General features: G+C 37.7%; 1 protein-coding gene across 1 annotated transcript; it reads right to left on the reverse strand.

Moving 5' to 3' along the window:
- Positions 1 to 1,866: 1,866 nt before the first annotated feature.
- MTF2 (metal response element binding transcription factor 2) lies at positions 1,867 to 84,727 on the reverse strand. Its single transcript, XM_081226577.1, has 15 exons — positions 84,575 to 84,727; positions 29,753 to 29,951; positions 29,550 to 29,631; positions 25,471 to 25,566; positions 25,129 to 25,229; positions 24,588 to 24,736; positions 22,511 to 22,606; positions 21,393 to 21,461; positions 20,427 to 20,550; positions 12,939 to 13,006; positions 11,184 to 11,354; positions 7,311 to 7,416; positions 7,145 to 7,197; positions 6,929 to 7,033; positions 1,867 to 5,440 (listed from the first exon to the last, which is right to left on the reverse strand). Exons 1-15 carry the CDS (start codon positions 84,604 to 84,606, stop codon positions 5,083 to 5,085), a joined length of 1,809 nt encoding a protein of 602 aa, XP_081082703.1. The 5' UTR covers positions 84,607 to 84,727; the 3' UTR covers positions 1,867 to 5,082.
- Positions 84,728 to 144,179: the final 59,452 nt, after the last annotated feature.

Genomic DNA, 144,179 nt, shown 5'->3' on the forward strand with positions numbered 1-144,179 from the left:
ATGGGTTTCTAATGGCATAATTCTTCATTGGAAAATGTATATCCAGAGGTAAGAAAAGCACAGAAAGTCTAAGATGTATGGTTATGCAAAACTGTAACACCAAAGGGGGAAAAAAAAGCAATGGAACTGTTACAGATATACTCTTGGGTTCTAGAAGAGATTTGGCAATATAGGGGTAACAGGAACCAAAACTGTGCCTCCATCTTAAATGAACCAATAGGCTTTCCCTCCCAAAAGTCTCTCCAAAAAGCTTCATTTCCTTAAACTTCCATGTCTCCTCAAGGAGTTTAACTTCAGGGATATCTAAGCAAGTTTTACGTATTTTCAAAGGGGACCCAAATTCTCACAAAATCTTGTTTTTGTCTCAAATTCTGTACAGGAAAAATTTCCTTACATTCCACTAATTCTGTATAGGAAATTCTAATCCTTCACTAAGTATGTACAATATTATTAATACTGGATGCTCCTATTATAACTTCATTTTGAGTAACTTTCAATGTAATTTATTTACTTATATAAATTGATTCTAAAATTACATGTGCAATTTTTATAAACACATAACAACAGCAATGTAAATATTTAAAAATTCAAAAGTGGTATTTCTCCAACAAAAGTAAAACATTTGAAAAACTTAATTTCTTAAAACAATTGTTTTTGGTGAGCTAACTTTGAACCTCTGCTTAATAGAAAAAAATTACTTTTAACTAGCTCCTAGATATTCATTCAGATATTGTCAACAGTTTTTTCTTTTCAGTACCTAACACAGTTAGTGATGGGTTAAATAACCTTGAAAACTAAATAACAAAATAAAAACTAGCTTTATTTAATTCTCCAAGCTCAGGTCACACACAAAAGCACTTAGGATCAAACATAAATGACATCACAAAGGAGTTAGTAGAAGCCAATACACATGTGCAGACCCACCTCTCACAATGTGAGTTCAAGACTGAACAATCAAAGTCCTCCAGAACATAGCTATACATTTGCCATGGTTTCACAGCACTGATCTTAAAATTATTTTGTGTATGTTCCATTAACTCAATGTCAGTGCTGCTCTTGTGATATTCAAGAAAACTCAACGAAAGTAACTCAGTACTAAGGAATAAGGTTTTTGTCAGGTAGAGTTGAGTGAGCTCTGGAGGGCCACAGACCATTATCTCAGGCTTTTTTGGCCCCCCCTCCCCATGCCATAAACCAATTTGTGCCCATATTCCCCTCACTGGGAAAGCATGTTATAGGGTAGGGGGAAGAAAAAGGATCAAAACCTTTTGGTAAATACAAGGAACAGAAATTAAACTTACGATTTTAAACAGGATATAGTTTTACTTTATGCAGTAAGTACATTTTGTCATCTATGAAGGTTTTATTCATTTGTTTGCTTGCTTAAATCCAGTGGAAAACTTTCCTGAACAAGAAATCACATTCCTTGAAGATACTGCAAAAGTGAGGAGTTATTACTAAGCATCTATGCATCATCTCCAACAAAGAGAAAATGCAAGGGTTAAGAGCAAAAAGGGAACTTCCCTGGTGGTCCACTGGTTAATACTCCACCTCCGCTCCCAATTGGGGAACTAAGATCCCACATGCGAGACCAAATAAAAAAAGCAAAGAGGGATTTTGTTGGGTAGAAGTGAGGCGAGGGGAGAAAAAAATTGAGCTGGTTAATTTGTAGCCTTATTCTAATTTTAAATATAAAGAGAGCATAATATTTTGATCTAGTTATTGCTCCAAGATATTTTGATATTACGACTTAAAAGTTACTTGCTCCCATCTACTTGTTATTTAGTGAGCCAGTTTGCTTTCACAGCAAACTCCCACCTCCAAATTTGTATCAGACAGATATCTAGTTTCTTAACTGCTACTAATTATAAAAGAATCCCGTGATAAAGTTCTCACTTCACATTTAACTGTCAAGTTTTTATTTCCCTGAGGAAAGAACATGACTGATCAACTGCCACAAAAGAAACTGAAGGAGACTTTTGGGAGTATATTCATAGAGGTACTCAAATATAATTAAAAAGGAAAACTTCCCCACGCAAAAAAAAGCATTTTTACTATTTCCCAACGTTGCACAGACATCTTCCTTTGCCATTACATTCTCATTCAAACAACTCTAGAACCAGATTATAAAAGTCTGCTATAACTATACAAGTCAGATCAGGTTCCAACCAAAACTTAATAGTACCTAATAAAAACTCAGTCAAGTAGCCCAAAACATAGAATTAGTTCTACACCAACACTAATAGAAATCTTAACACATACACAATAGAAACCAAACATACCTTGCAAAATAAAGCATGGAAAAATATCCTCAACTCACATATCAGTGAACATTCACTTCTGTTAAACATTTAGTAACAAAATATAACCAGCAAGATCTGTCTTCATCACTCCCACGTTAGAATCTATAGAATAACTATATATAGAATCTATAGAATAACTCTGATAGCTCATATCCTGATCTAGTTTGATCACCTAAAGGCCTAAGAATCCATATTCATCCATGACTATCAGTGTATTTATAAAATATATTTGTTTTGAATAAAAATGGAATTACAATGAAGAAGGTATATTATTTCTACATCTTTTCTTTCTGTAGCCTGGGGCAAAGCTTTTCAGGGAAAAAAGAAAAAAACAGGAAATCCTTTTACATGAACCCTGATACCTTGTATATACGTAAGAAAAGAAATCAAAGTTGAAAAGTCTGAATTTTTTTTGAAGTTTGGGGACAGGGCAGATACAGGAAGATATATTGTCTTTCAAGTATAAAGTGTACAAGCTGCTAAACATAGTTTACTTCTTTACAGGATCATTTAAGGTGAACATTCAATAATTATTAATATTTATTTGGGGGACAAGAGGAAAATGAAAGCGAAGTTTTATAAAGATTAATTCAAGTGAACATATTTACAATGGAACTAGAACTCCTTGTCTCCCTGGCTAAATAAAAGCCGTCATCTACTGCACCAGTGTGTATTTTCAGGCAAATACAGAAGCAAAACTCATTAGCTCTTTTAAAAATACACACATTTAATGTTGGTCTGTTTTAATCTAAGTAAAGCAATTCCAAAAATACAAACTGAACATCAGAGCCATGTGAACCACCATGATAAAATAAAACAGACATTCACAATAATTACGTCTAAAGACAGTTCAGCTTAATAAATCATCTTCCAAGTATGCTAAAGAAAGAATTACTAAAAATACTGCTGGTGTTCAGTTAGAATTAAAGGACTTTGGGAAAAATGAAATAATATGATACACGTGGAGTGAATAAGGTTACACGGGATTTACATTTTCCATTACCCCTAGATATAAACAAACATTCAAAATCAACACAAACTCTGTGTGTTATTCAAAATATTGCAGCTGCAGGAAAGGCAACTTTAAATTAATAGCTAGGGGAAAATCAAGTTTTGGTGGAGGTCAACAGAAGTGACAGTTCTTAATTTGCACTTTTGTAAAGCTCATTTATACCTGGCCAACCAGGAACCAAAGGCAGGACTACGAAGTTCTCTGCTTCTTTTGGCTATAATGTGACAAGAAAAAGTCATCTTTTGAAGATGTTTAAAGAAATAAAGCAACTTTCTTATAAACAGTCAAATAATCAATCAATGGAATAAATAAGCACTAACCCACATTTTTAACCGCTCTGTAATCACTACATTTTACATATTTTTCATTTCGGTGGCAAATTCTCCAATTTTTAGGCTAAAATCCACCAATCACTTTTAAGAGTAAAATCAATAGCCACCAAAATAAGAGTATTCTTCTGTTTACTCTTTGGCTAAAAAAGAAAACAAACAAACAAAACAAAAAGAAACAGAAGACAGCTCTAACACTGGTGCTAAAAGCAACTGTTTTTCTTTTTTTTTTTTTAACACATGTAAAATAAAGTTATCAATTTAAATCTTGGTACGCTGTATAAAAACAAGAGGTAATGTTGTAATAAAACAGCAGTTGCCTCTGCAGGCAACATACTGTTTGTTAACCCTGTGCAATAAAATACTTTGTTCCTACTACACTTATTCAACATGACTAACAGTTACTACAGACATTTCAGGAATCTTCACGGGACTCCTATAGACTTACTGTTAAAACTGAGAGACATTTACAACATAATGTGCCATGAAAACTTGAAAACGTTACTTCTAGTAGGAGATAATATTCATACTATTTGAATTTGTTTTAGGTACTGAACAGCTGAGTTACAAGGACTGAAAGTGAAAAGCATTCGAAAAAGCCCATGAACACTGTTGTTCACACCCTTCTTCAGAACACACTAAACTTGTCTGACACATTTCTCTTCATACATAGCAAGCAACAGCACCCAATAAAAGCCTGAGAAGAAATGCTGCTGTGTAAATACTGCAACTATTCCTGAAAAAAGAATTATGGGATATATACTCCAAAGCTGCCCATTCCCATAATTTGTATTGCATAGGTCACATAATCAATCACACACATATATATACACATGTGTGTATATATATGCACATGCAAAGAATATATTAAGACGACAATGAAGTCTAGTCACAGAGCAATTTACAGGCTCAATATATTTTTTACACTTTGAAAGAAAATTTCAATATTTTACAGTCTTTTAGTAGGCATTATATACACTGCACTTTATGAATTCTAAAAGGTATTGAAATAAATTTTTTCCAACATTTTGGTAACAAAACAGACAATGTTTCTCCAAATACTTGTGCTATCTATCTACATGATAAGTTTGCTCTGATAACCACTAACCACAAAAACTGACTCAATGGAATAATTAGAAAAATTATCTAACACCATGCATCGGTTTGAATCATTTTTAATATCCTATCCTAGAAACATTCTACAAATCTTAAGATTTAAAAAATTAAGTCTCTGATTTTTAAAAGATATCTTTTTATGACAATATCCATAACATTGACAAGTACATGTTAAGGCTAGTATTATCTCCTTATGTGATTTTTTTTTAACCTTTTTTTTTTTTTTTTTTTAAGAAAGATAGTAAAAGCCAGACTCCTTTAGGGCTTTGAACTGTACCTACAGAAAATGAGAGTGCAGTGAACATAATGTTCAGTCCTACAGTCAGGATGCAGTTGCTCCTTCCCATTCCACAAGATACTGCACCTTTCCATCAAGTGTCACCCGACGAGCCAATACTCGGTATTTTTCACCACATGCTATTCTACCTGCAGCACCAAAATAACTGGTAATGGAGTTTTTTAGATGATTTAGTTGTAACTCCTGATCTGCTAAGTTATTCAAAATCTCTGTGTTGAGTTCATCAAATTGGTAATCTTCTTTGCCTTCATCATCCTTTACAATTTCTGAGTTCTGAGTCTGGAGTGCTCTTCTTGGAAGACGACCCCTTCTCCTCCGTAAATGTGGTATTGCAGCAGGCCAAGATCTTCCTGTACGAGTTCTTTTTCTGGAGTCAGATAATCTATAGAACAAAAAAGGCCACAATTGTCTACCCTTGCTGACATAAAAATCAGCCAAATCAAAACAACAAATGCTATATAAAATGGATTATCACTCGCCTTCATTAAATTCAATCACCTTCTTGAGGCTGACCTTTGAAGAGCTTTTCTTCCTTAACTATGTACTATTAAGCTTAAAAGAATCAGAGGAAATTTTTGATTTATGAGGCCAACGAGGCAAATTCTTACCAAGAGGATCTGTAAGTCAGGTCTTGTCAATGTTTTTATCATTAAAAAGAAGACAGTTCATTCATTCATTCATTCAATGCAAGAAACATTTAATAAGCACCTACTACATACAAGACACCTTTCCATGTGCTTAAACAGATGGCAGAACTAGTATAAAGATTCTCGTTACTAATTCTAGGCCTACTGTTAAGTAAGAAATAGCCTAAACTAGATGTCAGGGTACCTTTGGTCTAGCTCAATATGATATCGGCCAAATTTAAATCTCTTGTCCTCTGTGCTCTCTTAAGGGAAGAGATTAAGTGAAGGGGCTGAACTAGACAATCTTTGAGTTCAGAAATATAATGATTTTATAAAACAAAGTCAAAATATAGCACAACAGCTAAATTCAAAGATTTTATAATCATACTGCCAAAGTTAAAATCCCAGCTCTGTATACTTGCTAATAAACATGCCATCTTGGGCTTGTTACAAAAAACTTCTAAGTCTCAGTTGTCTTATCTACAAAATGGGAACAACTCAAAAGATTGTTTTAAGAATTAAATAAGATGATGTACAAAAAGAAACAAGGCATACGTAAGCTTAACACAATGCTTGGCAAGAGGCAAAAAAAAAAAGCTCACATTATTATTATTCACAATTCATTTAAAAATGAATTACATTTTAAGCCTTTAAATACTTAGAATTTTATATGATTTACAAGAGCAGTTTTTGAATTGTGAACAAAAATTAAACAAGAGGAAGTATAAAACCTAGAAGCTCACAGCTCTGGCCCCAAGTAAACTAAACTTTTCTTACCTGATACATCAAACTTCAGGAAAAAGTTGCCCTTCTGAAGAGTTAGGTTAAATAAAATATTAGAGGGGAAGTCTACTATTGATAAAAATCCTGAGTTTAAAATTGTTTTATTAATAAAAGGATCTGTGTTCCTGATTCCAACTTATTAAAAAAAATATCCACACTTGTATATTAGAAGCATAAAAAGGTCTCACAGAAAACAGCACACCTATAAACACCAGGATACCTCTTCTCTGTGTACATAGCAAAATTCCTGACAAATGTGAAAATTTTAATGTCTGTGCTCTGAAAAGCAAAAATATTCAGATGAATATTAACAACCTAAGGAATCAACATATAGATTGCATCTCAAAAGCTGAAAGACAAACTTGTATCACTTTCAATTGCTAAAAATTTATTTAATCACCACTTTACAAAGAAAAAGTTTAGAGGAAAATTAGTCAAGAATAAGAACATAAAATATCTACCCATAATGCCTGGAAATACTAGACGAGGTAGTTTCTTTTGCACTGGAAGCACCCGTGAAATCCACATCTGAGGTATTGGATGAATGTGCAGTTCCCTCAGTTCTCCTGAGACAAAAGAATTTAAATGGTATAACGACTATATTACATAACAGTAGAAATACTAATTTCCCCCCAAAAGAAAATTCCTAAGGTAGGAGAAAATAACTTTCTATTTACCCTATAGAACAAGGTAAATCCAAAGTAGGATTCTCTGTAATTGATTCCTTATCCTGGAAAATAAAAAAACACACTCAAAGCATGGTTTCTAAAGTAAAGATATTAGTTTCTCAGTAATTTCAAGCAGACTTCCTCTCTGAGAACATATGCCAATATATCCTCTTACCAAAGGTGTCTCAGCAGTCTTCTGAATCATTTTTCTTGTATATGGGCCAGGTGGACGACCTACAGACTTTTTCTTTCCTTTTTTTTCTATGCCATTGCTTACTTCCCTGAAACATAAAACCATTTATGTATTTAACCTCTGCACAAAGAAAACAAAAAGACAATGGACAATATACACTATCATAGCTCTACTTATGTAATAATTAGATTATACTTATATTTTTACATTAATGGTAATATAAAAACAACAAAGTTAAATCTACAAGTTTAGTCAAGTTCATAGATAATACATTCTAATTTAAATATTTCTTAAGAGATATTTACATACAAAAGGTTTAAGAAAAAAGTTCTCTAATATGATTCTGAAAAATACATACCACCTAAAATTTTTTAAAAAAAACATAAAATGAAACAAAAAATACTACTATATTAGATGGAAGATTCAAAAACTCCTTAAAGTTCAATTATTTCATTTAGGTTGTTACTATGTAGGTACCTGGGGGATGTTTCAAGAATTTACTATACTAAAAGTGATTACGAATTTAGTAGTTAACCTCATGGAGCCAGGAAGTATCTATGTTAAAATACAGCAGGTATAAACAAGGACATCCTGTGGGTTCCTAAATGATGCTAATCAGAAAGAGAATGAAGCCCGGGGTGGGTGAATGTAAAGGAAGAAGGAATCCTTCATACTGGGCAGGGGAGTCATTCAAGAACAAAATTAGAAAGATCAAGAAAACCATTTTTGAGATACAAAGGCAAATATCAAGCAATAGGAAGGGGAAAAAAGCAATAGGTCAAGAACATCTCTAATTAATAGAAGGGAAGAATGGCAAATATCAATACACAGAACATCCATTTCATTTATTCAACAAACATCTCCATATAAAGGGGATACTAACAATAGGAATACAAAGACATTCCCTGTGCTAAGGGGTTCACAATATAGTTTGAAGGTGACAAACGTGTATACAAGCAGAATAAAATGGTTTAAGTGCTATAAGAACATTATCCAGGAACATTCAATTTAAAAACAAGGTAAAGGAACAATATTATATAATAGGCTAGAAAGAGGTGACTGGAGAAAACTAGGAAAGACTATCCCTCCACACACCAAACTAAGGCTGAGGAAAATAAAGGTGGAAATACAAGGAAGGAGAACGTAGAGAAGCATAACTAGAACTATAATCAAAAGTTTCAAGGATAAGATGGATGGGGTATACATTTTTTTGTTTTTGTTTTTTGGAAAAATGATCAACATTAACATTTATAAAGGACCCCTGGACTAAAGACAATACACTTTAGTCCAATTCATACATAGGTCCCAGAAGAAACTGAGAATACCTTTAGAGAAAGTTGAACCATTACCTGGTGGCATCAAACGAAAACCTTATAGCTACCACAGACAAAGAAAGTGTCCTATCAAAATCATGATAGGAATGAGAAAGATTGTGGAAATCTTTTTCTAATTCATAGTATAAGCAACTGTTAGCAAAAGATTAATGATAAAATTTGAAAGTGATAGGAGTAAGTATTCTTTCTTTCAGAAAAAACAAACCCTTAAAGTAGTATCTACTTTATTACCAACTCAAATGGATATAAAGCACTGTCAACCCTCTGTAATTACATTTTCTTATTCTCCAAGATGATTATCTCATACCTTGTATTTGCTCCTTAAATTTCCCTCTCAGCTATCTTTCCCTCATCATTTCATTGAGAAAACAGAAGTTACCAAGCAATAACTTTAGTCATCTTCCAAATGCTAAATCTAAAACAGAACCAGCATTTGTACCCACCTTTTCCTTTTTCACCCCATTTCAACAGAAGGGTGTAAGTTCTCCTATCAAAGGCTATGCCCACATTTAGGCTCTAAATCCTGTCCCTTTTGGCTTCTCTAAGACTTTACAATATCTTCAGTTTCCTCCCCCTCTCCTATACCACTCTCTTCTCCACTGACACACAAAAACAAGTTACAATTATCTTCTATCTATTAAAAAAAAAATCAATTGATTCAGCTTCCATTCCCTTTACAGTAGAGTAAAACTACTTCTGAAAGCTGATGATACATACCCTTTTCCACTTTCTTCCTTCTCTTTCAGAATTTTTAAAGATTCTTTCCTTTTCCCCCTTTTCCTTTATTATCATCATCATCATTTTGAATCCGCCCATGTCCCTTATTGTAGAAAAAGCCCAGTTTTGACACGTAAATTGGGCAGTGCTGGATTCGATCACACTGACCCACTCCCATCTGACTTCTACTTTTACCACTCAAGCAGAATTGTTTTTGTCAAGGTCCCTAATAACAGAATGTTATCTAATCCAATGAACATTCTTCTCTCATCTTAACCTGCCTCTCCACAACAACATTCAGTACTGTTTAATACACCCATAGCTTTCTTGAAATACTCTCCTTCACTTGGTTTTCATGACATCAAACTTTCCTGGTTTCCTCCTATTTCACTGATTGTTTTCCGTTAGTCTCCTTCATTTATTTCACTTCTTCCAAAACTCTAAATGATATCAGGACATTATTCTGGGCCACATTCTCTTCTCTTCCCCTCTCTCTCTAGGTAATTTCATCCATTCTCATGGCTTTATAAATCAGCTTCAAAATTTATTATCATGTGTCCTGACCTCTCCTGAGCTCCTGATTTACATACCCAACTGCCTATATCTAACATCATCACCACTTAGATATTCCTCGTAAGAATCTCAAACTCAATGAGTATGAAACAGAAGAATGTTTTATTCACCTTGCCAAAATCTGTTCTTCCAGATCTTGATAAGTTACCACCATCCACTAGTTGCTCAAGCCAGATATCTGGGCATTGTGTAACTTCATTTCTCCCTTCCTTTCAGAAATTTAATTCATTAGCAAAGCCAGCAAATTCTGCCTCCAGTGGAGATCTTGAATCTATTTTCTGTTTGACTGCTACTACCTACACCTACATAAGCAACCATTATTTATCTCTCACCTAGAAAAGTGAACGAGTCAATTTTTTCTTGTTTCTATTCTTACCTCTACTGATATGTTTTCCAAACAGCACCCAAAGAAGTATTTTTAAAGGATAATTCAATCTGCATACATCTTTAAATAGCTTCCCATTATTCTCAGAAAACAACCCCAACTCCTTATGAGACCTACAAAACTCTATATGACCAAGGCCTACCCAACGTTTCTAGCACCTGATGCTATTCTCTAGCCCTCATTCACACCTCAGTAGCCTTCTGTGAGTTCCTAGAACATGCCTCACAGCTTCACACTTACTTTTGCTACCTGAAATATTCTTCCCTTTGTTCTTCACATTGTTAGGTCACTCTCATTCTTTAAGTTTCAGCTTAAATACTATCTTAAATAGGCCTCCCTTAAGCCTCCTTCTTAAAGTAGCCCCCTACATCTCTATCCATCCCAGTACAGTCTAAATCTGTTTGCTATTTCCTAAATGGTATTAGCATGATCTGTAATTATTTTACTTGTTTATCACCTTCCTTCCCCACTATAATGTAAACCCCATCAGGGCAGAAAGAAAGTCTCATTTGTTATTGTATCTCCAGCACTTAGTAAAGTGCTTGATAAATGGAATGAATGAACAAACGAATGAGAAATGAACAAACAAATGAACAGGCCAGTACTTAAGCTGTTTGCTAACAAAATCAATAGGGCCTATTCATGGAAAGCCTTAGAACTAAACGTAAATAAATAAACATCTAGCATTAACTCTTTGTACCTTGTCCAAGCAAGAAATTATAAACAGGAAAACAAATCAGGGTCACTGCCACTTGTACTTTCAAATATACTAATGAGACTAAGTAACACACACTTTTAGTTACAAATAAGCTAATGAGAAAAACTAAGCCACAGATCAACTTTTACCTTGAATCAGATATAGGTTTGGATGCCTTTCTGCCTTTAATTTTAAATTCATGGGAAGTTCCTTCAGGTTCTTTCTCTGCTTTGAAAGCCACATTTGGTGGCACAGGAGGAACACGAATTCGCAACCCAAACAAATGCTTCTTCTTCTTTATTTCTTTCCCAGACATAAACCTAAATTTTTAAAAAAAATTAACTAAAAATTTAAAAACTGAACACATATACATGGCAGACCCTAAGTTATAACTTTCAGATATAAAGCCTTTACACATGAAAGTCCACCCAATACTAGAAAAACTGACTTTTTGCCCCTTGCTTTCTTAGATTCTTATCTGCCCCAGAGCCAGTCCATAGTAGGATATGATGGGGGAGTAGGGAGAGAGGAATAGTATCAGAAGGGAGAAGAACACATGTCTTTTCTTTTTAAAATGTGGCATCTAACTTTTTAAAGTTAGAACGAAGAATAGAGAGTGGTGTCTTTTTAGTTCCAATATGTTTTTCCATATTTTTAGTGTCATTTGTCAAAAACATCTCAAACAAGGTTTAAGAAAAGAATAATTCTATTTCAAAGTGGATCTGTGAGGAGAGACCCTGGCCAGAAAGTAATTGGTGAAAGCATTGGAAAAGAAAATAGGAGACCAATCCTAGAGGCCCAGAAAATAAAAGGAGTGTCTAGTATGTCAGATCTGGAATTGGAAATAACCTGGAGCAGAGAAGTGACATTTCAGTGTGGGCTTGAGTTTCTGAAAAATATGCTCCTTAATCCTTTCCCAAAGCCCTTAGGGTCCTTATTCTAAAACAGCCTCTTAGCTCTACTAGAGCATGCCTGGCCATAAAAACCACTACCAAGTGCTTACATTGTTCTTCCACTTTTATATAGGTTTGAGAAAGGGGAGCTCCCATTTCTACCATAACAGGAACAAATGTATTTCAAGCACATTAAGTTGGATTACAGAATTCACTGTTCCATAAAGTATTTTTATGGCACTGTAACTGCTCGTGGCTTTTTGAGCTGGCCTAAAGATCTAGCCACTTGTAATTGTAACATTTTTTAATGAGGAGATGTTGCTAAGTTCAAAAAAAGCAACTTGCTACAAACAAAAATGTTATAATTCAATAGTTGGTTGGAACCAGCATATACATTTAACAAATTATTTCTATTGCATTTTGAAAATATTTTTAAGAGACATAGATATGCTGGTTTAAAAAAAAAAGAAGGGAAAGATCTATACAAGAATGTATCAGACAATGTAACTTAATTATCAAAGACTTAGATCAAAAACTAATACTATTTATCAAAATACTACTAATTATCAAAAACTAATACTACTATCCTCTAAATGATGGCAATAACTAAACTTAAAAACACAGAAGACCTCAATCATTTTAAAACCCACATTCTCTATACTATATCCCCCTATTTTTTGCGTATTCCTACCAGCTAACAAGATTTTATTTTACTTTCAGTAGATTAAATTATAAAAACAAGTCATTATTGAGTATGCTTTTTCAACTGAACTGACCAAATTCCCCTGAGACACTGATAATGCCTCCCATCCACCATTCCCAGAGGACTGATCTTCCCTTCTCCAGCCTTTGAGAATCACTGCTTTACTCTGACTGAAAGAGAAGAGGACATTAAAAGGTTTAAAATGGTATGTACTAACTCTATAATCAATCCCACAATTCTTAATGCCATTATTCCTTATACTTACTAAGTATCTCCCTCATAGGGATACATAAAATAAATCAACTTACATGGTCTTGTAATCATTTAATGCCTCCAGAACATGCTCATATCTTTCAGATTTTGGTGTGTCTGCCAGCTGTGAAGTATCAAGAAACAATTTAATGCACTATAATTTCATCAACTAGTAATACACAGGTGCTAGATAGAGGCAATGCGATACAGAAGAAAAGTGTACTGACTAGTAGTCAGATCTAAATTCTAATTCCAGGTCCTCACTGACCAGCTATGTGACCTAAGGCCATTTAACCTTTCAAGGCTTGTCTTCTCACCTATAAAAAAGGGAGTACAAATCCTTCACTAGTTTCTTTACTAATACTTGTATAGCTCAAATGATATGCCTGCAAGAACTATAAACTGTAAAATACAATAAAAATGGGATTTTATTATTAGCTATCATTAAATTTATTTTAATTCTATAACCTGGGAAAGTAATAATACATTAGAATTACTTTAATATCAACCATAAAAGCTTCTAATAAATATTAGCAGGAAAGAATATAAAAAGTAAGGAGAAACATGCCATTTTATTTCCCAATACTTCTAACACAAACCAATAATCTCTATAATTTTAAAAAATAATGTAAATTTGGGGATTTTATTTTCATAACAATTATAGACTTTGGTTAGCCCTAAACCCCAAAATGGCTCAGTAATTTTTTTATCATCACATACCATTTTAAAATCTAAACATTCAATTCTAGAAAATATTCTATTTTGTTCCAGAAAGTTTCTCTCAGAGTCATTTCTGCCTTTTCTTCAAAGTTTAAAGACTAGGGCCCAACAGAAAAACAATTAAGTTATAAAAGACCATCCTCAAAGCTACAAAAACTACAACAAACAAACAAAAAACTTCCAAATATCACCACTGACTTTCAAAACTACTACTAGTAATTTTCTTTACCAGTTGAAACTCCCAAAGCTCAGAACTTCTTCAAGTAAAAAGAACAAACAAATCTGTCAAATAGAATATTAGAAATAGAAGAGACTCATAAAGTCATCTACTTTTATTTTACAGATTAGTCAACAGATGTAAAGGTTAAATTGCTTAAATTCACACTGCTGGTTAGCTAGAGAGCTAGAACATGAACCCAAGTGACAATTAAGTACATTCATTCAACATTCACTGAGAGCCCATTCTCAGTGTATTGGGTACTTTAAAAAAAAAAAAAAGAGGAAAAGGCAAAGGAAAGGAAAGGAAGGAAGGAAGCTGGTTTGGTGCTCATTCCTCTTAACCCTACCACACCTTCCTATTGTAATTTGTGAAGTGTCCAGTGATAGAAAATTTCTATTAAAGGAGAAATAATGGACTCAGGTTTTACAGTCGGAAAGAGACGCAAGATGTCCATCTAATTCAAGTTTTCATTAATACTTCAATCCCTTTTATAGTATTGAGTCATGCAACCTTGGTTTAAACAGTACCACTAATGAAACCTAATGAAGGAGCCCATTCCATGGGTGAACAAAACCTTCCTTCCTGGATTCCCTTTTTCATAAGACAGTTTTTCAAATATTTGAAAATAGCTATCATGGCTAAGTATAAGATTAGATTAAAAATTTTAAGCAGCCCCATCACATGATTATTTCATATTAAGCTTGGCTAAATAATTCCATCCTCTTCCTGGTCCCCCACTGCCACCTCAACTCTAAAATCTTATTAGACAAACTGCTATCAAGCCAAGTATCCCCCATCATACGCTGCTTCTTCCATACTGTTGTTTGCATATTTAAGCCTAAAAGCAAAATTTAACAACTGTTGTTAATTTGATTTTGTTTTCAGCTCAGTGTTTGAGATGGTCTTTTCTCTTGATTCTGTCATCCTTCTTGAATTGAAGACAGAGAAAAAAACAGAACCCTGTGGCTCTCCATTAGAATCTCCCTCAAGAATATTTCCAAGCCATTGACTGCTTTTGTTATTACTCAATTAGTTACAAATCCTTTTTATTTTAACTAGTTCACATTTCGATATCTTATGTGAAACTAAGTTATACTATGTCTACACCATGTGCATTAGCATTTGACGTAACAATGTTGCTAATCGTATCAAAAAAGAAACCAGGGTATTTAACATGGTTTATTCTAATAAATTAATGGCATTTTTTTCTTATTGCCTTTTTTTTTTTGCGGTACACGGGCCTCTCACTGTTGTGGCCTCTCCCGTTGCGGAGCACAGGCTCCAGACGCGCAGGCTCAGTGGCCATGGCTCACGGGCCTAGCTGCTCCGCGGCATGTGGGATCTTCCCGGACCGGGGCACGAACCCGTGTCCCCTGCATCGGCAGGCAGACTCTCAACCACTGCGCCACCAGGGAAGCCCCCTTATTGCTTTTTAAATCTTCACAAGCCATATGTATGAAAAATCTGCTCTATAATTTTGCTGACACTCAACAACAGTTTCTAATTTCTCAAATCTACTCCTTTTTACTTCTTGAAAATCACAATGAACTCTCTTTTTTCTTTTGGTACTTATTCTCTGTGGGTTCCCAGAAATTTTATCTGTAAGTTGCTTCCACACTCCAGGACTGCTCTGCATAGGACTGTTTATTTCAACTCACATAATGCGGTCAAGGGTTCCCTTTCTGTATTTTGAAAACGAAGAGTGCAAATATTATAATGTAAATCAAATAAGCTGTATTAGAAGAGCATCATGTTCTAGATCTTCCATCTGACCATGAGGTTTATAATATGTATCTTCAACAGAATAATCATTTTTGTTCCTCCCTCTACAGACACTAATCTCACACTATGTTTTCACTTTCAGGGTTGTATATTTCTGTACAGATATACACGCTATTATGTATAGTTAAAATTCTTCCCTTCAATAAAATACATGCCTCAATTACCAATATTTAATTCCACACCACTGAGGCTTAAGTATGCCAAACAGCTTCAGTAATTTGTTTATCAACATATACACTGCATGCTAATATACAACGCAAGGCCCCAAGTACTGCTTTTAACTAGATTTCTTATAATTTTCACTTAAAAGTATTACACCACCTCTACTATACTACATTTTCTCTAGCCAAAACATTGTTTCTGCCATAGTATTTCACTTGAATTTAATCTATGCTTTTCTCCCTACATCCTTCAAGTGAGGCCGCACTCAACACACTACTCTCCTATCAACCTTTAGGTGTTTAAAATTTAAGACCACAGTTAATAGAAAAGTGGGTTGTCCTTACAGAACTGAAATTTCAAATCACATTAGGAAGCAAAGACAAATGATAACAGGCAGATTCTAAAAAGTATTAACATCTCATTGTAACTCCCAAAAGCAATCTGATACAACCTCATTCTAAACACCTTATTGTATATAAAAACCTTAAGCAACTTTTATTTGGGGTGTCAAATGTTATATTACATATTTTTACTATCTCAAAGAAAATAATTCAAAACACAGCAGTTTCTCAAATAGCTATACTCAGTCTATATGATAATCATTAAGGCACCAAGTCTCAAAGATATTTAACAAGATCACATAAGGAAATGATATAAAATAATCACTGTATTCTATTATGTTCTAACAATCCTAAAAATAATCAAGAAAGAACAAAATATATGATACATAAATGTTAAATTTGCCTTTCAGTATGTAAGGATATAAAGTTGACCCCTGAACAACAGGGGTTTGAACTGCATTAGTCCACTTATGTATGGATTTTTTTTCACTAAATACATACTACAGTACTATACCGAGGTTGGTTGAATCTGCAGGTGCAGAACTGCAGACAGGGCAGGGCGTAGAGGGTCAGTGCCCCTAACCCCGTGTTCTTCAAGAGTCAACCATACTCTCTAAAATGTACTCTCTAAAATATACTAAAATTCTAGAGCAAACGTCTTTGTCATATAATCTATAGTATGTATAGTAAGAACTGATGTTCAAAATGACTTGAGTGTTCTAAGGTACTCAATTAACCAATACAAGCATACATCCTTTCATTTACCCTCACTTTATTGTGCATCACAGATACTGTGTTTTTTACAAATTGAAGGTTTGTGGCAACCCTGCCTCAAGCAAGTCTATCAGCTCCATTTCTGAAACAGCATTATTTTTAAATTAAGGTATGTACATTGCTTTTTAAAGACATAATGCTATTTTTTTTAAGTATTTTATTTTATTTTATTTTTTTTGTTAATTTATTTATTTTGGGTTGTGTTGGGTCTTCGTTTCTGTGCGAGGGCTTTCTCTAGTTGCGGCGAGCGGGGGCCACTCCTCATCGCGGTGCGCGGGCCTCTCACTGTCACGGCCTATCTTGTTGCGGAGCACAGGCTCCAGACGCGCAGGCTCAGTAGTTGTGGCTCACGGGCCCAGCCGCTCTGTGGCATATGGGATCTTCCCAGACCAGGGCTCGAACCCATGTCCCCTGCATTGGCAGGCGGACTCCCAACCACTGCACCACCAGGGAAGCCCCATAATGCTATTGTGCACAACAATGTAGTACAACTTTTATAAGCACTGGGAAACCAAAAAATTCGTGATTCTCTTCACTGTGATATTCGTTTTATCGCAGCAGCCTGGAACTGAAACCACAATATCTCTGAGGTATGCCTGTAATATACTTAGCATACAGCAATTCTCATGTTTTGAAAGTACAGTTGGCCCTGGGTTCCAACTGCAGAAAATCAATCAGATACTAAGGGTCAACTGTACTACATCATTTTATATAAGGGATTGAGCATCCTCAGATTTTGGTATCTGAAGGGGGTCCTGGAACCAATTCCCTATGGAAATCAAGGGATAACTGTAATTAATGTCATTTTATAAAAAGATTTTGAATATAAACAAAAAGAAAATTTTATTAACCTAATTTTGAGTTAGTGACAAAATTCAATTTGCAATTCAATTTCAGGTAAACAAAGATTTACTACTTTAATAATTTGGAATAATACATTATTTGTATTATCTTTGTTTCTATTACCACAAACATTTAGAAGTAAACTAAATGAAAACACTGAATAAATATTACTGACAAATTTTATGGTCTCTTTATCATTAAAATCTCACTCTAAAAACCAATTACAATATTAACATGAAAATATTAATAGAGGATTAAAACCTGAGCTTCCATCTGTAAATAACTAGTCTGAGGATGGGATGACTAACCTAAGACGTCTGAAATATTTTCTTTTTTTTAATGCAGAGAAAGAGCAAAGAGAAGTGACTAGAAAGTCATTGTTCTGATAATAAATTTTATGGCTCCCAAAAATGAAAACACTCCTCAGAAAAGTAAAACTTTTCTGTTGTAAAGTTATATTAGATTGTAATCATATTTTTCTTAATTTTTAAACAAAAGAGATATATTTTTCTATTTTGGCAAAGAATAAGAAATTGAAATTTCTTACGTGCTAAGACATTATCTCATAGGTTACAGAAAATAAAACATGTACCTATTGCTGAAATAAACTTTTTCTGACATGCATCAGAAGTTCAGTTGGAACTGAGATACCTGAAATTCATAAACTGAAGTCATTTCTTTAAAAACATCTAATTATGATTTTTATTATTTTCTATTTTCAGCCTCTTCAATAGAATCTAAATTACATTTTTATTTTAATAAAAAATGATAGTATTTGAAATAAATAAAACAACTTGAGTTTGTTTGATTTTTTTGATGTGGACCACTTTTTTAAAGTCTTTATTAAATGTTAGAACATTGCTTCTGTTTTTTTATGTTTTGGTTTTTTGGCCGCAAGGCATGTGGGATCTTAGCTCCCCCACCAGGGATCGAACCCACATTCCCTGCATTGGAAAGCGAAGTCTTAACCACTGGACCACCAGGAAAGTCCCAAAACTTGAGTTTTTATATGCATGCCCACTATCTACGTGAAGTAACCAATGCAGAATTTAATCATGTAAAACATAAAGTGTACTAAAAGGAATATAGATGTATCTGCATGTGAAGTGCTGAAAGAACCATAGCTAGAAAGAAAGCATTTCAAATTAATGTATTAGAACATTAAATATTAAGATGACTATAAAGAACACTATACTTAACAATGCCTTACACACTTTTCTCTCCCATTACTAATCAGTTTATTAAAATTTATCAAATTTACAAGTCACTCACTTTCTCTCAAAAGTCATCTGAAAAAAGCTTTTAACAGAAAACTTAATGAGAGTATTATATTCCAATTTCTAACACTCAAAACATCTTAGCTCAATTGATTTTAATATCTTTGATTTTAAAATCTAAGTATTCCACAGGTATTTATTTTATGCAACTGATCTACCACTAACTTTTAAATAAATGTGTATTATGCACTCCTTGATGCCCCATAAAACCCCCAGAACAACAAAAACTTGATATCTTACTTGATGTGAACCTTATAAACTGCCTCACGTCTAAAAGCTACAAATGCAGAAACTCTTCCTAAATTTCAAATCAGTTTAGTTTTTACCTCAAAAAGTAATGCATGACTAATTCCACATATTATAAAACAAAAAATTTAATGTCTGTATTTTAATATTTAATATCTGTATTTTAATAATTCTAAATAAATGCTAAAAACAAGGTAAATATTAAAGTTACTCTAGTTATTTTCTTCTTTGTGCTATTCTGTAGTTTCAAAATCTTCAATGAGTATGCATTAATTTTTATATTGCTTTTTCAAAAAAAGACTCTTTGTAAACCAGCGTGAGTGGTTACACTTTGCAAACAAAAAGCAAATGAGATGTCAGAATGAGGGGGATAATCTCCAACTCAGGTAGCTTCGCTCTCTAACTTAGCTAACACTATTACCGGGTCTCACTATTCCTGGAAGTTAAAGATATATAAGGGAGGACCAACAAGAGAGGAAAGAAGAGTGTTGGTTATATCTCTAAGTTTGTTTTATTTATTTATTTATTTTTTGGCTGCATTGGGTCTTGGTTGTTGTGCATGAGCTTTTCTCTAGTTGTGGCTAGCTGGGGCTACTCTTTGTTGCAGTGCGTGGGCTTCTCATTGTGGTAGCTTCTCTTGTTGCAGAGCATGAGCTCTAGGTGCATGGGCTTCAGCAGTCGCGGCACGCGGGCTCAGTAGTTGTGACTCATGGGCTCTAGAGTGCAGGCTCCGTAGTTGCTCCACGGCATGTGGGATCTTCCCAGACGAGGGATTGAACCCATGTTCCCTGCATTGGCAGGCGGATTCTTAACCACTGCGCCACCAGGGAAGTCCCCATCTCTAAGTTTAGAGTAAACTTAGAAGAAAAGGAGGAGGAATCATAAGTAAGATACCCAATAATAAGGATTTCTCCCTCCCTTCTATCTTTAACTACAGTGATTTTCACTTCAGAAAATGGAAGAATCAAGTAATTTACTTCCTCCTACATTTTCCCTCAAGTCAAGAGGCAACAAACATGAGAATGAAGAATGAGGGCTATAGCCTCACCAAAGATATTTCTCCCTAACTAAACATAAAATGCTACTTTAGATGTATGGCTTATACACGTGTGATAGTTGCTTTTAACAAAACAAAAAAGACGTTAGGTAGCTAATGAAGTTAGCTCTAAGACCACCTACCTCTCCAGGGTGCAATCTATCCCAGTTTTCATTAATGTATGTCATAAGCTCAAGTTCAGAATCAAAGTATTTCTTCTTGTGAATAACACTTAGGTTGTAAAGGCATAGGTGTGCTATATCTACCCTGGAATCCAAAAATAATCAAAATATATGAAAACAATGTTTTTGGTTATTGTTTAAAAATCACACAATATTTTTATAAAACTAGCAATTAAAAAATCCAAAGTCAAGTATTTAGGTGAACAGAGGGTTAATATCACAAGTCATATTCACAATAAGTCATTACATATGAAAATAAATGAAAAACATTAACTAAACATTTAATTTATCCTGAATAGTAAAAATTAAAAGATATTTGATTTCTTGAAATACATTCAAAGAGGACCTGATGCTAAGAAAAAATAACTTAAGATCTAGAATTTCATGTTTTCACTACTACATAAGCTACAAAATGGATCACACTTTAACAGACTTTATCTGATTCATGAATTAAATCTCATCTTTTCCTAAAATATGTAAAATATTTGACAAAAATTTCTAAGCACTTACTATAAACATTTTCAGTAAATCTCCAAAATTCATCATACTTCCCATGCCCGAGGATTACTTAACTGAGGCAGAAATTGGCATATTTGTTATAAGACGTTTCTCTGTTCTACTGATGCTATTCTGAAGGCCCAAAAGAACTAGAAACATGAATAAGAATTTTGAAGGTCTAAAAGATATTTGAAAGTTACTTTTTATGCCATTAGAAACTGAATGGCCTTATTACTTCAGCAATAAAACTAGATAATCTTTGGGGAAGATGACATCAGGCTTGAGGATAAATACAGGAAAAGAAATAAAGCCAGGCATAAAGAAGAACAAATTTTTATGTAAGCTAAGTAAAGGTATATAGAAAGTTTCATCCTGTAGATTTAAAAATATGGCTCTTTTTTGTTCCTTAACAGAAATGTCCATACTTACCATTGTAATGGTAGACGTTTGAGGTATTCTGGTCCAGAACTGCAGACAGAGCAAATAAATGTATAAAACCTAAGGAAAAAAGAAAAGTTATATACGGAGTCATCAAGAGTACATATAAATTATTTAACAATTAAAATTAATATTCAGCAAGTGCAAATCCTACGATTGACATAAGGACTGATACACAAAGCAAAATATAATTTGAATCATGACACTGTGCTTTAAAGAGTTTCTTTTCAAGTAATGACAAATAATAAAATAGTTTGTATATGGGGGAAAGGGGCAATTTTTTTTTAACCATTAGAGACCTTCAGAGTTCACATACAGATTGATATACAGGCATAGTTTACTAACGGCTTGTGTGTAAGGGGAATTGTGATGGCTACTCCCATACACATTGTCACTTTTCAATGCGCAAAACAACATGGTAGAAAAAGCCCAGGAGACAAGCTGACCTTCCTAAGGTCAGAAAGACAATAAATCACATAAGCTAAGATTTAAACCCAGAGGTTTTTTTGTTTTTGTTTGTTTGTTTTGCAGTACACGGGCCTCTCACCGCTGCGGCCTCTTCCGTCGCAGAGCACCAGCTCCGGAGGCGCAGGCCCAGCCGCTCCGCGGCACGCGGGATCCTCCCGGACCGGGGCACGAACCCGCGCCCCCTGCATCGGCAGGCAGACTCCCAACCACTGTGCCACCAGGGAAGCCCAAACCCAGAGTTTTTGATGTTACACTTAGTGCTCTAATTTTTCTTCTAGAGCTCTCTCTGCTATTTCATGCTCTCTTAATCCAAAAAGACATTAGGTCTGTCTTTGAGGTTCTCTGGATCCCCTTGAGGTTCTTTAAAAGAAGGTACCAATGAGAATAGTTTAGAGTACTGTGGGGCAATAGGTGCAAATATATTCACTGGTCAAATACTTAAAAGCTTTCTGCAATATCCAAAAGCACAAAAATTATGTTTTTTTTAATTATATATAATTTAAGTATATTAAAGAATATATTCCCCCTAAGGTGAACCTTTTACAAATCACCATTAAAACTACTTTTAGAAATGTGAAAGTGAAAAAACAAATACAATTTTAAAAAGCTAAAAAAAGATCAGTCAAATGCCCTTCTCTCACCTGTCTCCAAATAGCATTGGCTTTTGAAGGCATTGCACACAAGCTTCATGAAACCACTGTTTACATTTGCAGCACTGTAGCATCTTTAAATACCAGCTATAAGAAAAAATTTAAGATTAAAATTACTACCTTTCATGAGGTAAAGTTTAAAAAAAATGACAAAAGTGACATACAGAATATAGTTCTGATCACAGTATCATATTTCTGGTATATTTAGTGTTAAACTTTTTCTTCCCAAAAAGGATATTAATATTGACCGTTTCATTCCTCCTCTCTTTTATTGATGAGAATTTATAAGCTCTTGAAAGCTACATCTACTATTTCTAGTCAATAAGTGCCTGGGTCCTAAATTAGTAAAGGATCTTTGTCAAGCCTGGGATTTTTTCACATCAACAGTCTCAGAGGTCACTGATATGTAGAGCTATTTGACTCATATACCAAATAACCATAGGCAACTTTATGCCTTCACTGTGTTTCTATTATTCTTGTTCCTTATAATGAAAAGAAAAGGAGTATAGCAATTTAATAAATTTGGTTAACATAACCACAAATCTAATCTAAGACTCCCCCAGGTATAAAGGCTTTGTGACAGATTTTGTTCTCTTTCAGATGGCTGAAGATGCTAAAACTGAATCTTCAGCTAAAGATATCCTCTCTTTTTAGTTAGTACATGGTTTTAACATCCTTACTTGCCACCCAAATAACGCCTTTTCTTCAAATAATTCTCTTGCTCAGTAAGTTAGCCCCACGTTAATTTTAAGCCATACAGAGGCAAAGGCAAGATGCTACTAGTAAGGTCATTCATTCATCAAAAGACTAATGAATACTATGTTTGTTCTAGGTACTCTGTTAGGTGTTAAAGTGTTAGCAATATCAAACATAGTTCATGTAGTCATGGTACTTAAAGAACAATGAACAATCTGCTTCATAAAACTTAAAGAACAATGAACAATCTGCTTCATAAAATAATGTCTATAAACTAAGATGCTAGGTATAAATGAGTAAAGGAGAAAGATCAATCTCTAGGTTCACTGTAGCTCTTATAAATAATTTAAAGAAACCAGAGAGAATGCTTCTTAAATCTGCAGGCAACCAAAAACTGAGAAATGTTATAAAAATGTTAAACCACAAATAAAAATTCCATAAGATCAGAGACAAGGTAGAATGAAGAACTAAAATTTCATTCATTTACATATTCATTTATTCATGTTTTCATCAATGAACATCTTATATGTCCCAGCATCCTTCTAGAGAGCAGCCCTGTCTTAAGAGAAACATGGAGTCTGATAAGATTTAAGAAACCAAAAATTATAATTTAATAGTTAAATGTAAAGTTATCCACTAACATTTTTTAAAATGTCGTACAAATACATGATGCACAATTTGGTTTAATATCAGCTTGTATGAAAAAAAGAACTAAAAGCTTTAGTTTTAGTTGACCATCTACAAACCCATAATGAGCCAAAAGAATATGATGGGACGACTAAAGAGGGGTAATACAATCTTTCCTTGCAACAACAGAAGCATAATATCTAGAACTCTAATAGCTTCGTTATCTTCTGTCAGACTAGTCCTGGATAAACACTGCATTTTGTAATCACGGCACCATTATTTCAAGAGTAAACTTTCAAAAACTGAAGAGCAACAAAGACAGAGTTTGGAAAACACGTCATAAAGAATGTTTGATAGGAATGGAGATTTTAGCCCAGAAAAGAGAACACTTGGTATGTGAGTCATGGGAGTGGGAAATACGATTAATGGATTTAAGTATTTTAAGAGCTACCTCCTAAGATAAGATGCATGTGTTTAGTTACAAAGAGCAGAACTAGAACCAGTGATCAGAAGTTAAAGGTAAATTTCTAAACATTCTTAGTTAGAACTCTGACTCACTTATTTAGCAAACATTTAATGATAAAGATGAATAAAACTACAGCCTCTAATCCCCCCAATTTTCTTTATTGATACTTTCATGCATTTACAATTCACTATCACTCTCATACCACAATCAATAACAAAAATAAAGTGGACAATATAAGCAATTAAAAATTAAAGGCATTAAATAACCATATTTACTTACTCTCCAGGGCCTCCACAATAGCAGTAACATTGCTGGACATTGGTTTTATGACCTGCATCCCATTCAAGGTCTGCCACACTATAGGGTAATGTTTGCTTCATGACTTGCAATGCTTTGGCATTTGGTCCTTTCTTAAGTGCACCACCCCTCTATATTAGAGGGAAAAAGTTATTTAAAAGAGTGAAGGATAAAATTTTAAATACAATTCTATAATTTTAAAATGCTTCTGAAACTTATGAAGAAATTTCCATTCTAAATTTCTTACCATATCACAAACTGTTTGACCAATAATAATCTTTATTTATTTTGTTGTCTTTTCTTTCAAATTACTGCCCCAATTCCAAGACTACCATCAGAAAATAAGTGCAAGAATAGTTGCAAGTCACTTAAGCATCATTAGTCAAACAATAAGCAGTACCTCTTTCTACCCAAGATTGATTGCTCATTTCATTCAAATAAACTTTCAACGTACACAATCATTACGTTGATAGTGTCTTACAAATTCCATTTAGGGCATTAGCCCAAAACACTTAAAAGATACCTTTGTTGTTGTTGCAAAAACACACTGTCGACAGAGCCATTTTTCATCTGAATCAATCACACTGGAATCAATATGAGGTGTGTGACACAACTGATGATATCCTTAATATCAAAAAAAGCATAAAGCAAATTCTATTTTATTAATAAATACTGCAACACAATTTAAAGAAGGCATTTTAGTACTCTCTTTTCCTACATTAATATATTTACAGCTGATGACTAAACTTATGGTAACAGCTTCAAATTACCAATGTAAAGAATTTTTAATCATTAATCTTCAACAGGGGCATTAAGTATGTAATAAAACTTTTCCACAAGATTAAAAAAAAAAATCAATGTTTACCTTGGCCACACTTATCACATATAACCATTTCATTGGGAGCTTCTGAATACTCTTCTTGACATATTGTACAGACCATTTCCCCACTTCCAGTGGCTCCTGAAATATTTAAAATATACATAAAGAATTGTTCCATATAACAAAACCACTTTTTTTACTCAGTGAGTAGCCCATATTGGCAATGTCTGTTTCCTAGATCATAATGGTATTTTCTCAAGGCAAAGTACTATACACAAAATGCTCTCTCTCTGCTCCTTATCTGTGTTCTTCCTACCTTTAACTTAAGATGCCTCACTGTCTACATTCATAATTTAATCTGTATAATTTAAACTGCATAATTTAAACTGCTCTCAGGCAGGATCCCTCACCATTTACTTCCAATATTCCCACCCTCTTGGGAGGCAAGAGAAGGGGATGTTTTGTGAACACTAGAACTACTCTCCAGAACACACACCTACCCATGTACATTACTCACTCACCCTACACTGCCTAACATCATGAGACTAAAGAAAAGGGGCAAGGAAGATCCGCCAATGACTCCCTACTCTCAAGATTCAGAACACTTCTTTTTACTTACTAATTTATAAAAAAGGCTGAACACTAATTATTTGATCTCCAGCTTCTGAAATCTGGAACTATGGTGTCAAACAACGTACCTAAACAATATCTCAGTGAAACAAAACTGAGGGGTTCCAGTTATTAATTACATTTTTTACCTGAATAGGTAAGTTATTTCTTCCTTAAACATTTTTATTCTAAAAACAATTTTATTCTGCAAAATTTAGAATATAATTTTATCACTTTAGCACAATTATTTCCAATAATCTCTTCTCATGAATTTCAATATACATAGTTAAAATACTAATACATACACTTTATTCACATACCAACAATAATAAGAATGTACAATTTTGTGCTATGAGCCAGCACTGTGTTAGGCTCTTGATACGTATTATTTTAACTCCACAATTTATTAGATACATATCCTATTTATAGAGAAGAATTGAAGCTCAGAAAGATAAAGTAACTAATCCAAGTACCCTCAGTCACAGAGTATCAAGGCTAGGATTCAAACCCAGATACACCAGAGTCCATATTCTCTCCACTCTGAGATGCTTCTTTTTTCATTAATACTATGTAATGTTTCTTCCATCAAAAGCATTTCTCACACTGTAGTTTTCAAACATATAACTTCTAAAAGTTGTATAATATTCTATCCAGTGGAAAGAACCAAGTTTACTCTATTATGACTCTATTCTTAGATATGCAGGTTACCAAATTTTTTGCTTGTTCATTTTTTGCATTTTTCCTTTTTTGTTTTGGCTCTTGTCCTCTTTCCTTTCCTCTCCCAGGCTTTGTTCGCTTGGCTGGATGTGGCTTCCCACAGTTTCTCAGTTTATGGCTCCAGTCAGGAGAGCGACCAGACTGAGCCTAGAACCTCTCAGTCCAAATCTGCAACTTCCTGGAAAAGGGCCAATAGCCCCAGATTGTGGTAGGTGCCTGATCTGACTCCCACTATAACCATGTGGACTGGTGTAGGAGAAGGCAGTTCCTCGTAAAAGAGGATGCTGATCCGGCAAACAATATGTGTTCACCCTCAGGAAACAATCCTGAGGAAGCAGAGAATTGCCTTTACTTGTGAAATCCAACATGTCTTTTTTAACATCAAGTTTACAAAAACTTTCTGTGTAGCTTAGTGGCCTTCTATAGTCTCCCTCACTCTAAACCCAAATGACTATAAAGCCATTTCATCTTAGATATACCAAATTTTTTGTTGTTGTTAAAATAAGGCTACAGCAAATATTTTTCATCTAGATTTTTTACTTATGAATTATTTCTTTTGAATAAACTGCTACAAATGAGTCTGCTGTATAGATGAAAGCATATAAAACATCTTTATGTATTTAATGCAACTATTAAATATCCAAAATAGAAATTTACATTGCCACCAGCAGTGTATCATTTTCACAGAAACCATAACAGTATTAGGTATTAAGATTAAAAATCCTTTTAAGGGGCTTCCCTGGTGGCGCAGTGGTTGAGAGTCCGCCTGCCGATGCAGGGGACACGGGTTCGTGCCCCAGTCCGGGAAGATCCCACATGCCGCGGAGCGGCTGGGCCCGTGAGCCATGGCCACTGAGCCTGCGCGTCCGGAGCCTGTGCTCCGCAATGGGAGAGGCCACAACAGTGAGAGGCCTGCGTACCACACGCACACACACAAAAATCCTTTTAAAATTATTTAATGGTTTTAATATGCTATCTCCCTGTTGTAATGTACACTTCTTTGACTACTAATATGACTATACATTGTTCCTATTTATGAAAATTCTTTTAAAGAATCTTATGAGTGAAATTACTATAACTTATTAAGTTATTTTTGATATATAACTACTATAAGCAGGATCCTTACAGGAAGAAAACCACTAAAGCTACACTCCACACTGACATCTGCCATATTGCAATTTTCAGGTTCACTTACTCATTCTGTATCAACTGCAAGTTACATACATGTGTGCTACTTTCTGTGTGTTACAAAGAGTTAAATGGCCAAGGAACTATCCTATCTCATTATAAGGATAGTAAAACGAGCCAGCGAGGAAAAAACAACCACAGACCACTGAACTGATATACTGGATATGCCACACGTAGGACAAGACCCCCTCACTTTCACAACAATTTTCTATCTATGTACAACTGGTTTTCTTCTTCCTTTCTGGAAGGGAGGAAGGATGGGAGGGAGGGAAGAAGACAGAAAAGACAAACCCATATTTAACCCACAGGAACCTCAAAAAGGTAGAAAAGTTGAAATGGACACATAGTTAATACAATGGGAACAGAAGCAGTGTAACATGTTTCAGTTCCACCAGAGAGAACCATATTTACAAACTAAGCAAAAGGGATAATTCTGTATGCAGGGTAATAAGACCTGTTCAATATCACTACTGCTGGAGACCTCCTATTCCTTTCCTCACTGACCCCTCAATTTGAGATTCAAAATGTAACTTTAGACCTTCAAACTGATCAGTCCTAAAAACTGTAAAAAGTTTATTTCACTAGAAAGACATTTTACTAGAGTAACAGCTATTGAGTTCTCCACCTAATCCCTAAGTACCATGTATAAATATGTCAACTTCAACATTCCAATTCCTTTACCAAAACTTTTTTTATTCTTTAAAAAAAAACTAAGAGTGAAATCAAGAAATTGAACACAGCAGTAACCTACCATAAAGTCGCATTTGGGATTCAAATTAAAAACCCAATTGATAAATACTTTACAGAATCTGTCTCCTTTCTACAGGGGGAGATATAAAAACACCTTAGTGCAGGCCCATTAACCCATTAAAAGGATACCAAAAGTGGGGCTTTAGTGTGCAGCTGAAGTGCTCAGATTTTTACTATTCATAATTTTTCATAAATAAAGCACTTTCCATGAAAGAGGTACCTGAAAAAATACCTTTATTTAGCAGATTCAAACAACATACAGCAATTATAGCTTGCAAAAATAAAAAGCATAACAAGAAACATACCTATAACCAAACCAAAGCATACCCGTATTCATTTTTACTTGTACCCAAATACAGCCTCATCTTCCCATCTAAACATAAAAAACCGTAACTAAGCAGTTATTTTAAACTATTCTTATCAATGAATACTTCTATCATTCTAAAGCTATTTAATAGTCCTAATTCCCCAAAACATCTGGCAAACAGTACGTTCTCAATAAATATTAGCTCTCTATATTACTTTGTACTAATACAGGCAAATAACAGCAAAGGTGAAGCCGTGTTACTCATATTAGTAACTAAAATTTTTCTTCCAAGCTCTTAGAAGGGTCCTAACAATAATTTATATATGTGCATCAGTGATGCATCTGTCATCTAATCTATCTCTACCCTAACAGAGCAATTCTTGTTCTTCTTGTGGTCTATAAAATAGATTATAACTCCTTGAAGACTGAAGAATACACTGATTTTTTTAGTTATCTTAATACACTGTACTAAACAGAAAACACTAGAAAATGACAAGCTGAAGAAAATAAAATTTTAGTGTAAATCGTGTCCAAGGGAAATAGTAGCACCTGCCTGTTTGAATGTCCTTCCAGAGAACCCAGGATTTAGAACTGTCTTCAAATATGATGAAGCAGCTCTGTTTCAATATGTTTATCTGAAATACAGAGGAAAACTTATGGTGATTTCTTTTAAAATCAAAACCATGAAGTTAAATTTCAATTCAGTATTATTACAAGTTTACTGCAGAAACAGCAAAAGATATTAAGGTAACTTGCCTTTTTGATAGTTCCAAGATAAAACAAGCCATCTGACCATCTAGCTAGGACATCCTGACCCTCTTCAAATTTACATGCTGGCTTTTTGACTTTATGTCCATCCTGTAAAGACAGCTTGGTCAAGCTTGTTGGGGTCTTTTGGTTTCGACGTAAAGGAGACCGCTTGTGGACCAGTGAATTACCTGCCCCTGTAGAGTCTCTGTTTAGGAAATAAATAACCATATATAAGACTGACTGAAAGGGAGGGGATATCTGTATGTGTATGGCTGATTCACTCTGTTGTGCTGTGGAGGCGAACACAACATTGTAAAGCAACCATACTCCAATAAAAATTAATAAAACAAAACAAAACAGGACTGATTTACTTATAGAGCTTATTTTAAACAATCATATATTTCATGTATTAGTCAAATTTTTTTACTTAGTGAAAACCTTACATTTAGGGAAAATATTAACAAGTACCTCAAATCATAAAAACTCCAGAAACAAAGAAGTTTAAAATAAAATGATAGCAGTTGTCAATTTTCATTCAATGAGGCCAGGATTCAGCAACCACTCCAAGGTAACATATTCAGGGCAGCTCTCATCAAAATGACAGCTGTAAGTTGAAGTGGGTAGGCCATGGTCATGAGCAAAGGATGCCGTGAATCTCATATCTAGGTTTAGATAAACTAAAAGAAGCTGCATGGTATAATTTCATAAGCACTTGATAAAGAATAAAAATGATTAGGCCAACAGATACACACTACTATATGTAAAACAGATAAACAACAAGGACCTACTGTATAGCACAAGAAACAATATTCAATATCTTGTAATAACCTATAATGGGAAAGAAATCAGAAAAAGAATACATATATAGGGACTTCCCTGGCAGTCCACGGTTAAGACTCCACACTCCCAAAGCAGGGGTCACTGGTCAATCCCTGGTCAGGGAACTAAGACCCCGCATGCCATGTGAACAAAAAAAAGAATACAGGGCTTCCCTGGTGGCGCAGTGGTTGAGAGTACGCCTGCCGATGCAGGGGACACGGGTTCGGGCCCCAGTCCGGGAGGATCCCACACACCGCGGAGCGGCTGGGCCCGTGAGCCATGGCCACTAAGCCTGCATGTCCGGAGCCTGTGCTCTGCAACAGGAGAGGCCACAGTGGTGAGAGGCCCGCCTACCGCAAAAAAAAAAAAAAAAGAATACATACACATACACATATATATGTATATGTATAACTGAATTGCTCTGCTGTACACATGAAACACTGCAAATCAACTGTACTTCAACTTAAAATAAGATTATGCCACACGTAGTTAAAACACACTAACCAGTGACTCTGAGTAGTTGGGTATATTCAACCCATTGGAAGGGTAGTCATGACCTACCTACAGGGAATCCCTACTGAATTAAGCCTTGTTTATTGACGGGAATGTGTCACAGTCCCTCAAATATGCAGACTGGAAGTTTAAAAAAAAAAACCAGGAGCCACCAATTTCACAAATCATACTCAAATGAAAAGCCAATTATAAGATCACTTACATTTTTTAAGCATAAGACCCCAAAATTACATACTCCAAAATTACATTGTAACTTATATATCAGTTATTGTATAAACAGCATAGCGTACCACCAACAGCTTTCTTAAAGAAAACAAAGCCGTATTTGTTTGGTTTCACTTTCCCAATTTAGATTTTTTTTTACTAACTAAACATACAACAGTACGTAAAACTAGATAGACGATAATTCAAAAACAGTATAAAAGTTAAGTAAAAACAAAACAAGTAGGGAAAAAAAATGTTTCCAATTGGGAATACCTATTTTCAGTACCTATAAGGATAAACAAATTCTGGGAAATTCTGTCATAAACTACAACATGAACAAACCTTAAAGACATTACGCTAAAGCAAAATCAGCCAGACAAAATGGACAAATACTGTACAATTCCACTTACATTAAGGTTATAAGAGCAGTCAAATTGATAGAGACAGAGAGTAGAATGGGGATTACCAGTGGCTTGGAGGAGGGAGGAGAAACTCTACACACTTCTAAAGTGTGTAGAGTTTCAGTTTGAAAGATACACTACATTTTAAAAATATACAAAGGAATATGGGCTTCCCTGGTGGCGCAGTAATTGAGAATCCACCTTCCAATGCCCAGGACATGGGTTAGAGCCCTGGTCTGGGAAGATCCCAAATGCCACGAAGCAGCTAAGCTCGTGCACCGCAGCTGCTGAGCCTGCGCTCTGGAGCCCGCGAACCACAACTACTAAAGCCCACGTGCCTAGAGCCCATGCTCCGCAACAAGAGAAGCCACCACAATGAGAAGCCCGCACACTGCAACGAAGAGTGGCCCCTGCTCTCCACAACTAGAGAGAGCCCAGGCACAGCGACAAAGACCCAATGCAGCCAAAAATAAATAAATTAAATAAATAAATTTATTTAAAAACTTAAAATTAAAAAAAATAAAAATATCCAAAGGAATAATAACTGATAGCACCCCACATCTGCTAAAAAACATTCATCTATATAACCAAGAAGTTAAATAAACTCCAAGTAGGATAAATACAAAGAGATACACATCCAGACAAACCACAGTAAAAATGCTGAAAGACAGAGAAAATCTTGAAAGCAGCAAGAAAAATAATTCATCACATGTAAGGAAACCCCAGTAAGGTTAACTTGTCATGAGAAACAATGAAGGCCAGAAGGAAGTGAAATGACATATTCAAAGCACTGAAAGAAAAAAAACTGTCAATCAAGAATCTTATAGCCAGCAAAACTGTCTTTCAAAAATGAAGGTGAAATAAAGATACTCCCAGATAAACAAAATCTGAGAGAATTTGTTGCTAGCAGGGCTACCTTACAAGAAATAAAGGAGGTTCTTAAGGTTGAAATTAAGTAAACCAAGGTAGAAATTCAAATACACACACACACACACACACACACACACTAAAAAAACACTAGGAAAAGTAATAAGGTAATTATAAAAGACAGTATAAATGCATATTTCCTCTAAAGGAAACATATAGAAAAATATGTACATAACTGTATTGTTAGGCCTATAACATACAAGAATGTAATATATTTGACAATAAGAGCACAAAGGTGTTGGTGGGAACAAAATTGTATTTAAGTAATGACACCAGATGTCAGCTCCAACTCATAGGAACAAATCTAGAAAACCAAAAATGGTAAGTAAAGTAAATATAAGTGAAACAAGTGTGTCACGAAAGTATCCACCATATACCAAAGCAAGTCACTGTTTCAAGTAAATAATGGTGTTCCATGGAAAAGCTACTAGCTCAGCCAGCAACTCAAACAATGGCATTAATACTTTATATATATATACTTCCTATTCTGTCATACCTAACATTAAAAACCTAAACTCAAGATTAAGATTTAGTGAAAATAATTTCTACCGTTTCATCAAGAATGTTCTTGAACAAAATAGGGTTTTCTGTGTGTGTGTGCACATGTGTGTTTTGTTTGTTTTACTGTGAGTGCTCAAAAATAAAGAATGCTAGCACAGTTTGATGCCTTGTTTCATGCTAAGGCACACAGCAGTCTGAGCAAACACTGTGTTTACGCCATTGTACAAATGTCAACACAGTGGGAAAGCAAACAACATCTTAGTATTATCATGAAAATAGTTTAGACCTTGCAGACTACCTGAAAGGACCCATGGATCACATTTTAAGAGCCATGATCTAAATAAAGGAATATATATTGTCATACATTACCGTCAGAGTCAGCTGTAAGGAAAAGGCACTTCAATACTAAAATTAGAAGGGTTAAAAGACTTAAAAGCCTGACAAGATGAGTCCTAGATAAGTAAAAATGGAGAATGAGTCACTACAATAAATTTTATCAGTAGGAATGCTCAATGCCAGGCTGAGAACTTTCTCCAGACAGTGAAACAATACCTTCAAATCACAGTATGAAAATGACCCTATGAGCAAGCAACTTTCTAGAAAGCTACAAATCCAGTGGTCACAGCAGGACTTTGTTTCCCTTAAGTTAAAAAAACTAACTTAAAGCCTGAGCAACCTAATTATTTATGGGTGAGAAATGACCTCAACAGAACGCCAGGGTGACTACAATGACCTAGAGCCTTCCAATTCTAGAGTGGAAGATTTACAAAACTCAAAACTGCAAACATTCCCAGATAGTTTCATATGCTCTGCTATTGCTTCAACAAATTCCCTCCCTTTTTCACCTTTGATGGCAAGGTCTGTCCCCATCTTACTCTCCATTACATTACTCCCACTACACAAGGACATGTATGTCCTTAGATCTTAAGAAATGAACCATTAAAAATTTTTTTTCCATCTCCTAGTGTTTCCACCTTGCTTCTGCTAATATTTCTGGTGTATCGTGTATCAACGGTACCTAATCTAATAACAGTTGCCCTTGATTCCTTATGCCCCCCTCCCACTACCACCTCCTTATTTTTTCCCTTCCATTCACAGCCAAACTTCTGGGGAAAAGTTACTTGAGTGATTACTATGTGCTCAACCACACATTAAGCTTTCTGCATATTTATTCTTTCACAGATCATTTGTTAAGCCCCCATTATGAGCCATTTACTGTGCCAGCGGAACAGAGATAATACTCAGAACAATGTTATGGAGACATTTTTACAAATAACGATTTCACAGATCCCTTTTTACATATGAAAAACTGTAACTTTAAGAAGACAGATTAAATAACTTGACCAAGGTTATAGAATTACAGACCAGAGCCAGCATTCAATAAATCTTTCTACTGGCACCTTCCCAGTAGCATTCAACTATTCTTAAAAACTTGCAAGGATCGAGGCAGGAAAAGAGGAGAACTAAAATTCCCTTGATTCCTTCTGCCCCTCCAGCCACTTCCTATTATTTCTTCCCTCCCATTCACAGCCAAACCTTTGGGAGAAAATTATACATATTTAACTGTCTCTGCTCTTACAGTCATTCCCATTTAGTCTGAAACCCACTGCAACACACACCACCACTCTCCCACCCAAACATTCCACCAAAACCAGGGAATGTGTGTGTTACTCTTATTCACAGTTGTATCCTCAATGCTCTATATAGGGCAGCGTACATAAAAGTCAGAAAGGTTATATGGAATTTATAAAGTTCAAATTCAATTCAAAAACATCTATATTTAAAGTAACATTTTTTTCTAAAAATGAATCTATGCACAAATAATCTCAGTTTGCTCTGAGTAAACAAGAGAGTCTAATTCACATTCTAAGGCAAATGCACACCAATCTTTTGTCCATATAAACATGGAGAACATAAATCATGTATTATATAAAACTGCTTTAATAAACAGATATTCTGTAAAATTATTACCCTCTTTTAAAATTCCTCTGCCCCTAAATTTGACATTATGGTAATAATAAAGCTATTCCTTGTGTGGATTGTAAAAAAATAAAAGAAAAAAAGAAAATTCCTCTGCCCAAAGAAATTTTAGAGAAAACAAAGTAAGAAAGGGTAAATGACCCAATGACCCATAATACCACAACGCAAACATAACTAGGATAAACAATGTACATCTTCCCCTCTAAGGAACTTCCCCCCATTTTTTAACATATTTCTTGGAGTATAATTGCTTTACAATGGTGTGTTAGTTTCTGCTGTATAACAAAGTGAATCAGCTATACATATACATATATCCTCGTATCTCCACCCTTTTGCATCTCCCTCCCATACCCCCATCCCACCCCTCTAGGTGGTCACAAAGCACTGAGCTGATCTCCCTATGCTATCCCCCCCTTACTGTCACTGATTACTTCCCTCCTCTCTAGAATGTATCCTTTACTAGAAATTAAACTCATTTTTAGAATTTCAGAATTTATTATTTCCTTTCTGATTACAAAGGGAAACATGCAGCTGTTTAAATAAATAATATAGAAATCAAAACTGAAAATTCCCATGCTACTTCCTGAAAAGAAGTAATGATGAAAAGAAAACTGTTCATCTCCTGATTTTTCTTACATATATAATCCATATGTAGATATAATTTACATATGTTTTAAAAGAAGTGGATTATTACATGTACTGCTCTACAAGCTTTCTCACATAACAATGTATCTTAGCTTATGTAATGTCCATCTGTATAATAAGAGTATGTAAGATAATCTTTCCATCAGCTGTTAAGCTACTTTCCAACTATTACCCAACTGAGGGACATTGAGGATTTTCTAGTGTTTTACTATTACAAGCAATAATACAAAGTTCATCCTTTTACATTTTATTTTTAAAGTATTCCAAATACTGTATAAGATAAATTCATAAAGAATAATTATTATATCAAAGAATATGCATTTTCCCTTTTATTGTAGAAAATTATAAATATATACAAAAGTAGACAAGTATAATGAACCATCATTCACCATCCAGTTTCAATTATCATCTCATGACGAGTACTGTTTCATTTAAACATCCCATTTCCTCCAAACCCATATTATGTATATATTTAATGTGATACATATTGTCAAATGAATCTCAAAAATGGTACCAATAACACTCTGACACTGCACTTCCCTGGTGGTGCAGTGGTTAAGAATCCGCCTGCCAATGCAAGGGACACAGATTTGAGCCCTGGTCAGGGAATATCCCACATGCTGTGGAGCAACTAAGCCCGGGCACCACAACTACTGACCCTGAGCTCTAGAGCCCACATGCCACAACTACTGAAACCCACACACCTAGAGCCCGTTTTCCGCAACAAGACAGGCCACCACAACAAGAAGTCTGCGCACCGCAACGAGGGTAGCCCTACTCGCCGCAACTAGAAAAAGCCCGGGCGCAGCAACAAAGACCCAACACAGCCAAAGATAAAATATAGACTAACTAATTAATTAATTAATTTGTAAAAACCAACACTCTGACACTATCAGAGTAGTACTTGATGGCCCACACCCCCACCAAAATGGAGTGAGCATTATCCTTTCGCTATTTGACAACACACACAAGCACAAATTTCCATCTACATTTCTATTATTGAGAAGCTTTTTTTCCTCATAAATTTGTTAACAATTTGTATGTCTTCTGGGAACTTCAGCTGATGTTCTTTGCCTGTTTTTAAAACTGAAATGTTAATCCTTTCCATAATGATTTTCAAGAGCATCTTATGTACTTTGAACTTCATTATTATACAAGTTGGAAATATTTTTCCCAGTTCACATACTGTAAAAGTTCCTTCATAAATAGACTTTTTGATTGGGAGAATAGTGCTTCTGGGTGCTCAGTTGACTCTGGTCTATGGCTACAAAGCTGTATCTCTCATCTTGCATCAAGGCTACGCTGCCTCTCATGTTTAAGTCAAACCTGAGAAATTTACACAGAAAACCAAAACAAATAAAGGAGCTGAATGAACCACCTGCCCTTTCCTTAAGCTCTGTACTCCCTACCTTTGCTGTTGGGTTATGAATGCTCTTCTCAACACCCATTAAACCTCCAGTCCGTACCTTTTCTTTTTACAGGATGTTAAGAGTGTCTAGAATACTCCTGCTTCTCCCAAATGGAGTTGATGCAAGCTAAATTTCACAGTATTGGGCAGATAATCTTTAGCATATAAATTCAATGAAATTCCAACGAAAACCCCAGCAGAATTTTTTGAAGTCAAACACTTCAGAAAATTAATATGAAAAAGTAAAAGTCCTAGAATAACTAAGTCAACTTTTAAAAGGAAGAAAAAAGAGGTGAAGTCTTGCCCTACCAGATACTGTGACACATTCCAGAGAAAACTGTTCTGTACTGGTAAGAAACAATCTATAACACCAGTTGAACAAAACAGGTATTTCCAAAACAGATCTATTTATGGGAAATTGTTAATGATAAAAATGATAGTACAAGTCTGTACAGACAGGATGTACTATTTACTAAACAGTGTTGGAGAAAATGGCTCACTTAAAGGGAGGAACAGTTGTATCCCTAGTTCACAATACACAAAAAGGTGAACTCCAAATGGACCAAAGACATAAAGGTAAAATGTAAAACTTGAAATCTAACTGGAAAATGTAGAATATTGTTTTGATCTTGGAAGTGGAGCATACATTCAAAAACATGGAAAGAGTCTGCAAAAGTGTTGATAAAAACAGAAACAGAACAAAATATATAGCACAATTATCATTTAAGCAAACTGAAAAAATGCATACATAACACCACCAAATATTTTATAAGGACACATACATATACAGGATGCATATTAAATATATTCAAGTGGGTATGTTAAGACAATTGGTAAATGAGAGCAGGGATGTGACTGAGGATTGGAGAAACTGGACAAATCCTGACCACAGACTTGGGATGACGTAGCACACTCATATGATACAGGTAACTGAGCAGCAGGAGTCGAATCATATTTCAACAATACTCACTACTACTACTACTATTTGCTTTTGAAATTTGATGACACACAAAGACTATTTCTATCTATAATGCTATTATTATTAGAGTAGCATTTTTTTTTCATCACTACTACTGATATCCATCTTGAAGGAGACTTCCTGGACAAAAAAGTTTCCTCCCTTGAAATCAAGTGGAGACCAAGGGTTCAAGCCACTCCTTCCTTCTTGTTTTACTACTCATACAGTAAATAAGACCCTGACTCAAGAACTTGAGAACTGGATGTATAATTCAAATAGTGTGGCTTTTTTTCTCCCCCAGGCATTCCCCAACTTATTCCCCCAGCTAACTAGAAAACTTTCTGATTGTTACTTGTGAGACCATAGACAGTTTATTTCACCTGTCTGAGATAATCTGTGGAGACTACTACAAGACTAATATTGAAATACATGAGGGGGCCAGACAGCCCAGGTGCTGAGGGAGCAGAGACTGCCTTGTTCCCGGGTGCTGCATCTCTTGTCCAAGGGGGTCCTAGGGGCGCCAAGCAAGAGTGATCCAGGAGACACTGGGTGCCACCAGCGCATCCTTCCAGCCGTGAGCACCCAGCAGGATAAACCGCCCAGCAAAGAAACATCCAAGACACCAGTCAGATTTTTCCCACAGTTCTCACGGGTCTTGGTGCTCCAGCTGGGTGTCAGGCCTGAGCCTCTGAGGTGGGAGAGCCGAGTTCAGGACACTGAACCACCAGAGATCTCCTGGCCCCACATAATATCAATCGGCGACAGCTCTCCCAGAGATCTCTGTGTCAATGCTAAGACGCAGCTCCACTCAATGATCAACAAGCACCAGTGCTGCACACCCCGTGCCAAACAACTAGCAAGACAGGAACATAACCCCATTCACTATCAGAGAGGCTGCCTAAAATCATACTAAGTTCACAGACACCCCAAAACACACCACCAGAAGCGGTCCTGCCCACCAGAAAGACAACATCCAGCCTCATCCACCAGAACACAGGCACCAGTCCCCTCCACCAGGAAGCCTACACAAGCCACTGAACCAACCTTACCCACTGGGGGCAGACACCAAAAACAATGGGAACAACAAACCTGTAGCCAGAGAAAAGGAGACCCCAAACACACTAAGTTAAGCAAAATAGGAAGACAGAGAAATACGCAGCAGATGAAGGAGCAAGGTAAAAACCCTCCAGACCAAACAAATGAAGAGGAAATAGGCAGTCTACCTGAAAAAGAATTCAGACTAATGATAGTAAAGATGATCCAAAATCTTGCAAATAGAATAGGGAAAATACAAGAAACATTTAACAAGAACATTAAAGAATTAAAGAGCAAACAAACAAAGATGAACAACACAATAAATGAAATTAAAAATTCTCTAGAAGGAATCAACAGCAGAATAACTGAGGCAGAAGAACGGATAAGTGACCTGGAAGATAAAATAGTGAAAATAACTACTGCAGAGCAGAATAAAGAAGAAAGAATGAAAAAAATTGAGGACAGTCTCAGAGACCTCTGGGACAACATTAAATGCACCAACATTCGAATTATAGGGGTCCCAGAAGAAGAAGAGAAAAACAAAGAGACTGAGAAAATATTTGAAGAGATTATAGTTGCAAACTTCCCTAATATGGGAAAGGAATAAATTCAAGGAGAAACACATCAAGACACATATTAATCAAACTATCAAAAATTAAATACAAAGAAAAAAATATTAAAAGCAGAAAGGGAAAAGCAACAAATAACATACAAGATAATCCCCATAAGGTTAACAGCTGATCTTTCAGCAGAAACTCTGCAAGCCAGAAGGGAGTGGCAGGACATATTTAAAGTGATGACACGGAAAAACCTACAATCAAGTTTACTCTACCCAGCAAGGATCTCACTCAGATTCAACGGAGAAATTAAAAACTTTACAGACAAGCAAAAGCTAAGAGAATTCAGCACCACCAAACAATTTTTACAACAAACACTAAAGGAACTTCTCTAGGCAGGAAACACAAGAGAAGGAAAAGACCAACAATAACAAACCCAAAACAATTAAGAAAATGGTCATAGGAACATACATCTAGATAATTACCTTAAATGTAAATGGATTAAATGTGCCAACTAAAAGACACAGACTGGCTGAATGGATACAAAAACAAGCCCTGTATATATGCTGTCTACAAGAGACCCACTTCAGACCTAGGGACACATAGACTGAAAGTGAGGGGATGGAAAAAGATATTCCATGCAAATGGGAATCAAAAGAAAGCTGGAGGGCTTCCCTGGTGGCGCGGTGGTTGAGAGTCCACCTGCCAATGCAGGGGACATAGGTTTGTGCCCCGGTCCGGGAAGATCCCACATCCTGCAGGGCGGCTGGGCTTGTGAGCCATGGCCACTGAGCCTGCGCGTCCAGAGCCTGTGCTCCACAACGGGAGAGGCCACAACAGTGAGAGGCCCGCGTACCACAAAAAAAAAAAAAAAAAAAGAAAAAAAAGCTGGAGTAGCAATTCTCATATCAGACAAAATAGATTTTAAAATAAAGACTATTATAAGAGACAAAGAAAGACACTACATAATGATCAAGGGATCAATCCAAGAAGAAGATGTAACAATTGTAAATATTTATGCACCCAACACAGGAGCACCACAATACATAAGGCAAATGTTAACAGCCATAAAAGGGGAAATCGACAGTAACACAACCATAGTAGGGGACTTTAACACCCCACTTTCACCAATGGACAGATCATCCAAAATGAAAATAAATAAGGAAACACAAGCTTTAAATGATACATTAAACAAGATGGACTTAACTGATATTTTTAGGACATTCCATCCAAAACAACAGAATACACTTTCTTCTCAAGTGCTCATGGAACATTCTCCAGGATAGATCATATCTTGGGTCACAAATCAAGCCTTGGTAAATTTAAGAAAGCTGAAATCATATCAAGTATCTTTTCCAACCACAGTACTATGAGACTAGATATCAATTACAGGAAAAAATCTGTAAAAAATACAAATACATGGAGGCTAAACACTACACTACTTAATAACCAAGAGATCACTGAAGAAATCGAAGAGAAAATCAAAAAATACTTAGAAACAAATGACAATGAAAACACGACTCAAAACCTATGGGATGTAGCAAAAGCAGTTCTAAGAGGGAAGTTCATAGCAATACATTCCTACCTCAAGAAACAAGAAACATCTCAAATAAACAATCTAACCTGACGCCTAAAGCAATTAGAGAAAGAAGAATAAAAAAACCCCAAAGTTAACAGAAAGAAACAAATCATAAAGATCAGATCAGAAGTAAATGAAAAAGAAATGAAGGAAACAATAGCAAAGATCAATAAAACCAGAAACTGGTTCTTTGAGAAGATAAAACTGATAAAGCATTAACCAGGCTATAAAGAAAAAAAGAGAGAAGACTCAAATCAATAAGATTAGAAATGAAAAAGGAGAAGTAACAACTGACACTGCAGAAATACAAAGGATCATGAGAGCTTACTACAAGCAACTACGTGCCAAAAAAATGGACAACCTGAAAGAAGTGGACAAATTCTTAGAAAAGCACAACCTTCTGAGACTGAACCAGAAGAAACAGAAAATATAAACAGACCAATCACAAGCACTGAAATTGAGACTGTGATTAAAAATCTTCCATCAAACAAAAGCCCAGGACCAGATGGCTTCACAGGCGAATTCTATCAAACATTTAGAGAAAAGCTACCACCTATCCTTCTCAAACTCTTCCAAAATATAGCAGAGGGAGGAACACTCCCAAACTCATTCCATGAGGTCACCATCACCCTGATTCCAAAACCAGACAAAGATGTCACAAAGAAAGAAAACTACAGGCCAATATCACTGATGAACACAGATGCAAAAATCCTTAACAAAATACTAGCAAACAGAATCCAGCAGCACATTAAAAGGATCATACACCATGATCAAGTGGGGTTTATTCCAGGAATGCAAGCATTCTCCAGTATATGCAAATCAATCAACGTGGTACACCATATTAACAAATTGAAGGAGAAAAACCATATGATCACCTCAATAGATGCAGAAAAAGCTTTCGACAAAATTCAACACCCATTTATGATAAAAACCCTCCAGAAAGTAGGCATAGATGGAACTTACCTCAGCATAATAAAGGTCATATATGACAAACCCATATCCAACATCATTCTCAATGGTGAAAAACTGAAACCATTTCCACTAAGATCAGGAACAAGTCAAGGTTGCCCACTCTCACCACTATTATTCAACATAGTTTTGGAAGTTTTAGCCACAGCAATCAAAGAAAAAGAAATAAAAATAATCCAAATCGTAAAACAAGAAGTAAAGCTGTCACTGTTTGCAGATGACATGATACTATACACAAAGAATCCTAAAGACACTACCAGAAAACTAGAGCTAATCATTGAATTTGGTAAAGTAGCAGGATACAAAATTAATGTACAGAAATCTCTTGCATTCCTATACACTAATGATGAAAAATCTGAAAGAGAAATTAAGGAAACACTCCCATTTACCATTGCAACAAAAAGAATAAAACACCTAGGAATAAACCTACCTAAGGAGACAAAAGACCTGTATGCAGAAAACTATAAGACACTGATAAAAGAAATTAAAGATGATACAAACAGATGGAGAGATATACCATGTTCTTGGATTGGAAGAATCAACATTGTGAAAATGACTATACTACCCAAAGCAATCTATAGATTCAATGCAATCCCTATCAAACCACCAATGACATTTTTCACAGAACTAGAACAAAAAAATTCACAATTTGTATAGAAACACAAACACCCTGAACAACCAGAGCAATCTTGAGGGAGAAAAATGGAGCTGGAGGAATCAGGATCCCGGACTTCAGACTACACTACAAAGTTACAGTAATCAAGACACTATGGTACTGGCACAAAAGCAGAAATACAGATCAATGGAACAGGATAGAAAATCCAGAGATAAACCCATGCACATATGGTCACCTTATCTTTGATAAAGGAGGCAAGAATATACAATGGAGCAAAGACAGCCTTTTCAATAAGTGGTGCTGGGAAAACTTGACAGCTACATGTAAAAGGATGAAATTAGAACACTCCCTAACACCATACACAAAAATAAAATCAAAATGGATTAAAGACCTAAATGTAAGGCCAGACACTATTAAACTCTTAGAGGAGAACATAGGCAGAACACTCTGACATAAATCACAACAAGATCCTTTGTGACCCACCTCCTAGAGAAATGGAAATAAAAACAAAAATAAACAAATGGGACCTAATGAAACGTAAAAGCTTTTGCACAGCAAAGGAGACCATAAACAAGACGAAAAGACAACCCTCATAAAATGGGAGAAAATATTTGCAAACGAAGCAACCATCAAAGGATTAATCTCCAAAATATACAAGCAGCTCATGCAGCTCAATATCCAAAAAACAAACAACCCAATCCAAAAATGGGCAGAAGGCCTAAAGAGACATTTCTCTAAAGAAAATATACAGATTGCCAACAAACACATGAAAGGATGCCCAACATCACTAATTATTAGAGAAATGCAAATCAAAACTACAATGAGGTATCACTCCACACCAGTCAGAATGGCCATCATCAAAAAATCTACAAACAGTAAATGCTGGAGAGGGTGTGGAGAAAAGGGAACCCTCTTGCACTGTTGGTGCGAATGTAAATGGATACAGCCAATGTGGAGACCAGTATGAAGGTTCCTTAAAAAAACTAAAAATACAACTACCTACCATATGACCCAGCAATCCCACTACTGGGCATATACCCTGAGAAAACCATAATTCAAAAAGAGTCACGTGGGCTTCCCTGGTGGCGCAGTGGTTGGGAGTCCGCCTGCCGATGCAGGGGACACGGGTTCGCGCCCCGATCCCGGAGGATCCCACGTGCCGCGGAGCGGCTGGGCCCGCAAGCCATGGCCGCGGAGCCTGTGTGTCCGGAGCCTGTGCTCCGCAACGGGAGAGGCCACAGCAGTGAGAGGCCCGCGTACAGCAAAAAAAAAAAAAAAAAAAGAGTCACGTGCCACAATGTTCACTGCAGCACTATTTACAACAGCCAGGACATGGAAGCAACCTAAGTGTCCATGGACAGATGAATGGAGAAAGAAGATGTGGCACATATATACAATGAAATATTACTCAGCCATAAAAATAAATGAAATTGAGTTATTTGTAGTGAGGTGGATGGACCTAGAGTCTGTCATACAGAGTGAAGTAATCAGAAAGAGAAAGACGAATACTGTATGCTAACACATATATATGGAATCTAAAAAAAACAACAATGGTTCTGAAGAACCTAGGGGCAGGACAGAAAAAAAGACGTAGACATAGAGAATGGACTTGAGGACATGGGGAGGGGGAACGGGAAGCTGAGACAAAGTGAGAGACTGGCACTGACATATATATGCTACCCACGCCCACTGCATTGCAAGCACGGAGTCTCAACCACTGGACCACCAGGGAAGTCCCAGAATACAGCCTTATTATAAACAACTAACTCATACACTTTCATCTCCTAAGCTGCTAATAACTGAAAATTGGTATCTCAGAACAAATATACTTTTTAATTAACCAGATCATTTAAGCAACCAAAACAGGCCATTCCCCAAAAACCATTTTGAAGAAAAGGCCAAATGAAAGTTAAGGAAAACATAATGGTTTTATTTAAACTGTACAGCTGTGGACGTTCAACAAATATTTACTGAATACCTGCTATGTGCCAAGTACTATGCTAGGTGGTAAGAGAAACAAATATGAAAGAATATGTGACATAAAACCAAGGAACCACAGCCTAAGTGGGGAAACAAAAGGGCACACAAAAACTATGTAACATAATTCCTATAATGAATACACTCAAAAAGAATTTCTAATCTATCCAGAAGCAAGAGAAAAGGTCAGTCAAGGCTTCATCAGCACTCAACTAATTAACCTGAAAGATGAGTAGTAGTTTCCCAGATGAACTTTATAGAGGGCTTTGTAAGCCTAGGGAGCATATGCAACGGCACATCCCAAGAAAACACACACTTTTCTAGGAACAAAACTTCAGAATAGTTACAGCTAAAATTATAACAGAGAGAAAGTGGCAAAAATAACATTGGCCAAATGAAAAAGACCCAAGCTAAATTAAATATCTTGCCTCTCTACTTCACTGCTATATATCCCCTGTACCTAGCACATAAAGGTTCTCAATACTGGCTGAATGAATGAACATACAAATAAATGAATGCTATTAAAGGAGAGAAAAGATGGGAACCATAATAAATCTGTGATAATCTATGAACAAGAAAAGAATAACATGAATTAGGACCATGAAGAAATTGGAGTGAGGAAAAAAAAAGCGCTGTGTAGTAGGGCTTTGAGTAACTTAGTTTATATACTTTAGGCTTTCCAAGGTTCTTATTTTAATAATCATAGCATGACTCATATTAAGAAATAATTTAAAAAGTGGACTGGACAGGTACTAAGAATTATCTTGTTGTGGTATTAAAAGCAAAGGAGAAATTTAGAATAACTCCCAGGTTTTCAACTTGGGGAACTGGGAGGACAGTATGAGGGAAATTAGGAGGAAAACAATAGCAACATTAAATTATCTACATTTCATCAAAGAAGGGATGTCTATTAGACAAAATATTTATAAACACTGACCATATACTGACACAAAACAAGCCTCAATAAATTTCAAGCTATAAAATTGTATGGGGACTTCCCTGGTGGCAACCTGGTTAAGAATCCACCCATCAATACAGGGGACATGGATTTGAGCCCTAGTCCAGGAAGATCCCACATGTTGCGGAGCAACTAAGCCTGTGTGCCACAACTATTGAGCCTGCGCTCTAGAGCCCATGTGCCACAACTACTGAAGCCTGCACGCCTAGAGTCTGTGCTCCGCAACAAGAGAAGCCACCGCAATGAGAAACCCATGCACCACAAGGAAGAGTAGCCCCTGCTCGCCGCAACTAGAGAAAGCCCGCACACAGCAACAAAGACCCAATGCAGCTAAAAATAAAAACAAAAAAATTAAATCTTTAAAAAAAAGAAAAATCACATGGCCTATGTTCTCTGACTGCAACGGTATAAAGCTAAAAAGCAATAAGAAATATAAATTAAGAGTTTAAATATCTAGACGTATACTTCTAAAATAACCCATGGGCCAAAGAAGCAATAATAATGGAAATTACCAAGCATTTTTAATTGAACAATTATAGTAACACCATATATTACAACTTTTAGGATGCAGCTAATGCAGTACTTAGATAAGTCTTAAAATATCTGTCTTAGAAAAGAATAAATTAAGTCTTCTTTTGTGGCTTAACATATAATGTATCTTGAAGAATGTTCCATGTACACTTGAAACACATGATGGAATAGAAGAAGGTATATTCTGTTCCTTTTGGATGGAATGTTCTGTATATATCTGTGAAAGTCCACTTGGATCATGTAAGGCCAATGTTTCCTTTTTGATTTTCTGTCTGGACGATCTATCCACTGATGAAAATGGAGTATTAAAGTCCCTATTATTATGGTACTGCTGTGTATTTCTCCCTTTAGGTTTGTTAACATTTGCTTGAAATATTCAGGTGCTCCTATCTGGGAGCATAAATATTTACAAATATTAAAACCTCCTGTTTTATTGACCCCTTTTTACCATTATGTAATGCCCTTCTGCGTCTCTTTATTACAGTCTTTTCCCACTGTGATGGTATGAAACTAGAAATGAATTACAAGAAAAAAAACTGGAAAATTCACAAATATGTGGAGATTAAACAACATACTACTGAACAACCAATAATAATTCAAAGAAAAATCAAAAGATAACAAAAAATATCTTGAGACAAATGAAAGTGAAAATACAACATACCAAAACTTATGAGATGCAGCAAAAGCAGTTCTAAGAGGGAAGTTCACAGTAATATAGGCCTATGTCAGGAAACCAGAAAAATCTCTAATAAACAACCTAACTTTACAACTCAAGGAACTAGAAAAAGAACAAAGGCCAGAGTTAGCAGAAAGAAGAAAATAACAAAGATCAGAGCAGAAATAAATGAAATATAGACTAAAAAGACAATAAATAACATCAATGAAACTAAGAGCTCATTCTTTGAAAAGATAAGCAAAATGGACAAACCTTTAGCTAGAGTCACCAAGAAAAAGAGAGAACTCAAATCAGTAAAATAAGAAGTGAAAAGATGTTACAACTGATACCACAGAAATACAAAGAATCATAAGACACTACTATGAACAACTGTACATCAACAAGATGGACAACCCAGAAGAAATGAGTGAATTCCTAGAAACACACAATCTACCAAGACTGAATCATGAAGAAACAGAAAATCTGAACAGACCGATTACCAGTAAGAAGATTGAATCAGTAATTTTAAAATAAACTCCTAACAAACAAAAAGTCCAGGACCAGATGGCTTCATTGGTAAATTCTACTGAACATTCAAAGAATTAATACCAATCCACCTCAAACTCTTTCAAAAAATAGAAGACGACAGAACATTTCCAAATTCATTTTATGAGACAAGCATTACCCTGATACCAAAACCAGTCAAAGATGTCACAAGAAAATTACAGACCAATATCGCTGATTAACACAGATGCAAAAAATCCTCAACAGAGTATTAGCAAGCTGAATTCAACAATATATATAAAAGATCACACACAACAATATATTAAAATGATCAGGTGGGATCATCCAGAGATGCAAGGATGGTGTAACATCCACAAATCAATTTGATACACAACATTAACAAAATGAAGAATAAAAACCATATGATCACCTCAATAGATGCAGAAAAAGCATTTGACAAAATTCAAAATCCATTTATGATAAAAACTCTCAACAAAGTGGATGTAGAGGGAATGTACCTCAACATATTAAAGGCCATATATGACAAGCACACAGCTAACATCACAATCAGTGCTGTTGTTCTAAGATAAAGAACAAGACAAGGATGCTCGCTCGCTCTTGCAACTTTTATTCAACACACTATTAGAAGTCCTAGCCTGAGCAATTAGTCAAGAAAAAGAAATAGAAAGAAGGCATACATGGTCAAAACACATGAAAAGATGCTCAACATCACTAATTATTAGAGAAATGCAAATCAAAACTACAATGAGGTATCACCTCACACTGATGAGAAGGGCCATCATCAAAAAATCTACAAACAATAAATGGCAGAGGGGTGTGGAGAAAAGGGAACCCTCCTACATCATTGGTGCGAATGTAAATTAGTACAGCCACTATGGAGAACAGCACAGAGGTTCCTCAAAAAAACTAAAAATAGAGTTACCATATGACCCAGCAATCCCACTCCTGGGCATATACCTGGAGAAAACCATAATCCGAAAAGATACATGCACCCCAATGTTCACTGCAGCACTATTTATTGGGTTGGCCAAAAAGTTCTTTCAGTATTTTCTATAGGATGGCTATAGTACCACTTAGCTGTCTTTAACTTCATTTGAAACAATTTTGTTATACTGTATTGTGACAGCTGCCATATCAGCGTGCATTTAAAAAAAAAACCTATCAAAATTGGTGAATTTTTGTGAAGCCATTTTAATATATTGAAGATGGAAGAAAGAAAGCAACATTTTCAGCATATTATGCTTTATTATTTCAAGAAAGGTAAAAATGCAACTGAAACTCAAAAAAAAGATTTGTGCAGTGTATGGAGAAGGTGCTGTGACTGATCGCATGTGTCAAAAGTAGTTTGCAGAGTTTCATGCTGGAGACTTCTCACTGCACACTCCATGGTCGGGTAGACCAGCTGAAGACGACAGAGATCAAATCGAGAAATTAACTGAGAACAATCAACGTTACACCATGCAGGAGATAGCCGACATACTCAAAATACCCAAATCGAACACTGAAAATCATTTGCACCAGCTTGGTTATGTGAATCACTTTGATGTCTGGGTTCCACATAAGTTCGGTGAAAACAACCTTCTTGACCATATTTCCACATGCAATTCTCTACTTAAACATAATGAAAATGTCCTGTTTTTAAAACAAATTGTGACGGGGGATGAAAACTGGATACTGTACAATAATATGTAATGGAAGAGATCGTGGGGCAAGTGAAATGAACCATCACCAACCACACCAAAGGCCGGTCTTCATCCAGAGAAGGTGATGTTGTATATATGATGGGATTGGAAGGGAGTCCTCCATTATGAGCTCCTTCCAGAAAACCAAATGATTAATTCCAACAAGCACTACTCTCGATTAGACCAACTGAAAGCAGCACTCGACAAAAAGCATCCGGAATTAGTCAACAGAAAACGCATAATCTTCCAACAGGATAATGCAAAACCGTATGTTTCTTTGATGACCAGGCAAAAATAGTTACAGCTTGACTGGGAAGTTCTTATTCATCTGCCATATTCACCAGACACTGCACCTTTGGATTTCCATTTATTTCGGTCTTTACAAAATTCTCTTAATGGAAAAAATTTCAATTCCCTGGAAGACTGTAAAAGGCACCTAGAACAGTTCTTTGCTCAAAAAGATAGAGTTCTGGGAAGACGGAATTATGAAGTTGCCTGAAAAATGGCAGAAGGTAGTGGAACAAAACGTTGAATGCATTGTTCAATAAACTTGGTGAAAATGAAAAATCTTTTATTTTTACTTAAATACTGAAGGAACTTTTTGGCCAACCCAATACAACAGCCAAGACACGGAAGCAACCTAAATGTCCATCAACAGAGGAATGGGGGCTTCCCTGGTGGCGCAGTGGTTAAGAATCTGCCTGCTAATGCAGGGGACACGGGTTCGAGCCCTGGTCTGGGAGGATCCCACATGCCGCGGAGCAACTAAGCCCGTGTGCCACAACTACTGAGCCTGCGCATCTGGAGCCTGTGCTCCGCAACAGGAGAGGCCGCGACAGTGAGACTCCCGCGCATCGCGATGAAGAGTGGCCCCCGCTCGCCACAACTAGAGAAAGCCCTCGCACAGAAACGAAGACCCAACACAGCCATAAATAAATAAATAAATAAATAAATAAATAATAAATTTATTAAAAAAAAAAAACAAAAAAACAGAGGAATGGATAAAGATGATGTGGTACATATATACAACGGATTATTACTCAGCCATAAAAAAGGAACAAAATAGTGCCATTTGCAAAGATGTGGACAGACCTAGAGACTGTCATACAGAGTGAAGCAAGTCAGAAAGAGAAAAACAAATATCGTATACTATTGATTATATGTGGAATCAAGAAAAATGGTACAGATAAACTTATTTGCAAAGCAGAAATAGACACAGATGTAGAGAACTTATGGATACCAAGGAGGGAATGGAGGGGTGGGATAAATTGGGAAACTGGGATTGACATATATACACTACTATGTATAAAACAGATAACTAATGAGAACCTACTGTATAGCACAGGGAACTCTACTCAATGCTCTGTGGTGACCTAAATGGGAAGGAAATCTAAAAAAGAGGGGATATATGTATATGTATAACTGATTAACTTTGCTGTACAGCACAAACACAACATTGTACAGCAACTATACTCTAATAAAAATTAATTTAAAAATAAAATAAAATTGATTGCAAAAAAGAAGTCCAAATTGGAAAAGAAGTAAAACTGTTTCTATTTGAATATGACATGACATTATATATTAAAAACTCTACCAAAAAACTGCTAGAACTAGTAAACAAATTCAGTAAAGTTATTACAGGATATAAAACCAACAAAAAAAACCTGAGTTTCTATATACTAATAACAAATTATCAGGAAGAGAAATTAAGAAAACAATCCCACTTACAATTGATTCAAAGAGAATAAAATACTTAGGAATAAATTTAACTACAGAAGGGAAAGACCTGTACTCGGAAAACTATAAGACAGTGAAGAAAGAAACTGAAGACACAAATAAATGGAAAAATATACCATGCTCATGGATTGGAAGAATGAGTACTGTGAAAATGTCCATACTACCCAAAGCCACCTAGAGAGTCAATGCAATCCCTATCAAATTTCCAATGGCATTTTTCACTGAAATAGAACAAAAAATTTTACAATTTGTATGGAACCACAAGAGTCCAAACAGCCAAAGCAATCTTGAGAAAGACAAACAAAGCTGGAGGGATCACACTTCCTGATTTCAAACTATACTACAATTATCTCATAAAGCTATAGTAAACAAAACAGTATGGTAAAGGCATAAAAACAAACAGATCAATAGACCAAAACAGACAGCCCAGAAATAAACCAATGTATATATGGTCAAACAGTTTACAACAAAGAAGCCAAGAACATACAATGGGGAAAGGACAGTCTCTTCAATAAACAGTTTTGGGAAAACTGGACAGCCACAGGCAAAAGAATGAAACTGGATCACTATCTTACACCATACACAAAAATTAACTTAAAATGGAATAAAGACTTGAATATAAGACCTGAAACCATAAAACTAGAAGAAAACACAGGATGTAAGCTCCTTTACAACAGTCTTGGCAATGATTTTTTGAACTTCACACTAAAAGCAAAGGCAACAGAAGTAAAAATAAACAAGTCAAACTACATCAAACTGAAAAGCTTCTGCAGAGCAAAGGAAACCATCATCAAAATGAAAAGGCAACCTACAGAATGGGAGAAAATATTTTCAAATTATATATTGTGCAATGGGTTAATATGCAACATATATAAGCAACTCATACATCTCAATAGCAAAACGACAAACAATCTGATTATGAAATGGCCAGAAAATCTGTATAGACACTTTTTCCAAAGAAGACATACAGATGACCAACAGGCACATGAAAAGGAACTCAACATCACTAATCAGCAGAGAATGTAAATTAAAACCACAATAAGTTAACACTTGTTTTTTGATAACAGAATGGCTATTATCAAAAGGACAACAAATAAGTGTCAGTGAGGATGTGGAGAAAAGGGAATGCTTGTGCACTGTTGGTGGAAAATGTAAATTGGGGCAGCTACTATGGAGAACGGTATGGAGAGGCCACAAAAAATTAAAAATAGGACTACCACATGATCCAACAATTCCACTTCTGGGCATTCATCTGAAGAAAACAAAAACACTGACTCAAAAATATATATGCACCCCCATGTTCACTGCAGCATTATTTACAATACACAAGACATGGAACCTGAGTTTCCATTTATGTATGAATGGATAAAGAAAACACAGGGTGGGGGACTTCCCTGGCGGTCCAGTAGTTAAGACTCCCCACTCCCAATGCAGGGGGCATGGGTTCGATCCCTGGTCAGGGAACTAAGATCCCACATGCTACACAGTGTGACCAGTCAGAAGGAAGGAAGGGGCTTCCCTGGTGGCGCAGTGGTTGAGAGTCCACCTGCCGATGCGGGGGACACGGGTTCGTGCCCCGGTCCGGGAAGATCCCACATGCCGTGGAGCGGCTGGGTCCATGAGCCATGGCCGCTGAGCCTGTGCGTCCGGAGCCTGCACTCCACAACGGGAGAGGCCACAACAGTGAGAGGCCCATGTACCGCAAAAAAAAAAAAAAAAAAAACAAACAGAAGGAAGGAAGGAAGGGAGGGAGGAAGGAAGAGGACTTCCCTGGTGGCACAGTGGTTGAGAATCCACCTGCCAATGCAGGGGACACGGGTTCAATCCCTGGTCCAGGAAGATCCCACATAACGCGGAGCAACTAAGCCCGTGCGCCACAACTACTTAGCCTGAGCTCTAGAGCCCATGTGCCACAACTACTGAAACCCATGTGCCTAGAGCCCGTGCTCTGCAACAAGAGAAGCCACCACAATGAGAAGCCCACGCACCGCAACAAGAGTAGCTCCCTGCTCGCGGCAACCAGAGAAAGATGGCACCCAGCAACAAAGACCCAACTCAGCCAAATAAATAAATAAACAAATAAATAAAATTTAATTAGAAAGAAAGAAAGGAAGGAAGGAAGAAAGAAAGAAGGAAAAGAAAACGTAGGGTGTGTGTATGTGTAAAATAGAATACTGTTCACCACAGAAAAGAATGAAATCTTGCCATTTGCAACAACATGGATGGACCTGAAGGACATTAGTCTAAATGAAATAAATCAAAGACAAATACCATATGATCTCAATTACATATGGAATCTAAAACAACATCAACAATAACAACAAATTGAGCTCATAGATACAGAAAACAGATTGGTGGCTGCCAGCTGTGGGGAGTAGGAATAGGAAGGGTGAGCCAAATGGGTGAAGAGGGTCAAAAGGTACAAACTTCCAGTTATAAAACAAGTCATAGGCATGCAATGTACAGCATAGTGACTAAAATTAATAATACTGTATTTCATACTTGAAAATTGCTAAAAGAGAAAAGCCTAAAAGTTCTCATTGTAAGAAAAGTTTTATAACCATGTACGATGACAGATGTTAACTAGATTATTGTGGTAATCATTTTGCAATATATACAAATATCAAATCATTATGTTGTATGCCTGAAATATAATATGTCAATCATACATCAAAAAACAAAGAAACAAAATCCCAGTAGTGGATGCAGGGTCACACCAGGGATTGAAATGAGAAAAGTTCTAGTTGTCGTTTTTACTTTGCCAGTTGGAGTAAGTTTTCAACTAATAAAAAGTGGAGCAGATTCCAGAAAACAAAAAAGCAACGATAGAAGACAGAAAGTTAGTAAGTATCCATCTCATGTTGAAGTCGGGGGGAAATAACAACAAAAGCAAGGAAACAAAACGAAAAAAAAAGAACCAAAATTAATGAAAGGAAAAAAACCCCGTAAAACAGAACCAATGGCACCAAAAATCAGTCCTTTGAAAAGACTGATAAAACTGGCAAACATCTGCAGATTAATTAGGAAATCTACGAAGCAGCTGGATATAAAGATACATGAAATCAGAGGCTCAGAACAAAAATCAGGTTTGGAACTAAAGATCTGGAAGTCTTGAAAATACTGATGGCTGTTTGGAGCCCTGGATAGAAATGAGAAGAGAAATAGGATGAGGAGGATTTTACTGTATTAAGATGGCAGAGTAAAGATTTTTCTGTCCCTTCTCTCCCTAAAACAAGGAGAAAAGAAAAAATTAAAACAGAGTCCATCTTCATTGATATGAGAGTACTTGTGAAACTCCAAACCACAATACAGGAAAATGGGAAGCAGATGAAAGAATAATAAACACTGCTAAAATGAGGAAGATTAAACTTAAGTGCCCAGCAGAAAGAACAATGAGAAGCAAACCCATTTGTCCCACAGAACCCCAGAAGCCTGAAGAATTGGTGGCACCAGACGGAAAAGGCAGAGGTCAGGTGGGGCCCAAAGAATGGAATAATATGCAGAAGTCTGTATAAAAGGACAGTTGGATTCCCAAGTCACATCTCCAATCCTGCATTTCGCATCAGAAGATGGAAAGTTTATTCTTTCAAGGAACTGAATCAGGGAAACACAAGACACAAGGGAGGGAAATAGGTGAAGTGTCTACTGAAAATAGGGGTAAGTTTTCTTTATAAACATATCAAGCCAATAAATAAAAAAAGGAATGAATGAGTTTTTAAAATCACCATTTTGCATTACCTAATGAATGAATGGATCCTTGCACTGAGTATCAGTAGCTTCTAATCGTGCACAACGAACATCCAGACATTATATGCTTCTTGACAGGAGAAGACATCACACCTATGAAGTAGTCTTGCCCCCACCCCAAAAAACAAACCTCAATCTGGTAAGCTTCTAGATCTAGCCACCAATTTATAGGAAATGCAGAGAAATAAATGGTCAGCTACCCAACAGGGACATAATCAGCAAGATCCAGGCTGGGAAATCTGCATGTTAAATGACCTGGTTTCTTTATCAAATAACAGGAAGGGGAGGGAGGGAGGGAAGAAAAGAGGGAGAAAGGAAGAAAGCAAGGAAGGAAAGGCTGAGATGCAAGCTGGAACCTGTAAGTGAAAAAGATTTAAAACATTTATTTTTAATTTGGCAAAACTAAACTATAATCTTTAAGAGGCACGTCTGCATAATAAGACTAGAAAGAAAAATAAGTAATCACCACAAAAGTCAGGATGTGATTACCTTTGAGGGAACAGAAGACTTGAAATTTGGGCTTCTGGTTGGCTGGCAACATTCTATTTCTTGGCCCGGGGTTGATTACAAAGACCTTCATGTTATAACAACTTATTAACCTATAAATTTATTTTATGCAGTCTACATATGTGCTTTGTCTTATACCTCTGAAAAGGGGTTTTAAAAAAAAAAACCTATAATATCCTCAGAAATCTGAGAAAATACTGCATCCATGAAGTAAGATACTGTGAAAGGGAGAATAATAACAAGCTCTAAGAAATGAAATTACAGCCAAAATAAAAAACTCAATAGAATAAAAACCAAAACTAACTGAAAATAGCTAAGAAAATCAGAGTATCAATCTAAGAAATCTAACATGTGACTAGTAAAAGTACAATAAACAGTAAAAGAAATAGAAAATTATCAAAGGAAAAGTAGAAAACATTCTAGAACTGAAGGATAAGAGTCACCAGATTGAAAAGGTAAATCGAATGAAAAAGATTCAGGCCAAGAAAATCAAGGACAAAGATACTATGCTTAGAAAGGCAACTTACAAAGGACTGAGAATAGGAATGACATTATCATTACAGCAACATTAGAAGCTAAAAGACAATGAAACTACTCATTTAAAATTCTGAGCGAAAAATAAATTGGGTGAAAATCAACTTTATAACCAGCCAAATTATCGATCAAGTGTGAAGGCAGGGACTTCCCTGGCAGTCCAGTGGTTAAGACTCCGCCCTTCCACTGCAGTGGGCGCGGGTTAGACTCCTGGTTGGGGAACTAAGATCCCACATGCCTCATGACCCCCACCCAAAAAAAAAGAATGAAGGTAAAATAAGAGTATTTTCAGGGCTATAAAGTCTGTAAGACTTGTCCCCAAACACACGTTCTTTGGCCCTGATAGAAGATACCAAAGAGAGGAACTAAACCAAATAAAACACAGAAATAAGATGCAAGGGAGTCAACATAGCGGACAAGCAAAGGGATGACTGTGAAGGCAAGCCCCAAGACAACATCTTTTAGAGAGCTACGAGTCCAGATTAAAGCAGAACTCCAGAAGAGCTCCAGGAGAATATCTCTAAGAAAAATAAATGCAACTGATAAATAACAGATTGACTGTGGAAAAGAACTGCAAGACATCTTACAAACAGTGGAAAGATCTGTGAAGGCTTCAATGTTCAAAGAAAACTAAGCAAATTTTCATGAGACAATTTTTAAACCTAGCTGTATGAGAAAGAAATAGAATCCTAGAGATAAGAGCTAAAAACAGCTAATAAATGCCTGACATTGTTCTAAGATCTTTGCATATATTAACTCACTAAAGCCTCACCATTACTTTGCCGTATCATATTCTATGTGGTTCATATGTGAACTATTTTCATATAATCATACAAAGGTAAACAGGCTTTGAAATTTTTTATATAACCATATTGAAAGAATGGAGGAAGAGGCTATGAGAGAAATTCCTCATCCAACATCACAGGAAGAAAATGCCTAAAATTGGTGAATCAAGACAAAGCAATGGGGACTTCCTGGTGGTGCACTGGTTAAGAATCCGCCTGCCAATGCAGGGGACATGGGTATTGATCCCTGGTCCAGGAAGATCCCACATGCCATGGAGCAACTAAGCCCATGCACCACAACCACTGAGCCTGCGCTCTAGATCCCGTGAGCCACAACTACTGAAGCCCACACGCCCTAGAGCAGTATGTCGCAACTACTGAGCCCACGGGCTGCAACTACTGAAGCCCGCATACCTAGAGCCTGTGCTCTGCAAAGAGAAGCCAATGAAATGAGAAGCCTGTGCACTGCAACAAAGAGTAGCCCCCGCACGCCGCAACTAGAGAAAGCTTGCACACAGCAAGGAAGACCCAACACAGCCAAAACTAATTAATTAATTAATTAAGACACAGCAATGGGACTTCCCTGGTGGTCCAGTAGCTAAGACGCCCTGCTCCCAATGCAGGGGGCCTGAGTTAAATTCCTCGGCAGGGAACCAGATCTCACATGCCTCAACTAAAAGATTCCGCATGCCACAACGAAGATCCCGCATGCCGCAACTAAGACCTGGCGCAGCCAAATAAATAAATAAATATATATATATATTTTAAAAGACACAGCAATGTTTTATTTAGAAATATAAAGAAGAAATAGCTAAAAGTTTAAAACAGTTGCCTAGGGCTTCCCTGGTGGCGCAGTGGTTGACAGTCCGCCTGCTGATGCAGGGGACATGGGTTCGTGCCCCAGTCCAGGGAGATCCCACATGCCATGGAGCGGCTAGGCCCGTGAGCCATGGCCGCTGAGCCTGCGCGTCCAGAGTCTGTGCTCCGCAACGGGAAAGGCCACAACAGTGAGAGGTCCCCGTACTGCAAAAAAAAAAAAAAAATAGTTGCCTCTAAGAAGGGTAGAGGGAACAGATAAAGCAACTGCATCTTTTTGGTTAAAAGTTTTTAAATTTTACAACTATTTGATTTTTATACTCTTAGTAAGTAATACTTTGATGAATATTAGAAATTAACTTTAAAAATATAGAAAATGATAAAAGTGAAGAAAAACTCTTGGTAACATCAACATCCACAGCAGTGTTTCCCAAAGGGTATCCTCTGGAATAACAGTTCTACATGAAAAAAGTAGAACTAAATGTAGTTCTACTTTTTCATGCAGTTGCTACATGAAAAAAACAATACCATGTAAAGTGGGGGGCTTTTTCACAAAGGATTCCTTTGAAGCCTTTAATATGTTATGATACACTTTTACAGTTTTTCCTTAACATTAGACCACAGAACTCCCCACACTCCCTTCCCCTTGAACCAGCTCAAAAAACTACTGTTTTAAGTCAGCAGTTCTCAAATGTAATTAGGTCTATAGATCAGTGTCAATCTATAACAAAGAAAAGCAAGGACAATATATTGAGCTTTAATTGAGTTAAAATTAATCACCTTACCGACCATTCTGTATTTTGAGAGCATATCCTTCTTACATTCTTAGAGCTGAAATACCTCTTCTTTTACGAAATAATAGTGGTATGTGGCAGTTTTTTAAAACATTTTTACTTCCTAAAATAAAAAGCTGGCAACCCCTACGTCAGTACACTACCTTCATCCCACCAAGAAAAGCTAAAGGTTTGTGCAAGTCAAATCTGGGAATCTTCAGAAAACTGTTTTATTCAAATGATGAACAAAAGAATCCTCTAAGGCAAGGAATCACCACAGAAATAGAAAGATAATACAGAGAGAGATAGCATTAAAAAAAAAAAAGACAACTAAGAAAAAGGAAAAAGTAGCGTATCAGATGTACCTAATAGGTTAGGTAAAATAAGTAATAAAAACTGCTTGGGCTTCCCTGGTGGCGCAGTGGTTGAGAGTCCACCTGCCGATGCAGGGGACACGGTTCGTGCCCCAGCCCGGGAGGATCCCACATGCCGCGGAGTGGCTGGGCCAGTGAGCCATGGCCGCTGAGCCATGGACACTGAACCTGCGCGTCCGGAGCCTGTGCTCCGCAACGGGAGAGGCCGTGGCAGAGAGGCCCACGTACCGCAAAAATAAATAAAGAAATAAATAAATAAAAATAAAAACTGTTTATCGAAGTTAACAATTCCAGTTACATATGATCATTGAGCTTAAATGCCAGACAACGTGGGGTTTAGAAGCAAAGACTAACAGGTTAAGTTTAGCTTACTCTTTCTAAAAGCTTAGCTCCTCAAGGAGGTAAAAAGATGTTTTGGGGTGGGAAAAATCTGAGCATTAATACAAGCTACTGGTTGCAAGAATGAAGAGGCTGTTGAAACTAGATTACTTTTTAACCATAAATATTCATATTCTAACAAACCTATTCTCTTACTTTCATACACTGATGATTAAGTCTGAATCTTCTATGTAAAACATATATTAAAAGCAGACTCAAACAATTTTCTAGAAATTTATGACCTAATAACTTCAAACAAATGGAATTTGCATTTCAAATTACAAGTGAAAGAAAATATTTCGCTTTCTAAAACTTTACACAGTGTCTGGCACCAAGCAGGTACTTAATAATTATCTCTTGAATAAATTAATGAAAGCCTATACTTGCCAGTACACATACTAGTTAAAAAAAAAAATCCACCTATCAGGCAAATATCACTATCCTATGAATACACATATACTACACAAAAGGCCAAAAACTCTTAAAATTGCCCTTAATTTCACCTCACTTGAAGACAAACTAAAAGCAGAGGCAAATTCTCCACCTCAACCTCAGGTTCGGCCTGTGCCCTGTAGAGTTAAAAACAGCTTAGCCAGCTAACAGGTCAGGCAATGACAGAAGTGTTTACAATTTCAGTGAGTGTGGCTTTGGCTCTCTTCATGAAATTATAGAAAATATACTTAAAAACCTTAAAATTTAGGATAAAATATCAGTTTTATAGAACACTTCTGTATGCTCAAGCTTTTGCAACAAGTATATAATATTTTGTGATCATAAAAAGATTTTTATAAACTATTAAAAGAGATGGTTAACTTTTTTAAGAATTGTAAATGACACTTACATTAACATATCAAGTGTTTTCAGAATGGCAAAGAAATACCAAACATTTAGAGAGAGTATAAGATTTCAAGAATATACTGTATTTTTTAAAATGACAGTTGGTTAAGTCTTTTCATCACAACATCCATAGTCATCTAAACTATTTGTGCAAATAGAAAACAGAATGTCTCCACAATGACATTTTATTATTAGATAGTAATATTAGTTTGCAGATCTCTGTTGAGTGAGATGATTAGTTATCTTGCATAGAAGTTAGTTATACTGCATACAATAGATAGTAGGTAACTACAGATTTAAAACACCAAAACCAACAATACTAATAATATACATAAAAACCATAGATAACTGTGAGTTAAATATATATTCATGTTCAAGTCCAAAACTGGTAAGGTTGATTGCAATACATAAATGAAACTCCACTAAAAATTCAGCCAAAAATGAACTGAATGGAAAGTTGAGAATTTTCATTGTAATCCTGCAGAATTTGGTCCTCATGCAGAATTTGGTTCTAAGACCAAAGAGAACTGTGGTATCCTTGCTGCAAGCCAACAATGCCCTAGAGTTTAAAAGTTCCAATTCCTAAAAGAAAAATATGAACTGGATCTTGGACAGTACAACAGAACAGACAGATTTTAAAGGGCTTGAAAACATCTTCACCTTATTATACTGTTTAACTTTCTCAGGATCATTCACATCTCATTTTTTCCTAATAACAATGCCACAAGATAGGAAGGGGAGACTACTCTTCCCTTCAACAAACAAGAAACCTGTAACTCAGAAATAAAAATCACTTCCTTGACTAACACAATATTTTAAGTCAACTATACTCCAATAAAAATTTTTAAAAACAATCACTTCCTTGAAGATCAAAAGAAAGTCACATCGTCTCTGAAACAGATGAAGTTATTCTAGATATTTGTCATTTTGGATCCCAAATATGAAATGAAGGCACAAAATATAGGGGGAAGGCCAAGAACATTTTCAGACTTAACAAGTGGTGAAATCAGGTCATTCATTACCACTAACGAGCCTTCTGTCCATAGTATATTTAACCACAAGGCTTCCACAAGCCTAATTTACCAATGATGAAATGTCCTTCTGGAGATGGTTCAACTTGGATGTTAAGTTTCCTGGGTAAGAACAGCTGGCTGTCCCTGATTCTGACACAATAGAAAGTTCAAAGACAACCAACTGTCTCTATTTTACTTTTTCAAACTTCTGCATGTAAGAGCCTCATATAGATAAATACAAAAGGACTTTTATAAATAGTTCCAACACTAACAAAATGGGGACATTAAGATATTTAGAGACTTCCCTGGTGACCCAGTGGTTAAGAATCTGCCTTCCAATGCAGGGTATGGGGAACCACATGCCGCGGGGCAACTAAGCCCGCACACTCTAGAGCCCATGTGCCACAACCAAAGAGCCTGAGCACCGCAACTACTGAGCCCGCGCACTCTAGAGCCCGCGTGCCACAACTAGAAAGAAGCTCACGCACCGCAACAAAAGACCCCGCGTGCTGCAAATAAGACCCAATGCAGCCAAATAAATAAATAAATGAATATTTTTTTAAAAAGATATTTATTAGGCTAGGGAACTATATCCAATCTCCTGGGATAAACCATAATGGAAAAGAATATTTTAAAGAAGAATGTATATATGTGTATAACTGAGTCACTCTGCTATACAGCAGAAATTAGCACAACATTGTAAATCAACTATACTTTAATAAATTTTTAAAAGATATTTATTAGGCTAAAAATGCTATAAATAAAGTGTCACATGTTACTTTTCTCCTCTCATAGGAGTATTACATCCTTGCATCTCAATATCTAGCCATACATTCCACCTTTCAGTTCTTCAAAACCAAGATCTTTCCCACCAAAGACATTCATACATATTGTACCTACTCCCAAAACTGCCCACTGCCCACCCCAACTCCTCCAGTCTTTGAATAGCTGATTCTTCTAAGTAATCATATCAAAATAGTTGCACTCTACAATACTATCAGAGAAGTCTTATTCTTTAAAGCACTTATAACATATTTACATTTCTTTTTTCTCAATTCTTTATTTTGAAAGTTGTCAAATATAGTCAAAACATAATAATCATCAGTATACTCTTCACCTAGATTCACCAATTAATATTTCACATTTCTCTCCCTCTCTCTCCAACACACACACACACACACACATACGCTTTTCTGTGGATCCATTTGAAAGCTGCAGACACCATGACACTTCACCAGCAAATATCAGCATGTACCCCCTTAAAACAATGATCTTTCTCCTATGTAGCCACAAGACCATTATCATTTGCAGCAAATTTAACATTAATATCATCACCTAATGTACAGTCCAAATTCTCCCATTTGACACACACAAAAAAATGTTCTTCAAAGCTTTTTTCAAAATCTAGGATCTTAGTCAAGGTTCACACATTGCATTTGTCATGTCTCTTTTGCCTCCTTTAATCTCAACTTTATCCCTGTCCTTGTTTTGTTGTTTTGTATCTTTAACACTCAACATTTTTTCATTTCAGCTATCTTGGTAGCATGCTACACGTTCTGGATTTGCCTTATCCTTTCCTCATGATTAAAGTTAAACAGTTTTAGCAAAAACACTACATAGGTAATACTGTGTGTTTACTTGCTTCCTGTGTGTATGTGTCTGTGTGTGTCTCCCTCCCCACTCCCTCCTCCAAAATACTGCATACTCCACAAAAGCAGTGAAAATGTCTATGCTGTTCCACAATATATCTCTAGCACGTAAAACTATATCCCACATTATAAGGTCCTCAATAATATTTGTTGAACAAATAAGAAAATAAATTCTCCATAGCATATAGCACTAAATTATAGTACTTTCTTCAAGATGAGCACCCAACAGATATCTGTTGATGTTAGTTCATGATTAAAAGGTAATGTAAAAGATACATGCACCCCCAATGTTCACAGCAGCACTATTTACAATAGACAAGACATGGAAGCAACCTAAATGTCCGATGACAGATGGATAAAGAAGGTATGTGGGGGCTTCCCTGGTGGTGCAGTGGTTAAGAATCCGCCTGCCAATGCTGGGGACACAGGTTTGATCCCTGGCCCGGGAAGATCCCACATGCCACGGAGCAACTAAGCCCGTGTGCTACAACTACTGAGCCTGCACTCTAGAGCCCACGTGCCACAACTACTGAAGCCCGCACGCCTAGAGCCCGTGCTCCACAACAAGAGAAGCCACCACAATGAGAAGCCTGCGCACCGCAACGAAGACGCAACACAGCCAAAAATAAAACAAATAAATTAATTTTTTAAAAAAAGAAGATATGGGTGTGTGTGTGTGTGTGTGTGTGTGTGTGTGTGTGTGTGTGTGATGGAATATTACTCAGCCATAAAAAAGAAATAATGACATTTGCAGCAACATGGATGGACCTAGAGATTATCACGCTAAGTGAAGTAAGCAAGACAGAGAAAAACAAATATTGTATAATATCACTTGTATGTGGAATCTTTAAACAAAAAAATGATATAAATGAAGAAGAAAACAAACTTGTGGTTACCAAGGGGGAAAGGGGGGGGCTAAATTAGGAGTTTGGGATTAACATATACACACTGCTATGTCTATAGATAACTAGCAAGGACCTAAAATAGATAACTAGCAAGGACCTACTGTATAACACATGGAACTATACTCAATATTTTGTAATAACCATAAGGTAAAAGAATCTGAAAAAGAAAAAATATATATATATAACAATCACTTTACTGTATACCTGAAACTAATACAACATTGTAAATCAACTATACTTCAATAAAAATAAAAATTAAATTAAAAAACTCACAAATCCCTGTTTAAAAAAAAAAGGTAATGTCATTAGGATCCAAAACTACGTTATGAGGAGAATATTTTGAAATTCAGTATAAATGTATTTTTAGTACTAGGTAAGTGTTCTTAACCAGAGCTGCATAAACTACTCTTCTGTCTAATAGAGAATTCATGAACTGCTATTAAAAAGTCCTCAATTGTCAATAGAGGGGTTCAAGTTTCCATAAAGAAACTTTAAACTGTGAGGAGGAAATGATGATCTCTCTTCTCATTGAAAACTGGTTTATTTTGTTTCTATATGTTTTAAAACATCTTAATATTATGAAACTATAATTCTTAAAAAAAACACAAAAAACTCACCTAGGAATAGTAAAGCAGTATTTGTGCCAGATAGTCTTCAAAGAGCTGAGTTCTTTTTTGGTGTGTATTAATAACTTAGCATATGTCTAGTTATAGCACCTAAGCTTTTTGAAAATATGTGTTTACCATTTTTCTCCTATGTACACACTTTCAGAAAGAAGAACTTGGTGGAAGGTCTGCTGGGGCACTCAATTCCTTCACTCACAAGGTAGAGTCTAATCAGAGAAAACAGAAGCTACTAATATTAAATACCTCAACTTTCTCCCACCCTTTTCCCCCTAAACCTATCCACAAAAGCAAGTACCTAATAAGCTCCTCTAAGAAAGACAAGCCTCTTCTTTCCAGTATGAGAGCGAGATCTCACATTGAGAATCTCACTTTATCAATTATTGCCTTTCCTTTATTTTAAATCTCCAACTCTCCTTGGTGTAAATCTGCCGTAACCAAAATCAAATTAAAAACAAACAAAAACAACAAAAGTCTTTACAAACTACATCTCCATTTTTCTCATTCTTTTCACCAATAAACTTTAAAAAGCACACTCCACTTAATCCATAGCAAACTGACAGTCCTAATTAACAGTTGCATCAAAGACCTCCAAATAACCCAATACCAGTCAATGTTCTAATTTCAGTTCTCACTGTACCCAAATCTTTACATAATAACTGATGATCATGACATACTGCTTGAAATTCACTTCTATTAGTTTCTAAAATACTCCTCACCCCTAGTGCACAACTCTTCTCCCATCTATCTGACATTTCCTGTTACTGATTCTTCCTCCTTTGCCAACCCTTTAAATGGTGGAGTTGCCTAGGGTTCCCTCCTCTTGTGCTACATGTTCTGCTTGTCCTAAGTAGTCATGTTCTCCTAACGCTTCACCTAATTTTTGTCTGTTGACAATTTCTAAATCTTTCATCTCCAGCCCCATCCTATCTCAAAAGCTTCTGACTCTCATTTGACACTGCCCACTAGACACCTCAACCTGGATTCTTCCAGCACCTTTAACTTAACAAAACTAACATTCTCTTCAAATTCCTCCCCTTTCTCCAGTATTCCCTATCTCAGCTAATACCATTACTATCTGACCATCTCTATCTAGAAATTTGTTATCCTTGATTCCTCCCTAATCCTCTTTCCTAATCCTCCAAATATTCACCAAATCCTGCTGATTCTCCCTTAAAGACCACCTCCCAAATATCGCCTATAACCACAGCCTTATTTCAGATCATTATCAGCTCTCACCTGCACTATTACCATCAACTCCTAACTGAACTTTCTGCCACCAACCCCACCACTTATTTAATGCACTTTCAATTTGCTGTAAGGAAAACCTGTTTTAGCCACTCACTCCTTTGCTTAAAGAGCTCCAATGGGCCCTATGCCAACAGAAGTCATTAACTAAAGGACATATAATTTTCACATTTTAACTCTATGAAATGCAAATCTGTCTTACAACTGCTGGTAACTCCTAATCACTAACTAGCCAAGCAGCAGCAGCAAAGTACTCCTCACTGCCAGTGCATATGCGTACAATAAGAACACCAGAATCAAAACACAGAGAATGCGTATCAGAAGCCACTGGGGAGAAAATATTAGAGAAAATACTGAGGCACCTTTTATCCCTCCAGGAAGCAAATGATTATGGGTGAAGTCAGGGTACACATAGTAAATCAGACATGTTCAGCTGGTCTCCTAGAGTGAGAATCAAGAAAAGACCTGCTCTACTTCACTATAAACCTGCAGTAGAGACCAGCACCAATCTTTATATAATTATTTTAATTCTTACATAGATTAGTTTAAGAAATACTAACACCAATATTCATGATGGCACCAAAATTGACACTGTGAGGGAAAGCTATGCTATAAAACTCAAGTAGTGATTCAGAATACACACACACACACACACACACAAACTATCAGAACTAATAAATCAGTTCAGCAAGGCTGCAGAATACAAGATTAACATACAAAAATCAATAGTGTTTCTATATACTAGCAATGAACAATCAGAAAATGAAATTAAAAAAAAATTCCATTTGCAATAGTACCAAAAAGAACAAAATACTTAGGAATAAATTTAACAAAAAAGTAGAAGGCTTGTACAATGAAAACTACACAATAGAGAGAGGAATTAATAAATAAGACCTACATGAATGGAAAGTCATCCCATGTTCATAGATGTTAACATTGTTAAGATGGCAATATTTCCCAAATTGATGTAAACATTCAATGCAATATCTGTCAATATCCAGGTGCCTTTTTTGCAGAAACTGACAGACAGATCTTAAAATTCACATAAAGGAACACAGAATACCTAAATAACCTTGAAAAAGAATGACAAAACTAGTTTAAGCACACCCCAATTTCAGAACTGAAAGCAAAAGTAATCAAGATGTTATGATACAGGCATAAGTACACATAAGTGGAGGGAATGAAATTAAGAATCCAGAAACAAACCCTTATGTTTATGGTCAATTGATCTTTGAAAATATTGCCGAAACAATTCCATGGGGAAAGAAGAGTTTTGTAACAAATGATTCTAGGGAACTGGTATTCACATGTAAAAAGAATAAAGCTGGACACCTACCTCACATCATACACAAAAATTAACACAAAATAGATCACAGACTAAATGTAAGAGCTAAAACTATATAATTCTTAGAAAAAACGCATAGGAGTAAATCTTTGTGACCTTGTGTTAGGCAATAGTTTCTCAGATATGACATCAAAAAGCACAAGCAAAAAAAGAAAAAGGGATAAATTAAACTTCATCAAAATTATAAACTTCTGAGCTTCAAAGGACACCATCAAGTGAAAAGATAACTCACAGGAGAAAATAATTGCACATCATACATCTGATAAGGGACGTGTATCCAAAATATACAAAGAATGCTTACAACTCTCAGTAAAAAGAGAAATAATCCAATTTTTTTTTAAATAGGCAAAGGACCTGAATAGACAGCTCTTCAAAGAAGGTATACAACAGGCCAATAACTACAGGGTTTAAAACATGCTCAACAATATTAGCCATCAGGGTAATGCAATCAAAACCACAATGAGATACCACTGCACAACCACTAGGATGATTATAATAAAAAAGACAGACAAGTACAAGCAAGGATATGGAGAAACTGCAACCCTTAGTTGCTGGTGAGGCTGTAAAAGGGTGCAGGGTCTTTGGAAAATGGTTTGGCAGTTCCTCAAAACGTTAAACACAGAGGTATCGTCTGACCCAGCAATTCCACTCCTAGCTACGTATCCAGGAGAAATGGAAGCATGTGTCCATACAAACCCTGTACATGTATGTTTATAGTAGCATTACTCATAACAGCTAAAAAGTGGGGAAAAAAAGCCCCAATGTCCATCAACTGATGAATAAACAAAATATATGTCCATATAATGAAATATATTTTAGCCATAAAAAGGAAATACTGATACATGCTACAACATGGATGTACTCTGAAAACATTATGCTAGGTGAAAGAAGCCAAACACAAAAGGCCACAAAATGTATGATTTTACTTATATGAAATGTCCAGGATAGGCAAAATATAAACCCACAAAGTAGATTCGTGGTTTTCAGGGGCTAGGTAGGGGGAGGCAGCGGAAATGCAGAATGAATGATAGTTGGTATGGGGTTTCTTTTGGGGTAATAAATGTTCTAAAACTAGATAATGGTGATGATTCTACACTCTATGAATTTTTTTTAAAAGACACTGAATTGTATACTTTAAAAGGATGAATTATAATGACATATGAAGTATCTCAATAAAAATGTTATTTTTTTAACTGTTTTTTTTTTTTTTTTTTTTTTTTTTTTGTGGTACGCGGGCCTCGCACTGCTGTGGCCTCTCCCATTGCGGAGCACAGGCCCCAGACGTGCAGGCCCAGCGGCCATGGCTCACGGGCCCAGCCGCTCCGCGGCATGTGGGATCCTCCCGGACTAGGGCACGAACCCGTGTCCCCTGCATCGGCAGGCGGACTCTCAACCACTGCGCCACTAGGGAAGCCCCTGTTTTTTTTTAAGTAATTCAAAACAAGCAAGTTTTTAACAGAAAGTCATAGAAATACCTTAACCCAATGTCCTTTTTACTTTCCTTTTTATGTTTATACAAGAATGATAGGGGCTTCCCTGGTGGCACAGTGGTTAAGAATCTGCCTGCCAATGCAGGGGACATGGGTTCAAGCTCCGGTCCGGGAAGATCCCACATGCCGCAGAGCAACTCAGCTCGTGCACCACAACTACTGAGCCTGTGCTCTAGAGCCCACAAGCCACAACCACGGAGCCCACGTGCTACAACTACTGAAGCCCGTGCACCTAAAGCCCGTGCTCTGCAACGAGAAGCCTCCACAATGAGAAGCCCACGCACCACAATGAAGAGTAGACCCCGCTCACCACAACTAGAGAAAGCCCACACACAACAACGAAAAACCAATGCTGCCATAAATAAATAAATAAATAATAAACAAATTAAAAAAAAAGAATGATAGATAATAAAAAGCTGTCTTTCAATGGGCATAAAATAAAAATTCTACATGATAAGCTCTGTGTTCCAGCTTAATTAGTAGGGCCTTTTCTTTCTTAATGATACACCGAATAATAGCACATCCTGCAATTGTTGGCATCTCATAGTTGATGATATACAGCATTTTACAGAGTTGTAATGAGTATCTTGGCAGGAAAAAACATTTTTCGTTTTGTGTAATTATTTTAGTGCGTATATATATTCATTCCTAAACTGATGGTTATTGCTTAGAATAAAGCTAAATGAGTTAAAGTTAATATAAAGAAAACCATTTATTAAATAATAATAGAGATACTCAGATATGGCAAGAAATCATTTTGGCAACAAAATTAAGTTTAAGAATCACATTGGTCAAAAGAATAAAGTTTAAATCCCTACAAAATATAAAATGCTTTCGTAAGTTAACCTCTCATACAGTCCTCATTCCCACTCCCCAATATTCCAATCACAACAATTCATTATTTCTCATTATTCCTGTGAGACGACGTTGTCAACCAACATACCATAAAGGGCTTTATCTGTTACGTTTGGACCTTATAAACATTACAGGCTCACTCAGTGTTCACACGATATTGGTTCCAGGACCCCCACCCCCACCCCTTCTCCCCTGACCCCTCAGACACCAAAATCCAAGGATGCTCTAGTCCTTCATATAAAATGGTATAGTATTTGCATATAACCTATCTTCCCATATACTTTAAATCATCTCTTGGTTACTTATAATACCTAATACAATGTAAATGCTGTGTAAAGAGTTGCCAATGCAAGACAAATTCAATTTTTGCTTTTGGGAAATTTCTGGACTCTTTTTCCTGTATATTTTCCATCTAAGGTTGGTTGAATCCACGAATGCAGAACCCCACAGATATGAGGGCTGACTGTATTTCTCAATCTTTTTTTTCCCACCTTGGCCCAACGTTCCTGAAAATCCCATTAATAACAGCAACTCACTACAGCAGGGGTCCCCAACCCCCCGGGGCCACGGACCGGTACCAGTCTGTGGCCTGTGAGGAACCAGGCCGCACAACAGGAGGTGAGAGGCAGGTGAGCAAGCGAAGCTTCATCTGTATTTACAGCCAGTCCCCATGGCTCACATTACCACCTGAGCTCCGCCCCTAGTCAGATCAGCTATAGGAGTACGAACCCTACTGTGAAATGCACATGCGAGGGATCTAGGTTGCGTGCTCCCTATGAGAATCTAATGCCTGATGATCTGAGGTGGAGCTGAGGTGGTGATGCTAGTGTTGGGGAGCAGCTGCAAATACAGATTTTGTCATTAGCAGAGAGGTTTGACTGCACAGAGACCATAATAAATCAATTGCTTGCAGACATCAAAACCCTATCAGTGAGTGGCAAGTGACAATTAAGCTGCATCTGGTGGCAGGCTTTATAGTGAGTTGATGTACTTCAATTGTACAGCTGCACCTGGTGGCAGGCTTTAAGTCAGAATCCGACACTTATTTTAGTCCGCACATGGCCCGCCCATTGTTTTATTTACCACTTCCGTCCGCGCCTCTTTCCTGCACTGCGCACTTGTCTCAGTCACAGTTTTGGTAAGCCCACAGGCTAACCCTAGCCCAAATGAGTAAAAAACTAACGTTGCTGGAGAGTTTCTTTGAAAAGGGGGAAGACCCGATGATGAGACAGCAAAAGACTCTAAGACTGCCAACAGAAAGAAAGCTGCATTTAAAAGAAAATACCAAGAATGCTACTAAAATTATGGGTTCATTGTAACAGGTGATTCACATTCTCCAAGCCCGCTTTGTATAATATGTAGCAACCAGCTATCCAACGAAGCCATGAAACCTTCAAAACTGCTTTGCCACATGCAGACCAAGCACCCTGCATTAAAAGACAAGCCTCTGGAGTTTTTCAAAAGAAAAAAACATGAACACGAAGAACAGAAGCAATTATTGAAGGCCACCACTTCATCAAATGTGTCTGCACTGTGAACATCATTCTTAGTGGCTAACCGCATTGCTAAAGCTAATGGTGAAGAGTTGATCCTGCCTGCTGCTAAGGACATTTGTTGTGAACTTTTAGGAGAGGCTGCAGTTCAAAAGGTGGCACGTGCTCCTCTTTCAGCTAGCACCATAACTAGATGAATTGACAAAACAGCAGAGAACACTGAGGCACAATTGTTAGAGGATTAACCAGTCACCATGGTACACAATCCAGGTTGATGAGTCTACCGATGTTGACAACAAGGCAATAAAGCGTGGTTTTGTTTGATATATTTTTCAGGAGGATGTGCATGAGGATACGTTAAGTACACTTTTGTTGCCAACCAACACCACAGTTGCAGAACTATTCAAGTCTTTGAACGATTACATATCAGGAAAACTGAATTGGTCATTTTGTGTCGGTATATGCACGGACAGAGCAGCTGCCATGACTGGACGGCTTTCTGGTTTCACTACTTGGGGCGAAGAGGTCACTTCTGAATGTGAGTCTACACACTGTGTCATCCAGAGAAGTGCTGGCTAGCCGAAAAATGTCACCTGAATTTAATGTTTTACAGGATCTGATTAAAATTATCAACCACATTAAAGCACATGCCCTTAATTCATGTCTGTTCATGCAGCTCTGTGAGGAGATGGACGCAGAGCACACACATCTTCTCTTATACACAGAAGTGAGATGGCTTTCTAAACATAGATCACTGGCCAGAGTTTCTGAGTTACGACAGCCGCTCCAGAGATTTCTTTTAGAAAAACAGTCACCACTGGCAGCACATTTCAGTGACACACAATGGGCCACAAAATTGCTTACTTGTGTGACATATTCAACCTGCTCAACGAACTCAATCTGTCATTTCAAGGGAAAAAGACAACTGTGTTCAGGTTGGCAAATAAAGTGGCTGCATTCAAAGCCAAACTGGAATTATGGGGGCAACAAGTGAACACTGGGATTTTTGACGTTTCAAGCATTAGCAGAGATTTTGAAAGAGACTGAACCAGAGCCTTCTTTCTCCCAGCTGGTGCACGATCACCTATCTCAGCTTTCAAGAGTCTGAGCATTACTTCCCAACCACAAAAGACCCCCAAACTGGGAAGGAATGGATCCGCGACCCATTTGTGAATAAGCCGGGTGAATCAACTTTGTCCGTGCTAAGAGGATCGACTGCTTGAGATCGCAAATGACAGTGGCCTTAAAAGTATGTTTGAGACAACTTCAAATCTCCATATGTTCAAGGCAGAATATCCTGAGACTGCCACAAAAACACTGAAAAGCCTGCTTCCATTTCCAATATCCTATCTTTGTGAAGCGGGGTTTTCTGCAGTGACAGCAACCAAAACAAGATTACAGAGTAGAATTGACAGAAGCAACACACTTCGGGTATCACTGTCTCCCATCACCCCACAAGGGACCATCTAGTTGCAGGAAAACAAGCTCAGGGCTCCCACTCTGCATTATGGTGAGTTGTATAATTATTTCATTATATACTACAATGTAATAATAATAGAAATACAGTGCACGTTAAATATAATGTGCTTGAATCATCCCCAAACCATCCCCCCACCCACCCACCCACCCTGGTCCATGAAAAATTGTCTTCCACGAAACCGGTCCCTGGTGCCAAAAAGGTTCAAGACTGCTGCACTACAGCATTAGTTAGTTCTCTTTCATTTCTACTCCCCTTCCCCCTTTCACTGAGGGGAGGAAGGGACTATTTTTAAATATACCTCCCCATGTTCCTGAGATGTCACCATTCTTGAGCAGCATCTCAAGAATTGGCTGCCTCCTCTACATCTAACCATCATTGGTATGACCAGCTGCTGGCTTTGGGAGCAAAGGAAGGAAAAGAAAAAAAAAAGTGAGGGTTCAACTCACAAGGAGAGTGCCTGAAAAGAACTAAGAAGGGTGAATGAGTGCTGGTGCCCCAATGCCTTTCACATTCTGGAACATGGGAAGCAGAAGGGAGCTAGCTACCCACATTTCATCATGAATTAAACCCTACCGTGCCAGGTACCCAAGCATGTATTGCCTCCTGATTTAATAATATTGAAAAACTACAATATAAAAGACAAAGCCCAAGAAAACAGATTACAAAGGAAACAATCCAGGAACAGAGAACTTAAAAAATAAAGTCTATGGGAATTCCCTGGCAGTCCAGTAGTTAGGACTCAGCACTTTCACTGCCAGGGCCCTGGGTTCCATCCCTGGTCAGGGAACTAAGATACTATAAGCTGCAGCCAAAATAAACAAATAAAGTCTAATTAATATACATAGAAAAAAATTAAGGATATGTTGCATCCAAACATTGAAAACATGATGATGTAAAAAGGGAACAATCAGAATCCAAGAATGAGTTCCTGAAATTAAAAATATGATTTAAAAAAATCTTTAATTGAACTGGAAAAATAAGTCAATGAAAATATCCCCAGATTATTGGGGGGCGGGGGGGGGGGGAGGGTAAATGATCAAGGAAATGGAGAAAATAAAAGAGGGCTTCCCTGGTGGCGCAGTGGTTGAGAGTCCGCCTGCCGATGCAGGGGACACGGGTTCGTGCCCTGGTCCGGGAAGATCCCACATGCCGCAGAGCAGCTAGGCCTGTGAGCCATGGCTGCTGAGCCTGCGCATCCAGAGCCTGTGCTCCGCAATGGGAGAGGCCACAACAGTGAGAGGCCCGCGTACCACAAAAAAAAAAAAGAGGCCTTCAATAAAGAGATAATGCACAGAACCAAAAAAAATTTTTTGATCCACATGTATATTTTCATCTCTAAAAATTAGGTCTACTTTGCATACTGCTCATAACATGCCCTTTTTTTTTTTTTTACAATTTCACAGTATATTTGAAACATCTTCCCATATCTAGAAATATATTTCCACAGCACCTTTTTATTTATTTTTACTAGTTAATATTTATTTTACATTGAGGTACAATTGACATACACTATATTAGTTTCCTGTAAACAATATGATTTGATATTTTATATATATTGTGAAATGACAACAAAAGTCTAGTTAATAGTTAACATCAGTTAGCAATAAGTCTAGTTAACACCAGTTACCAGTTACAATTTTTTCTCCTGTATGAGACTCTTTAAGATCTACCCAACTTTCAAATATGCAACAGAGTATTACTAACTACAGTCACTATGCTGTACATCCCCGTAACTTTATTTTATAACTGGAAATTTGTACCTGTTGACCCCCTTCACCCATTTTGTCCAACCCACGCCCACAGCCCACAACTCTGGCAACCACCAATCTGTTCTCTGTATCTGAGCTTGGGTGTTTTGGTTGTTGTCCTTGTTTTAGATTCCACATATAAGTGAGATCATACAATATTTGTCTGTCTCTGTCTGACTTATTTTACTTAGCATAATGCCCTTAAGGTCCAGTCACCATGTTGTCACAAACTGCAAGATCTCATTCTTTTTTATGGCTGAATAATATTCCATGACACACACACATACACATCCCTACCTCATTTTCTTTATCCATTTATCCACCGATAGACACTGAGGTTGCTTCCAGGTCTTTGCTATTATAAATAATGCTGCAATGAACATGGGAGGTATATACAGTTGACCCTTGAACAAGTAGGAGGTTAGGGGCACCAACCAACCCCCCACCCCTACCCCAATGCACAGTCAAAATCTGAGTGCTGCTATCTCTGCCTCAAAAACAAAGGGACTGATAAATGACTCACCCAAGGTCAGGAAACTAAAATAGTCTTGGATAGAATCATAATCAAATCCTAGTTCTTCTGATTCCACATATTGTGATCTCTAATCAAACACAAACTTTCCCCCCACACTTAGTTAATTTAAAGACCTGTAAAATGAAAATACAGGTACTATATTTGTGGAAAAAAATCCACGTAAAGGTGAATCCGCACACTTCAAACCTGTGTCATTCTAGGTCAACTGGGTATCTTTTCAAGTTAGTGTTTCCGTTTTCTTGAAATAAATACCCAGAAATGGAACTGCTGGATCATATGGTAGTCCTATTTTTAATTTTTTGAGGAACCACCATACCGTTTTTCATAGTGGCTGCACCAATTTACATTCCTACCAACAGTGCCCAAGGACTCCTTTTCTCTACATCCTCACTAACACTTGTTATTTCTTGTCTTTTTGGTAACAGCCAATCTAACAGGTGTGAGGGAATATTATTTTTTTAATAATAATAAGAGAAAATTTCCCAAGGTTGAAAGGAGACAAAAATCTTCAAAATGATAGGACTTTCAAAGTACTGATTTTCAAAAACCCTAAATTTGCATGAGATTGCATAACACTGAAAACAGAAGACTCAATAGCTTCCGAAGAGAAAAATCAAGTTACCTACAAAAGAATGAGAATCAGAATTAGAGTTAAGATTCTAGAAGATAATGGACTGCCTCAAAATTGTGAAGAAAAATAAAGTTCAAACTAGAATCCCAATCAACCAAACTAAATTTGAAAAAAACGAAGGCATATAAAATAAATGTTAAGATCTTAAACCAAGATTTGAGGATTTGGCTCTAGTAAAGTGAGGAAATATCCCCCAAGAAAGAAAAAACATGGGATGCAGGAAGCAGTGCACCCAACCCAAGAGAGCAACAGAGAGAATCCCCACAATGGCAGCCATGAAAAAAATCTAGAGCACAACCAGTCTGGACCAGAAAAAGAAAAAGAAAGAAAAAAAAAAAAAAAGGTTCCAAAGAGTGGTGTTTGAGGAAAAGGAGGATAAACAAACTAGACAGTTTAAGACACCAGAAAAATTTACAGATAAGACAAAGGCAGAGAAAACATGAAAAAGTGTTAGAAATTTTAAGGGAAAAAAGTGTTACAAGAAAGGAACTGTAATCATGGTTCTATCCAGCACAGCAGACGATAATATTTACTTGGTCAAGATCATATAAAAGCTGCTTATTGATCTTCAACCTTTAGAATCAACTATAAACAAGACAGATAATTATGGCTAAGAAGAGAATATTAAATGTTATCGAAATTTAAAACAGAAAAGCAATGTGAAAATGACAAAAATTGAGCAGTGTAAGGAGGAAGAGAAACCAAGGCAAAGGAAGGGAGTTTAATAATACTTGCCTTACGAGGTGGAGGAATAAAGTCCCAAACTGATGGGATATGAAAAAAGGTTTAAGTTTAAAGTTAAGGAACTAACCAGGAGAAAACCCAAAAATTGGAAGGGGGAAAAGAAAAGAAATGTAGGGCATAAGTGAACTGAATCTTTATCACAGCATAATCTTTATGTCTTTATACAGCAAAATGTCTAAAGTGAGTAAATCAAATAGTAGTATAAAAGTATCACTTAGGGGCTTCCCTGGTGGCGCAGTGGTTGAGAGTCCGCCTGCCGATGCAGGGGACACGGGTTCGCGCCCCGATCCCGGAAGATCCCACGTGCCGCGGAGCGGCTGGGCCCTCGAGCCATGGCCGCGGAGCCTGTGTGTCCGGAGCCTGTGCTCCGCAACGGGAGAGGCCACAGCAGTGAGAGGCCCGCGTACAGAAAAAAAAAAAAAAAAAAAGTATCACTTAGGATTATGGAGACAATGAGCAGAACAAAGGAATATAACACTTAAAAATAAAATAATTCCCTCTCAAAGCAGGACTCAGGAGGCCTGAAGACTGTAGCTGTTCATTTAAATCCTTCTGTTTCTATACTCTGATATTTTTAGTCAACTACATGCATTACCCCACTAAAGGAAATTTTTAAGTGTTCAGCATAAGTGAAAAATATGCTTAAAAAGAAGGCAATGAGACTAAAAAAGGCATTTTTGGTAGCTGAGTGATATAGATTACTTTTTAAAGTTTTTTAATATTTAAATTTTCTACAATGAGTGTATCATATATATATCTTTATTAATAAAAGTTTAAACGAGAGCTGAAGTTGAAACTATTTTTTCAGAGCTTGGCTACATAAAGGAGAGAGGGCTACAAACATCTGGATAAGGATACAAGGTTAAGGTGAATGGCTATTTCTGTTTTTAAGTATGAAAAGTCTTGACCACGTTTCTAATATGAAAGGAGGATATCAAAAGATAACTGAAAACACAAGTCAGAGAAATTGAATCTTTAAGGGAAAGACTAGTCTTGAATCAAAGAAGGTACATTTCTTTTGATGTCAGTTTGGGTACATTTATAGTTAAGTTGGTAGATGTGAAGATAGGAAGTTGAAGCAGTTCATGATGGGTTTTTTTGTTGTTTTTTTTAACATCTTTATTGGAGTATAATTGCTTTACAATGTTGTGTTAGTTTCTGCTGCATAACAAAGTGCATCAGCTGTAGGTATACATACATCACCATATCCCCTCCCTCTTGCGTCTCCCTCCCACCCTCACTATCTCACCCCTCTAGGTGGTCACAAAGTATGGAGCTGATCTCCCCGTGCTATGCAGCTGCTTCCACTAGCTATCTATTTTACACTTGGTAGTGTATATATGTCAATGCTACTCTCTCACTTTGTCCCAGCTTACCCTTCCCCCTCCCCGTGTCCTCAAGTCCATTCTCTACATCTGCGTCTTTATTCCTGTCCTGAAGCAGTTCATGTTTGAGAGCCTCAAATTTTTTCCAAAAAGAGACAAGAATCTGCTTAAGGAGAGAAGCCAGGAATGCTAAACAGCCTGCAATGCATAGAACCACCCTAACTCCCTAAAGAAAGAGTAGACTGAAGAAGCGGGTCTCAAGGTATGGTACCTGGGGATCTATGAGCTCTACAAAGTCCTAGCTAGTTTCAAAATAATATTAAGACATTATGTGCCTTTTTCACTCATTCCCCCAGAACTGTAGAGTAGAATTTTCCAGGGACTAAATGATATGTGATGATTTCACTCTTAAGATTAATGGGGTGTACACATATGCATTCTCATTTTTTAATTTTCTTAGTTTTAATTTATAATCAGTAAATATTAATAGATAACCCATGTAAAAGTTCTTGGGGTCCTCAAGAATTAAGACTGTAAAGGGGTCCTAAGACCAAAAAATTTAAGAATCACTGCACTAGTGAATTCTGTAAGGATATTCTAAATTTTTAATCTTTGCAAATAACCACTTTTTGTTTGTTCCTCTCTAATGAACAGCAATAAAACTCTTGAAACAAAAAAACTGACAAACATCATATTCTGCAGCCTGTTTTTGAAAAAGAAAAATCTAAGAGATGAATTTAGACATAAAGTGGAAAAGACTGAAAAAATAGAAAAGAGGACATTCAGGAGAAACTTGACTTGGAGAAGGATTCTATCCCCCTCAACAATTCTCATCAACCTAAAGGAAAAAGAGTGCTCATTGTTTTCATTATAATCTAGAAACTTATTTTAGGTTTAGAAAGTTCCTAGAAGGTCATTTACTTCCTAGCTAATGAAAAAAAAAATCCCTCCTTATAATATCCCTAAATAAGATGATCATCTAGTCTCTGTTTAAATGCTTCCCTGAAAGGAGAATTCTCTATCTCACAACACCTAAATGCAATTTTATAAAACATTTAACAGGTTCACAAGGTTCCCAGACTACAAAGTTCCATTAACTACTTTATTAACCACTTATTTAAAAGATTTTAAATGAGTGTGATGGAAACACTACTAAAATATTTTTCTTTTTCATTTCAAGTATGAAAAACATGCCTATTATTAGTCTTTCCTTTGTATAGCTCTTAGTAATGTTTTAATAAGTGGTAAGTTTCTAAACTTGACCCTAGAACAAAATGTAGTACTTCTTAACCGTGGCTGCAAAACAAAATCAAGTGGGAAAAAATTTTAAACACAAACATATATAAAAGCCTGCACCAAATCTCTCAAATCAGAATCTCTAGGGTATGAGTTCTAAGAAATTGGTCTTGTTTGTTTTGGTTTGGTTTTTCGGTTTTTTATTGATAGCTCTATGGGTGCTTATCTTACATCAATTAGATCTATCAGCACTGGTCATCCCAAAACACCAAGGGCCAGTATTTTCAAATTCTAACAAAGTATGGTTTTAAAAAATTCAACATCTTATTCAGTAACACTTCTAAATATATTATACTCAACAGTGTACATTGCAGTTTAGTTAACATGTCTCTAGTCATAATTATGAACAGGGCAAAATAATTTATTCATTCAGTATTAGACATACTCTTCATCTGGAGAGTAAAGTTGTAGAGGATGTTTTTAGTGCATAGGTTTCATTACAGGTATACCTGATTCTCTTGTTCGATACAACAACTCTTCTGGGAAAAGATTCTGGAAAATAATACTAACCAATTACACTGCTCCTAGAGTTTATAAAGTGCTTTCTCCTTTATTTTCCTTCTTGACCCTCCCAACAATCCTGTGAATAACACATGTGGGTAACGTTTTACAGGTAAAGAAACTAAAACTGCTGCGGACCTAGCAGATTAAACAAAGACCCCAATCTTCTGAGTATACATTCAGTACTTTCCAGTAGACACCTGTGTCTTTCCACTCCAGCCCCCACTACAACTTAAAAAAATTGTGGGAGCTTTTTCTGCAATGTAAACTTCACTAGTAGGGGTAGAGAAAAACAAACGCGCATCTTTAGTTTGTTTTTAGAACCTGACTGGCCAAAACCAAACCAATCTGACCTGTTCTTGCTATGCCTGCTTTGGTCCACTTTTGTCCCCCCAATTTTTATTTTTTAATCAAACATTTTGGTTTGAGATAATTGTAGATATATATGCAGTTGTAAGAAATAATAAATTCCATGTAACTCTTACCAAGTGGAAGCATCTTTGATGTAGCATTTTATACTACAGAATAATATCACAATCAAAAATATTTGATACCAATATTTCCATCATCACAAGGATCCCTCACATTGTCCTGTGCCCTTAATTTTTAAATCCTCATCTTAGGCAACACTTGGAAGTAAATACTCATTACGTCCCTACTCAGTTTTATCCATTCAAAATAAGAGAACTGTCTTCATAAGCCATTAAAAAAAACCTTCAAGTTACACAAAGTACTGGTTAGGATTGTCACCACATAATGTAAGATTCTTAAGCCACTACTACAATATCCTTTGCATAATGGGATTTTTCCAGCTAAGACTGCAGTTCTAGTTTCATGAAACAAAAATTTTAACAGATATGCATACTGAATGATTCCTTTATATAAAGTTCTATTCAAAATTAAAGTGAACAGTAATTAGGGAGAGGGAAGACTGAGAAAGGCTACATGTGAGCTTCCTAGAGAGAAGTATTCTACACCATAATAGGCTTATGAGAAACACAGTTATATCCATTTGTCAAAACCGTACTGGAGGGCTTCCCTGGTGGCCCAGTGGTTGAGAGTCCACCTGCCGATGAAGGGGACACTGGTTCGTGCCCCGGTCCGGGAGGATCCCACATGCGGCAGAGCAGCTGGGCCCGTGAGCCACAGCCGCTGAGCCTGTGCGTCCGGAGCCTGTGCTCCACAACGGGAGAGGCCACAACAGTGAGAGGCCCGCGTACCACAAAAAAAAAAAAAAAAAAAGTACTGGAATTAGGCAATGGTTTCTTAGATATGACATCAAAAGCACAAGCAAAAAAAGAAAAAGGGATAAATTAAACTTCATCAAAATTAAAAACTTCTGTGCTTCAAAGGACACCATCAGGGCTTCCCTGGTGGCGCAGTGGTTGAGAGTCCGCCTGCCGATGCAGGGGACGCGGGTTCGTGCCCCCGTCCGGGAGGATCCCACGTGCCGCAGATTGGCTGGGCCCGTGAGCCATGGCCGCTGGGCCTGCACGTCCGGAGCCTGTGTTCCGCAACAGGAGGGGCCACAACAGTGAGAGGCCCGGGTACCGCAAAAAAAAAAAAAAGGACACCATCAAGTGAAAAGACAACTCACAGGAGAAGATACTTGCACATCATACATCTGATAAGGGACGTGTATCCAAAATATATGAAGAATGCTTACAACTCTCAGTAAAAAGAGAAATAATCCAATTTTTTTTTAAATAGGCAAAGGACCTGAATAGATAGTTCTTCAAAGAAGGTATACAACAGGCCAATAACTACAGGGTTTAAAACATGCTCAACAACATTACCCATCGGGGTAATGCAAATCAAAACCATGATGAGATACCACTGGACACCCACTAGGATGATTATGATCAAAAAGACAGACAAGTACAAGCAAGGATGCGGAGAAACTGGAACCCTCATAGTTGCTGGTGAGGCTGTAAAAGGGTGCAGGGTCTTTGGAAAATGGCTTGGCATTTCCTCAAAACGTTAAACACAGAGGTATCACCTGACCCAGCAATTCCACTCCTAGCTACATACCCAAGAGAAATGGAAGCACGTGTCCATACAAACCGTGTACGTGTTATGTTTATAGTAGCATTATTCATAATAGCCAAAAAGTGGGGAAAAAACAATGTCAATCAACTGATGAATGAATAAACAAAATGTAGTATGTACATACAATGAAATATATTTTAGCCATAAAAAGGAAGTACTGATACGTGCTACAACATGGATGTACTCTGAAAACATTATGCTAGGTGAAAGAAGCCAAACACAAAAGGCCATAAAAATGTATGAGTCCGGGCCTCCCTGGTGGCGCAGTGGTTGAGAGTCCGCCTGCCGATGCAGGGGATGCGGGTTCGTGCCCCGGTCTGGGAGGATCCCATGTGCCGCGGAGCGGCTGGGCCCGTGAGCCGTGGCCGCTGGGCCTGCGCGTCCGGAGCCTGTGCTCCGCAACGGGAGAGGCCACAGCAGTGAGAGGCCCGCATACCGCAAAAAAAAAAAAAAAAATGTATGAGTCCATTCATACGAAATGTCCAAGACAGACAAAATAAAAACACAAAAAGTAGATTAGTGGTTGGCCCAGGTAGGGAGGAATGGAGAGTGACTACTAATGGATACAGACTTTCATTCTGGAGTAAAAAAATGCTCTGAAATTAGACAATGGTGATGGTTGCGCAATTCTGAATATACTAAAAATCACTGAATTATAACTTAAAAGGGTATATACATGTGAGTTATGTATATATAAATATAATACATGCATTATATCTCAATTAAACTATTATTAAAAGTGTAGAGTTGGGCTTCCCTGGTGGCGCAGTGGTTGAGAGTCTGCCTGCCGATGCAGGGGACGCGGGTTCGTGCCCCAGTCCGGGAGGATCCCACATGCCGCGGAGCGGCTGGGCCGGTGAGCCATGGCAGCTGAGCCTGTGCGTCCGGAGCCTGTGCTCCGCAACGGGAGAGGCCACAACAGTGAGAGGCCCGCGTACCAAAAAAAAAAAGTGTAGAGTTAAGATCTTCAAGATGTATAAATTTTCCCTCAAAAAACTTTTAAAAATAATAAAAACAAAGGAGTGGGGAGGGAGTAGAAGTACAGATGAAACAAGCATGGATACAAAACAGTTCATTATACTTCTGTTCACTTTGTATGTGTTTGAAATTTTATGTGTAAAAATAACAAAATAAATTTTTTTAAATAACAAGGTAAACTAATTTTCCTAAAATCCATTTTTGTTGTTTTTGACAAAGGAAAAAAAATCTTACATCTTAAAAAGACCAGAGACATTGATACCTTCATTATTCTTTTGCAACGTTATACGAAAACAGAGAAATGACAGAAGACATGATGTGTGGAAAAAATGAAGATTACTTCATCTTAAAAATGTACAAAGAGAATCTGACTCTCCCTAGTTCAAAGATAGTTCTGAATCTCCTTAGTTCAAAGACAGTTCCTTAGTTCCTGTGGTTTCCATGGTTGATGGGTGTGACAATGCCTAATAAATGGATGCAGTACTGTGCTGTCCAATACAGCAGCCACATATGGCCATTGAAATTTTAGTTTTAATGAAATAAATTAAATTATAAATTCAATTATCAGCCTCACCAGTTACATTTCTAGTGTTCAACACCACATTGGCCTATGGCTATCATACTGGATACAGCAGATATAGATATCTGCCATCATTGCAGAAAGTTCTATTGGACAACACTACTCGAATACATAAAAAACAGCCAAAGAGAAACTACCATATTCCAATTTAGGATTGTTATACTGTATTTTGCTCCAAGAAACAAATCTGGAAGAACAGGGGAAACAATGCATAAAAATATCAACCAAGGAGTATCATTCACTGAAGTTTCGACTAACTAAAGCTGCAGTTAAATTTTACTTTCAGAACCACCAAGCTACAGATGTTGGCCATGGCAACTGCTCAGAGGCACATTTCCCCATCTGTTAAAATAGATTATCACTATACTGCCAGTTTCCTAAAGTCTGATGTAAAGATTACGCTGAAATATAAATAAAGCAAATTATCCTTTCAGTCAAAGATCTAATGAAAAGGTGTATTTATAATCCATGACATCAAAGAACTTAGGACCCACAGCAAAATACACAGGATAAAATTCCTTTCCTAACTGAGCTTTGAGGTAACAGGCATAATTAAAAGCATAATTAAATATATTTTGTTTCATCTAGAAAAAAAGTTTAACCAGATGATTTCTATACTTCTAGTTCTAAAATTGTGTGTGCATTTCATGATAGGTATAGATTTCCGTTAATGACCAATGACATGAATATGCAGTTATCAGGAAACAGGTGCACTCTTAATTCAAATACTTTAGAATATTTTTAGCACTTAAAAAAAATGAAGGCGACCAAATTTAAAATATGAATTCAAATAGATTTTTATGTTAGGAACCTAAAAAAACAAAAAGTTTCACCTTGTATTCCCTTTGCAAGCTATCACTACAAATGCTTGGAGTGTGAATAACATTCCAAATATCAAGAATAGAAAAGACATTTAAAATCAGCTCTTTCCTTGCCAGAACTACTGGGCACTTAAAGCTGTTTGTCAAAATGGCTCCATTTAAAGCATTTCAAACCTCTGAAAAGGTCACTCAATAATTTAAGTACATTTTATTTTACCCACATTAAATACTTTTAAATTCACCGTCTTTGCAATCCACTGCTCAAAAAAGAAATTCTCAAGGGAGAATGAAAACATGGAAATTGAAACCAGCCTAGAGGCAAAGTGTACAGAAGGGTCACCTGGAATCAATCTGAAGGAGAAAGTTACTACTACCGGAGCATCTGGAGTCAAATTAAATCAGGCACTATTTACATATTTCTAGTTCTATACTGACCTCGCATGGTGCTTTCTTACGTTATACACAGGTCTACCTAGGTTTATATATTTGAATTAGTAAATGGGTTCTATCTTTAACCAAAGTTAAATGTTTTAAAGAATAGAATAGCATTCCATATCCCTTTACCCATTGTTCAGGAACCCTCACAGTTCGTCAAATCACCCCGATAAATCCATCTGTTCCCTCTAGCTGCTTCCAAAGAAAAATTCTAGCAACCAAGGACGCCAGACTGCAAAACACATAGTTAAGAGTTCTGGCACTACTAAAACATGTTAAGAAATCTTGGCAAATTAGTTAAAATCCCTTCAAACGTAAGTACCTCAGTTGTAAAAATGAGTACAATAATACATCCAAGCAGGCATACGAGTTAGATTTAATTAAACAGAAAACTGTCTCAAATTTTTGGTGGGCTCCGAATATAAGGTACCTCTCCCCCATCTCACACTTTCCCTTCCACTTCTTCCCCTTAAGCTTTCAGGGTTTGCTCTCACGTTCTACTTAGTGTTGCCCTTATCCTCCTACTCCATCCTGCCCTTCTACTCTACCCCCATACTCCAATTCCATACAATTCCACCACCCTCCCGTTTCAAGCTGCTACCTCCCTTTGCGACCCCTAAGGTCCCAGGCAACCCCTGAACCCTGGTCCCCCCCATCTCCCTCAGTCCCCATTTCCTCACGGCTCCTCCCCTCGATTCCCCACCCCCTCATCACCAGGTTCATCCTGCCCCTCCAACCGTCTCCCGCCCCCAGGTTCCTTCCTGCCCCTCCAAACACAGCTTCCCCGTCTCAACGTTTCATCTTGTTCCTCCAACCGACTTCCCCAACGCCCTGCTCGCTCCTTTAGTCCCTATTTTCTCCAACACCCAACTGACTATTCCTTTCCATCCATTCTTTTCAACATATACACATATGCAAGGCACCCCCATACGTACACTGGAGCCCCCACCCCCACGTCGAGCCTCCATCTTTCCCTTTTATACTTGCTTCCTTTCTTCCTCCTCCCCACCCCCTCCACCTCCTCCGGAAAAGCCTGGTTCCCAGGCCAAGGTCTCTCACCTCATTCGGTCACTTCAGTGGTGCCAACCGCTTCATACAGGAAAAAACAACCAATCACGACCCCGTGGGCGCTTCCCCTGCGAGTCCGAGCACTTACCGGGCACCCGCCCCACCGGGCACCCCGCACATACACACGCACAAACCGAGGTCCTGGGGACGAAGGTTGGGGGTGGGGGAGAGTGAGCGTTCTTACACCAGCCTCAAACACAGCCCACTTCGCTACAACCCTTCGCCATTTTGGTTTCCCGCGGACTGCCGGTGCATTCTGGGAGCGCAGAGAGACTCCGGGGCCGAATGGCAGCTCTCCAGAGCCGCGAGGGGGCGGAGATTGAGTGGTGAGCGCGGAAGAACACCGCGCCCTGCGTCCGCAGCCGAGGCTGAACAAAGAAGGACTCTTTAACTTTGCGGCGGGGCTAAGTCCTTCCGCCGCCGGCGCTAACACAATAGTGAACGCTGAGCTTGGGAGCGTAGGCTGTCTTGCTGCTGTTTGTATTGCAGAGGGAGGATTGTGTCCAACTTTCACACTGCATGTTCTGTTCCTGAGAAATAGGACTGTGCTCGCTACGTCTTGCCTTGCCAGTATCCTTTCTGTGGAGAAAATCTCTTATCTTCACCCTGAGACCTGCTGTTCGAATTTCATTCAGCGGGGAAGAGACCCTGGATGTCAGAATTATATTTTGTTCGGCGATTATTGTCCAGCCCCAAATTCCTTCCTATCAGAAGCTGCTTATATAGAAGATTTTCGGACTTTTTTTCCCTGACGATGAAAGGTTTCTCTGTTTATTTGCTTTGCAAATCCTTACTAATTGTGATGAAATCTGAGAATAATTTCGTGCAAAGTGGTTTATTTTAGGAATACAGAACTTTTTCGTACTAGGGCAGACCCTTAGCCTGCCAGTATTCTGCTGCCGACAGAGGTTCCAAGTGACAGAGAGTGCATGCTTGTCTCTGTGACTTCTACTTAGATAAAACCCAACTCCTCTTAGTAGCCACATGAGGGACCTTTGTTTATAACTTTGTCAAAATATTTTAAAAATCATTTTATATTTTGTGTCATATTACATCACAGGGATAATTAGTACTATGTTTTTCAATCTGTTTAAGAAGACAGCATCAGTCTATCTGCTACCTTTCAAGTTTCATTTTGAACTCCGTGGTAACATAGTTTCTCAAAAATATATCTTCAATGCCCTTCACACTTTTTGGTTGAGTAGAGTTTAACTTTAAAAAAAAGTAGATGCAGTCCAAAAATGGATAAAGATATTACACAAACAGGTATATTTGCTGTGCATCTAAGCCTAGTCACAGAATATCAGTTTTAGAGAACATTTGGTCTAAATTCTCCTCAACATTTCTCTCAAGTGGTCAGCAACCCTCAGCTTCAACATCTTCAGTGGTTCAATACCTCAGAGGCAGTCATTTCAATTTCACAAACACTAATAACTAGAAAGTTATTCATTGTATAGATGTACAATCTGCCTTCCTATAATTTCCACTTACTGGTATAACTTGGCTTCTTTAGCCACACGAAAGTGTTCTAATTTCTTATACATTAGAGAAGTCAATGATGCCTGTCTTTTTGAAATTAAAAAAAAAAACCTTGCTATTTCCCTATGTAAACATATAAGTATAAGAGGACAATCATTTAATTTGAGGAAGCCAGGTGCTCAGGGAATCAAGGGCACTGAGGGAGGCACAGTAAAAAAAATTCCTGTAACTGTGGTCTTAGGAATTTCTGGGGACTTCCCTGGCGACGCAGTGGTTAAGAATCTGGCAGGCAGTTAAGAATCTGCCTGCCAGTGCAGGGGACACGGGTTCGAGCCCTGGTCAGGGAAGATCCCACATGCCGTGGAGCAACTAATCCACTGCGCCACAACTACTGAACCTGCATTCTAGAGCCCGCGAGCCACAAGTACTGAAGCTCTTTGCCTAGAGCCCGAGCTCCGCAACAGGAGAAGCCACGGCAGTGAGGAGCCCGTGCTCCGCAACGAAGAGTAGCCCCGCTCACCACAACTAGAGAAAGCCCACACTCAGCAATGAAGACCCAAAGCACCCAAAAATAAATTTAAAAAATTTTTAATATATATATTTTTTACAGAGTGAAGTGAGTCAGAAAGAGAAAAACAAATACCGTATACTAACGCACATATGTGGAACCTAGAAAAATAGTGCAGATGAACCGGTTTGCAAGGCAGAAATAGAGACACAGATGTAGAGGCCAAACGTATGGACACCAAGGAGGGAAATTGGGGGTGGGAGGATTAATTGGGAGATGGGGATTGACATATATACACTAATATGTATAAACTAGATAACTAATAAGAACCTGCTGTATAAAAAATAAATAAATTTTTTTTAAAAAGAGAAAAACTATATATTATGATTATATTTTTAAAAAAGAAATTTCTGTTAACTAAGCAACAGGCAATGCATTAGAACCTTAAGAAAAAACAAATGTCAAATCCCTCAGAAGTACAAAGCAAAGTAACTCCAGTCAGAGTAAACTGTACCCTTTATTGTTATGTATTTCTGTGATAGTCATAAGGGTTATTCACAAAAATTCTGGTTCTCCTTTTTTCCAAACACAGAGTAAAACTGCACTCTTTTGCACCCTTGAAGTTAGACATGGCCATGTAACTCACTTTTACCAATAGAATGGAAGAGGAAATGAATCACTTTCTGGAAAAATCTTTAAGAGGCAGTGGCACATTCCCCTCCCCCTTGCTGTGATGATCATGGAAGCGTGTGTTGAGATAGAACATCTGTCACTTTGGGTCCCTAAATGACAACAAGCAGAGACTAAAGTTGTACAACCATCACCACAATCCAGTTTTAGGATGTTTCCATCACCCTAAAAGAATTCATTATGCCCGTTTGCAATCAGTCCTTGTTCTGACTTCCAAATTCAGGCAATCTGTTATCTGTCTCTATAGAATTGCCTTTTCTGGCCATTTCATATAAATGGACTCACACAGTATGTAGTCTTTTGGTCTGACTTCTTTCACTCAGCACAATGTTTTTGAGGTTCATCAATGTTGTACCATGTGTTCTTTCCTTTAAAATAAAATAAAAAGTTCTTTCCTTTTTATTGCTGAATAGTACTCCATTGTATGAATGTGCCATATTTTGTTTATCCATTCACCAGTTGATGCATATTTGGATTGTTTCCAGTGTGGGGCTATTATGAATAATGATGCTATGAACATTTGTGTACAAGTCTTGTGTAGATACTTGTCTTTACTTTTCTTGGATAGATTCCTAGAAGTGAAATTGCTGCACTGTATGGTAAGTATTTTAAGATACTGCCAAAGTGTTTTCCAAAGTGTAAGCAATGAGAGAGGGTTCTGATTTCTCCACATCCTCACCAATACTTGTTATTGTCTATCTTTTTTATTTTACTGACTCCAGTGGGAGTGAGTGGTTTCTCTTCATGGTTTCAATCTGTATTTCCCTAATGACTAATGATGTTGAGCATCTTTTCATGTGCTTATTACCCATTCTTATATCTTGTTTGGTGAAGCATATATTCAAATCTTTTAACCACTTTTTTTAACACCTTTATTGGAGTATAATTGCTTTACAATGGTGTGTTAGTTTCTGCTTTATAACAGAGTGAATCAGCTATATGTATACATATATCCCCATATCTCCTTCATCTTGCTTCTCCCTCCCACTCTCCCTATCCCACCCCTCCAGGTGGTCACAAAGCACCGAGCTGATCTCCCTGTGCTATCCGGCTGCTTCCCACTAGCTATTTTACATTTGGTAGTGTATATATGTCCATGCCACTCTCTCACTTCATCCCAGCTTACCCTTCCCCCTCCCTGTGTCCTCAAGTCCATTCTCTATGTCTGCGTCTTTATCTCTGTCCTGCCCCTAGGTTCTTCAGAACCATTTAAAAAAATTTTTTTTAGATTCCATATATATGTGTTAGCATACAGTATTTGCTTTTCTCTTTCTGACATATTTCACTCTGTATGACAGACTCTAGGGACATCCACCTCACTACAAATAACTCGATTTCATTTCTTTTTATGGCTGAGTAATATTCTAATGGTGTCTTTTGAAACACAAAAGTTTCTTAATTTTGATAAAATTTGATAAAAGTTTCTTAACTTTGATCCAATGGATCTTTTTTCAATGCCATATGCTTTTGATGTTATAGCTAAGAACTCTTTGCCTGACCCAAGATCACAAAGATTTTCTATTATGTTTTCTTATGGAAGTTTTATAGGTTTAGCTCTTACATTTAAGTCTATGATCCATTTGAGTTAATTTTTATGTATACTTTGAGGTATGGGCCTGTATTCATCTTTTTGCATGTAGATTTTTAATTAGAGAAACAAACTCTTGCTGTGTTAAGCCACTGAAATTTGGAGTTGTCTGCCACCCAGCACATTTTAATTTACTCTGACTGAAACAATCCAGATATGTTAATATGTAACAGAACTCAATAATAGCATTGAGCTCTCTACCATATTCAAAGCCAAAAATGAAAAACACAAAAATTTGAGCAGAATATTCAAAATATTAGGTAATTCTCAAAATTTATAAAGATTTATATAATTGAAAAATCACAGAGAATGTTATAAAATACTGTGTTTATAAACTTACAAGCTCTCAATTATTAGCTATTATGCTCTGTGGAGAAAGACTAAAAGATCTTTTACATTATTCATTGTGCAGAGATAGAAATACGAATAACTAGACAAGTCAGAGACGTCAAAGAAACACATTCTATAAAAAAAAAAAAAACACCAATGGTTCTGACGAACCTAGGGGCAGGACAGGCATAAAGACGCAGACATAGAGAGTGGACTTGAGGACATGGGGAGGGGGAAGGGTAAGCTGGGACGAAGTGAGAGAGTGGCATGGACATATATACACTATCGAATGTAAAATAGATAGCTAGTGGGAAGCAGCCGGATAGCACAGGGAGATCAGCTCGTTGCTTTGTGAGCACCTAGAGGGGTGGGATAGGGATAGTGGGAGGGAGAAGCAAGAGGGAGGAGGTATGGGTATGTATGTATATGTATAGCTGACTCACTTTGTTATACGGCAGAAACTAACATACCATTGTAAAGCAATTATACTCCAATAAAGATGTTAAAAAAAAAAAAAAGGAAACACATTCTGTGTCCTTATAGAGTTTGCTTTCATTGGTCTGAAAAGGGAAATGGATCTGAAATAAAAATAATAATAATAATGTTTTCATAATAATCAAATCAAAAGGATTTGTTAAAATTCCTTTCCTTTTTATCCAAAAGTGAAACGTCCGTGTATAACATGAACATTGCTTGTAAACCCAGTTATTTGTTGTAAAAATATATATAGCAAATTTAGACCCCTCATATAATAGATCTTAAAATATAGCATGCCCATTATCAATTTATTACCTACCATTTCCAAATTCACCCTTCATTACTTGTTTTGTGAAAATGGATGTGGACCCTTTAAATATTTTTCCCTCACCAGCTGGCAGAATGTTAAGCTTTGTCAGAGGAGAGTGCTGGAGAGACCATGCCATGTAAAGTGGTCTTCCTACCACAGTAAAGTATCCCATCACACGGGTCAGAATGGCCATCATCAAAAAATCTACAAACAATAAATGGTGGAGAGGGTGTGGAGAAAACAGGACCCCCTTGCACTGTTGGTGGGAATGTAAATTGATACAACCATTATGGAGAACAGTATGGAAGTTCCTTAAAAAACTGAAAATAGAACTACCATATGACCAAGCAATCCCACTACTGGGCATATACCCTGAGAAAACCATAATTCAAAAAGACACATGTACCACAATGTTCATTGCAGCACTATTTACAATAGCCAGGACATGCAAGCAACCTAAGTGTCCATTGACAGATGAATGGATAAAGTAGATGTGACACATATATACAATGGAATATTACTCAGCCATAAAAAATGAAATTGAGTTATTTGTAGTGAGGTGGATGGACCTAGAGTCTGTCATACAGAGCGAAGTAGGTCAGAAAGAGAAAAACAAATACTGTATGCTAACACATATATATGGAATCTAAAAACAAAAAGTGGTTCTGCTGAACCTAGGGGCAGGACAGGAATAAAGATGCAGACATAGAGAATGGACTTGAGGACACGGGGAGGGGGAAGGGTAAGCTGGGACAAAGTGAGAGAGTGGCATGAACATATATACACTACCAAATATAAAATAGATAGCTAGTGGGAAGCAGCTGCATAGCACAGGGAGATCAGCACAGGGAGATTAGCTCCATGCTTTGTGACCACCTAGAGGGGTGGGATAGTGAGGGTGGGAGGGAGACACAAGAGGGAAGAGATATGGGGATATATGTATATGTATAGCTGGTTCATTTTGTGATACAGCAGAAACACAACATTGTAAAGCAATTATGCTCCAATAAACATATTAAAAAAAATAAGAATAAAGTGGTTTTCCTTCCTGGTTCCAAAGTGTAATCTCAGCAGCCTCCCACAGTGTGCAAAGCTTCCCCAGAGCTGGGACCCTGTAGCACATGCACATTCCTCAGGCTTGTCAAATCATCTTTCCCCTACCCTAATCCCAGAAGAATTTACATGTGCTTCCATCGAATGATATTTGTGCTGTCTTGGCAGTCAAAAACAAATCACTCAGTTAAGAGTCATAAGGGAGTTCCCTGGTGGTCCAGTGGTTAAGACTCCACACCTCCATTGCAGGGGGCACAGGTTCGATCCCTGGTTGGGTAAAGTCCTGCATGTCGCACAGCATGGCCCAAAAAAAAAGAGTCATAAGAACTAGGTTCCAATTCATGCTTGTGACATATCCTGCCTATGACAGAAGCTTTTGAAGATTAAATCAGCAAAAGCTAGGAGGAAGGGGATGAGAGAGAGAGAGAGAGAGAGAGAGAATTATCCAGTGGTAAGAAAAATAAAGCATCTTATCTGCTTTGCTCTGCTATTTTGTCCACTGAGTGTTCAAAGTTGTAGACAAGATAAGACAGAAAGCATGATGTGAGAGACAGAATAACAGAAGCAGGAACGCTAGAAGACAAAGGACCTGAGTTGCTGGCCAGCCTCTCTCACTTCATTAGCTGAGTGATCTTGGGCAATTTTCCTAAACTCTCACAGCCTGAGCTTCTTTGCTGAATTCAATGCAGAGAATAAGAATATCAACATTAAAGCTTTATCATTTGGATTAAACGAAATAATATGTGTAAAAGTATGTTTTTCTCTTACAGCAATTATTACATGTCCGACTCCCCTGATTCAACTGTGAGCTTCTTGAGAGTAGGAAGCCATTACTATTCTTTATATCCCTATTCCTGGAAACACATCTGGACCACAGATCTGCCTTTATATAAATAAAATTTTAAATGAATATTTATTTAACAATAAATAACAGAAAAACTGTGCTACACAGTGTTCAGGACAGGGTACAAGCACTGATAATATGTATCCACAAAGTGGGCTGGAGGGCTTAGATTGTGGAGATAGTGCCATTAATAAGTAATTGAGATACAATACAAATGTACAGAGGTGTGAAGGGTGTGATGTATGCTAGAAATAAGAAAAAATTTAGTGAAACCTAGTGTGAAAGATAGAAACAGTATTGAAAGATGGTTGGGTCTTATCGTGAGAGACCTCGTATGACAAGTGGTATCAGTCAAGACTTTTTTGATTGCTAGGGTCATGACTGTAACCAGAACAAGCCTTGGAAAGGTGAAAACCCTTGCCTTGGTGTTGCCTAGAAACAGAAACTAAAAAGATATGAGGATCCTCCGTCTCTCTCCCTCTCTCTCTCTCTCTCTCTCTCTCTCTCTCTCTCTCTCTCATTTCTTCTCCTCTCTGAATGGTGTTTCATCTCTTCCTCTGCAGGTGGCATTCTCTGTTTAGTGGGAAACAGGGCTTTTAGGAAGGTTATATTTTCTAGAGGAACCAATTAAGAAAAGAGAATTTTCTACCTCTACCTCCTTCCCCCATCCCTACCCCCCACCTTTAGTGTACCAGCCAAAAAAAAAAAAAAAATCCCAGTGAAGTATTCTGTTGGGCTAGGCTCGGGTCACATGCCCATCCTGAACCAGATGTTATAGGCAAGAAGATGAGATAGTCAACAAAAATTGAACCAATGCCCATCCCTGTAGCCAAAAAAGTGGAGTCTTATTAGCTGTCACCGCAAGAGGCAGAGTACTGGCCTGGACTGGGAGATAAGATGTTTTCCCAAAGAAGGATTTGCTATTCTGGGCTATCAAAATATTTTAAATCTACTAACATGCAGTGAAGTTTGAGCTTCCATTATTATAATAATAGTAATAATAATAATATTTATTGAATGTTTACCCTCTGCTAAGATGTGTGAAAAAGTACATTACATATGCTATTTTATTTAATATTCCCAACCACCCTATGAAGAAGATATTATCAATTCCTGTTTTATAGGTAAAGCATCTGAGGTGCAGAGAAGATAAGCAAATTGTCCAGGGTCACAGAACAGTAAGTGCAGATCTGAATCCTTTTTTTTTTTTTTTTTTGGCAGCACTACGAAGCTTGCAGGATCTTAGTTGTCCAACCAGGGATTGAACCTGGGCCACCCCAGTGAAAGCGCCACATCCTAACCATTGGACCATCAGGGAATTCCCTGAATCCAGTTTTGTTTGACTCTGGAGATGATTTTTTAATCACTATCCTATAGAGAAGTAGGAGAATCATCAGAGGATTTTTAAATAAATCCATCCTTTAGAAATATCTCCCTGGTAGTAGTGTGGAAATTGGATTCAAGATGGGAAATACTGCAAATAAAGAGGCCGCTGCAACTGTCTAGGTGAGTAATGGTTGAAGGTCTGAACAGCGAGGAAAGAAGAGACATCAGAGACAGAAGGAGATGCCAACAAAACTTGGCAGTCACTGGAAGAGATAGATGACAGAATGAATTGATTTGAGGATAATCTTTGAGGTCTGTGGCTTGAGTGAGATGAGAGATGATGACTGTATTTCTTCGTTTCTTCTTCCCTCTTTCCTTTCTTTCTTCCCTTCTTCATTTTTGCAAAGACTGGATAAGGTGGTTGTTATTAAAATTAACCAAGATAGATAATAAAAGGTATGGAACAATTTGAGGGAAAAGCTAATTAAGTTCTGAACAATTTGAGTTTAAGGTGCCCATGGGATATTAAAATAAGATGTCAAGTATGCAGCAGGAAGTTCATCTGGAGCTCAATAAAGGAGAGGGCTGGTATTAGATGGAAAGCTACACACCTAATCAAGCCTTGGTACTCCAGTCCAGTTTGCTTCACTAGTGTTCTTCCCTGTCTCTCCTATGCCAGGAACAAGGGTTTGGCAAAAATAGTAATTATAAATGAATCAGAATATATCTAATTACATAATCTTGGGTATTCAAATTTAATTTCACAAAATGTACAAATTAAACTGGAGTATTTGAAGGATTGCTGACAAAAGAAAACAGGAATGAATAAATAGGGTCAATTTGTGGATCTTGTTTCACCGCTGTCATTAATCATTATCTCTGTGGTAAGATTTTTTTTTCTTCTTTATGTTCCTCTCTATTTCCTAATTTTTCCACTCTTGTAATATTTAAAAGGATATTTAAAACTCATGCAGTACAGGGATATAGGTTTCTGGTCATGTAACCTGTGAGAAAATGTAAATGATGTCAACTAGGAGCGTTTGAAAGCTCCCAGGCTGTCAAATCGTGGGGAGCTCTCCAGGGTACTGGACTGACTCTCTTGAAATTCTGACTGGTGAGCCAGATCTTTATGTCTCTTCTGACTTATCTGTCCTTGGTCTACCCTGAATCCTGCCCTCTGATCAACCGGCTGTCTCAACCATGTCTTAACTGGCAACTTAGTTCTCTGGATGAGTTCCCAAGAGGCTTTAACTGTTAATTTTATGCTGATGCCTTCCAAATCGGTAGAACCAGTAACTTTCTTCCCACCCAAACCCATCTGTTCCATTTCTGTTGACATTAACCTTCCTTAATTTATCTAACAAATACTACTGAGTATACAGATAAATGTAAAATGCAAAACTATAAAACTTCCAGAAGATAATATAGGAGAAAGTCTTTGTGATTTGGGTTTGGCCATTTGTTTTTAGATGCACCACCAAAACCATGCTCCATGAATTAAAAAATCAATAAGTTGAACTTTATGAAAATTAACTTCACTCTGCAAAAGACACCATTAAGGAAAGGAAATCAAGGATTGGGAGAAAATATTTGCAAAACACATCCAGGAAAGAACATATTCAAAAAATACAAAGAACTTTTAAAGCTCAACAATAAGAAAACAAAGAACCCAATTAAAAATGGGCAAAAAACCTGAACAGACAACTTACCAGAGAAGACATACAGATGGCAAATAAAGCATATGAAAAGATGCTCAACATCATATGTCATTAAGGAACTGCAAATTAAAACAATGAGATACTATTACACACCTATAGAATGGCTAAAATCCAAAATGCTGATAAAACCAAATGCTGGTGAAGATGTAGAGCCATAGGAACTCTTACCATTGCTGGAGAATGGTACAGACACTTTGGAAGACATTTGGGCAGTTTCTTACACAACTAGGTACAGTCTTACCATATGATCTGGGAATCACAATCTTAGGTGTTTACTCAAATAAATATAAATATGTCCACACAAAAACTTGCACATGAATGTTTACATATGTTTGTAGCAAAACTAGAAGCAACCAACATGTCCTTCAACAGTTGAATGGATAAACAAACTATGGTACATCCTTACAGTGGGATATCATTCAATGATAAAAAGAAATGAGCTATGAAGCAATGAAAGGACATGGAGGAAACAAATGCATATTGCTAAGTGAAAGATGCCAGTCTGAAAAGGCTACACACTGTATGAGTTCAATACTATGATATTCTGGAAAAGGCAAAAGTATAGAGACAGTAAAAAGATCAATAGTTACCAGAGGTTAGGGAGGAGAGAGAGGGAGGAATAAATAGGAAGAATACAGGGGATTTTTAGTGTTATGAAACTATTATGTATTATACTATAATGGTGGATCATGACATTATGCAGTTGTCAAAACCCATAGAACTATACAACACAAAGAATGAACCTTAATGTAAACTATGGACTTCAGTTAATGTTTCAATATTGTCTCTTTAATTCTAACAAAAATACCATGCAAAAGACATAATATGGAAACCGGGGTAGGGGAGGGAACATTATATGGTAACTCTGTACTATCTGCTCAGTTTTTCTGTAAACCTAAAACTTCTAAAAATTAAAATCTATTAATAAAAATATTATCTAATGTTTACTGTATGTCAGCCATTGCACTAAAAACTGGGATTATTGGCCCTCTTGGCATTTCAATGTAGCATGTGGGTTGTAGGGGGGGACAGATACTAATGAAATATTGTCACAAGTGCCTAATTACATGCTGCTGTGAATGAAAGTTTCACGGGACTATGAGTCCTTATACCTAGTGTGGAGGTCTAGGGAAGTCTTCCCTAAGGAAGAGATGTTAGAACTATGATCTCAAGGATGAATAAGAGTTAATTAGATGCGTGATTTTGTTTGTTTTTTTGTTTGCTTATTTGTTTGTATGGGGATTCACCCCTTTTATTTATTTTTTTAAATTTTTTTCAGGAAAATCCTGGTCTTAGAGCAGATCAATATACATAGTTATTTGGTCTTTTTACATATGCACTTTTTAAGGAGGATCAGGCTTCATTTTCTGTTGAAGAGTTTGTTACCATGGAGTCTGGCTTTTGAGTCATTCTATCCAGTTCTTCCTGAACATTTGTCAACACAGTTTTTTGTCCTGACTTCTTGGCTGTGCTCTGCACCCCACCAGCACCAGGACTTCTAGGAGAGCCTGTTTTTTAACTCAACACACTATTGAAGAAGCTGGCCAACACCCCTTCACTTGCTGCATTATTTTTCATGTTTGTGTCTGGCTTCTTTACCGACGTGCCTGGGGAGGCACTAGGCAGGCTGACTGGCCCTCCCTGGCCCTGTAACCCCTTTTATTTTTTTACTGAAAATGTCTCCCAAAAAGGAGCCACAAGGCACAGCCAAGTGTGACAATACAGACCTCTCCCCTTGCTGCAAGCTGTTTTGACAATCATATTAAAGGACCCCATCACCAAACAGGACTCAGAACATGAACATCCCCACCAGCTGCATCATACAGCAGGTGCCACCCAGGCTCACTATAGCCAGGAGGATGCAGACAGCCACCAGCTCCACCAGCCTGGCTTCTCTCCTCTCCTGAGATAAAGTCCTCAACAACCAAGTTAAGGGTTATATTCTTCCTTTTTAGGCAGCCAGGCTTATGGTTGGAAGGCCAGGTAATGTTAACAAAGATCCTGGGAGTCTCTGCTTCTGACGGGATCACTGTATTCCCATGTAGGGAGCACCAGAAGCCCGAGAGCCACCAGCACCTGAACTGCTCAGTGCACCTCTCAGGGCAGCAATGCCAGGCTCCCACCTCACTGTTCCATTCAGCTGCACCCCTCCCCACTCGGTCCCATCATGCATTTTTTTTTTTTTTTTTTTTTGCGGTATGCGGGCCTCTCACTGCCGTGGCCTCCCCCGTTGCGGAGCACAGGCTCCGGACGCGCAGGCCCAGCGGCCATGGCTCACGGGCCCAGCCGCTTCGCGGCATATGGGATCCTCCCAGACCGGGGCACGAACCCGTATCCCCTGCATCGGCAGGCGGACTCTCAACCACTGCGCCACCAGGGAGGCCCCCCATCATGCCTTTTAAAAAAGATTCTGTATAGGGGCTTCCCTGGTGGCGCAGTGGTTGAGAGTTCGCCTGCTGATGCAGGGGACACGAGTTCGTGCCCCGGTCCGGGAAGATCCCACATGCCACGGAGCGGCTGGGCCCGTGAAACATGGCTTCTGAGCCTGTGCATCCGGAGCCTGTGCTCCGCAAAGGGAGAGGCCACAACAGTGAGAGACCCACGTACCTCAAAAAAAAAAAAAAGACTGTATAATGAGGGGAGAGCAGACAGGTATATTTAGTGACCTCACTCAGCACTCCAGAATCATCAATATGGAGCCTCTGGGTCTCTCCCAGCTGCCAGCTCCCCCCAACACCTGCACTCATTCTTCTGTTAGAGTTAGAATTAGGGTCAGGATGGGGGATGTTAGAAGGGAGAGCATCCTGACAGAGGGTGGGTAAGGTCCCATAGTGAGATGCAATATGTATAGGACTGAAGGAAGGCCCAAGTGGCTAGAGCACAGAAAGCAGAGGTGAGTGCACAAGCTGAGGCTAAAGAGCCTGGTGAGGGCTACCCTACAGAGGACCCTATATGCCAGAACAAAAGGGGTTCACATTCTTAACCTAAAATCAGTAGGAAGACCTTCAAAGATTTTTCAGCTGAGTGTTGACATGACTGCATTTGAAAAAGACCTCTGGCTACTTGGTGAAGAAAAGATTTCAGGGTTTCTCAAGCTCAGCACTATTGACACTTTGAGATGGGTAATTCTTTGTTGTGGGGCCCTGTCCTATACATTATAGGATGTTTAGCATCATCGTTGGCATCTCCATGCTAAATGTATCCACACATGGAGTTGAGACAACCAAAGTCTCCAGACATTGCCAGATGTCCCCAAGGGGCAAAATCATCCCTCATTGAGAATCACTGAATTAAGGAATAGCAAGAGAGAACGATTGAGACCATTGGTGATTTCACCGTAGCCCAGGTAGCAATTATCGTAGCTTAGAATTGAGGAGGTGGAAAAGGAAGGAAGTGAACTGATTAGGGTTAGGATTAGGGATTAGGGAGACATTTAGGAAGTAAAGTCAATGATATAGGTTGCTTGGTTGAAATGGAAGGAGCAAGTGAGAGGAATTAAGGAGAATGAGTGATTCTGGCCCAAGCATACAGGCAGGTGCTTAGTACCATGAGCTAAGATTCCAGGTAGATCCTAGATTTTGAGCCAATGTAAAAGTGGAACAAGACTTTTAGAAGTATTGGGGTATGTGAATATAATTGTACATGTAGGAGGAACATAAATCATTAGAGGCCAAAAGGCAAACTGTAGTAGTCAATTACATTGGTAGCCCTCAGTGAACCATGCCTCCTGGCATTCATGCCCCTGTGTAATCCCGCCTCTTGAATCTAGGCTGGCTTTGTGACCTTTAACTAATGGAATATGGCAAGAAAAACATTCTGAGACTTCTGAGCCCAGCTATTAAGGCCTGGCAGCTCCCACATTTGTGCCCTAGAGTGGCCATTTAAGAAGCTAGTGGCCATTTAAGAAATCTAAGTACAGTGAGGTCACCACGCTATGAGAGGCCCAACCTTGCTATTTGGAGAGGCCATGTGGAAGATAAGTGAAGCCCCTTGCCAGTGGTCCTAGCTAAGCTTCCAGTTTACAGCACCAACTTGCCAACCATATTTATGAGGCCACCTTGGAAGTGCATCCTTCAGCTCCAGTCAAGCCATCCATGTGAGCCGATGTGCTGGCCCCATCAAGACCTGACCATATTTCAGAATTACGAGCAAATAGTTGTTGTTTTAGGTTGGTAACTTTGAGATGCTTTGTTACATAGCAATAGATAACTGAAACAGCCTCTCTAAGGCTCAGTTTTGCCTACTGTAAGTTAGAAATAATAATAATACCTACCTCAGATTTGTTGTAAGGGTAAGTTAAATAATGCCTGACACGAGAAGTACTCAAATATTGCTATTTTTATTCTTGTAGTCACCAAAAAAATGCTTAATAGTTGACAATTTTATTGCACGGTATTGATTAATATTGTTAACGTTAACAGAGCATCTCTGGATGCCCTACATTGAACAGAAACTCTCAGTCACTCTGCTCCCTTCTTTGCTTCATAGCACTTATCACCACTTGAAAAATATATTTTTATTATCTGTCTTCAACACTAGAATATAAACTCCATGAGAGTTAAGACTTTGTTTTGTTCATTGTGATATCCCTAGTGACCTGTCACATATCTGGTCAGTAACCATTTGTTGAATGAGTAAATGAATGAATGTTGTTGCTCATACATGTCCATTTTTCACTAGGGAAATAATGGAAAATTTCCTGTATTTTACCTAAAGCTTAAAACTTATCAGTTATTCCTTCTCAACACAGCATGTTTGATTGGTTGATTAGATAGTAAAGCTACTTTTCTCTCCTATAGGGAAATCTTGGGGTGCAAACAATGTGAAAGCAGGCAGACTACAGTTGCAGACCAGCTTAAATTCAACCAGTTTAATTCATTAAGCTTTACAAGCTAATTCTTCAGCTTTTTTTCCTTGGCTTAGTCACACCTGTGTCCCAGATGTATGCAGTTAGCTTTGAACTTCACCTTTTCTTTCAGCCTAAAGCTCTCTTAAACACAACCACTCAACCAACCATGGGAGCAGTGGTTTTTCTTCAGCTGAGATTTGGCCAGGACATTTATCAAGAACACTTCTTCCTGAGCACACATCACTTTATTGGGTTGGCCAAAACGTTTGTTCGTTTTTTTCCATAAGATGGCTCTAGGAGCGCTTAGTTGTCTTTAACTTCATTCAAAACAATTTTGTTAGATTGTATTGTGACAGCTGTCATGTCAACGTGCATTTAAAAAAAGCTTATCAAAACTGGTGAATTTTTGTGTAGCCATTTTAATATTGAAGATGGAAGAAAAAAGCAACATTTTCAGCATATTATGCTTTATTATTTCAAGAAAGGTAAAAACACAACTGAAATGCAAAAAAAGTTTTGTGCAGTGTATGGAGAAGGTGCTGTGACTGATCAAATGTATCAAAAGTGGTTTGCGAAGTTCATGCTGGAGATTTCTTGCTGGACAATGCTCCACGGTCAGGTAGACCAGTTGAAGTTGATAGAGATCAAATCCAGACATTAACTGAGAACAATCAACATTATACCATGCAGGAGATAGCCGACATACTCAAAATATCCAAATCAAGCACTGAAAATCATTTGCACCAGCTTGGTTATGTTAATCACTTTGATGTTTGGGTTCCACATAAGTTAAGTGAAGAAAACCTTCCTGACTGTATTTTCTCATGCAATTCCCTGCTGAAATGTAACAAAAACGTTCCGTTTTTAAAACAAATTGTGATGGGCGATGAAAAGTGGATACTGTACAATAATGTGGAACAGAAGAGATCATGGGGGAAGTGAAACAAACCACCACCAACCACACCAAAGGTCGGTGTTCACCCAAAGGTGATGCTGTGTATACAGTGGGATTAGAAGGGAGTCCTCTATTATGAGCTCCTTCCAGAAAACAAAATGATTAATTCCAACAAGTACTGCTCCCAATTAGACCAGCTGAAAGCAGTACTCGATGAAAAGCATACAGAATGAGTCAACAGAAAACGCATAATCTTCCATCAGGATAATGCAAGATCACATGTTGCTTTGATGACCAGGCAAAAACTGTTACAGCTTGGCTGGTAAGGTCTGATTCACCCGCCGTGTTCACCAGACATTGCACCTTCAGATTTCCATTTATTTCAGTCTTCACAAAATTCTCTTAGTGGAAAAAAATTCAATTCCCTGGAAGACTATAAAAGACACCTGTAACAGTTCTTTGCTCAAAAAGATAAAAAGTTTGGGGAAGATGGAATTATGAAGTTGCCTGAAAAATGACAGAAGGTGATGGAACAAAAGGGTGAATACATTGTTCAATAAAGTTCTTGGTGAAAATGAAAAATGTGTCTTCTATTTTTACTTAAAAACCGAAGGAACTTTTTGGCCAACCCAATAGCTCTTAAAAATGCTGCTGCTTTCAAAACTTTCCAGAGGTTACCTCTAATAGATTTGATCAGCATAATCTGAAATCTAATCTAATTTCTTTAAAAGTTTTTTCATTGCTCTCCCCCGCACCTGGTTTACCTGCACTGATTTATATGTCTACAGCCCTAGGGACAGGCTTGTCAGTCACCTGCCTATACCAACATTGGGGAATGGGCATCATCATCCCTTGAGCCTAAAAGACCTGTATTTGACATAGGCAGTTGCTGTAAGTCCTTATGTATTGGAAGGTGTTATACATGCAGGATCACCACAGGTCTCTGCAGACTGTATTCAGGATATTGAATGGAATGTGGCAACTTTGCTGAGAGCTTCAGTGTTTGTGTGCTGCTCTTGTGCGCGGGCCTCTCATTGTTGTGGCCTGTCCCGTTGCGGATCACAGGCTCCGGACGCGCAGGCTCAGCAGCCATGGCTCACGGGCCCAGCTGCTCCACGGCATGTGGGATCTTCCTGGACCGGGGCATAAACCCGTGTCCCCTGCATCAGCAGGCGGACTCTCAACCACTGCGCCACCAGGGAAGCCCTGCTCTTTCTTTTGAGTACACACAGCCAGGGGTTCTAATAGAGAATCTCTCTGTTTACTTTAAGCCTTCAGAGGATCTCACTGGATTGCTTTGTGTTTTGGTCAAGTGTTATAGTGTATAGGCTGTTGTCCATGTTGAATTGTTACTTGCACTTCAGGTACAAAAATTAGCTAAAAATTAAAGACTTTAAAAGCTAAAACTATAAAACTCTTAGAAGAAAACATACCTGTGACCTTGGATTAGATAATGGTTTCTTAGATATGATACCAATAGCACAAGCAAAGAAAAAATAGATAAATTGGACATCAAAATGAAAAAAAAATGTATTTCAAAGGACACTAACAAGAAAGTAAATGGGGGGACTTCCCTGGTGGCACAGTGATTAAGAATCTGCCTGCCAATGCAGGGGACACAGGTTCAATTCCTGGTCCAGGAAGATCCCACATGCCTCAGAGCAACTAAGTCCATGTGCCACTACTACTGAGCCTGCCTTCTAGAGCCCATGAGCCACAGCTACTGAGCCCACACGCCTAGAGCCCACACTCCACAAGAGAAGCCACCGCAATGAGAAGCCCGCGCAACACAACAAAGAGTAGACCCCGCTCACTGTAACCAGAGAAAGCCTGCACGCAGCAACAAAGACCCAACACAGCTAAAAATAAATAAATAAATTTATTAAAATAAATAAATAAATAAATTTATCTTTAAAAAAAGAAAGTAAATGTGAAAAAATATTTGGAAATCATATATCTGATAAGGACATTTAATCAGAATATATAAAGAACTCAAATCTCTTATGAAAAGACCAACAATTTAATTGAAAATGGGCAAAGGATATGAATAGAAATTTCTCCAGAAACACAGGCAGTATTCACTTTGACATTGGCCTTGGTAATATTTTTTTTGAATATGTCTCCTCAGGCAAGGGAAAAAAAGGTAAAAATAAACAAATGAGACTAGATCAAACTAAAAAGCTTTTGCACAGTGAAAGAAACTATCAACAAAATGAAAAGGCTGCTTACTGAATGGGAGAAGATATTTGCAAATGATATATCCGATAAGGGATTAATATCCAAAATATACAAAGAACTCATACAACTCAATATAAAAAAAAACAGCCAACTCAATTAAAAAATGGGCAGAAGACCTGAATAAACATTTTTCCAAAGAAGACATACAGGTGGCCAACAGGCACATGAAAAGATGTTCAACAACACTAATCATCAGGGAAATGCAAACAATCAAAACCACAGTAAGATATCGTCTGTCAGAATGGCTATTATCAAAAGGAAAACAAGTGTTGGTAAGGATGTGGAGAAAAGGGATCCCTTGTGCACTCTTGGGAATGTAAACTGGTGCAGCCACTATGGAAAATAGTATGGAGGATCCTCAAAAAATTAAAAATAGAACTACCATACAATCCAACAATTCCACACCTGGGTATATTTCTGAAGAAAACGAAAACACTATTTCAAAATGATACATGCATCCCTATGTTCATTGCAGCATTATTTGCAATAGCCGAGATATGAAGGCAACCTAAGTGGACATCAATAGATGAATGGATGAAGATGTGGTATATATACACAATGGAATATTACTGAGCCATAAAAAAGAATAAAATCTTGCCATTTGCAACTTTTGGTTCTAGAAGATATTATGTTAAGTGAAATAAATCAGACAGAGAAGACAAATACTGTATGATTTTACTTATATGTAAAATCTAAAAAACCAAACAAGTGAATAAACAAAATGAAACAGAAACCAAGTCATAGATACAAAGAACAAACAGGTAGTTGCCAGAGGGGAAGTGGGTAAGGGGATAAAAAAATAGATGAAAGAGATTAAGAGGTACAAACTTCCAGTTACAAAATGTCACGGGAATGAAATGTACAGTGTGCAGAATATAGTCATATTTTTGTATAGTACCAGATGGTAACTAGACTTATTGTGATGATCATTTAAAATGTATAGAAATATCAAATCACTGTGTTGTGTGCCAGGAACTAACATAGTGTTACATGTCAATTATACTTCAAAAACAAACAAACAAACTTACAGAAAAGAGATAAGATTTGTGGTCATCAGAGGCAGACAGTGGTGGGAGGAGGAATTGGATGAGGGTGGTCAAAGGCTACAAACTTCCAGTTATAAGATAAATAAGTACTAGGGACACAATGTACAACATGGTTAATATAAGTAACACTGCTCTATCTTATATGTGGAAGTTGTTAAGAGAGTAAACCCTAAGAGTTCTCATCACAGGAGAAAAAACTGTTTTTTCTTTTATTTTGTATCTATATGAGATAATGGATGTTCACTAAACTTATTGTGGTCATCATTTCATGATGTATGTAAGTCAAATCATTATGCTGTTTACCTTAAACTTATACAGTGCTATATGTCATTATAGCTCAATAAAACTGGAAGGAAGAAATTAATTTTTTAAAGAGCCTAAAAAAACTACAATTTAGTTCTTTTAAAATTACTTATTTACTTTCTAGCATAAGGCAAATATTGTGGTAAACCAAGAAACATATTTAATCATGATAATCCCTTGTATTTCATTTGTCATACATTATCTCATTTGATCCTTTAACAGCTTAATTTTGTTCTTTTGCTTAAAATTCACAAAGGTTGGGGACTTCCCTGGTGGCACGGTGGTTAAGAACCCGCCTGCCAACGCAGGGGACACCGGTTAGAGCCCTGGTCTGGGAAGATCCCACATGCCGCGAAACAACTAAGCCGGTGTGCCTCAACTACTGAGCCCGCGTGCCTGGAGCCCGTGAGCCACAACAAGTGAAGCCACCACAATGAGAAGCCCGCACACTGCAACGGAGAGTAGCCCCCGCTCGCCACAACTAGAGAAAGCCCGCAACAAAGACCCAATGCACCCAAAAATAAATTTATTAAAAAAAATTAATTGTGAAACCTAGTCATTTTGAGAAAGGACTCTTAAGAATCCCCTGAGAATAGTTTGCTTGAAAATATATATATATATGAGTTCATTTTTAATAGAATCAGACTTTTAAGTCCCTGCTTGACTTTTAAGTCTAATTCTTTAGACTCTGGAATGGATTATGCCAAGGCCTTGTGATGCTTGGTTGCGTTAATGGTCCAGGGTCATTCAAGAAAGAAGGTGGAAGGACTTCCCTGGTGGTCCAGTGGGTAGGACTGTGCGGTCCCAAGGCGGGGGGCCTGGGTTCGATCCCTGGTTGGGGAACTAGATCCTGCACGCCACAACTAAGAAGCCCACATGCCACAACTAAGAACCTGTGCAGCCGAAATAAATATTTTTTTAAAAAGAAAGAAAGAAAGAAGGTGGGAATGAAATGCTGTATGCCCTGCTCAGATTTTATTTGGGCAATCTTGTGAAAATAACTCTACGTTCCTTTATTTCCTCTTCTGTACAACAAATAGATTAAACAACATTACTGATTTAAAAAAGAGAGAAATTTCTCCAAAGATATCCGCAAATGGCCAAAGAGCACAGCAAAAGATGTTCAACATTATTGGCCATCAGGCTCCTTTACTTCAGCAGGAGACAGCTCAAGGATCATCTTAACTTCAGACCTTCCCATGGAGTCAGCTAAGACCTTGTTGTGGCTACATTGCAGCCAAATTCTCCCTCTGCCCACTCTTTCTTTCTTCCCTTCCCCTATAAGTGTTGATTTTAAGAGATTCCTAAATAAACTTCCCATGTGCTACTTTCCATCTCAGGGTCTGCTTCCCAGAGAACTCAACCTGTAACAAACTGCTTTTAACAAAAGCTCATGTACCTAGTAGGGGCAGATGTATGAGAGGTATTCTGGGCCAGAAAAAATAGATTATGATAACTATATGGATAAAATGATGGCCAAACCAAGGACTTTGGCTCAGTGGATTTGTAATCTAAGCCAGTCAGAAAATGCATGGTGCTTGGGCTTTCACTCTTCTCCTGTGCCCAGTGCAGGGCTGACCTTGGGGAGGGAGGGGCCCAACCCTTTGGGATTTTCTGCTACCACTAGGCTAGCTCTAATCTCCACTTCAATTGTAGTTACTATATTTATGTCTTATTTCAAAGGTCCCTGTATTTCCCATTATGAACTTGTTAATATTAATGGAGTTTATATTCATTAAACTGACCATACTTTATCAAATAAATATTTTAGAAATTGTACTGTAGATTTATTGTCTTCATGTGCTGTCTTGTTTGTACTAAGACCTGATTAAAATATTTTACTCTACATAAATAACAAGGGCTGGGAACAATGATAGGTTTTGTCACTTTCATTTCTGCAAGGTTTTGAAGTTGACACAGGGACTTTGATCCTAGGGTTCAACACATATGAGACATCTTCCCCAATGAAGTCCAGGCCAGCTGAAGGGAGAAATTAGGACAACAAACTGTTTTTAAATATTTATTTATTTATTTGGTTGAGCCAGGTTAGTTGTGGTGGGCTGGCTCCTTAGTTGCGACATGCAAACTCTTATTTGCAGCATGCATGTGGGATCTATTTCCTTGGTCAGGGAGTGAGCCTGGGCCCACTGCATTGGGAGCACAGAGTCTTAACCACCGCCCCACCAGGGAACTCCCTAAACTTTTTTAACTAGCCTTCCCCTAAAGGATGGGAGGATGCTATAGGACCAGGGTTGGGGTAGGTCAGGGGTTGAGGAAAACCAATGCAACAGTATGGAATTGCTTTTCAGGCCCAAGGGGATAGGTAGAGTCTGGCACAGATCTGTGTTTATATCCCAGGTGACAGTAAAATGGCAGGGATGTCTAGACAGAAGGTGACTAAAAGATACCATTGTCGGGCTTCCCTGGTGGCGCAGTGGTTGAGAGTCCGCCTGCCGATGCAGGGGACACGGGTTCCTGCCCCGGTCTGGGAAGATCCCACATGCTGTGGAGAGGCTGGGCCCGTGAGCCATGGCTGCTGAGCCTGCGCGTCCGGAGCCTGTGCTCCGCAACGGGAGAGGCCACAACAATGAGAGGCCCGTGTTCCACAAAAAACAAACAAACAAACAAACAAACAAAAAAGATACCATTGTCATTTTGATTTCTAGCATCTGCACAGTATCTGATGTTTGTCACATGAGTTACTGGAAAAGAGATGAGTGAGCATGTTCATCCTTCTTACCATCATACTCCAGAGTCTAGACCAACATTTCACATAAAGTGCTCTGAGGATGGAAGAATCTATATTTTTAACCTAAAAAACTTCGTTTCATTTTCTCTTAAATAAGTCAGTCAATTTCATCCAGGCCTTTTTTTATTCTATTATTTATTTCTAGAGATGAAGTAGGCAGAATAGAATAGAATGGATCCGGATATATTGTAGCAGAAGGGTAGAGCAGTGTTTTCAATTTAGTTTTACATTTAGTGTTTGGTGATGCTCAGTCCTTTATTGGTGTGTTGCCTATAACAGCTTGGATTAGTATCTTATTAACTACAGGAGTAGTTAGTAATGACTTACCCTTATTCTCTGAATATATTTTAAAGAAATGTCACCTTGCATTTGTTCATGCTGAAACCTATCTGACATGTTTTTTTGCCCAGCCTCACTGTCTTACAACAGCTTCCTCTAATTTATCCTCATGCGTTTGGGTTTTCATCACAAACAAGAACTAAGTGTCACCTACATATCATTTTCTCCCTTTGAGTCTTATTTTTCTTCATCTGTGAAGTAGGATAATACTACAATATATCACTCATAGGATTGTTGGAAATATTAAGTAAGTAACCCATGTAAAGTGCCTAGCATGGTGTCTGATGTATAGTGACAGTCTAGGAATGTAAATTTCTCTTCCCTCTCTTATTGGGTTCCTTGACAATTGAACACTCCCATTGATTCCTTTTTTGCTGTGGTTGTTAGAACAGGTCAAAATTCCTCAATGAATTACAAACATATTCAAAGGTTATTAGAGCCAAGCATATGTGTATGAACTTTCAGAATTAGATAATTACAGTAATATTGACCTAATAGTTTCAGATTATATTAGGTCAGTATGCATTACAACTCAGGTTAGGAATTAATCAATACAGCAATCTCTCAGGATATTTTCTCTCTCCAACTTTAGACAAATTTTGATTAAATGACTCAACATAAAACTTCAATTATTCTGATCTTTAGAAATACATACTTGTAAATAAATAACATCAATTATGTCTAACAATAATCTTCTTGTCTAATCCATGTGCTTTCCCACCCTCCTTTTTTGAATTGGTGGAAAGTGTTATGGTTATGAGAAGCTGTTTATAAAACTTTTAAAATGAGTCTTAAAACAATCCTTTGTAGCTGGAATTTGATTGTTTGATACCTATTATGCCTTGGCCACTATTAAAATGTCTAAAAGGCTATAAACTATAAAGATTTCCCATATCCTATGCTTCTATTTTTTAGATTGCATCTATAATCCCAAGAAGTTTTGCTTTCAAATTGTTTAGTTTTGTGTCTGAATCTTCAGTGCTTGAAAAACTTTTAGACAAGTTATACTGTACCATGATTAAAAAGAAACAGTAGAATACAAATGGAAAGGGAGGTCATAAATATCAGCCAACAGCCATACTTGATAAATTTTGGGAATTCTAGGTCTATGTAACTTTCTTAAATTGAACTCTGGGGTCTCAATTGATTTCATTTAGGATTTTTGTCAAGGAGGTGATGATAATGTCTACATAGATCTCATTCTTACTTTCCCAAACTTTGACTATGTAGTGAACTAAGTGTGGGTGATGAGTATATTAGATTTCACAATAATGTGGAAATTATTGGGCTGAATTTTGTTTTGGAGTACCAGCTGTTGTGGTATTTACTTCTGTTTAGATCAATTATAGTGTATAATGTCAAAACAATACTTTGGAACCAATAGTTCATAGGGTAAAAATTATCCATGTACAGATGGTAATGAGTGATCACTTAAACTCTAGATGTATAAATACCATAAGTACGTATTCAGAGTTGTGAATGGAATAAGGATTCCCACAGTTTTAACCCACCTTCAATAAGCCATGCAAGCTGTTTCACTCATAAAAAGCGTGAAACACAATCTGTTCTATACACTTTTCACAACCTCAATTGCTGTAACATGAGAAATCTTTTCTTAAGGGTAGAAACTCTCAACTGCTTTTAGACCACAAAAGTCCATCAGCTTACAGCTCGAGTCTTCTATCCATCCAGAATAGTTTGTACTCTTATGGACAGAAGTCCCACTGTTTAAATTAATAGATTTTGTATCTTTGGGAGTAAAGTGCTCTTAAGTCATGACATGAATTTTGGGCCTTAATTTTCCTTTTATTTCTAGGGGTTTCTGTAAAAAAGTGTTCTTTTGTTAACATATAACATATTTTCATTGTAAAATAACGTTAGATTTTTCCTCTGTATTTTCACAAAAGCAAAAAAAAAGTTTTTTATCTGTGTCAGATATCCTGCAAACCGCTCATTGTGATTTTTATCACATAATTTTAAATTATTTTATGAAATAAAATGTATTAATCTTTTCCTTATTGTTTCTTTTTTTTTTTTTTTTTTTTTTTTTTTGCGCTACGCGGGCCTCTCACTGCTGTGGCCTCTCCCGTTGCGGAGCACAGGCTCCGGACGCACAGGCTCAGCAGCCATGGCTCACGGGCCCAGCCGCTCTGCGGCATGTGGGATTTTCCCGGACCGGGGCATGAACCCGTGTCCCCTGCATCGGCAGGCGAACTCTCAACCACTGTACCACCAGGGAAGCCCTCCTTATTGTTTCTTGATAGGAAAGTTTTCTCCACTCCCACAGAGAAATTCATTATTTTCCTCTTTTTACAGTAAAACTCTTATCCCCTTAGAATTTAGCTGGTATACCTTGTATATGGTATGAGAATTGAGTCCAATTATGTCTTTTACCATGTGATTATCTTCTTCTAGTCTAAATTAATAAATACAATTGGCTGACAATCATTGCAGCATATTCAGTCTTATTTGTGTGTATGTAAGTGACCAGAAACTCAGAGTATGATGAAAGTCCTGCTCTTGGAAACAACAAAGACAGAAAATACACCCATGCTATGATATCCCTCTTTCATGCTTTTTGTGAATATTTGATGTTTCATGTAAGACTATAGCTTTCATGTCAAGTAAAATACTCATATTGAGTTATACAGACATCCTTCAGTTGAAAAGTTCTAGAGAAATATTAATGAAATTATAGTTACCAACTTTACTTTTTCTGGATTATTTGAGACTCAATTTCTTTTGTTGGTATTTTAAAAATTATATTACCAGAGTCCGCCTGCCGATGATGGGGACATGGGTTCCTGCCCCGGTCTGGGAAGATCCCACATGCCGCGGAGCGGCTGGGCCCATGAGCCATGGCCACTGAGCCTGCATGCCTGGAGCCTGTGCTCCGCAACGGGAGAGGCCACAACAGTGAGAGGCCCGCGTACTGCAAAAAAAAAAAAAAGTTATCTTATGAAAGTAGAATAGTACGTTAGAGTTTTGTTCAAAGCCTGATTATCATGAATTGAAGTATTTATTATCTTCTATGCTTATAGTACCATATTTGGGTAATGCAAAGTTGAGTAATACATATTTTCTACCTCCCAGGACGTCAAAGATTAGTGAAGGAAATAAGCAAAACATACAACTAATGACAATATAAACCAGACTGTGTGGTGTTTTTCCCCATTTTTAAAGCCCCAACTGTGGTTATAAGCAATTGCTAAATGAATACAAGGGTTGAGTCAGGAATAGCTTCACAAAACTAGTAACATTAAAGGACAATTAAGATATGGAAAGATGAGATGCAGGGCAAGAGCATTCCAGGCAGAGGGCACAGCATGAAAAAAGGCAGAGAAGTAAGGGAAAACGTAGCACAGGGGGAAGTGGGATAGAAAATGGTAGATGTATAGCCAAGATAGGAACACAGGGATAGTGGGTGTTTTTAGTGGAAGAAGGGAGGAAATAAATGATAGGTGATAAGTAACAGTTGAAGGTATGGAAATGGATGAACTAATTTATGAAAAGTAGACTATAGAATAAAAAGGAAAAGGACTGAGGAAGGGGTGTCGTAGTTATTATTTAAGGGCTAAGCAGAGGAAGAAGAATTAGCAAACATGCAGGTAGAAAATCCATCAGAAAAGTATTGAGGTTTGAAGATTCATATTATTTTCCTTTACTTATTTTTTTAATATTAAAAAATTACTGGACTTTATTTTTTAGAGCAATTTTAGGTTTACAGAAAAGTTGAGAAGAAAGTACAAAGTTTCCATATACTCCCTTCCCTAATCCTTCAGTTTCTCCTGTTACTAGCATCTTGCATTGGTGCAGTACATTGGTTAAAATTGATGAACCAATATTGACACATTAATATTTACTAAAGTCCATAGTTTATATTAGGGTTCAGTCTTTGTGTTGTACTAGTCTATGTTTTTTTTATTGTACTTCTCAATGTTCTTTTTCACTTTAAAGATACATCTTGATAATGAGTTTATTCATCTCTTATTCTTCCTTATGGTATTTTATAATTAGTCATGTTTTAACCTTTTTTTCAAAATTAATAGATCTTTTCTTGAGAATGGGAATTACAGATCTCCTCTGGCTTTCCTTCTGGTTTCATGGAGCTATTTATCCACAGTCCAAAGTAGGTATCAGAAAAGGAAATATTCATAAATATTTGTAATCACACTTCTAGTATTTTCTATTTCCAGTTTAAATGAACCATAGGTGTCACAATTCTTTTCTTCCTTTTCAAAGAAATATTTTATATGGGACTATGGAGAACAAATGTTAATAATGTTTATTTCCATATAGATTATGAGTAATTTTTATTTTATGCTTTAAACTTTTTCTATATTTTTCCAGAAATAACATCAATACTTTAAAATTGGAAAAATATGTGTTAGAGACAACTATTGGTTTGTACAAAAAATTTTTTGTTTGTTTTTTATTTTATTGTGGTAACAACACTTAACATGAGACCCACCCTCTTAAGAAATTTTTAAGTATATAATATATTATAGTTGACATAGGTACAATGTTGTACAGTAGATCTCTAGAGCTTATTCATATCGTTTAACTGAAACTTTATGCTTGTTATTCTTTGATTCCATGAATTTGAGTATTTTAGATACCTCACATATGTGTAATCATGCAATATTTTTCTTTCTGTGACTGACTTATTTCACTTAGCATAATGCCCTCAAGGTTCATTCATGTTGTTGCATGTGAGGTAGTTTGTTCCACAGAAGTTTGTGGCAATCGGTTTGCAGGATATCTGACACAGATAAAAAACTTTTTTTTTGCTTTTGTGAAAATACAGAGGAAAAATCTAACGTTATTTTACAATGAAAATATGTTATATGTTAACAAAAGAACACTTTTTTACAGAAACCCCTAGAAATAAAAGGAAAATTAAGGCCCAAAATTCATGTCATGACTTAAGAGCACTTTACTCCCAAAGATACAAAATCTATTAATTTAAACAGTGGGACTTCTGTCCATAAGAGTACAAACTATTCTGGATGGATAGAAGACTCGAGCTGTAAGCTGATGGACTTTTGTGGTCTAAAAGCAGTTGAGAGTTTCTACCCTTAAGAAAAGATTTCTCATGTTACAGCAATTGAGGTTGTGAAAAGTGTATAGAACAGATTGTGTTTCACGCTTTTTATGAGTGAAACAGCTTGCATGGCTTATTGAAGGTGGGTTAAAACTGTGGGAATCCTTATTCCATTCACAACTCTGAATACGTACTTATGGTATTTATACATCTAGAGTTTAAGTGATCACTCATTACCATCTGTACATGGATAATTTTTACCCTATGAACTATTGGTTCCAAAGTATTGTTTTGACATTATACACTATAATTGATCTAAACAGAAGTAAATACCACAACAGCTGGTACTCCAAAACAAAATTCAGCCCAATAATTTCCACATTATTGTGAAATCTAATATACTCATCACCCACACTTAGTTCACTACATAGTCAAAGTTTGGGAAAGTAAGAATGAGATCTATGTAGACATTATCATCACCTCCTTGACAAAAATCCTAAATGAAATCAATTGAGACCCCAGAGTTCAATTTAAGAAAGTTACATAGACCTAGAATTCCCAAAATTTATCAAGTATGGCTGTTGGCTGATATTTATGACCTCCCTTTCCATTTGTATTCTACTGTTTCTTTTTAATCATGGTACAGTATAACTTGTCTAAAAGTTTTTCAAGCACTGAAGATTCAGACACAAAACTAAACAATTTGAAAGCAAAACTTCTTGGGATTATAGATGCAATCTAAAAAATAGAAGCATAGGATATGGGAAATCTTTATAGTTTATAGCCTTTTAGACATTTTAATAGTGGCCAAGGCATAATAGGTATCAAACAATCAAATTCCAGCTACAAAGGATTGTTTTAAGACTCATTTTAAAAGTTTTATAAACAGCTTCTCATAACCATAACACTTTCCACCAATTCAAAAAAGGAGGGTGGGAAAGCACATGGATTAGACAAGAAGATTATTGTTAGACATAATTGATGTTATTTATTTACAAGTATGTATTTCTAAAGATCAGAATAATTGAAGTTTTATGTTGAGTCATTTAATCAAAATTTGTCTAAAGTTGGAGAGAGAAAATATCCTGAGAGATTGCTGTATTGATTAATTCCTAACCTGAGTTGTAATGCATACTGACCTAATATAATCTGAAACTATTAGGTCAATATTACTGTAATTATCTAATTCTGAAAGTTCATACACATATGCTTGGCTCTAATAACCTTTGAATATGTTTGTAATTCATTGAGGAATTTTGACCTGTTCTAACAACCACAGCAAAAAAGGAATCAATGGGAGTGTTCAATTGTCAAGGAACCCAATAAGAGAGGGAAGAGAAATTTACATTCCTAGACTGTCACTATACATCAGACACCATGCTAGGCACTTTACATGGGTTACTTACTTAATATTTCCAACAATCCTATGAGTGATATATTGTAGTATTATCCTACTTCACAGATGAAGAAAAATAAGACTCAAAGGGAGAAAATGATATGTAGGTGACACTTAGTTCTTGTTTGTGATGAAAACCCAAACGCATGAGGATAAATTAGAGGAAGCTGTTGTAAGACAGTGAGGCTGGGCAAAAAAACATGTCAGATAGGTTTCAGCATGAACAAATGCAAGGTGACATTTCTTTAAAATATATTCAGAGAATAAGGGTAAGTCATTACTAACTACTCCTGTAGTTAATAAGATACTAATCCAAGCTGTTATAGGCAACACACCAATAAAGGACTGAGCATCACCAAACACTAAATGTAAAACTAAATTGAAAACACTGCTCTACCCTTCTGCTACAATATATCCGGATCCATTCTATTCTATTCTGCCTACTTCATCTCTAGAAATAAATAATAGAATAAAAAAAGGCCTGGATGAAATTGACTGACTTATTTAAGAGAAAATGAAACGAAGTTTTTTAGGTTAAAAATATAGATTCTTCCATCCTCAGAGCACTTTATGTGAAATGTTGGTCTAGACTCTGGAGTATGGAATTGCTTTTCCGGCCCAAGGGGATAGGTAGAGTCTGGCACAGATCTGTGTTTATATCCCAGGTGACAGTAAAATGGCAGGGATGTCTAGACAGAAGGACTGCGCCTCCAGGGAAGCCCCATAAGATAACTTGTGAACCAAGTGGAAATTTTGATGGGGTTGGTTGTCTGCAAGAGACATTCCTGAAATATTAAATTCTACAGTTTAGTGTTAGTAGGCGTTTAGTGTTGAGAGTCATATATTTCTTGCTAAGTCATCAACAAACATTCAATTTAAAATATAATCAGGGGACTTCCCTGGTGGCACAGTGTTTGGGAATCTGCCTATCAGTGCAGGAGACACGGGTTTGATCCCCGGTCCGGGAAGATCGCACATGCTGCGGAGCAACTAAGTCCATGAGCCACAACTACTGAGCCTGTGTGCTGCAACTACTGAAGCCCGCCTGCCTAGAGCCCGTGCACTGCAACAAGAGAAGCCACTTCAATGAGAAGCCTGTGCACCGCAACAAAGAGTAGACCCCGCTCACTGCAGCTAGAGAAAGCCCGTGCACAGCAACAAAGACCTAATGCAACCAAAAAATAAATGAATAAAATTAATTTTAAAAGATAAATAAAATAAAATATAATCAGCATAATTTATAGAATAATTATAAAAGCCTATTGAAGACTTTTATATTACTAGCCTTTTGTAAGTGTCTGATACCACATATGAAGTAGTCCTGACAAAAAAAAAAAAAAATCCAAAATCTAGGCAAACCTAGCTTAGATCTAAACTATCAATTTACAGGAAATACAAGGGACAGAGGAATATACTAAACAATATCATTGGGGATAACTCAGCAAATCTGGACTATGGAAACATTATAGGACAAAAAACATGGTTTTTTCAACAAATAAATGTCAAGTTAAGGGGGGCAGAGTGCAGGGGAATCTATAGATTAAAAAAGGTAAAAGACATAGCAACCAGTTGCAATGTATGGACATTATTTGGGCCCTGATTGAAATAAATACTGTAAAAAACAAACTTTGTGAGACAATCAAGGATATTTGAATGCTGAATATTAGATGATATTAAGAAACTGTTCGTTTTTAGATGTGACAATAGTTTTGTGATTATGTTTTTTAAAGAGTCCATATCTTTTGGAAATATACACTGAAATATTTCTCTATGAAGCCATTTGAAGTCTGGGATTTGCTCATAAGAAATGATGAGGGCAATAGGGGGCTAACAGGTTGAACAAAATTGCCCATGAGTTGGTAATTATTTAATCTGGTGACAGGAATTATTTATTCTGTTCTACTTTTGTAACTATTTTAAATTTTTCATAATAAAAGGTTAAAAATTGTCACCACCTGGCATCAAAACTCCTCTCTGTTTGGAAAAACCTTTGATCACTTTGGAAAGGTGAAACCCTGTGGGCTTGAAGAGGAGATAGGCAGGTCACCAGAGAAGTGAGAGAGAACATTATTAGTACTAGCGATATTTGAGCACAGTTATTGATTAGAGAAAGTTGCCATTTGAGAGAGAGAACTTGAAAATACTAGGAAGTGAGGATAGCTGACGGAGCAAGGCCTTATTTTATTGATTAGCTGAGCTCACCTATTTCTCAAAAAAGTTTTAAAAATAAGTTTTTTCCTAGCAAACATTTGTTTCAATATTCTGTCCTTCAAAGATCTCAGGCAATATTGAAATATCAACGCTTTTAACAAATGTCTTCCAAGTCAATACCTTCAACTCTGTTCCTTCTCTGCCTTTTGAGTATTTCCACTCAAATATCCTGTCATTTCCTTTAACTCAGCATGAACACAAACTAACACCTGTAACTGGACACCCTTCTGACTGTCCTGCTTATGTCAATGGGGCTACAATTCCCAAAGTCACCAGCTGGTTAATCCTCTAAATCCTCTTAACTCCTTCCTTACCCTTGACACTCCAGTCCCAATCAACAAATTCTTTTTTTCTAGGCCTCTTTCTTGTCATTTTCTTTCCATTCCCATTCCCATATCCTTATAGCACAGTTTGCAGATTATCCATTCATTCCAACAGCTATTTATTGAGCCAACTACGCACCAAGCACTATTCTAGATTCTGGAGATACATTAATGAACAAAAACACCAGAGACACTGTCTTTGTGGATTTTTGCATTCTCATGGAACTCACTGTCTAGAAATTCTATTGTCAAGGAGTGTAGGTCCTTAGCTGCAATAACCCAGAAACTGGAAGAGTCCTAAATCATTAATCTTTGGTGATTATCCCATCTTTATAGTTCAAGTAAAATGGAAGTTTGACTCTTGCCCAGATAAGAGAGAAAATTCTGTCTCTACCCTCCATCCGTGGTGGTTTCTTGCATGACACTGTAGAGGGGGCTATTGTCCAAGTCCCTTCCTCTGAAAACTCGATCCAATAGACAGCTGTCTGAATCTCACACTCAGGCAACAGAAAACAAAATTCAAATGGCCCTGGGAATTCCCTGGAGGTCCAGTGGTTAGGACTCAATGCTTTCACTGCTAGGACCCAGGTTCAATCCCTGGTCGGGGAACTAAGATCCCGTAAGCTGCATGGTGCAGCCAAAACAAACAAACACACAAATGGCCCTTAAACATATAAAAATATGTTATCATAAGATAATTGCAAAATAAAACTAGCTGAAATAACATCTTGAATCTTTCAGATTGTTAAAAAGCAAAAGTGTGACTACACACTCTGCTGACAAGACTATGGAAATAAATAAAATGCTGTTGGGAGTATAAAATCCACAGTCCCTTGGAGGACATTTGGAAGGCATTTCAATCGCATTTATTCTTTGACCCAGCAATCTCACTTCTGGCAATTTATCCTAAAAATATATTTGCATTTATATAAAACAACAAATTTACAAAGTTATGTGTTGAATAATTGTTTGTACTAGCCAAGACTGGAAAGAGCCAAAGTGCCCATCTATAGCATGGTTTCTCAATCTCAGTACTAATTGATATTTTGTACCAGATAAGTTCTTTGTTGTGGGGTTGTCCTCTGCACTGTAGGATGGTTAGCAGCATCCCTGGCCTCTACTCACTAGATGACAGTAGCATTCTTCCCTCCAAACCAAAATGACTGCAGACATTCCCACATGTCTCCTGGGGTAAGGCTGGGGGACAAGATCTTTCCCAGTCCCCTGATGAAGACCACTGATCTATAGAGAACTGGTTAAATAAACAACGGTACATCCATAAATGGAATACTATGCAGCTGTAAAAATAATGAGGAGAGGGCTTCCCTGGTGGCGCAGTGGTTGGGAGTCCACCTGCCGATGCAGGGGACACAGGTTCGTGCCCCAGTCTGGGGGGATCCCACGTGCCGTGGAGCGGCTGGGCCTGTGGGCCATGGCTGCTGGGCCTGCGTGTCCAGAGCCTGTGCTCCACAGCGGGAGAGGCCACAGCAGTGAGAGGCCCGCGTACCACAATAAATAAATAAATAAATAAATAAATAAATAAATAAATAATGAGAAGAGCTCAATGTACTGATAGAGAAAATTGATTGGATAATAAAAAAATGGAAACAAGAGAAGAAAGGAGGTTGCTGTTCTGATTACTACAGGGTGCTGAGGAGAGACAGAGGGGTGCATGTATCTCCATTATCTATAATACTTTTTTAAAGTATATTTTAGATAACTTAAATTTTATTTCCATGAAAAGTAAGGCTATGATTTTAATCAAGACTATGTTCAAGTCAGTGAAGATACAGAGAGAGAAAAAGATCATTTTATAAGTTATAACAATATTTCTCATATAAAGTTATTTATAGAAAGTGTTTATTTTTTTAATAAATTTATTTATTTATTTATTTATGTATTTTTGGCTGCGTTGGGTCTTCATTGCTGTGCATGGGCTTTCTCTTGTTGCCACGAGCAGGGGCTACTCTTCATTGCGGTGCACAAGCTTCTCATTGCAGTGGCTTCTCTTGTTACAGAGCATGGGCTCTAGGCATGCAGGCTTCAGTAGCTGTGGCACATGGGCTCAGTAGTTGTGGCTTGCAGGTTCTAGAGCGCAAGCTCAGTAGTTGTGGTACACGGGCTTAGATGCTCCGCGGCATGTGGGATCTTCCCGGGCTCGAACCCGTGTCCCCTGCATTGGCAGATGGATTCTTAACCACTGTGCTACCAGGGAAGTCCCTAGAAAGTGTTTTTAAAAAGATTTTAAAAGAAAGTGTTAGAAGGTTGATTGCACTTGCTTCTAACTTAGGATATTGTGCTACTATAAGGAATTGCTTCAAGATCTGTTCTAGAATCTATTAATAACTAGTGATGGAAGCTATCAAGTTATATCTTCCCGATGGATTTTAACTTCTTTTTTTAAAAATGTATTTATTTTTTAATTTATTTTGGCTGTGTTGGGTCTTCATTGCTGCGCGCAGGCTTTCTCTAGCTGTGGCATGCAGGCAAGCTGGGGCTACTCTCTGTTGTGGTGCACGGGCTTCTCCTTGCAGTGGCTTCTCTTGTTGCGGAGCATGGGCTCTAGGTGCATGGGCTTCAGTAGTTGCGGCACGCGGGCTCAGGAGTTGTGGCACACGGGCTCAGGAGTTGTGGCACACGGGCTTAGTTTCTCCGCGGCATGTGGTATCTTCCCTGACCAGGGTTCGAACCTGTGTCCCCTGCACTGGCTGCGGATTCTTAACAACTGCACCCCCAGGTAAGTCCCTTAACTTCCTTTTAAAGATAACTTCATTCTTTAAAGTCCTAAGCCAGAAAAGAAGCAAGCTGCTGCCTTTATGTTGCCAAGGATGTAAAACCATCCTCCAGTTGTGACTTGAATAAAAATAGCTATGGCATGGGAGAAAAAAACATACCCTGCTGATAAGCTGCATATCGGTGACATTGTCCCACAAAATCTATCCCTGATTAATCTTGCAGCTCCATGAAGATCTGTTTATTTCTCCACTCGTTGAACATCATGTCTGAGTGCCTACTGTGCACCAGGCATTACGTTAGGTACTGAGAACACAGTGACAGTCATAAATGATACATTTCTTGCTTTCAAGGAATGAGGGAATCAGACCCTAAAAACCCCATGTGTACAGAATGGGAATATGGAGAAGAAGCACAGAGGAACTCGTTTATGATTTTGCCTTGTTTTATTCTTTATAATGCTCATATCATTCCTCATGACTGTAGCAAATGCCTTGCTCTCTCATTGCTTATATAAAATCCACCCTTTCTATAGAATTCAGTTTAGGGTCTACAAAGTTTCACCTCCTTGGAGAAGTCTTCCTGGACCATCTCCAAGACATCACAAATATAATATTTATTATTTATTGATCATATACGATGTACTAGGCTCTATACAGGCAATACATTTTTTATCTTCACATCAACGCTTTGAGGGTGTGATTATTATGCCTACTTTACAAATGCGAAAAGGAAGCTCAGAAAGATTAAATAACTTGCCCAAGTTCTCCCTGCTGCTAAGTGGTTGTATGGAAATTTGATAAAAGGCCTGATTCCAAAGCCTGTACTCATAAATATTGTGCCTAATGGTCTACTACTGTGCTCCTCTGCCTGTCATAGCATTTGTCAACTATACTACTCGCTCATTCATTCCAAATGACCCTTGTCGTTTGCCGCTTAAGCTATTGTTTGTTTGCTGGGTTGTGGATACGTGTGTGTGCGCTAGTGTCCATGTAATTGTCTTGCCTTCTCAACTTGATTGTAAACTTCTTATGGGTGAGGACTTATGGTCAGGCTCTACAATAGAGCTTTCAGCTTGAGTTTGACTTACATTCAGCTGATGCCTAAATCTTTTTGATTCTTCCTTGAAATGCCCCTCAGATCTTTCTTTCTTTTCCTTCCCATTGCTAGTGCCCTACCACACTCGCATCATTTCTTCCCTTTGTCTCCTAACCAGTCTCTGAGCCTCCATTTTCTTCTCCCTTCGAAGATTTTTCCTCTCTTGCAGCCCAGATTTGTCAGCCTAAAATATGTATCTTAGCATATCATTCCTGTTCTTAAAGTACCCCTGATTCCACAGGACAAAGGCAACATTCCCTAGCCCTTAGCCTGAGGTCAGAATCTGCATCTGCATCTCCCTGATACACACCCCACTCTCCAGCCCACTAGTACAGTCACATTCCCCAGACAGAATATGCTTTCTCATAGCGCTGGGTCTTCTGCCATGCTGGAGTGAACTTTTTTTACATAGTGAGCGCCTCGTCGTCCTTCAAAGACCGGTTCAGATGTTCTAGATATTAGTCCCATTACTGCCAGAATTGAAAGCTCCTTCTGTGTTCTCCTCTTTTCATATTTCTATGTTTCAGTTGTTCACAGTATAATTTATTTAGATATTGACTAGTTTCTTTTTTTTTAGTCTGGGCTCCTTGAAAAGAAAGAACCATGTATTTTGCCTATATATTCTACCATAGAGCAGGATCACAATATAAATAGGTGATGAATCAACAATTAAGTGAATAGCATTCCTTTTTTTTCCTCTTCCTTTTTTAACAGCATTTTTTTTTTGCCTATGCTTTTTCATTAGAGTTAGTCTATGTATACCCATGAAAGAGTAAAAAAAAAAAAAAACCCATTGTGGATTGTTTTACATGTTTGCATTATGTGTCTCTTTCTCATAAGATTTTTTTTTCCTTTCCCACTTCTGTAATGACAGGAAACCCAGGAATCTTATTCAGGGTGTCCTGGAGACCATCCTTCCTCAGTCCTCACCCACTTTAATCAATTCTGAAGTATTAAAGGCACCTTCAGTCTTGTCCTTACTCTTAAGTCATGGAGGTACTGTTTGATTCAGACTGATGTCCTAGCCTTCTTTTCATTTGAACTATTCACCAGTCAACTGAGATATATTTTAATGGCAAACATTAGTCACAACAGAAAGATGAAGTCAAATAAAGTTACTATACTGGCTTTTATCAAATATTAAATCTTTTCTCTCCTGTCTTCAATGGCAGAGACACCTGGCAGCTTCAGAGGCTGGGTTTCCCTCGTCCTTATCAGCATGTCTGCTTTTGCCTGCTTTATTTAGGGAAAAGGCTCTCTGTTTATCAGCCCTCAGAGAGTCAGTATTTTCATGAAATTGACCAATGCTGATCCCAGAAGTTGGAGCACACTTCCATAGAGAAGTCCCTGTCCAGGTCTAACTGTACTCTGTGTATTGAAGTGTTTTAGTGCTAAGTACATTTTTAAGTATTATAATTTATTTGAAAGTAATGATCCAAGTATGACATGGATTTGATTTATACTTGCTTACCACACTGTAGACCACTGAAAGGCAGCACTGTCAACTCTAATACCTTGGACGGAGTAGACACCTAACAAATACTTCTTAAATTAAATGAGTCGGAACCAGGGACGGCTACATAATTTGCCGAGCCCAGAGAAAAAAAAAATAAAATACAGGTCCCCTTGCTCAAAAAGGAGGAAAAAAGTGACATAAAAAGTACTAAAATATAATGTTTATAACAGCATTATTCATTTTGCCAAAAAATGGAAACAACCCAAAAGATCATCAACTGATAAATGGATAAACAAAAGTGGTATATCCATACTATGCAATAGTATTTGGTTATAAAAAGGAGTGATATATTATACATGCTACAACATGAATAAACTTTGAAAGCAATATGCTAAGTAAAAGGAGCCAATCACAAAAAGACCACATATTGTATGATTCCACACATAATGAAATATCCAGAACAGAAAATTCTGTAGGGATGGAAAGTAAGTTATTCGTTGCCTAGGGATAGGTGAGGGAGAGGGACCTGCAAGGGTAAGGAGAGGGGTTTTCTTTTTGAGGTGATGAAAATGTTCTAAAATTGACTGTGGTGATGGTTGCACCTGTCTGTGAATATTGAATTCTATACTTCTAAATTGTAATGTAAATTGTAGAGTATGTGAACTATATCATTTTTGTGTATTCATCTTTTCTTATTGAAATAGTTGACATACGATATTATGTTAGTTTCAAGTATACTATGTAGTGATTTGACATTTTCATACATTATGAAATGATCACCTTGATAAATGTAGTAACCATCTGTCCCCATACAAAGTTATTGTGATATTATTGACCATATTCCTTGTGCTGTGTATTACATCCCCGTGGCTTATTTATTCTATAACTAGAGGTTTGTATCTCCTTGTTCTGTTTTTTAGATTCCACATGTAAGTGAAATCATACAGTATTTATCTTTCTCTGTCTTACTTATTTCACTTAGCATAATACCCTTCAGATCCATCCATGTTGTCACAAATGTCAAGATTTCATTTTTGTGAACTGTATCTTAATAAAGCTGTTTTTTTAAAAAAAAAAAAAGGTACTAAAATATAAAGTTTTTTTTCTTTCTTTTGAGGTCTTTTTCTGATTTGCAATGGTGTTTTTTATTTGATATTTTTGTCATTCTAAATAAAGAAAAAGTAAAATTTTTAATTATTAACATGAATTTTAATGTTCATCTTTGTATCGTGCAATGCCAGTTTTAAATGCAAATATAAGAGTATGTAATTCATGCAGAATTACCAAAATTACAGATTTCATATATTGTAGCTCATATATGCACATATATTTCGTCCTTACCAGAACAGTGGAAACACAGCACAAAAATAACTCAACTGTTTTTATTTCACTTCTTGATATGCACACATCCTACAAGTACTATCTTCAGTTTACTGATGAGTAAAGAAGAACTGAAAGTAAAAGAACTATAGGTCGCTATCTTTCCCTTTCCTTCTATGTCATTTTCAGTGTAAATGGTTGGCTAATATAGGGGAGCAACACAAGTAAGAAAGGGTATGATAGTGTTTTTCAGTCATCTGTGTTTCTTAGGAAACCAGAAAGCAAGTTCTGCTTTGAACAGAAAGTACAAGCCTCTTGGGGCTGTCAAGGCCCCACTTAATTTTGGACATAACGTGCTTACCTTGTACTTGTTTTGAATCTTCTGAACACTCAGGCATTGTGGATCTCCTCCAGAATTCTGCATTCATAGGGCAAATCTAGAAAGTTACATGCAAATTCAGCAGCAAAGAATGGAGAACACTTTTATCTCTTCTGTTCATGCACAGGCCACATTGTCCCATCAGACTTCACTTACAATATGTAAGTTCAAAGTTTAAATTATTAAGAATTTCAAGATGAAGACAGTAGAGCATTAAGTCAAGTGTGGGGCACTTTTGAGTGTAGATCCTGTGTGAACTGTACAGGTTGCACGGCCATGAAACCAGCTCAATGGAAGTATTTGATTTCTAAATGATTTTAGATACAGCTTTGGATAAGCAATGCATCTGAGGGCATAACGTTTCCTTAGTTTAATTTTTTTTCTAACTGAGTGACTTTGAGCAAATGATGTTTTACTCTGAAGGCTCTTAAAATTTAATTGGTTGATTTCATCTCTCCCTTATACTGTCCTAACCTAAAAAAGCTAAAAGAGTGAATTACTGAGTCATTTTTCTTAACTCTTCTAGATTCAGTTGAAAGAAAAGTTGAGTGAAAATATATGCCGTGATCACCTGGATATCTAGGCATGAGTCTAAGTGGGGAACAGATTGCCCTGCATAAAAGGTTTTAATCCCCAGGAGGGTCTGTGGTTGACTGAGGGAACAGGGAGGGGATGAGCAGTTGGATGATGAGGGGAGCATGGCTGTGGTTAGTTGGGGCATGCATCTGGTCTGGATGTGCATCAGATAAACCAGGAGAGGTATGAGAAAAAGCTCATCAGCCTCCCAACCCTCTCCAGAGCAAATGAGTAGAAAGGTAGTTTGTAAATTAAAATTGTAGATGCTCAATAATAACTTTTAGTAGCTTTTTATCTGTAGCTAATTTATGGCCTTAATAATTAAAGGTCATCTAAACAGATTGCTTAAGAGAAATATTCAATCAGGGTTCATGTAGCCAAAGCACAGAACCCTTCTAAATTATTTTATAATTATTACAACATTAGGAGCTCAAAAATGCTTACAGATTGTAGATTTAGATGAAAGAATATAGTTTTGAAGAAAAAATGTTTAAGCTGCGGTGATGGGCCACTAGATGCTATTGAATGCAGAAATTCTATTATCTTTTATTCTATTAGTGAGAAATGCCTGTTAGCTGACGCTTCCCTTGTTAACCCAGTACTACATAATGATTATGGGGTTTCACGTATGACCCTGGAACTCATGTAGTAATTCAAAAATTTTAAATGATGGCATTACATTCAATTTTATTTTAATAACATCGTATTTCAGGTCTTTGAAGATTTAATTCCCAGAACATTACGTTTATAGTGTGCATGTGGTGTTTGATTATCAATATATCCTATCCTCTGACCAAATATACTCTACTTTACTTAAAGATTTTATTTACTTAGTTTTTAGAGTAAGATTTACAATCCTCTCTCTATATCAACAAAAACATCTTTCTGCTTTTTAAAAAAATGTATTTTCATTATTGTCAAATAAATGTAATGAATTTATTTATTTTTCCAGACCCTTGCCCTTTAAGGTTGTAAAATTCACTTTTGTTGCCTTCTTGTGTCATAGCCCTGCTATGAAAACAACATATTCTTTTAAAAACTGCATGATGTAAATTTTATCCCTGTGCAGATGGTTGATATGCTACCTTTTGGTAAATGGAGGTGGAGGCATGGTAAATACAATCCCAGACTAATTTTCGAAGGCTTGTTCAAGTATAGAACAATCAGAGAGACCACCTGGGATCTTCTTCTACATTAAGAATACTTAGTGCATGAAAAGATGCATCAACTTAACCTTTTAAAATGATGATGCATCTAGCTTTGTTATTTTTTAAAGAAAACTATTTAACTATATAACTAATGCCAGAAAGGGATTTTTAAAACTTCTCTCTCAATCGAACTTCCTTGGCATGAAATTATAGAAATCAAAGCTTTTCCTATGTCTACTCTCCCATTCTCTTTATTTAACTTATATGAATTCCCATGGTATTGAGCTCTGTATGGAGGGAACAGATTTATTGAAGAACCTGTAAATGATTATTGCCAGCATGTGAAGCTGCACTGGAAACAATGAAACCAAAGAGAAACAGGCTTTTTCTATCAACCAGACTGATAGATTGAAGTAATGTTGTGCCTGCAATGTTTCCAGATTAGAGCAGGGCAGTTAGCAAAACTTTCTGTGTCTCCTTTAAGATATTAAAGTGTAGGCAGGATGATGGCATTACAAGTGTCTTCATAGTTGAAGGGACATTGTATTCATGGGGTATTGTATACCAAAGGGTAATCCCTAGTAGTCTGGAGAGAATTTTCTAGTAAAGTGTCCTGGGTAAGTTGTAGGACTTGCCCAATTCAAGATTTATATCGGTGATTTAGATCATGGTTTCTAAGGGTATTCTAAAAGCAAAACTTCACTCAAGTAAATCTTCACAGAAGACATATAAAATAGATAAAAGAGGAATGGCTTTGGTGAAGGTGGGGAGTAAACAAAGACATGTCCACACACCTCTCGGTCTTTCTAGAGCTCAGAGCACTATTGACCCAGGTTAATAAAACTAGCTAACTTTTATTAGGACTCATTATGTGCCAGACATTGTGTTAAGAACTCTATAATCTGTTATCTCATATAATCATCACCACACCTTTCTATGAGGAAGAATCCCTTATTGGCTCCATTTTACAGATAAAGAAACTAAAAGTCAGAGCTGTTAATTGTTGAGTTAATTACTGATTACACAGTGGTAAATAATGGAGCTGGGCCTTGACACCAGATTTCCTGACTTCAAAGCCCAGGCTCTTAATTGCCATGATATTTGGTCTTCTATGAAAGTGTACATGTTACAGGTGTCAAATGCTGGGCAGTGCAGGGAGGTGAGAGGAATGATTGTAGCACTGAGCTCACTCAAAGTAATCCAAACCCCAAAACACACCAAAGTACACTGGATTGAGCTACATCTGCTTTCCCATGTCTTATCTCTAGCTCTTTTCTCCTTCTGCCTCTCTTCCTTTCCCAGCTGCTCATCTGTGGCTTCTCTTTGTCAGTGGCAACCCCAATCAAATTTGGCATCTTGTGGTTAAACACAGCCTTCACCTATAATGTTCCCATTGCTTCTCTGATTCAATCTGACACGTACTTCTGCTTTCTAGGAGCCCACACATCTGTTTTCAGTTTTGTGATGACCCAGGTGTGGCCACCAGAATGCCAGATGGGGGGCAACTGTTGGTACTATGAAAATTAAGAGAGTAAACATCAAATGCATTCTGTTTCTTTTACACAAATACCCAAGACACTTATATTCTGAGGTGAAATTAAGTGCTCTAGTTCCCACACTTATTTGTGAACTTCTTCCTTCCTGATAATTCACTAGCTTGAGCAAAAGTATTTTAACATTGCTTTGAAAAGAAAAAGTTGCTTATTCCATATGGGTATGTAGTCACTAAAGAAATACTTGTAAGAAATGTGAGAATCTCAACTGCTTATTTTTTTCTCTCACATCATATATATATATATATGAATATATAAAATAGTAAACACCTCAAGTGCGGTAGGAAATTAATATTTGTATAGAGTTGAATGTATAGAAAGACTCTGTAATGAACAACAAAAATGCATATAAAGAAAAATATTTAGTCTTTCAAAGAGAATAAGAAAAAGTATTTTCACTCTGATCCTTCCAAAGTTCTCTCCGTGATGTGGTCTAAATGAACTATGAGTTCAAAGAATTTGGGTTGCTGCAGGAGCCTGGTCTTGCCTCTCATCACAACAGCTTCCTAGAAAGGAGCCCTGCAGAGAGCCAAGGAGATGAAGCAACAAGACTGCACCTACCTCTGTGTCCTTCAGACCCCATTGACACCTATAACTTTCTGTCAAGGGATAATGTTCTTTCAAGCTGCTTCAGCTCCTGGGTCCACCATGACTTCAAAAGTTCCTATAATTCCCTAGGCCCAGAGAAGTGCCTGCCTCTCTGGAGAAGTTTTAGAGTACGGAAGCACTGTCCTTTCTACTGGAGTTTCAGCTGCATAATCAGTAATATTTCCAGAGCTAGGAACTAATCCAGAGAAAGATGCAGGAGTCAGGCAGCTGGAGATCAAAGTATCACCTTAATTGCTGATAAAGGTTAGTTTGGAGGAGGCAGTTTAGCAGCAGAATTGGACAAATTGACCCACACACTCACAGGCAGCACTGGGTAATGCTAAGCCTATCTCTGTAAAATTCACAGCATAGAGGAGCAACCCAGGATGTGTGTGTTTTTTTTAGGAAGGTAGATTCCAAAGAGAAACAGGAAGGAGCATGTTGATCTTCAAAATTCACCAATCAGGGGGCTTCTCTGGTGGCACAGTGGTTGAGAGTCTGCCTGCCGATGTGGGGGACACGGGTTCATGCCCCGGTCTGGGAAGATCCCACATGCCGCGGAGCGACTAGGCCCGTGAGCCATGGCCGCTGAGCCTGCGCGTCCGGAGCCTGTGCTCCTCAACGGGAGAGGCCACAACAGTGAGAGGCCCGCATACCGCAAAAAAAAAAAAAAAAAAAAAAAAAAATTCACCAATCAGGTAATTAACACTGCCTGCCATGGGATGGTGTGAAAGGAGAAATGGTCTGAGGAACGAATATGTAGAGACTCCTGACAGTGGCCAATGGCATGACCATCTGGTCAGGGGGTGGAAAGAAAAGGACTGGAAGATTGGACATAAGGAGCACAGGCTTGTTGAAGGACACAGAGAGTAGGCACCAAGTATGAAGATTTTTGTATCAAGTATTAATGCCTGCCAGAAGCATCCACCACAGAAGTGCTGAACAAAGCAGACAAAATTTCTCAGCTAGTTGATGTCAGCCGGTCATTGCCATTGTCAAGTCTGGATCAGGCATGATGGGCACATGAACAGACTGACTATAATGAAAGAGAGGGAGGCTAAGTATTGGCCACAAAACATGAACTTCTACTTCCCAGGGCCAGTCTATTTATTGCTGCCTCTGAATGCCCATACTGTCAGCAACATGGACGAACACTGGGGTCCTCCTATGGAACTATTCCTCAGAGAGACTGACTTAAATGTCCCTTCCATCCTGGAAGAGCCAGTGGTTCATCCTCACAGAGCTAAATACTTATTATTCCAGGTATGTGTTTTCCTTTCCTGCTCACAGATCCACAGCCAGCACCATTTTCTGGGATTTATGGGATGCTTGATCCACAGGCACGAAATCCCACTTAATGTAATCTCTGACCATAGGATCCATTTCATAGGGAAGATGTGGGAATGGGTCCACAACTCCATGTCTTGTTTGAATGGTGTGGTCAGAAAATAACTTAAAATTTTCATTTTCCATTTGCCATCACCTGAGTTGATATTGTAGAGTTTTTACATTTTGTTTTTATTATGTGCTGTTATGGGCTAAATTGTGTCACCTGCAAAATTCATATGTTGAAGTCTTAACCCCCAGTAACTCAGAATGTGATTGCATTTGGAGATAGGGCCTTTAAAGAGGTAATTAAGGGACTTCCCTGCTGGCACAGTCATTAAGAATCCGCCTGCCAATGCAGAGGACACGGGTTCGAGCCCTGGTCCGGGAAGATCCCACATGCCGTGGAGCAACTAAGCCACTGCGCCACAACTACTGAGCCCACGTGCCACAACTACTGAAGCCCGCGTGCCTAGAGCCCGTGCTCCACAACAAGAGAAGCCACTGCAGTGAGAAGCCCGTGCACCACAACAAAGAGTAGCTCCCCTCGCTGCAACTAGAGAAAGCCTGCACGCAGCAATGAAGACCCAATGCAGCCAAAAAAAAAAAAAGAGGTAATTAAGGTAAAATGCCAATTTAAAAAAAAGGTAAAATGTAAGATAAGGTAAAATGAGGTTATTAGGGTGGCCCTAACCCAGTGTGACTGGTGTCCTCATGAAAAGAGATTAGGACACAGACATGCACAGAGAAAAGACCACGTGAAGGCACAGGAGGAAGATGGCCATCTACAAGCCAAGGAGAGAGGTCTCAGAGTGAAATCAACCCTGCCAGCTCCTTGATCTGGGACTTCTAGCTTCCAAAACTGTGAGAAAATACATTTCTGTTTGTTTATTTTAACTTATTTTGGCTGCGCCGGATCTTAGTTGCGGCATGCAGGATCTTCCTTGCGGCATGCAGGCTCTTAGTTGCAGCATGTATGTGGGATCTAGTTCCCCGACCAGGGATCGAAACCAGGCCTCATGCACTGGGAGCCTTATCCACTAGACCACCAGGGAAGTCCCATAAATTTCGTTCTTTAAGCCACCCAGTCTGTGATATTTGTTATGGCAGACCTAGCAAGCTAAAACATATGCGAAGTTAATAATAGGTTAACATTTATAGTGGCTAGCTTTTCAGTTTACAAAGCGCTTTCAGTTACATATCTTAATTGACTCTCATTAAGGGTTGGTAGGGTGTTATAATTTTCAGTTAGGAAACTGAAGACATGGGAATCCCTAAGGTCCAGTAGTGAGGGACAAAATTAGGTCCCCAATCCAAGTATTCTGACTTCAGCGCCTCTCTATCAAGAGGGACCTTCTCTATTTAAAAACCATCAGTGGCCAAATTCTTTACTTAGAATGGCATACAAGGTCCCTCTCATGCTGATGTGCCCCAGCTTTCCTTTTCCACCTACTATCACTCAACCCCTTTCAGCCTATACTTTATCAATATGGAATTACCCACCGCTCTTTATAAATTAAATATATGTTGCTCTCTCATGGCATTGTGTGAACTGTTTCTCTACTAGGGTGCTTTTGCTACTTTCTCAACTTGACAAATTATTACACATTCTTCAAAACCCAGCTCAAATATTACCTTCTCTGTGAACCCTACTGAGTTTCTCTCCTCTGTGCTCCCATATTTTGTATATATCTCTACAATTGCACTTATTTTATGAGATCAGGAAGCAGATTAACAGAGTGAAGAGGGGCCAGGGCTTTGGAGCTAAGCAGACATAGGGTCAAATCCTGACTCTGCCATGTTTCATTCAATCAAATAGCTTTTTACAGTATGAATTACATGAAACACGCTGAGCCATGTTCCAGGAATACAAAGATGACAAACCTGTGCTCACACTGAAAGAAACTAGTCCTAATGCAGTCTGGTTGCGGATTCAAAAAGTAAATTAAAATTTAGAGGGACAAGTGCACTGCTAGAGATACATACAGGGAGCATTAGGCAAGGCATTGACACTTTCCAGGGTCAAGGACGGCTTTCTTGAAGGACAAACAGGAATTAAATGAAGGTGGGTAGTGGGAATTCCCTGGCGGTCCAGTGGTTAGGGCTCAGCGCTTGCACTGCTGGGGCCCGGGTTAGATTCCTGGCCGGGGAACTAAGTTCCCACAAGCCACGTGGTGAGGACAAAAAAAATAATATTAATAATAATTAATAATAATAAATAAATAAATAAAAATAATAAATAAATAAGGTGGGTAGAAAGTTTCAGGCAGAGGAATTAAATGTACAGAGGAGACTGAGAGAATGGCCAAGGTAACTCTCTATAAGCCTCAGTCTCCTCATCTGCAAATAGGGAGATGTACCCCTATCTCTTAGGGTTGGTGGTAGGATTAAACGACATATATGTAAATCATCTAATAAAGTGTCTGACATTGAGTGCTCAAAGTATTGAGGTATTATTATTCTGTTGTGGTTATATCTATGTTTCTATCTCTACTACTTCACCAGGGGAGTTCCTTGAGGGCCAGGAACAGCCTTATTCACTTTTGTATCATTAACTTCTGACACTGTGCCTGGCATTTAGAGACCATTCAATATGCATTTGTTGAATAAGCTCATGAATGCATGAAGTACTGAGCATGTGTTTCAGGATCTCATCCGTTCTAAGACAAAAGTAAGAAGGAACCAAAAAAACTACAGCAACACTAAAAGACCCTTCAAGCTTTTCAGAAGTTTCCCTTTTCCAATTTATAAAACAAGTATGGCTTCCTTCTGTGATTTATGTCTCCTGATTTATTAGAAATTACCAAACCTGCCACCTTAAAAAAACTCAGAGATCCACAGATCTAGGATGAGTTGATTTTGATGTGAAAAAGAGGAGTAATAAGTGCAGGTCAGACCAAGTATAAATTCAAATCCCATGACCTTTTTCCCTTCAACAATTATCAATACTTTATTACAGAGGATTTAAAACATACTTAATTGAGAAGTTGGTCAAGGATAGAAAGCTAGAAGACCAATGTCTCAGGAACTCCCTTTCCTTCCCTTTGGCAAGTCCTAAGGAAGGATCCTGGGATCATGGTGAGAACCATTGTTTCAATAAATTTTATAAATACCATGTGTGTAAATAGAAATATCTAGGTCTTCATTAGAACCATTCTTTTTAACACCAAAAAATGGTTATAAGACAAATAGACATCAGTCTTCAAGGTCAGATTCTCTTGAAACGATTCCAAGCTATTAACTATGAGAATAATTAAACTGTAATTTAAGCACATTTTAAAGAGCCTAACAGATCTTTGCCCAGGCAAGCATTCCTAGAGGAGATGCTGTACTTCCAGATTAATTTTAAAGTTACTCCAGCAATATATGTAATCTGAATTTATTCTCCAAATTACCAAATCCAGATTCTACTCTCCACTGTTCAATTTAGTTTCTTCAGTTTGTATGCAGATTATGCCAAGCAGGAGGTCTGTCGCTTACAATTGACAACACTTACCAGCTGTTAATTTTACACATTGCTCTAATTTAAATGCTTAATTGCTCTCAGTGCACTCAATTTACAGCTCATAAACCCCTCCCAGTGGCCCCCAAATCTCTTTGCCTATGATAGGTTCAAAGTTAAATGAACCATAGTGTCCCTTGGTAGAAAAAAATGAAATATCTGAATAATCCTATACTCTTTAAATGTTTATAATTATTTGTTAGAAAAAAATAACATCTGAGCATTTTCTCTAAATTAGTTTTGGAGAGAAGAGGTTAGGTTCAATGACTGCCAGGTCTCCTACTAGTTCCTTAACAATCTTGCTCTTTGAAACTGGAGCACAAGGATGATACCTGCCTTTTCATGTGTATAGTATCAAGGATAATCAGGGAGGATCAAAGAAATATTAAAAACATTGTGGAGAATGACTATAGAATTACAAACTGTTCCATGTCGATGGCATCCAACTAAGGTAAAGATAAGGTGCTGTAAGTATCATAGCCTGATGGGAGAGTTTGAAGGCTTTTCTGTCTACCCATCCCATTAGCTGGGAAATTGAATGCTGACTTTGAAAGAGCTCATCTCATTCAACATCATCATTTTATGGATGAGGACACAGAGCCCCAGAAAATTCAAGTGGTTTGCCCAGCGAAATGAGTGATGGAGAACAGGACCAGAATTTCAGGTTCTTGTCTCTTCGGGCAACATTTTGACCACTTGACCACCCAGCCTATCTTGCCCCCCAGTTTGTTGCCGTCAACTGCAGCAAGGGGAAAGGGAGTAAACCTTTATTAAACCTTGCACAAGATACAGAAATGGATTTTCTTCAACAATGATACCGAGGTGCTCTCTGTTTTAAGCCAAACCACGTATGAAAATAGAGATGTACACTAGGCATCACAGAGTGCTTCTTGACTTAATTTACAGGGATTCACTATTGGATTTTTGTAAACATTTAGCTCCCCTACTGAATTTTAAAGTTGGCTTATGCTAGCCTCAAGAACACATCTATTATGTAAATTAAGGTATTTATGCATTCAAACCAATTAGCAAGTGTTTATAAAGTACAGTCATCCCTTAGTATCCACTGAGAATACCAAAATCAAGTCCCTTATATAAAATGACGTAGTATTTGCGTATAACCTATGCACATCCTCCTGTATACTTTAAATCATCTTTAGATTGCTTATAATACCTAATACAAAGTAAAAGCTATGTAAATAGTTGTACATACAATGTAAATGATATGTAAATATTTGCCTTTGCACGAATTCAAGTTTTGCTTTTTGGGACTTTCTGGAATTTTTTTCCAAATATTTTCGATTTGGTTGGTGGTTGGTTGATTCCCTGGATGTGGAACCCGAGGATATGGAGTGCCAACTGTACCTAACACTGAGTCAGGTGCTATGCAATTTTTTAAAATAATAAGTATAATATAAGCCATGTTCCCTATTGACAAGGAGCTTGCATCTTAATTGTGGGCACAAGACAAACAAATTGAACAACTTGAAAACAAAACAGTATATAATGAAGCATTAAATGGTACAGCAAGGAAAATTTGTAGGATATGGATGATAAAGAAGAAAAGACAAGTGAAAAACTTTGAGACTTAAATATCTCTGTACTAATTTTATTTGTGTGATTTTCTGTTTTTTCATGGGCTAGCAAATTAAAACAGGTTAAAAGCAATGCAAACAAGAGACCATGTCCTCTACTGCTCTCAAAATAATTTGGCAGGTTTGTAAGAGTTTTGACGCCCCCTAGTGGCCATTTATAATAGCATTGTCTGCCTGCACTTATAGTTCTGAGGTAACTTGTTTTTTTGTTGTTTTTTAAATTTAATTTTATTTATTCATTTTTTATACAGCAGGTTCTTATTAGTTATCTATTATATATATATTTGTGTATATATGTCAATCCCTATCTCCCAATTCATCACACCACCACCGCCCCGCCCACTTTCCCCCCCACCCTTGGTGTCCATATGTTTGTTCTCTACATCTGTGTCTCTATTTCTGCCTTGCAAACTGGTTCATCTGTACCATTTTTCTAGATTCCACATATGTGTGTTAATATACAATTTTTTTTCTTTTTCTGACTTACTTCACTCCGTATGACAACTCTGGGTCCATCCATGTCTCTACAAATGACCCAATTTTGTTCCTTTCTATGGCTAATATTCCATTGTATATATGTACCACATCTTCTTTATCTAGTCGTCTGTCGATGGGCATCTAGGTTGCTTCCATAACCTGGCTATTGTAAATAATGCTGCAATGAACACGGGGATGCATTTGTCTTTTTGAATTATGGTTTTCTCTTTTGGCTTCTGTTTTTTTTTAAATTTTTATTTATTTATTTAATTTATTTTGGGCTGCATTGGGTCTTTGTTGCGGTGCACGGGCTTCTCATTGCAGTGGCTTCTCCTGTTGCAGAGCACAGGCTCTAGGCTCTCAGGCTTCAGTAGTGGTGGCAACGTGGGCTCAGTAGTTGTGGTGCACGGGCTTAGTTGCTCCGCGGCATGTGGGATCTTCCCGGACCAGGGCTCGAACCGGCGTCCCCTGCATCGGCAGGCGGACTCTCAACCACTGCGCCACCAGGGAAGCCCTGGCTTCTGTTTTGAAACCAAAAACCATGGGGAAGACTTTGATTTAAAACTATCAATACTTTTCAAAGTTTTCTTTGACTAATAGAGGCTGCGTAGTGTAGTGGTTAACACATAATCTACAGAGCTAGCCTGCCTCAGTCCAAACACCAACTTTGCCACTGACTAGCTGTTTGAGCCTGGGCAAATGTTGCTTAATCATTCCATGTCTCAGTTCCCTCTCTGTAAAATGGGAATAACAGTAGTACCCTCTTCATGATGTTTTTACAAGAATTAACTGAGTTAATATTTTTAAAGAACTTAGAACCGTGCCTATCACATAGTAAGCATAATATAAATATATGCTAAATAAATCAGAGCAAATCACAGTAAAGCTCATTCTTCTATTTACATTATACTGACAATAATTTATAATTTTTCTAAACTTGGGAAAATTAACTTCTCTGTGCTTAAGCTTCTTTAATAATAAATAATCATGTGTGAGGAAATTTTTAAAAATAGACTTTCATTTATTTATTTTATTAAGAATTCTCTTTTAGAGGAGTTCTAGGTTCACAGAAAAATTGAGGAAGGTACAGAGCTTTCCCATATACCTGCTGCTGCTACACATTCATAGCTTCTCCCATTATCAACATCCTCCACCAGATAGAACATTTGTTAAAACTGCTGAAACGATTGATACACCATTATCACCCAAAGTCCATAGTTTTCAATACGGTTCACTCTTGGTGTTGTATATTCTGTGAGTTTGGACGACTGGTAATGACACATATCCATCATTATGGTATCATACAGAGTATTTTCACTGCCCTAAAAATCCTCTGTGGTCCACCTATTCATCTCTCCCTCCCCCCAAACCCCTGGCAACCCCTGACCTTTTCCTTGCCTCCCTAGTTTGCCTTGTCCAGAATGTCATATTTGGAGTTACACAGTACGTAGCCTCTTTAGATTGGCTTCTTTCGCTTAGTAATATGCATTTAAGTTTGTTGCATGTATTTTCATGGCTTGAAAGCTCATTTTTTTAGCACCGAATAATATCCATTGTCTGGATGTACCACAGTTTATTTATTTATTCACCTACTGAAAGACATCTTGATTGCTTCCACATGAATTATGAATAAAGCAGCTATAAACATCCACGTGCATGCTTTTGTGTGGACATGTTTTTAACTCCTCTAGGTAAATACCAAGGACTATGATTGCTGGATCATATAAGAGTATGTTCAGTTTCGCAAGAAGCCACCAAACTGTCTTCCCTTTTGCATTCCCACCAGCAATGAAGGAGAGTTCCTGTTGTTCCGCATCCTTGCCAGCATTTGTTGTTGTCAGTGGTCTGAATTTTGGCCATTCTAATAGGCGTGTAGTGGTATCTATTGTTTTAATTTGCATTTCTCTGATGACATATAATGTGAAGCGTCTTTTCATATGTTTATTTGCCATCTGTATATCTTCTTTGTTCAGGTATGACTTTATTTTTTAGAAAAGTTTTATATTTACAGAAAAATTGAGAAGATAGTATGCAGAATTCCCGTATACCCACACCCAGTTTTTCCTACTATTACCACCTTAAAGTAGTATGGTATATTTGTTACAATCTATAAACCAATATTGACACTTTATTATTAACTGAAGTTCACAGTTTATTCAGATTCCCTTAATATTTACCTAATGTTCTTTTACTATTCTAGGATCCCATCCAGGATACCACATTCCATTTAGTTTTCATAATCTCCTCAGGCTCCCCTTGACTATGACAGTTTTTCAGACTTTCCTTGTTTTTGATGACCTTGACAGTTTTGAGGAGTACTGGTCAAGTATTTTGTAGAATGTCCTTCAATTGGGATTTGATATTTTTCCCATGATTAGATTGGGGTTATGGGAGTTGGGAAGGAAGATCACAGAGGCAAAGAGCCATTTTCATTGCATCATATATACTATCATCATGATTTATGACTGTTGATGTTGACCTTGATCACTTGGCTGATGTAGTTTTTGTCCACAATAAGTTTTTGTAGGTCTCTCCAGAGTACAGTTACCCTATTTCCTCCCTTTCCATAGTCTTCAGAAGAAAGTCACTACATGCAGCCCACACTTAGGGAGTAGGGATTTATGCTCCCTCTCCTTGAGGACAGAGTATCCATATAAATTATTTGAAATTCTTCTGCATAGGCTATTTGTCTCTTCTCCTCCATTTATTTTTATTCAATGATTTATTTACACCAGTATTGACTCAGATAATTATTTTATGCCAAATTTGGGTTGCTATCCAATTTTACTTTTATTTATTTTTTCCAAATTTTTCCACCTTTGGCTATTGGGAACTCTTTCAGTTGTCTTCTCTGTCCCTTTGTCATATCCCTATCAATATGGTTTTTAAAGAAATCACCTCCTAAAAAAAAAAAAAGAATGAAATCTCATTCCTTACTTTCTGTCACTTCAACATGCTCCTAGCTTATCTTGTATATTTCCTGCCCTAGTCCTAGAATCAACCATTTCTCCAAAAAGCCCTAGTTCCTTTTACCAGAGAATAATGTTAGAAACCAAGATCTGAGTGCTATGTGTATTTGTGCTAGGGGATGTCATTTCTTTTATGATCCCTCTCAGTTAACAGATCAAAGAAATATATGCATGTATACTAATCAGTTTATACATACATATCTATTAATATTTCTATTTGTAACGATATGCGTCTATAGTAAGCTAAACATGAGTTCTTCCTGATATCTCCAACTTTAATCCATCGCTACACAGATGGTTGGTTCTAGCCTCCTCCCTTTGCTTGTCTGTAAATTCTTACTCCAGCAATGAGCTACACCTGCCGCCCATTCACTCAGTTGTTCAGTTCCAGTATACACATGTAGCAGTATCAGAATTGTTAACACATACCCACAAGTGAAACAACTTTATCAACGAAAGTAGAATTCTATGCAATTTCTTTTGCCTTCAGTCTTCCAGATTCCATTCATTTCCAATTTTACTTAAGGTCAGCACCTTTCCCCACCCTGTCCTTCAGTGGCATTATTTCATATATATACATATGTGTATATATATATATATTTTAAAAATTATTTATTTATTTATTTTTGGCTGTGTTGGGTCTTTGTTGCTGCGTGTGGGCTTTCTCTAGTTGCGGCGACCAGGGGCCACTCTTCATTGCGGTGCATGGGCTTCTCATTGTGGTGGCTTCTCTTGTGGAGCACGGGCTCTAGGCGTAGGCTTCAGTAGTTGTTGTTTGCAGGTTCTAGAGCGCAGGCTCAGTAGTTGTGGTGCATGGGCTTAGTTGCTCCACGGCATGTGGGATCTTCCCGGACCAGGGCACAAACCTGTGTCTCCCGCATTGGCAGGCAGATTCTTAACCACTGCGCCACCAGGGAAGCCCTCATATATTTTTAATACAGTTAGATTCTCTTATCATGATCTGCTTTCCTTCCTGGAATTTTCTGACCTCCTAAATGATTTTATTTTAATTTTCATACATTAAAGTTCACTCTTTGTGTTTTACAGTTCTATAGCTTTTGATAATTGTAGAATGTCATGTATCCATGATTAAAGTATTATACAGAATAATTTCACCTCCCCAAATGTCACCTGTGCTTCAGCTCCCCATCCCTCCACCCTGAAACTCTGGCAACCACTGTTTTTATTGTCTCTATAGTTTTGCCTTCTCTAGAATGTCATATAATTGGAGTCATACAGTATGTAATCATTTCAGGCTGTCTTAGTTCACTGAGCAATATGCATTTGCAATTCCTCCATGTCTTTTTGTGGCTTGATAGCTTGTTTCTTTTTATCTATGAATAATATCCCATTGAATGGATGTACAATTTATCCAGTCAGGCAATGATTTAATAATTGAAAATGCAGAGGTGAAAAAGTCATCCTTACCCTGGAGAAATTCCCTACCACTGGAGTTGGTGGCACATAAATAAACTACAGCATGATAAGAGCTATATTACATGTATAAGCAAGGCGCTGTGGGCACCCATAGGAGAAAGTGGACATCTACGTAAAAATGTGATGAAGCATAATACAGAGAAAAGCTGACATTTACCTTGGGCCTTGAAGAAAAACTAGGCATTTGAGGGTGAGAAGAGAGCAGTAAGATGACTGATGAAAATGAGCCTGCCAACAAGTATTGCAAGAAGGTGAGAGAGACTGCCTCAGGTCCCAGATAACAAGTGCATTTTTCTAAGGTTGGGAGGAAGGGGCTCTGCATTTCCCCTTCTGGTGTCACTTGGATAATAGCAATAACAATGACTCTCACTTGTTGAGCACCTACTACCTCGTGCCAGGCACAGTGCTGGGCATTGTATGCATATTTTTCCCTCACAGGACTGTCCTTGTGTGTGTGTAACACACACATATGCAAAGATATGGGGAAAACTCCATCATGCTTCCTGTTGGAAGTTGATACTACTGAAGGTGAGTGCTATTCAAGTGTGTGGAGTAACTGAAGAGACACTGTCTGATACATGTGTAGAAAGCCTGCCCTTTGCTGTTTAGCTGCAGCTGCCACTTTCAGGCCTTCCTTACCCCAGCTCCTCGTCTCTAGGCCCCAAAGCTTTAAAATAATCACTGCATTACCGGTTGCTGCATTCCATGGGATTGGCCACCTCCTCTGTCTTATCCAGGGATCAGGTCTCGAGATCACCTCATTTTCTTCTACCTCTGAGATTCTATATTTACCTAAACAATTCCAGAAATGAGAGATGATAAGAACTTGGATCAGAATTAGAAGACACCAAGCTTTTCTTTTATGAAAATAGCAAAATGAGGTCAACCTTCTCTTGACTCTGCCCCATGTAAGTTTCCTAAAGAAAGTCAAAGCAAATTTGTTGATCTATATTTAGGCTGCCTGCTTCCTACTCCAGAGCTAGAACTGAACTCTTCTCCCTCGTGTTGACTCTGTAATATGTGACAAGGCCTTGATATTGGCCCAGCACCCCATGGAGGCCATTAGAACAGCACTGTCCTGGAATAGAGTTCTCTAGGGGAAAGAGCTATAAACATGTGGAAACTGAGAGAGTAAGTAATATTCCCAGAATATTAAATAGCTCCAACTCTGATAATCTTGACTTTTGGCACTGGAAGATAACAGGCCAATTTGTACCAAGAGACAAATTACCAGTTTGTGATAGTCTTTAACAAAGACTTGGCACCCCTATTGATACTACAAATCATTTTCATATTTCAGCCAATGAGGTCCTCCAGGGAATGTGTACTGAGTGACACATCACATAGCTAAATATAAAGCAGCAGTTAATTTGACACCCACTACAAGATGACAGAAGTGGAACCTACCAAGTGGCTCATAATTATTATTTCCAACATTTAAAATACTGGTAATTAAGTTTCCTGTATTTACCTCCTAAGATGCAAGCTTTTCCAAAAATTAAACTCAAATTTGTTATAGAATAAAATTTCAGGATCTAAGGAATTATAGAAAGTCACAGTTGCATAAATACAAACATGTGTTCTTATCCACATTTGGCTAATTAGTATTTAGCTTACAGTTCTTAAAATGTTATCAGTATTGTAATCATACCTTTCCCTTTAGGCAAAAAGTTATTTTAGTCAAGTTAGACTAGAGGTAATTGTGTAAACAACCAATTCTGCTACTAGACTGAAACATCCTTAGGGTATGTGTGTGTTTCAAATGTCCTTGTACCCTTCACACAGCAAAGGCTTCAGTTGTCCTTCAGTATTCATGGTACTACAGCCCCCAGTTTTTTAAGTGGGTTACATGGTCACTCAGAATAAAGACCACATTTCCTCAGGCTGACTTAACAGTAGGTGTGGCCTGGTAACTAAGTTCAGACAAATGATATGTAAGCGTAAGTGTCAACAGTCTACAGGAGCCTTCCTTAATTTAGCTTTCTTTTCCATTTTTTCTTCTTCCTGCTGGCTGGATTGTGGATCTAATGGCTAGAGGTGAGCAACTATCCAAGAGGTGAGCAGCTTTGACCATGAAATGATCTTAGAAGAGAGGCCAGGCCTGGCAGAGCAACTTCATGGAACAAAACCACACACCACTCTGGCCTGCCTCCATCTGGACTTTTATGTGGGATAAACTCTTCTATCTTATTCAAGCTACTGTCACTAGCAACAGAGCATAATTCTAACTGTTAAACCTTAAAATCTCTAGCATATGTTAATGTTACCAGTGCAAAATATATAGTAATGAAAGTTTATTGAATAAATGTTGCAAATTTGGGGGTGTACATTATTTTTGTTGGTCCAGAAGTTCATTGGCTGAAACAGGAAAACAGTGAGGTCATCCTAAGATCAGAGGGAAATCAGATCAAGGAGCTTAAGCATTCAGGAGACCAGCAATTATCAGGCAAATAAGGAAGAAACAGTCAAAGGTAAGGCTCAGTGAAAGACATGGAGATAAGAGGAGTTTGCGATCATCTGTCTCTGGCCCGGAGGATAGGAAGCAAGTAGCTCAAGGTCTGTGTCAGAGGTTCTCGTCTGGGGGTAGTTTTGCTCCTGAGGGTACATTGGCAATACCTGGAGGCTTTTTTGGTTGTCACAACTGATTGGGGGAGGAGTGATGCTGTGGGCATCTAGTGCATAGAGGCCAGGGGTGTTGCTGAACATCCTACTATGCACAGGGCAGCCCCCATAACAAAGAATTATCTGGCCCAAAATGTCAATAGTGCTGAGGTGAAGAAACCTAGGTTTAGCTGACGATAGCTGTACAGATTGGACCCCGAACTCCAGCTGCTCTTGGAATTCAAGCCAGTGTTAAAATGGATCATTTAGCCAGCCTGGATAGCATCTTGGAAATAGACAATCCAGACTTTCGTGTTCAGCATCGTTAAGCAGATTTCGTGACTAAGCTGAGTACCTGCAAATTGCTTCCAGAATATTAAATAGCTTATACCTCAGAGTTCCTCCCTCAGCACAAAGATAATTGTGCTTAAGTATAAGGCTGAGGCTGTGACATGCTCACAAGCCCTTAAGGAGAGTATGGGATATAAAACAGGCATATATTGGGGCCCTAAGATCTCAGGTAGAGAAGCCCCCTTCTGTTCTCTGAATGTAGGGAGAGGAATTAACTTGACAAGCAGCTTCTCCTTTGATGTGTGTCATCAGCTTCCTAAATGTGGGAATTGTCCACACATTCCCAGGGCCAGAGTTTGTGCAGAAGATCTATGCCAGAGCAGCTGAGAGGACAGACCTGTCCTTAATGCTGCAGTTGACTTGCTGTTTGAACTGAAGTAACCCTCTGACTTCCAGGTGCCAGTTTTCCTTACAGTGTGAAAGTCAAAATTATCATTAGCTGGAGGGGAGGCCTGAGGGAAAGAAAGAGGAAGAGCAAGTTGATTGAGCTGCTCTGGCTGTTAAGCACTGTGTGCATATATCAACTCACTTAAACCGCAGAATATCCCCCTTGGTTCTAGGATGACAGTACTGTGGAAATGAAGTCCTATTTATATTCTTATTATATTCCTGCAACATACATTTGTTTCACATATTAATTAGAACGGCAATAATTACTTTTGTTTCTCAAAAAATTATTGCCCAGCTGCCTTCAATATTAATTGAATACTTATACACAAAGCACTATGTTTGGACTTCCCTGGTGGCGCAGTGGTTAAGAATCCGCCTGCCAAAGCAGGGGACACGGGTTCGAGCCCTGGTCCAGGAAGATCCCACATGCCGTGGAGCAACTAAGCCCGTGCACCACAACTACTGAGCCTGTGCTCTAGAGCCCACAAGCCACAACTACTGAGCCTGTGAGCCACAACTACTGAAGCCCATGCGCCTAGAGCCCGTGCTCTGCAACAAGAGAAGCCACCGCAGTGAGAAGCCTGCACACCGCAAGGAAGAGTAGGCCTTGCTCTCTGCAACTAGAGAAAGCCCACACGCAGCAACAAAGACCCAATGCAGCCAAAAATAAAATAAATAAATTTATTTTTTAAAAAAGCACTATTCTTGGTGTTATGTGGTTCCTGCGGGAAAGCAGACATTCACACAAATAAATTGTAATACAAGGGAGAAAGTCATAATGTCACCCGAAAACTGGGTTTGCCTCTTGGCGACTGTTGAGCCAAAAAGACGCAACCAAGGCAAAGAGTTGGGGACGGAAGCAGTTATTATCACTCGCAGCAAGTAAGGAGAGCACCAAGGATCTTTCCCAAAGCAGTGTCTCCTCAACTGCAAAACTGGGGAAATTTTAAGCTAGGGGTACATGCATAGTCATGAAGGGGCTTGGGTGGTCAACAGAGTGCAAGCTTTAGTGGATTGAAGTCATGAGGGTCAGAAAAGGTCAACATCATCAGCCCTTAGGTTCCAGTTGATCTGGTGGTTGAGCACTCTAGGCAAATCTTTACCATGGGAACAGAACGGGAGTCTTCACAATGGATGTATTATCTTTGCTCTTGTTACTTCTCTGGCCTGTTAACAGTCACTTGTTTCTGCATTCTTTTGTTCCCTTAAGATCATCAGTTACTGAGAACTGTTCAAGGGCAAGCACTGCAGCCAGGCTTAGGCTTAGACCACAAAATGGCTTAGGCCAAAAATGGCTTCTCTTATGTCAAGAAAGCCATCCCTGGTTCTCTTACTCCAGGGACTCCTACCTTATCTGCTAACCATAATGCCATAGAAGCGACATAAAATGTTATGGGTCCATTGGGAATGGAATAATCAATTTTGTTGGAAGAAATAGGTTCAGTCATTAGTTATTTTGTTGAAAAAATATTTACTGCACTTTTGCTATATGCCAGGCAGTCTGTTAAATGATGGAGATTCAGAATGAATGAGACCAAAGAGCCCTAAGTTGAGTGGGTAAGAGATGTATATTGAGAAGTGGCATTTGAGCTATGAGAATGGGAGGAGGTGCGGGTTATTCCAGGCAAAGTGAAAACTTCAAATTAAGTTTCTCTTTTGTCTTGGTTTCTTTCCAATGCCTTCAAATAGTTGTTTAAGAATACACACACACACACACACACTGGAATATTATTCAGCCATAAAAAAGAATGAAATTTTGACATTTGCAACAACAGGGATGGACTTTGAGGATATTATGCTTAGTGAAATAAGTCAGACAGAAAGAGACAAATGCTTTTTTTTTACTCATATGTGGAATCTAAAAAATAAGACAAACAAATGAATATAACAAAACAGAAACAAACAGAGAACAAACTAACGGTCACCAGTGGGGAGAGGGTTGGGTGAGCGACAAGATAAGGGAAGGGGATTAAGAGGTTAAAATAAATAATATACAAGGATGTAATGTACAGCACAGGGAATGTAGCCAATATTTTATAACTTTAAATGGAGTATAATCTATAGAAATATCGAATCACTATGTTGTACACCCAAAACTAATACTGTATTTCAATTATACTTCAATTAAAAAAAAAAAGATTCAGGGCTTCCCTGGTGGCGCAGTGGTTGGGAGTCCGTCTGCCAATGCAGGGGACACAGGTTCGAGCCCTGGTCCAGGAAGATCCCACATGCCACGGAGCAACTAAGCCCGTGAGCCACAACTACTGAGCCCATGTGCCACAACTACTGAAACCCACGCCCCTAGATCCCTGCTCTGCAGGGAGAGAGGCTGCCACGATGAGAAGCCTGTGCACTGCAGCAAGGAGTGGCCCCCGCTTGCCACAGCTAGGGAGAGCCCGCACGCAGCAACGAAGACAAAAAATAAAAAATTAAAAAATTAAAAAAACAGATTCAATCTTAAGGCCAAGCCTCCAGGGA

Source organism: Mesoplodon bidens (genome assembly GCF_964165515.1).
Source record: "Mesoplodon bidens genome assembly, chromosome: 2".
Taxonomy (NCBI): Eukaryota; Metazoa; Chordata; class Mammalia; order Artiodactyla; family Ziphiidae; genus Mesoplodon; species Mesoplodon bidens.

Bases quoted from the DNA above. Each gene is read 5' to 3' on its own strand.
- MTF2 (XM_081226577.1), bottom strand. From the start codon at position 84,606: ATGTGCGGGGTGCCCGGTGGGGCGGGTGCCCG. The intron at 22,607-24,587 runs GTAAGTAAATAT...TTTTTCTTATAG, and splicing joins TATTGTGGAGGCCCTGGAGA to CTGGTATTTAAAGATGCTAC. The intron at 21,462-22,510 runs GTGAGAGAAGGG...TTTTTTCCTTAG, and splicing joins CCAATGCTATTTGGAGACAG to GTTTTATACATTTATTTGCT.